The sequence below is a fragment of the Lytechinus variegatus genome, chromosome 7, assembly GCF_018143015.1.
Source record: "Lytechinus variegatus isolate NC3 chromosome 7, Lvar_3.0, whole genome shotgun sequence".
NCBI classification, from domain to species: Eukaryota; Metazoa; Echinodermata; class Echinoidea; order Temnopleuroida; family Toxopneustidae; genus Lytechinus; species Lytechinus variegatus.
The window spans coordinates 9,394,412-9,517,891 of record NC_054746.1 but is presented as its reverse complement, the minus strand read 5'-3'; the positions used below and the strand labels follow the sequence as shown (position 1 = coordinate 9,517,891).

Genomic DNA, 123,480 nt, shown 5'->3' with positions numbered 1-123,480 from the left:
AATAATGGATTTTCTTCCCCGGTTTTTTTTTATATTGAGAGAGGGGTAAGGCAGGGGTGCCCACTCCTCCCGTATTTTTTACTCATTGAGGCATTGATAAGACAATCTACAGAGATACAAGGGATTAAGGTTGGAAATAAAGAAATACGAATACGCAGATGATACAATCATAATTAGCTACGGAGAAAAATCTTTAAACTGTTGTTCCATCCTAAATTATTTTGGAAATATATCAGGTTTAAACATAAACATTGAGAAGAGTAACGTAATAAGGCTAAATGGTGTTAGAAATAATAATTTTAAAGAAAGTAAAGTTAAATGGGTAAAAGACGCATTCTCTTCGATGATAAAATACAACAGGCTGACAATCTACTGAAAGTATGGAATATGAGAACGTTATCATTAGCTGGGAAGACAACTGTCATCAAATCTCTAATTCCAAAATTTGTGTATTTATTTAGTATTATTCCAAATCCACCAAAACAGTTTTTTGATTCTCCCAAAGTATTTTTTTTTTCGATTTATTTGGAGTAACAAGAAAGATTGCATAAAAAGATAAGTATTGTTTAACGATATATGTGATGGTGGTTCGAAAACGATTCATACAGTAATTTTTTGCCAGGCACTGAAAATAGCTACAAAGAAATTGAAGGTAACAGGAAGACGTTATTTTATTTACATATGAATAAAATATGCAGTCATTATATTTTATAGGTATATTAGGTAATTTTACAGGTAAAGACTTGGATAAACCAAGAAGCTCCTTGGATGAATAATTTCTGGAAAGATGTTTTAACTTCATGGTCGCATTACAGATACTTCAACCCAGTTAAATATAAAGATATTTTTAATCAATCATTGTGGAATAAATCTTATATTAAAATAGACGATAAAAGACATTTTTAGAACAATGGTTTAAAGCAGGTATTTTATATGTAAAAGATATTATAAAGAATAATGGACTATTTAAATCTTTTCATGAACTTCAAGACGACTTTAATCTGACTAAAATGCGTTTTTATAATATTTTTCATCGATTTCTTGTTAAAAAAAGAATGGAAAATACTTTAAGATCAAGTGTTACAAATGATGAATCTGACGATGTAAATAGTTTAAAGAGATTTATAAGTTATAAGAAGGTGACTAAATCCTGCTATTTAAGACTTGTAAAAAAACATTGTTTAGATTTATCAGAAACCGAGCAGTGTGAAAATGGTATGATGATCTAAGTCTTTTGGTCCAGTGGCAAAATAGATTTTTTTTTACTATTTATTGGGTTACTTTGGATTGAAAATCAGAATGTTCCAATATAAGTTTATTCACCGTCGTATATCAACTAATGAGTATTTATTTAAGATAGGTGTGAAGAAATCACCATTGTGTAATTTTGCTAAAACTGAACCACCAACTTTGATGCACTTATTCTGTTAATGCCCTATTGTTTCTAATATTTAGACGGATGTAAATACTTGGTTGAATTACCACAATATAAGTTGTCACAAATTTTCAAATATTGATATATATTTTGGCGTTCCAGGTAAGTTTCAACATCTCTCAAACAATAATTTTATTTGCAAAATACTCTCATTTTAAGAACAAAATGTCAAGAAGGACAACTTTCGTTTGCTTTATTCATAAATGAGTTGAAATTTGTTGAAAATGTTGAAAAGTTTATTTCTTTTAAAAAAGGCAAGGAGATGCTTTTACTGATTTTGAACTAAGACTTGCTTTTATTTGTTATGTATTTAATGATGTACTTTATCTTCATTACATTGAATATTGATGTATCTTGTTGTACACGATGGTTATTGTGCTTATATTTTGTTTTATTGAAGCAATAAAGATTCAAGAAAAGAAAAAAATGACTACAAGTGCTTCACGTGTTTAAATGTAATTGTAACAAAATCAGCAAGTGCTTGGAACTAGCATTAGATGAATATGATGAGATATGTATCCTCTTAATGGATTCCTAAAATTGGTCAATATATACAAAAATTTCAGCTGGCGCTTCGCGCTCGCATTACTTGTTTAGCGAGACAGGTACGTATCATGAACACACAAAAATTTGCTTATAATGTCCATTTTTAGGTATGAATATAAAAAAAATTCAGCTCGCGCTTCGCGCTTGCATTATTTGATACGTATCCGTGTAATGGCTCTGTAATGGCACTGTCCTTAAAAATGTCTCTATTAGGTCAGTATACCTGGCAACTGAGCGCGTCCGCGCGTTCACGAAGTGACTCAAAGTTTTTGCTGGTGCCTCCCCCCCATGCCGTGATCCACGGTACGCCACTGAAAAGACAATTTTCTTAAAAGACCGCTTAAAGACTCTTTTGAACCGTTTCAAAAAGTTTTGGGACTCCCGAGGACCATAAGACCATTGAAAGAGCCATCAAGAATCGTGAAAGAACTCGAAGATCTTTGAAAGTTACAGCAGTCTTTTAGAGATCTTGCTCTCTGTGGAATGGGGGTTTAACAGACACGCACAAGTTCAATACACATACAGCGGTCATTGACAGACGGCGAAACACATCCGATGTACCACGTGATCTGGATGCATTCCTTATTTGTAGATGCTAGTCTCTCGCACGCTCCCACTGATAACAACATGCCGCACCTATAAACTCTTCAAATCCCGCGATTGGTATTCTAGTTATAAGCCTTTTCAAATGCTATATCAGTCTGAAGTAAACAAATTTATTTTGGGTGGGATTTAGATTATCGTGATCAATGTTTGTTATGATACAGCAATGAACTTTTGAGTTATTTTGCGCCCCCGCAACTCGTAAGGCAAAAACATATTCCATTCTATAACACCGTAAATGAAATCGCGTGGGCTTGATTTGCGATTGATCCAATCAATTGCAACTATGGAAAGCCAACATAGTCAAAGTCAACATATAAAATGCATGCTTGTTTAATTTTTTTCTAGATATGAATGTATATTCATAAATTCATTGATTTCTTGACAACTTGGTGTGTTCTCCTTTGTTAACGAAGGACATTTTGCAAATTTCCTGAAGAAAAAAATATGACACTGATGGATTTCCATAGAGTTACGATGGATTGGATCAATCGTAATTCTCTGTAAGACGGGGCCCTGCGCTACATAATGGCATATATCATTTCAATCTGGTCTTGCTCGGATGATTGCAGAGTTTAAAAGTGCATGCATCCATGTTGCATACTGAACATGCTGAATAATGATTATTGGATTCCCATATTTTTAACATGACAGGGTTATGCCCGTCACAAATCAAGCCCCCAATCTAATTTCTGGAATGAAAGCAAAGGTCTGTGGTTATTTTTATGATTGGGTGGCGGCGAGCCAGGACCGAGGGACGTGACCAAATGGCATTTCCAAAGATAATTCCTTCTCATTCCCCCATGCTAGGGGCTGTGATTATTTATGAACAGATATAAACCTTCGCGATGACAGATTGAAACTTTTGGCGGCAAAAGCACGGTCGTATTATAGGGAGTCCCTGGGTCATTATCGTCTGCTCACGATGCTGAATGCCAGAGGGTCTGGTATAAAAGCACCTCCACGTCTTCCCCTGATAGCAAAGCTATTCCACTCGGGCTGTACAACACATGACTGGGGTATATAAGATATTATAACTCCCCTGGTGTACTATCTACCAAACTATCGCCCTCCGACACGGATGGTCTCTTAAAACATACATGGTCCCCGATACAGTTTGCCCTCCGGGATATAACTCCGATGTTGCAATATACCAAGTCTACATCTAACCCACGGTTTCCCATACACACATTCATCATGTATTCGTCACCGCTTCAAGAATTCACGTACAAATCCACGCACACACACCGCCATCGTCATCCCATCAACGCCACAGCTATCCACAGAAGTAGTGGAAAAAACTTTTCACGACAAATTCTCTCCAAGTTGACATGAAAATGCCGGAACAGGAACAGCAAGAGGAACAACCAGAAATGGAGGCTTGCATGAGCTACCTGGCGCGGCGCAAGCCGCGGAAATTTTTGATGGATTTTAGTTATTTGGACATGATTTGGTCTGAGGACACAAAGCTAATTATACGAGCCGGTGATTATCCACCAGTTGTAATAGACTCTCCAAGTCGCCTGGTATCGATGGGCCAATTCGAAAAAGGGTAAATACACAATTTCTGATCTATTTTATAACGTTTGTTTTATATATAGATGTGATTATTGTGTGTGCAAAAAGTTATGATGTAAAGTTATTTCTTGTTAAGTATTAAAGAATTTAGAACAGCATCGAATTGAATTAATGTTTGGCAGCCGTGTGTGCTCTATTGTACTGACAGCGTCTGGTTGCTTCGAAAGATAGACCTAATTAATGTGACATCGACTAAGTTCAAACGGTCGTATTAAGTCATGAACTTCAGTGAACCATTTTAAGTTTAATGACAAGACCCATATCTTGTCACTTCGCCAGTCATCTAAACTTCATAAAATTTCATAATACATGTAATATTATAATGTAACAATATGATGACTGAAATAATGGCATCTAAGGAGTGCATATGATAATGTTATTCAATTGTTGTGCAGTATAATCTGTGTAAATAATGTATCGGGTATGTATATTTTGTGATGCCAACAGAGTGAATTTCCATTGAGGACAATAAAATTAATGCTACTGAATCTGAAGTACTGGCAAACATAACACTCACTATTGCGCCAGTAAATTTCCTTTGGATGCCATATACATTGAACAATAGTTTACCATAATTATGATTATGAAATATCATGAAGAAACCATGTGAAAAATATGAATATACCTGAATTTGTTGTAAATAACATTGATAGTAAAATATCATGTTATTGTAATAACAACTGAATCAGATATACAAATTGAAGGAGTCCTAGAATTTTAGTTGTATTTTCTTCTATAATTTATACGACTTCTAAAGAAAAAATATAGTGCTATTCATCACTAATGATTTGGGGAAATTTACTTTAAGCATTAAAACGAATTTTTGTGTTTGTATACCCTTCATTTTCACAATAATCTGTTACAAGTTGCATGAAACATAATTATTGTGATTATAGTTCACGTATGTTTTTCGTGGATTTTAAAGATGAAATCAAATCTGAGCAATATTGCCATATTGTGTTTTTAAGTTGTACCATGAAATGTAATACTATTGTTTGCTTTTGTTTATGTGACATTTAAGTCTCATTAATTTGTGTGTCCATCGTTAGCAAGAATCACAAAATCAAACCGAGTTGCGATGCCAATTTTTGAATGCATGGTTCGACCTGCAGTTTAATGAAAAACAATAAACAATCATAAATTCAATGTCATGAAAACTTGTACAATTGTCGAATGTAGCGTTAATAATCCAATACCTAAATACATTCACAAAGCCTTTACGAGTCTAAGACATCAACTGACCAGAAAATCTAAACACCTGCCCTTATTTACTTATGTTGTTATCATAAAAGCTTTCAATTATTCATCATTAGGCTGCATCCAATTGAAATAACTTTCTACAATAACAAACCATTTGCAACTATAACCTCAACATCAAAGTATGATTAAATTCTCAAATTTGTTTTTCATATTCAAATTCTATATATATATAATATTCAGCCATGCCTATATAATTTTTTGGTTGCATTTGACCAGAATACAGTCTTTTATGACAAGAATATAGTAAAATTGTGACTAGACAGAATGTTGATACATCAGTATACAGCACCCAACTGGTTCAAAATCTTGTCATTTAGTTTGTTTTAGAGTGTATAACGCGTTGGTCACGTGATGCAGGATAGATTGAAATCATGTGATATGATAGCTGTCCCGTCTAGTAAAACAAATAAAAAACGCATACTTTTAATCATTTTAGACTTTGTTGCATCTGTCGACGATTCGCTATTGCATCACCGAGTATATTATCACCCTCTTTTTATCCCCCTTTGGTCACGTGATGCAGTGGATTTAGATCATGTGATACATGTGAATTGAAGGCTGACCGAGGCTACCTACTATGGACCAATCCAAGGGGATCGATCGAAGTCAGGTTTAAATATGGAACACAAGGAGATGACTTCAGGTGAGTAAAGAGAGAGAGAGAGAGAGAGAATTTAACATCAGGTCCCCATCATACAAAGAGTTACGATTGATCCAATCAATCGTATCTAATGAAAACCAGCAAAGACAACGTATAAAATGCATGTTTGTTCAAAAAATCTAGATATGTATATCCATACATTCATTGATTTCTTGACAAATTGGTGTGTTCTCCATTGTTTACAAAGGACAGTTTGCAAATTTCTTGTAGAAATAATTATGACACCGATGGATTTCCATTGAGTTACGATTAATTGGATTAATCATAATTCTTTGTAAGGTGGAGCCCTAGATGAAAGCTCTGGAAAAGAACACAGTGTACTTAGTGTGTTCACACTGTGGTCACATTTGGCGATCAGCATTAAGATTGGAGAAGGGTAATAATAACATAATTATTAATTATGTTATGCGCGTCCCGCTGGAAGAGCAGTCTTATGATTGAAGTGGCTACCCTGGGTAAATAAAGCGTTATTATTATCATTTTTGTTGTTTTGTTATTATTATTGTGTACTATATGTCAAATATTATTTGCACTGTTAAAAAGCTTGAATTTATTGTGAAGACATTTCCATCACTCTGCGGGCACCTCTACATTGTGAATGTTCACAGTGGGCGATGTATAAATGTGATCCACACTGTGAAAATGTGCGAGTTGAATAGTGTGATAATGATTTTACACTATGTTCCACGCTGTGAACACACCGAGACTGAGTTCCACTGTGTGGGTTTTCCGGTAGGGATGGCTTTTATTCTAAAATCATGGTACTTGGAAGATAGAAAGAACATCTTATCACCCTCCAACAAGAAGTACTTCTAACTTCCATGATGGTCAAGGAGCCTCATGGGATGATAACCCTGCTTGGAAGAAGACAGTGTCTTACATGTATCCCACAGTGGGTTCACATCCTTGAACACAGTGTGGAGTGTGTCTCTCAGTGATTTCATAGTGTGAAATCATCTTTACATTGTTGAACTCTAGCATTTTAACATTGTGGATTTCCAATGTATAGTCCAATGACACAATGTAGAAGTGTCCACAGTGTGAAATTATATTCATGGTATTCATTCTGAGCATTTTTACAGTGTGACTGACACATGCACAGAGTGAGCACACTGTGAATAAACCATGTCCACTATGTGAGCACATTGTGAACACACCACATCCACTATGTGAACAAATTGTGAACACACCACATCCACTATGTGAACACATTGTGAACACACCACATCCACTATGTGAGCACATTGTGAATATACCACATCCACTATGTGAACACATTGTGAATATACCACATCCACTATGTGAACAAATTGTGAACACACCAAATCCACTATGTGAACACGCCACATCAACTATGTGATCACATTGTGAACACACCACATCAACTATGTGAACACATTGTGAACACACCACATCCACTATGTGAACTAATTGTGAACACGCTATTTCTACAACCAGTTCGTCTAATATCCAATTCCTTTAATATTGTCATACGATCTAATTACCGGTTGGTCTAATTTACACTTGGTCTAATTTCCATTTAGTGTAATTTCCACAAGGTCTAATATCCAATTTGTCTAATGACCACTTGGTCAAATAGCAAAATGATCTATTGACCAGTTGGGCAAATTGTCAATTGGTCTAATTTTCATTTCGTCTAATTGTCATATGGTCTAATGATCGTTTGGTCTAATCAGACTTGGTCCAATGTTCATTTAGTTTAATAAAAAATCATTCATTATGATTTATTGATCTATACAATTAACAAAAATGGTCATGGATAAATAAATACACCATGCATCAATACATGTCGCCAGGAACCGATGGGGGCTGGTGGCGGGCGCAAAAACTCTCGAATGAATTAATCTAATCAATCAGATGAAATTATTTCAATAGCCACAATCCGCTAGTAAACTCACTGCAACGTCCACTAGTATACAGAAACATGCGCTGGTTTCATTTTGTTTCAATTATTGTATAATGTTTATGCAAATGAAACTAAAAAGTAGTAGGTAGAATACATTAATTTGCTTTGTGAGATGATACTCATGACAAACAGATTTGGAATTCGCCGTCCAAAATGTGTTAAGCATGATGACGACACATGATATGAAAATAACCTCTGCAATCTACTGCTGATGGTAACATAGTGATTGCCCTTCATATATACGACTTCACAATGGAATTTGTTTTGATTGCGTGGCCCTGGGCGCGAAACCAAATTCTTTACAAGGATATAAATACACCGGCTATCGCGTGGTCGTATAATGTCAAAAGCAATTTATAATGACCATACTTTGTTCTGTTGTTTTATGATTTGTGTCATAATACAGGGGACGCGGAAGCAGGGGGGGGGGGGCTGGGGAGGTTCAGCCCCCACTTTTTTTTCCAAAACCGTATACAAAAACTTGATAATGACCATTTGACTGTGATTTTTTGCATGGTCAGCCCCCCACACTTTGAAAACCGTTCCGCGGCCCCTGTATTAGTATTAGTTGTGGCACAGAAGACAGAAGAGGAAGGGAAGGAAGGGGATAAGTTGACTAGGATGGAGCCAGTTCATTATAGCATACATAACAGCTTTTCAAATTACTTGTTTATAGGCCCAATCAGGATAAATAAACATGAGACCGTGTAAGATAATATTTTCGCACTAAAAATGCACAAACCCGGCACATACTGAAAGAAAGTGCGATCATTCAGTCACCAAGCGTGATAAAAAGGTGCAGTTACCAATTTTAAAGTTGCAAAGTTGAAAGTTTGGGAAATTACAGTTTGCATTCAATTTAGACGCAGAAATTTCATGTACTTTTACATTATTTCACTTTCATTTCTTCTGGAAATAACAATAGAACAAATGAACAATATTGCAGGACTCTCATTGATTTGATAACATTTTTTTTCATATCACTTAAACCTAGTTGTTATTTTTGCAAACAGCACATACACCAAATGTCTGAGCAATATTTTTCATATGAATAACATGTTCAATGGAATAATTTGAATTATCTTGACATATTCGACTATACTTCTAATTAGAGAAAACTGTATGTGATTAGGGTATACATCATAGGTATAAATTAGAAGCAGTTGACAATAGACTGTAGACACCTGATAACCTTACCGACGTTTTTTTTCTGAAATGGGATATTATTAATTGTCAACCATTGTCAAGGGACTAGGGTTGGTTCAGTATCATGACATAAAGCTGGCATGATGATTGCCTTCACGACTCTGACGATAACATGCATATAGTTTACAACCCTATAATATATCACATGATTGTAATTCTGTAATACCGGGTGGGATCAACATATTTTGCTGTCTGGGACGGTACGTGAAGACGCGAGATAATAATTCCTCCAATATGCATGGCAGAAAGATGACAAAGTCGTTCATTATGAAACGTTTAAAGTGAATATGAATGGCCCGTCGTTTTGGAAGAGGGGTAAGGGGGAGTTTGCGATCTTGAAAAAAAGATTTCCGTTGCCGGAGGACTAGAGTGATCTATATATATAGTGCGTATAAAAAAAAGTTTACACTTTGAAAAAGCCCTAGGAATTAAAAAATATACAACATGTGGGTAAATTTTTCACATATTATTTTCGATTTGGGTCTCATCTATCCAATGAGAGTAAAAGTTTTGTCAGAATGTTACACTTGATTGAGCGCTGTCCATTTTTGTAAAGCTCGCAGAAATCTGTTTGCGCAGAAATGCTCATTTTCACGCTGTGTCAAGGGGGAACGGCAAAATCAAACTTACCCTGCACAGCATTTCTCATACATTTCCTTTGCACTTTTAGTCAATTGAAATAAGATGGATACATTGAAGCATTTTGCAACAATTTTGCCACCCAAATTGAAATTTCAACACTAAGTAAACACAACCTTTACCCTTTTTGTGCTAGCTGGATCTGAGGACATAACTGAATCTGAACAAAAGTTTATATCAGATATCTCCAGCATTTTTTCACTAAGTGTTTATCATTAAAAGTGGGTTTACATGTCATTTTTCATTTAATATAAATTTTGTTTCTCCACGCTTTCCCAAGCTTGGCAATGATTAACAAAATGAAAAAATCAAGCTTAAGCCATTCCATGTAAATCACAGCTCAGTGTAAAGCAAATATCGTCACGATGGCTGCGGTGTGTGGGGTGGGGCGAAATGCACTCTTTGAAGTGTTTATGGGCAAGGAAACAAGTCAAAAAGGATAAAAGATTTCTTCAAATCAATTTTACTAGCTAAATTCCACCTTTTCTTCATGTTTAAGTTCTACTTTTATTCGCATAACTATTTCAGAGTTCTGCACAAATCATTTTTCACTAACTTTTAAAAAGTAAGTGGTGCTCACTCAAGCGGAAATATTTTTCGAAAGTTATATCGTCATTTGCTTGAATGGATCTGTACTAATGTTAAAATTTGGAAAAATCTTCAGGATATTACAAATGTATAATTTTACACGATTTTTTCAAAGTGTAAACTTTTTTTTGATACGCACTGTAGTGCACTAAAAAAAAAACGAGTTTTGAAACATCTTTTCCGACAACTTTCCCCCCAATATATTCCACGGCTGTAATACTGTATTTTTTCTTGGATGAAACTATTTTTTTTTTGGGGGGGGGGAGGTGAGGTAGTAATCACGACCATTTATGGAAAATTTTGTTGTCCTGATGCAGCCAAGACAATTATTGTTATACAGATTTCACGATCATCTTCTTTTTGGAAACCATCTGCATAGTTGTCAATAAAATAAGTGGTCCGCATATAATATGTCTTCAATGAATTTGCTATTTTCAAGATAGGTATAAAGGATAGGTATAAATTAGAAGCAGTTGACAATAGACTGTAGACACCAGGGGCCGATTGCACGAAAGGGTCTTTGCAAGGACCGTCTTTCGTGTCGCCCATCTTTTATGATGCGCCATGCGAAACTCATTTTAAACAAATCATCTGCAAACATATTTCATTCGTCTGTTAAAATAAACAAAATATGTGTTTATAAAATGATGTGATATATCATGAAATTGTATAAAATTTGATTTAAAAGCAAGCTAACGAATCTTATTCTTTATCATAAATTTCAGGAACACCCCGCTAATAGCGTATGATAAAAGATGGGCGACACGAAAGACGGTCCTTGGAAAGACCCTTTCGTGCAATCGGCCCCTGATAACCTTACCGACTTTTTTTTTCTGAAATGGGATATTATTAATTGTCAACCATTGTCAAGGGACTAGGTTCGTTCAGTATCACGACATCCGAAGCTGGGATCCAAACCAGCTGAGGATGATTGCCTTCACGACTCTGACGATAACAATCATATAGTTTACAGCCCTATAATATACCACATGATTGTAATTCTGTAATACCGGGTGGGATCAACATATTTTGCTGTCTGGGACGGCACGTGAAGACGCGAGATAATAATTCCTCCAATATGCATGACAGAAAGATGACAGTCGTTCATTATGAAACGTTTAAAGTGAATATGAATGGCCCGTCGTTTTGGAAGAGGGGTAAGGGGGGAGAGGACGGGTTGTGAACTTGAAAAAAGGGTTTCCGTTGCCGGAGGACGAGAGTTGTCTATAGTGCACTCCCCCCCCCAAAAAAAAAAAAAAAAAACTTAAAGGAATTTTAAGATATTTTTTCCGACAATTTTTCCCCAATATACCACGTCTGTAATATTATATTTTGTCTTTGATGAAACCCTTTTTTTGGGGGGGGGGGGAGAGGTGAGGTAGTAATCATGACCATTGTGGAAAATCTTGTTGTCCTGATACAGCCAAGACAGATTTCACGATTCTTTTTGGTAACCATCTGCATGTTTGTCAATAAAATACGTGGTCCGCAGATAACATGTTTTCAATAAATTTGCTATTTCAGGATTTTAGAGGCAAATGCGATTTTCATCATTCAGTAATGATTTGAAGTTTTAGAGTTAGATTTTTGTATATATTATCTTTTATTCATTCCCGAACATTTGCTAATGGCCACGTTCACATTTGCTTGACCGAAACTTCTTTTTCCCTTTCTCTTTATGTTTTATTGATATTGGTTATGGTCTTCTCTCTCTACAGTTGTTACATCGACCCCCAGCACCAAGGGGTAAGGATATACGAAAACCGAGGCTTCAAGAAGACCCAAATCATCGATGGAAAAAAGCCCATTTCGGGGAGCGTGGACCCCCACCACATCAAGACCCCGGTGCGTCCTGGAGAAAATAACTTCGAATTCCGCTCCCTGAGCGGAGAGGTCCGACTGGAATTTGAAGTCATTCGCGATCCAGACTTTCCCAAACCGAAGGCTTTTAAGTTCAATTACGTTCTCGCGCTGTGATTTTGACGTTGATGCCTTACGATGCTAATGACACAGGCGACATGTTTTAATGGCCAGGAATTCGAGCCTTGAAGACGCCAAGGGTTCAAAAGTGACCCTGCTGCCTTAGTCATCTGCTGTGAAAATATTCGTTGCCGCTTCGTGAATAGGTGTTTGAGATATTTATTGGAGAAGTGTTGGTGTGGAGTACTTTTGTCGCTTGTTTCAGATTTTCTTTAATCGTAAGAGGTTGGGTGTTGGCAGGAGACCCGATCATCAAAATTGTCCTATCCGAAAGCTATAGCGTCAGGAGCGTCTGATGGTGCGCCGAGTTGACATTCCAAAGTACCCAAGATAAATCTTTTATGCAACAATTTCAAAACAAACAATTATGATTTGCTGTTAGACAAGGGGACATATTCAAAGATAAATGAATGATGATGCATCAGAACGCTACTGCGTGTTCCACTTTAATGGGATGCTCCAGGCTGGAGATATTCATTTCTCAATAAATATAGTAAAATTCACAAAGCAAAATGCTGAAAATCTTATCAAAATCGGATAGCAATAACGAAGATATTTAATTTTAAAGATTGGCATTATTGCAATGAAACAGTTCTAGGCATGTCTTCATGAATATTCTTTTGGTGGGTTGATGATGTCATATCCCCACTTGTTATTTTTGTATTTTATTATATGAAATTAGGTATATTCAATTTTTTTTCTATCAAGAACTAAAACATTGGCGCATTACATGCGCAGAAGCACTATCCGAGCGGCCGTTCATCAAGCTACACTGTTAGAAAATTTATCCTTAAAATAAAAGAAATTCCTGCAGCAGAGTCTCGAGAACATCTGTAATCTTACCAGATTGCGTAATCTATAGGGTTAGAACCTAACAAATTTCCATAAATAAAACAGCCTTTTCCCCTCTTTAAACAGACCTGTTCTGTTAAATTGCAGAAAAGTTCCTGTTTTATGAATTTACAGAATGATTCTGTTATTGCTTTCTGCAAAATCTTCTGTCTTTTCTGGAAAATCAGGGGTTTTTTTAACAGTGTACCGTCGTTAACGTTAAACGTAATCTCCCTGATTCGTCACGAGTCAGCCTCGGACTCTCGATCTCAGTTTAAGCATTTACATACATGGTTTAAATATATCAAACTTGAATGTAATGCACAAGCTCGAAAAAGTTTATTGAAAGAAATTATTACTTAGATTTCAATTCAAAATGTCTCTGTTCACAAGAGAGCTGGGTACATTAAATACTTTTACTTACGTGTAACAATATTTTGTCCTCTTTATGTGTGACCACTGTGATATGCAATGTTAATTTTATGTTAATCGCAATTATTTGATGTATACGAGTCTCATCATGGAAAAATCGCGACAGCTTTCCAACGTATCGTGACACACATTTCATGGTTTCAATCACGTTCGTTACGGCTTTTTGTTCATAGGTGCGTTCCAAGTGCGTTCAAATGCCGATGATGAAGTATCTTCAATATTTCGTCAGAGTTTCAGTGTAAACTATATGCACGGTCTTCCTGGTCGGGTCTCCTCAATACGATGTAGTATTGATTCTAATTAATCATCATAAATACCTGAGCCTAAAGCAGATCTATAGCACTTTAAAGATATCCAAGTCACTCAAATAAACTATTTTTGCCTTTATGGTTCTGAAACAGTATCCCCGAGGCAGCTGGGCATAGGCCTAAATCCAACCAATTACTAGGTTATCGATTTAGATAAGCCCTATGAGTTTAAAAAACGAAGTTGTCTTGAAATAGCAACATTCCCGAATCGGTATGAATTTACCTTTTTCTACTGTTGAAAATGGCTATATATATTTCAAATTCAGTTTTGTTATTGTTTGCATTGCTGCTGTTGTTCTGCAAATACAGTCTGTGGAAATATATACTTATACTCTTTTGTAAATAGGACATGTTATAAGTGATAATGTCGCAGATTGCGACACTTATGCCAAGAGCGTCCAACGCATAATGTCATTAATTTTCTAACGCATAACGTCACACTTCGTAACGCATGTCACAGCGGTATTTCTTCAGGACTCGAGTTACATATAAAATCTAAAATATGCTTTCACTCAGTATTTGGCTTAATCTAACATTTTTTAAAGTGTGTGTGTTTGGGGTAGGCGCGGATGCAGGGTAGTGGGCCCAGTATTGAATCGATTATCGGGGGGGGGGGTGATGTATTTTTTTTAAAAACTTATTTCGCGAGAGAGTGAAGCCATTGATTACCTCTTTATTGTGTTTTAAAGACAATTTAAAATACAAATTTAACTTTATCGTTGTTCACGACGTTTTAATAAAGAAATGGGCGATTTTATCCGATTGGATGGGGGAGCATGCATGTACAAAAATAATTACATCTTTCGATTCCGGATTCAAAATGGAGTACTCAACCCACTTCGAGGAGAGGGTTACAAACGGAGTTAGTCCGCACCGGAAGTGCGGTATTGCCTATCTCGTTCATTTTCGCATGGGGGGATGTATATGGGTGTGAGTGTGTGTGTGTGTGTGTGGATATATATATTATATTTATATAATATCCCTGCCCTTAACACACATAACCATACATTCCAACACAACCTTACACATACTTTAAAAAACGTTCAGATGAAAGAACTTGAACAAAATATTTTATCTTAAATATCTTATCTTATCTGTAACTCGAGTCCTGAAGCAAATACAGCTGTGACATCATGCGTTGTAACTTGTGACGTTATGCGTTAGAAATTGGCTGCGACCTTATGCGATGCGACATGTGACATTATGCTTTAGAAAAGTGACAACATTATGCGTTGACTGCGACATTATGCGATGGACGCTCTTGGCAGAATGTCGCAATCTGCGACATCATGCGTTGCTGCGACATTATCTATCGGTTGTAACAAGGCATTGATGTACTAACTGTTGTACTATTATACGAAGCCTGTCAAATATTTTATGGGTGGCTATTTACCCGAATAGATTTTATAAACAAAATGAACTTATGCAGCCTTAACTTTTAGTAGAACCCCTTCCAAATCACATGAAAACGCGAACACATATTTATTACCAAATTTTGCATATTATAGGCGCCTTTCATAAATGTCTATTACAGTGACTAGACTATGAAGTGGCTTTATATACAGCTCCCTAACTTTAGGTATTTTTTTTCAATTATAAGGTAAATGCAATATGTATAGTGAAACATTTTTTGGTTATATTCAACATTCAAATTTCCTTTAAATTTAAAATAGGTCCTCAGAAAAAATTGCTTGATGATATATTAATAAATTACTAATACTTACAAGTAATGATTGAATGAGAAATTAAATCATCCGATACTGCCAAGAACATTTTGTTCATGACGTTTATCCAATTTCTTTTAATTGAATAGGAATACAAAAAGATCTATATAGATGCCACCAATAATCTTATTTTGAAGTATAAACGTGGCAAAGGACGAGTTTTATCAATAGTGAGAAGTCGGTAGAAAATTGCAAGATTTCGTCAAAGCAAAGAAAGAAAATTGAAAATCAATGTGAGGCTTTTGTATGTATATAAGATCAAACGATAACTTACCGTTTTATATACAAGTTATAACAAGAGAGATCCCGCCCGGGCATGCGCAGTCAGTATTCAAAGCTCCAGGGGAGCGTTTCATGAAAGGACTTGTCAGACGTTTTATCCGACAAGTCCTGTTTTATATGCCAGTTACTATAGTAACGGTGCTTCTCAATCCAGGAAAGTTTTCAGATCTGACAACTTGTCGGACAAAAATGTTGATGAAACGCCCCCCAGATGTGGCTACAAACGATAGGAAAAAAGAGAACTTACACTACAGTTTAAAAGTTTTGGTGGGTGAGGAGGGCATGTAATTACTTCCTCCTAAATATTCATAAAATAAAGATCAAGCTTCAATTGGTAAGTTCTCGTTTAATCTTACTTTTTATTTCATATTTCCTCGATCGTTATATTACATGAGATTTTGAAGGCAAGTAGCCACATTTGGGAGAAAGAACACCAGCATTTATGTGAATACTAATAACGAAGAGTTCTCTTTCTCATGAAGTGTTCTTGTTCTCTCATAATAAATAAATGTTTGACATATATAGCAATGCAAAGTGTCATATCAGGAGAGGATCGAGGCTTCCAGTTTTAATTCAAATTGGGTATTCCCTGGTTTACTTTGTTTCAACGTACGGTTCATCTAACACAAAAGACACAAAACCCCCTTTCAGGACCTCTAATTCAAAGTTTGCATTTATACAGGATAAAAACATGATCAGCACAGCTGTTTTACTTCATGGTCCTGATACAACAGATTAAAAAATTGAAAATGAAAAAAAAATCATCAAAGATTAAAGATAACAATTACAATTCAATTTAACAAAATAACTATAGGGAATTCATGATAGAAAGCTTCAAAAATGATATTGTAATCTAAAATAATTACAAGTTAAAGCAAAGTATTAAACGAGACAAATATTCAGGAGGTAAGGTAACAATTGATTAAAGAATTAGAATAACATTAGTTAAAAAATGGGAGCTTTATATACACGTTTAAAAGATTGCAGGGATTGGATATTTTGCGTTGATGTTGGCAAAGAGTTCCAGACTTTTTATAGCAGCATATTTGGATGAGAGTTTAAGAAATGTCCTTATTGGGTTTGGCAAGACTGCGTTGAAGGAGTTGTAATTTCTAGTATTGATACCATGTCTGACAAAATAGTGAAAATATATCTGGTCACATGATGCCATATAAACCAATCAGCATACATTGATTTAATTTATGTAGGATATGAAATACATTATTCATTTAATACATGTTTTGCCTTAGCTAGTTTTATAAGATAAGTATAAACAAGTTTACCACTAGTTTATTACATTTTGAAAATTAAATGTTCATTATGAGAAATGGTGCTTTTGATAGGATTAAACTTTTCGAAAATAAGTTTTTGTTGTTTTGTGCTTTCTTTCTTCGGAAATGAGTTGACTTTATGCATTGATTGTGTGATCCTGGCAAAATAGATATTTTGTGTAAAATTGGAGCCCCCTATTTTTTTATTCATTATATTCATTTAATTATATTGTTGTTCACTCTCTTATAAAAACTGTTCTTTCCATTTGTAGTATAGCCTGAATACAGACTGAGGTAAAGACAGTCTGAATTAGGATATTACATAACAGTGGAAGGTTTGCCTAAGCTTTCCCAGAAGAGTTCACCCCCTCCCCCTCCTATGGAATGGTTGAGCCCAGAAATTTGGGGTTGGACTGGTGATGAGGTGATACCAAGTGCCATTATTCTTTTGACACTATATCACCACACATCACTTGTCTCTCCTCGTTGTTTATTTCAGGTAAGATGAAATTCTTTTCTTTTCTTGAAATATTCTGATATTTGCGCAAGTATAATTAATTCATATATCTACTACTCATATGCTGATAAGGTTTCGAAAACATAATATAATTGATCAGATGTATTTTAGAGACTGAGATTCTGAATTGAAAGAGTATTGCAGTTGATACTTGCTTTGACATAAGTAGTTGGATTAATAATCGATGTTATATTTACCCAATCTATAGTTGCTAATCAGAGTAATATTGATTGTTGTTGTATATAGATTAATAGTTTGGAAGAATGATGTGATTGCTTGAGTCGAGAGACATACACTAGTGAGAGAGCGTAAATGGTATTATACATGTACTTACGCAGGAGAGAGAGTGGATTAAGATTTTAGTATGAAAAGGGTCCTATGCCATGATCGTGTGTTGGACTGCTGGTGGATAGTGAATATGAACACAGTTTAAGTTCATTTTAGGATTGTGGGAACATGCCCATTGAATTTCTCTTGTATGGGTGGCAATAAGGTATCAGTCTTAAGAACGTGAAAGTTTTGATTGTGTGAACTGGGTACAAACCACTGCTGTTTATGAGAAAGAAATAGTTTAGAGATAAGGAGCCTGTGGTCAGCCCTTCGGAGACTGCTTATCTCTCCTCTGGTAATAGAGTTAGTCTAGCTAATCAGACCCTGTAGAGTGTGTAGACTATTATGTACAATAGCTATTACATTTAGAGCTGTATGTTTAAATGGGACACAAACCTTGGTTTTGAAGACTAGCATTTTGGAGGGTCTGAGAAGGAAAACTAGTGGCAAACAGAAGTCCTGTTTTGTTTCAAGAGCAGACTCTTCTTTATTTTCCCCCTTTTTGTACATATATTCTGAGCATGGCTTGGAAGATAGTATTTTCCCCTTCTCTTTTGGAAGAGGCTTGATTATAGGGCACATGAGAGTAATTCAACCGCGCGCAAAGCATGCCGGACAGGCGTAAGTAAAGATCACATGACTTTATTGATTAAAATAATTCATTAAAAATAGATTAAATGTTTTTATATCAAAAGAAAAACGATAGACATAATGCTATGTTCATACTCTTTCATAATCAAGGTGTTTGGGAAGGCTAGACTGCATTTTTGTATTTCATTTTAATCATTATTACCCACAATGCAGTTCTGGTTTTTCTGGCGATGAACTGGCCGAAATTATGGTTAGTCTTATTTCAGGCCATTTAACTTTTGATTGAGCTGGTCAAGTACCTGATTAACATATCAAGTCTTAATGTACTCTTAATTGTGACTAATGTCAGTGAATTAAAGCAAAATCTATCGAGGGATTGATTTTTAATGATTTTTTGATGAGCTATGATATAACACGTGAGTGAATGGGGGTCTGTAATACTCATGTGTGCCCTATATCGCGACTACACTTCTACACTGTCGTTGCTATGGCTGGGCGTCGTCTGCTAGAAATCGGTGGTGAGAATGCTTCAAACAGTTTCATGCAAAGTGATAGGTTATGTTTAACATTTGATAAGTATGTAACTCGGCATTTAGTGCATGCATTTATCGACTACGCTGCTGAAATGACGCTTTCAAATGTATATTCAATGCTTATCATTTATCATGCAGAAATGCGAGTTTCTACTGCCAATAGGAGATCTGGTTGGTTTGAGAGTGTGAAATGAAACAAGTACTAGTAGGAACTTCAAAATGATGAATAACTTCTAATTATCATCAGGATTCCTATTTTCAATATTTAGAGCACGCAGAGAAAGAAAGATGAACAAAACATTAAAATACATAAACTTGTCACAGTCAGATGTAACACATCATAGATTGCGCACTTGAATACTATTCACTTCGTTGAAAGCTACAGGAGGGGGGGGGGGGGGTGCTGAGTCGGGGTACATACCCCCATTTCTGGCTTGTAAGCAGGGCGGGGTTGATGCCTATAACACCCCCCCCCCTTCTTCCTCCAAATTAACTGTTATAATAGGGAAGAGAGGCGAAATGAGCAAAAGAAATGCTTACAATCTTTGTTTGTTATCAATTTTCTTTTATTTACTTTGTTTATTCTTATGCGAATATAGGTAATAAATCACCTCGAACGAAATTAAACATGTAAACAAGAAGTTGTAAATCCACACAATACATATTTAGCCCATTGAAGGACATCAAGCAAGTAGAACTTGTAGCTGCAATACCATAGGAAGCGCACAAAATATAGGAATGGAACACTGCATTTTTACATTAAATTGAGGGGTGTCTAATGAGACGTTTTCTTTTCTTTTACACGTTTAGTCAGATTAGGTATTGAATGCAAGGTATCAATCTCTTCAGGAGAACTCACTCTTTCTTTTGAGACCAAAATTTTTAACTTTTCGTCATTTGACCCACAGTATAGTGCTGAGTTGATAAATTTTGACTGGATTTTCCAGAAAGGCAGCCATTTTGTTTTCTGCTAAAAGTGACACAAAATAGAGACTTGACCTTTTAATTAACTATCACATAGTTATACTGTCTTTAACTGGGGTTAAGTCCTTTAACTAGCTTATTGGTATTATCCAGGTTAACCAAGAAATTATTAGGCTAGATAATTAGCCGATACTTCTTTGTATTATTTTCCCCAAAGTTTGTTATATAAATTCACTCTGAATTAGTTCCAGCAACATAATGACATTCTCTTTCAATCAATTAACTCAAATACCACTGAATAGTTCTTATAATATTTGGTTACAAATACTTTGTTTTACATCATAAGTTACTCTCATGAAACCATGATAACAGATATTGATAAGCGATTATAATGCTTCATGGTAGTAGGGTTGGGTTATTTCTTTATTAATTTGTGCTGTTAACACATATTACAGTAGGAATTATGTTGGAACCTTGATCATTAATACTGTTTGGATGTTGTACATAGATTTGTTATGTATCGTTTATGGCTATCATTTGATATTTTGATATGAGTAATAAAGAAGTGCCATTATTCTTTTGACACTATATCACCACACATCACTTGTCTCTCCTCGTTGTTTATTTCAGCACCCCATACCCCTGTAGGGGTGCTACAATTGTTTTTAGCTTGAGTCGTATAATTATATATACGTATGAGTTTAAAAATGTATTTTGTAGAATTACACGGAGTATATTTGGTATATACACAGAAGGAAATTAAAAATGAGAGCAATTAAGAAAAAAATGGTAAAGTTCGAAAATGTCTCTCTAAGTCATCTTCTGAAGTCCTCATTTTTGCATTTATTAGTTCACTTCATAACAGTTGCAATAGCCTGCTCCATGGAATTCCAGAAAATGATATTTCAAAGCTGGAGAGAATTCAAAACTCTGCAGCCCGTCTAGTTTCCGTCACTAAAACATGACTGATTGATTGGTGGTGATTTTTTTTACCTGATTGCTAAGAAAGCATGAATGCTTGTAAGCAAGCAAGCAACCAGAGGACCGACGGCTTAAGGTCCTCTCCGAAGGACCTGGTACTGAGATTAATTCAATTCAATTCTTTTTTATTTCATTTCCATTCAAAACATAATACAAAGTAATATAAAACAATACAAATCAAATACAATTTTACAGAAGGGCATTCTTACTTCGTAAAAAAAACAGTATAATATAGAGCATAAATGGATATGGAAATGAGGGGGATCCATGCCTATACCAAAGGGTACTAGCGCACCAAGTGGGAATCTAACCCGGGTCACCTGAATACGAATCCCCCGCTCTACCGACTGAGCTATCGCGCCTCCATAATGCCTAATTGCACTGGCTCCCCATCAAATTTGGTATACAATTAAAATCTCTACTCCTTACATTCAAATCTCTCCATGGACATGCTCCAAAATAGTCTCTGAATCAATCCAGACATACACTCCCATGCCATGGTCCCTTCGTTCTGCAAAATCAAAATTTCTCAACTGTCAAAAAAGCAAAAACTTTTTTGGGGGTGATAGGTCCTTTTCAGGCTTTGCCCCCACGTCTTTGGAATACTCTCCCAGCTTTGCCTTCGTTGTATCCCAAATATAAAATTGTTTAGATCCAATTTAAAGATCTCATGAAAAGCATATTCAACGTATAACCCAATTGACAGTTTCCTCAATATTTTTATTTTTTTGTTATATAATTTCTATTTCACTTTGTATTATGTTCTTCATTGAAAAGCGCTGTACAATGCGTCCAAAAAAACTATACACTTGAAATGGTTGCCAAATAAAAAATATATCACTTGGGGGGGGGGAACACTTACATAAATATATGGAAGCCAATAAAGTCAACTTTCAAATGACACCAAACAGTTGGAAAAATATACGATATTCCAACCTGACAACTGGACATTCCAAGCATTTGTAACCAGGAATAGAATGATGCCAGCGCAGAACGCAAGCCAAAAATTTGTGATATTCCAACCTGAAAACTCTGGACATTGTAAAAAAAATTGCAACCATGAACAAGCGCAAGCCTGAATTGAATGATTTTCAAACCTAAAATGCATTATGTTTTACTTCAAAAAAATGTATTTCTTTTTTAAAAAGGGCGAATTTCAGTAGGAAAAAATAGCATTATCCATCTTGTAAAAGGGTATTTTCCCCATAGGGATTTTTTTGGGGGAAGAGAGCACAAAACGCAAGTTGACATTTTCAAATGCTGACCTGCAAATGAGTAATTTTTAGGACTCTTGTGAGTTTTCATGGTTCTTTTCTGCTTACATCCACTTTTGAATTTCAGTTCTCATTTCTTGTATCTTCCACACTTATTTTACCCCCCAAACCGGAATAAAGAATACTAACAAAATAAAGTGATCTTCAAAAGGATATAAAAATGATTTTTTTTTACTTTAGGTTTTGTCAATCTGAGACACTATAGAATCAAAACACAATATGAGAAAAGATATACTGCCTATCAACGTATCAATTGATTTTTTTTTGCGTTTTGTGATCTCTTTCCCCTAAAAAATCCCTAAGGGGAAATACCCTTTTTACAAGATGGATAATGCTATTTTTTCCTACTGAAATTCGCCCTATCTTTCTTTCGCCCTCACGTGTTCCCCCTCCCCCTCTCTCCCTCTTCTCATTCCTCTTCCTCGCTTGAATGTCCAAGGCCAAGGCTTGCTTCTATCTATCTATCTATCTATCTCCATGTATATTGATATAATGATAAATCAATCGATCAATCAATTGGGGATCATAAAATAAACAAATAAATCAATCATTAAATCAACCAGTTATTTAATAAATCAATCAACCAATTATTAAATCAAAATCAAGTCATTCAAAATCAAGCAAATCAATAAAATGTTAAAACAATAATTGAATAAACCATGTGTTGAAAAATGTTTTTTTATTATTCAGTAATTCCGTGTTTACTGATATAATGATAATATATCAGTCAATGATCAAATCAATCGATCAATCAATCAAACATCCAAATCAATCATCCCAATAATCATCAAATTAATTGATCAATCATCAACTTCTCACATTCAGTAGACTACAAAAATATTCAGTTACTTTCACTGTTCATCTGCATGACGCATATCCGGGGGGGGGGGGGGGGCAGGGCCGAAGCCAGAAGCATTTTGTGGGGGGGTGTACCAGCTAAATTTACCGACTAAATTTGGCGCGTCAGTGGGGAGCCTGATGGGGGATGCTTAAATATTTTTAATTTTTAGAATTGAATTCGTGGCATTTTGGTGAATACTTAAAAGTTAAATCTATACATATTTAAAGATATCTGTACATTTTTGGTCAAAATAGAAGAGCTACTGTGCCTTGGTTGCTAACTTGCAGGTATACTCGTCAGAATATATGGCTCCACAAACTTCACATTGAAGTTTTATTCGCTATACCATTTCTGAGATTGCTCAGGTTGGTCCATTGTTAACACTGGTCAAACCATGCAGGGGTGGTGGAACATATTTTCGTTTTTTTTTTTTGGGGGGGGAGAAGGGGGTGCAGAGTAAAAACGGGCACTTATATGTCAAAAGTTGCATTTTGGTGCAAACTGATATTTTCACCTTGAGATTATTATCTGCGTAAAGTAGTCATGTGTTTTGTAGTAATTAAAATGATTTCTGGTTGATAAAATATGTATTTAGGATTTATTTTTGGAAAAATTCAAATCTGAAGTTGTGAAACTCGCTAATTACTATTAAAAGAGCATCCTCGCGAGCATTTACCGCGGAAGCATAAAAATTTAGGGGGGCCCACAGGGGGGGGCGGAAAATATTTTCACCCGTATGTTCCCAGTCTGCATGCTGTTAAAATCTGTTTTTTGTATATTTCTTTACGGGATAGTCTACACTATAGTCTGTAGTTTTGAGTACATAGTTTTTCTTACAAACATGATGAAATATTTAGCAAGGCAGCCGCCCCAAGAACATGAATAATGAACAGGACAGTATCTAAATAAACCTTTTATGCGAGCGCGAAGCGTGAGCTGAAAATTTTGGATAACCTGACCCAAACTTTTGACATTCTAATCACTTTGGGTCATCGAACAGGATAGTTTTCTATCTAAACATTTTATGATATTCCAACACAAAACTGATCATTCTTTTAAAGCAGTTTTTGTGACCATGAACAGGATGGGTATATTTAAACAATTGATGTGAAAATAGTGAAATTTTTTCGATATTCTGACCTAAAGCACTTTTGATAATCATGAACAGAATGGGTATTTAAACTAAATATTTTATGAAAATATTTGATATTCCGACAAAAAAATTGATATCCTAAAGCACTTTTTTGTTACCATGAATGGGATGGCTATCTATCCAAACAATTGATGCAAGCGCGAAGCGCGATCACAAAATTTTTGTTATTCCAACCCAAAACTTCTTAGCACTTTTTTGACCATGAACAAGATGGGTATCTATCTAAACAACTGATATGAGCGCGAAGCGCAATCTGAAAATTTTTGGTAATCTGACCTAAAATCTTGACATTCTGAGCACTTTTGGTAATCATGAACAGAATGGCTATTTAACTAAATATTTTATGCGAAAGCGAAGTGCGAGCGGAACAATTTTTTATATTTCGACCCAAATCTCAAAATTCTAATACATTTATTGTGACCATGAACAGGATGGGTATCTATCTAAACAATTGATGCGAGCGCGAAGCGCGAGCTAAATAAATAAATATTCTGACCCAAAACCTCGGACTCTAAGCATGTTTTGAAACGATGAACATGATGGTTATGTGACTAAACAATAGATGCAAAGGGCGAGATGAAAATGAGTGATATACTGAATTGAAACGGTAACACTTGAATTACTGTTTTCTGTAATACATGAAGAGATTACGTATCTCACTAAATTTGCCTTCCAAATAATGCCAGCTGATTTTTTTTTCATATTCCTTACTTTTTGTAAACAAAATGCTAATATATGGAAACTCGAATTGCCAGCAAAATAATTTGTGTATATTGACTTTTAAATTGGATATTAAAAGCTACATTGTATCATAGTGAGCAGGGAATGCGAGCACGAAGTGTGAGCGAAATTTTCGTTTTTATGTAATGACCCGATATTTTTCAGTTCTAATTATCCCCTCCAGCAACAGGGTCTAGGAACAATTAAAGACAAAGATCCTGAGCAAAATATGTTTCATGAAGTTATTTCGATATTCCATTCTGAAAAAGGGACGATTTAATTATTAAATTGATATTTTATTTATTAATCTAATAAGCCTAATGAGAGTACGAAATCTGTTAATATTATGGCCTGAAATTGGACATTTCAAGCACTTTGATACATTTTTAAGTAGCTTGTTATAAAATCAATATTGAGATATACATAACTCACTAATGAAAATGCGAGGGTGCAGCGCTAGCTGATACTTTTTTGACAATCAAACCTGAATATGAAATTTTTAAAACTTTACGAAATACTCGGAAATAATAAGAACCTGACAAATCAAATTTTGCAAGCGCGCAGTGCGAGCTAAAATGTTAATAGTCAGATCATAAAACTGATATTTTTACAGAGCAACATGTAAATCAAACAAAATAGTAAGAGTTCGATTTCCGAGCTGAAATGTGTTTTGTATATTGATTTCATGAGTTACCAGTCTAAGTTGTGTTCTGTTCTTTTCAGATCTGAATTTTGCCGACTGGGCAGTAATTGTACAGCAATTTACCGACGGAGCGCTTTATAGTGTTTCGCCAGCCCACTCAATAATTGGCCAACTATATGGCTTTAATAATTTACTTCAACTTTGGAAATTCACCCCACCCCACATTCTTTACCTAGTCTTGCCTCTCCTCATTTTGCAAAACAAGTATAATTGTCAATAATTAATGTATAATTTGCAAAATCATGAGCTTTATTGGCTTAATTACTTTGTGTCTTATATCTCCATCTTTTTTGTCCTTTGTATTTTGCTGACTGGTATTACCCTAAGCCTGTCTGTCTCCATGGACTGCCAACTGCCAATCTTCTTCAAAGGCCCTGGGGGCCACTTACATTGACGAGTGGATACCATCCGCGACCAAAAAAACACGTAAAAAGGATGTCCTTTTCACGATATAGGGCACGTTACGTACGTAACGTGATAAGGGTGTCAAAAACACAAAAATAATGAAAAAAGGGTATCTATTTCGCTAGGAAAATTACGTGTTTAGGGTCGAATTTGCGGGGATGATAAAACAAAATTAAAATGTTTTATAAAGGATGTCCTTTTTGGCCCAACACTACGTGTTTAGAGTCCTATTTGCGCGAGGTGTAGAAGGTGGGGTCGCACTAAACCAAAGTAAGGTAAAGCCGATCGACGACCGAAGGACCCGTAACAATAAAACATTCCTGTACTTGTTTAGGGGTTCATTTCAGGGAATATTTGCCAAGAGTATCGTTTTGTTTCCAATACTTGTTAAGGGTAGGGTTTCACACGCCAATACTTGTTAAGGGGTGCATTTTCAGAATATGGAAATTACGTGTTTAGGGTCCTTTTCGAGACCCCATGGTCGCGCATGGTATCCACTCGTGAATGGAAGTGCCCCCCCCGGGTTCAAAGGTAGTACCTCTGTCAGGCTCTTCCTTTTGTTCTTTTCTCTCTCTCTTTCTTTCCTTCCTTCCTTCCTTCCTTCTCTCTTTCTTTTTCTCACCTATCTTCCATTTTGCCGACGGATATATATATATATTTGCTGACTGCCATGAATGTTTTTTTTTTTTTTTTTTTTTTTTGGGGGGTCAAATCCTCCATTACCCCCCTCTAGCTACGACCCTGCAGGGGGTTTCATAAAACTTGTTATAATAACAAACTAACAATAACAAATAAATGATACTAAAATCCTTCAATTTGATTTGCCGATAGTAAATTTGTTATAGAAATGGTGCATTTGTTTTTAATTACAAGTCTCCGTGAAACGGGACCCAGATAAGCAGAAAGTAAATTGATATTTAGGGGAAATATCTAGTGGTTACCCAGGGAGAGAAAAACAATTAATTTGAAAAAAAAATATCAGGTCTATATAGCACTTGTTATCAAATATTAATTATAATAATAAACAGTTCTTGTATAGCGCATATCACAATTATGAATAATGTCTCTATGCGCTTCCAAAGGACTTGGATATCAAACATAAACGGAGAGAGAGAGAGAGAGAGAGAGAGCAACTACAGACAGTCTCCATAATTGCTCAGTTGGCAGTGAAGTTGAAAGAATGAATGATATTCTACCTCAAATATTGAACATTTTAGGTGGGACTAATGGTGAGTTATTTCCTTAATAAAGAAATAGATTGTTATAAAGGGGCACGATTTTCTATGTACTTTTTTTGTAATAACTTGCTCTATCTTATTTCATTGAAAGACATAGTGTCTAACATACTTAGTTTTGTTGTTTGTAAACAACAATTTTACATGGTGAATGAAATAATGTAAAACAACAACAAAAACACTACACACTGAATTAAATAAATTTCAATTTCTTTTAAATTTTTCATTTCATTTCCATTTTAACATAATACAAAGTATCAGAATAACATTACAAGTAACAGAATAACATAACAAGTTATCTTTCCTCTGGCAGTCTTGCCTACATTACGCGATTCAATATAGCAGCAGTGCTGACAGAATAATCATTCACAAAGAATACAATTCATATGATGATATACAACTATGTTCACTGACCCTCAATGACATTTGTCCTTGATCTTGTGACCAAAGACTTGTGCAAGATGATCAGTGATACTTGATTACCCTTATGTCCACATTTCATGAACCAGATCCATAACCATTCAGGCCTGAATTCACAAAGGTGGTTTTGAAAACCCAAGGTTGAGTCCATGGTTGCTGTGGCTCTCAATGCTATTTTATTCATGAGTCCACTATTATTATTCATGAGTCCACTCTTCAAACAGTGGACTCATGAATAAAATAGTGCCAGTGTATCTAGCCATGGTAACAGGCGTCAATTTGGCGCACTGTGACAAAAGCGCACATCAGAATTGGACATGTTTTATACACGTGCCCAATACGCACTAAATTAAGCGTAATTTATCCAGGAAATCTGCATAAACCATGGACTCAACCTTGGGTTTTCAAAACCACCTTTGTGAATTCAGGCCTGAATGGTTATGGATCTGGTTCATGAGTTCATTGGCGGCGGAAGCCCAAAATTTTAACTTAACCTTAGGTTAAGATTTTGATGTGGATTCCCCCAACATGGTCAAAGTGCATTGACCTATATGACCTTGGTCATGTGACCTGAAACTAAGTTCAGTGACACTTGATTACCCCTATATCCACATTTAGGTCTATATAGATAAGTTATGATGTCATTTCAAAAACATAATGTTAGGTTGGGCGACAGCAGCAGTGTCAACATCAGATCTTAGCCTAACGTTAAGGGGGGGGTGGTGGGGTTATTGTTTGTATTTAGCAACCAGTCAATTTGACTATTTTCGCCATCATAAATATTATTATGTAGAGGAAATAATAATATAATAATATTACTAGAAGAGTCATCATAAGATCTCCTAACAAAGAAAAAGATTGAAATTTACCCTTTCTCAACCGTGCACTTGTATAACATTTTCCAAACACCTTCAAGAACAAATACCATATGTTCTATTTTGCACACCTTCATACGAATAATATAATTTTCAAACAATAAATTCAAAGATGTTCCAAATTCTATATATTGTTAAAACAGAAGATACCAGTTGAACTCCTGAGCCAATTTCTTTTTTAACATGAATAGATACATAAGTGTATGTATTGCAAATATCACTTTTTTTAACTTACCCTGTTGCTTGACAAAATATTCATTAATGCCTATTTTGCAAATAAGAAAGTGATTGAATTTCATCAAATAGAATGATTTTTTAAAGATGCATGAAAATAAATCATCACTGCAGACGTATACTGATTAAGATCATTTCTGGAACATTTCCCTGTTACAAAACAAGTTGCAATTTATCATTAATTAGTTTATTAAAATAAATAAGGATAAGGACTTTGAAAGAAAATTAGAGAATATAACACAATAAATACATGAAAGGATTTGAAAGAAGCAATGCACCAGAACCCCCTAACACAAAGGTTTGTGATAGAAATCAAATGTGAAAGAATGCCACTAATCCGTATTTTGTATAAAATTTATAGTCCATATCTAACCAAAGAGTCTTCAAAACGATGTATTGAAGTAAAAAATAAGTAAAATATATATATATCACTGGCAAATAAATTAAATTATCTAGAATCTTGTTTTTGAAATGTCACAAATTTCAGCCAATGAGGTTAAACTTCTGGTTTAACAATAATTTTTTTCTAACTGAAGATATTACCCCAATATATATGTTTATATACTGCTTCTGTAAGTATAATTATGCTAGTCATTTGAGTTGGTTAACGAATCCCAGCAATATGCCACATTACCTACAATTGAAATAAAGATCCACACACATGATTGGATATAGTCATCTTCTTACTCCTGTCAAGGACTCAATTGGACAATTTTGTTGCAGAACTGAATAACCGCATTCTGTCCCGTGACCATCCAGTCTTTATCCTCTGCCTCTTTCTTCTCGCTCAATCCTTCTTTCAATCCAACAACGGTGTCAGATTTCAGTGTCCTAAGAGCACACAAGGGTGCCGGGTGGAAGCCACATAGGGCATCTTCGAAGGGTGTGGTGTGTGGCCAGGAGCGATCTGCCACCAGCTTGCGGTAGTTGAGGTCTCCCTTAAAGAGAAGGAGATCAGCGTAACTTAGTTCCTGAAAGAGTTCCGGAGCCACCACCTTCATATCGCAGAAATCATAGCAAGTAGTCCAGAAGAGATGATCGTGCAGTATACAGACACCGCTTCTGAGCCGATCCTGGAAGCGCTGCCCCAGAGACGACACAGCTGCGTCTTTGTTCTCCTGCAATTGCTGAAGCGTCCAGTCCCAGTCAAACCTGATGACATCACTAACAAACCAAGGCATTGCTTTCAGATGGAAATGTGCTTCATCGATGAGCCTGACCTGAAGTAAGTAGTCCACAAGGACCAAGTCTGTGAGGAGCTCGAAACCGGCATTGTCCAAGACTACATCTAGTCTGACCTTCTTATCAGGGGAGATTTGGGATGCTTTGGCACCACATAGAGTCTGCCATACTTGGTGGATGTTGTCCGCCAGAATGTAGGGTTGTAAAGTGGCCAGTTGAGCCACTGGACTTATCTTCTGGGAGTTTTCAATTCCTGCCGATATAGATAAGTCACACTTGTTCCCCCACAGAGATATCTGTCAAGTGGTTTGAAAAGAAAGGATGATTGTAGTAAGAGTACAATAAGTCTATTGCCATTATTTGAAGAAAAAGACACAAAGTGTCGCTACGGCAAGCACATAATATGCCTGAAATGCAGAAAATGGAGTCTGACCTCATCTGACCTCAAATCAATAGAATTCCTGGGATTCATGCTAGCTAGTATCATACACACCAAATAATATGAGCCTAGGTTAAGTTAAACTGAAGTTATGACGTTTTCAAGGACTGCACAGGGGTAACATGAAAACATGTCACTGTGATCTTGACCGTTGACCTTTTGACCTGAAAATCAATAGGCTTCCTGGGATCCATGCTAGTATCATACACACCAATTATATGAGCTTGGGTTAAGTTAAACTAACGTTATCGCGTTTACAAGGAAAAGTTAACGGATGAACAGACAGACGGACGGACAGACAGATGGACACCGAGCATGATACTATAATACGTCCCATAGGACAGGCGTATAATATAAACATGTGCATAGGAAGTATAATTTATTTAGTGCAAAGACTGAGGATTAATGTTTAAATATTAATTTCAAATTATATATCTGCCTCTTGTGTCTTGCTAAGGCCAGAAAGATATATCTCCCAAGTAGTGTATAAAATTCTTCGCAAGAAATGATAAGGGTTGTGAGGAACTACTGCTGAAGTATAATCAGACATATTTGAATTTCCATAAAGCCTTGGAGACAAAGCTAATCTTTTGAGAGCAATGACATCACAGAGATTTCTCTGTAACAAGCATAAATCCTATTCATGTTGAATGAAGTTTTCTTGTTGATTCTCACTGACTTACAGAACTGCTGACTTACTTGCCCTGGACCAATCGGATTTCAGGATTTGAGTAAATTATAACAAATAGTGAAAATGTTTGAATATTTGTTTCATAAAATAATCCCCAAGTCACCAACCAATATCTAGGCTACTAAGATAAGCATGTTTTATAAAGCTGCTAGAATATGGTACTGCAGCCCAACCAAACATTCCTCAATGCAAAAATCCAACCAACAACAATTGATAAAATAGAAAAAAAGAGGTCTAGGAATAACAAAAGTAAAAAAATGGTATTAATTTCTACTGACCTGAAGAATATCAGCAAACTTTTCAAAAGAGGCTGGCACCTTGACTGCCTCGTCTAGGTAAGAGGTTAGAGTGCATACTGCATCATGGGAAGATAGCAGGGCAGTTTGTTTCTGATCTCTAAAGGGGTCAAAGGTTTTTAGACATTGGCTGTAAAGTAAGAGGAAGACATGAAATTTTCATTGAAATATCATCAAGTCATGTTGAAGAGAATATGCAGTAAACAAGTCATACCATTAATGATCTTACAATGCACAGAGCTGAGATTACACAAAGCGGCCCTTGATTTAGCAATCAGTAACCCGCCTCTGAATATTAATTTATGTAAACAAAATAGTTTTTATGTCCAGCTTTATGAACTATGGTAGTTTATAAAGAGTTATTGAATTTACCCTGTCATGGTTGACAACTTTCCAGCACAAATGAGAGGCCTGTTCACAAACAACTTACCATGGTAACAGGGCCCAGCAGCCGATTAAAATTAAGGTTTCCATTGTATAAACCATAATGTAAGTCTTAATGAAGCAGGCCCTAGAAAGTTCATATTCTGGAGATGTGGATTAAAAAGTATGGAGCAGAATTGAAATTCTTGCATTTTGAGTTTACTGGTGGATGTTTCATAAAGCTGTTCGTAAGATACGAATGACTTTATGCACGACTGGTGATCCTTTCTTATGCTATGTGATATCCCTGTGTAATTGATTTATGACCTAAGACCATGTTCCAGTTGTGCGTAACTTTACGAACGGCTTTATGAAACACCCACCAGGTTTTACAAAATTTCACAAGTGTAAAAAGATCACCTTCAACCTACCTCAGGGTTATGGCTTCATTGATGGCCCTGTACATGTAGCACTCAACATAAAGCCAAGCCGACTTGAACCATCTGGGTTTGTTTCCTCCGCAACGCTCCGTCTCATCATCTAAGTACCCATTCCAAAGCTCTACATCCTCACGATCATCTGTGAGCTTTTCTAGGGCTTTGTCTGTTTGCATGCAGTTCTTGAGAGCAGACAGCTTGCCAACAATGAATTTGCAGTCTTCAGCCCCTTGCTGCAGGAAACAATAAACAGTTGGAAGTTAAACATGTATCATTTACTTTTCATCTCAACTTATCATTCATTTACAGAACATGATATTCCATAGGGGAAACATCTTATACATAAAATACTAGTATAAAGCTGATGAATGAACACACGTTTATTTTGCTTCATTGGCATTTAGAGTCATAGAGAACATTGCACGGATGGCATGAACAAAGTTTATTTTATCTGACAGCTACCATAGTAAGTCAGACACCTGGGATTCCATGTCAATTAAAATCAAGGAAATTTGTCAGATCTGAAAACTTGTACAATAAAAGTAAATGCTCCCTGACTGTCCTGCTTTACGGGTTTAAACAGTTTAGGGCCTATTTCCCCATTGACAGCTATTGAGAATATTCTACCTATTCCGTTAGGATTCAAACATCAATTTGGTTTCTCCATAATGCTGAGGACTGCTGCCCAATTGCAATCTGGAAGATGCCAAAAGTCTTGTGCATAACTTTGGCAGGGTAACCACTTATTCTGTCATCATCATCATCAGATTCAGATTCAGATTCAGTTTTATTTCCAACAGAAATAACAAATATTGATACAAATCATTTTCATAGATTATAACAAATATTTACAATACATTAATAATAATCATAACTAACATATAAAAATATAATACAAAATATTTTATAGACAAATAATATATAGTAAGGATAGAAAAATAAGTATCTGTGGAAATGGGGGATTCACTAAAAAGCATAGCTTGTATAATGTGAATCCCCCTGAAGAAAGAGAATAGAGGAGAGAGGGAGAGAGAGAGACGCAATGGTTGCTATTTGCCTACGGAGATTACTGAATTGATTAAAAAGAACAGGATAACTCACAGAACAAGACAAAAAACGAAAAAATAATAAAAAAAAAAAAACAGGACGACAAAAGGAGAAATAAACGTAAAATAGAATCAGGACAAATTTCGACCGAAAAGAGAGGATAAAACAAAATGATAGACTAACAAAAATAACTAAGTCTGAGAGGAGATGATAACGAGCAGGAATTAGAACTGAAGACCTCGGTAGGATTTAAGTAAAACGTTTTTAAGTTTTCTTTTAAAAGAATATATGGAAGGGCTGTTTTTTATGTTATTGTCGAGGGAGTTCCAAAATCTAGGGCCATCGAACATAAATGTACTCTTTGCTAATAAAGTTCTAAAACGGGGTAAATGAAATTCGTCAGATTGCCGAGTAGAGTAATTATGAAAAGACCGATTAAGAGGAAACATAGAATCAAATATACGTGGAAGTGTGTTTTTGTCAAAATTAAACATAAATTGTCCTAAATGAAATAAATATAGGTCGCTAATCTTCAGCAATTTGCTATCAAAAAATAGTGGGTCAGTGTGTGAACGAAAAGCTGAATTATGAATAACACGAAGGGACTTCTTTTGCAGTAATAACAGTCTATCTAAAATGGTTTGATGGGTGCTGCCCCAGGCAAGTATCCCATAATTCAAGTAAGGCAAGATCAGGGAAGAATATAGCATTAAAAGTGATGACGACGAAAAATGATATTTCAGTTTATTGATAATGCCAATATTTCGCGAAATAATCTTACATATACAATCTATGTGGTATTTCCAGGAAAGCTTATTATCAACGGTAACACCGAGAAATTTAATGAATGTGACACTTTCTAAATTAGTTTCGTCTAAAACAATGTCCATGGGAAGTGTATCAATGGAATTGCTAAATAGCATATATTTAGTTTTAAGTAAATTAAGAGACAATTTGTTGGATCTTATCCATTGTGTGACTTTTAAAAGTTCATTATTAACAGTATTTACTAAGGTATATGGATTTTTATGGGAATAAAATATATTAGAATCGTCTGCAAAAAGAATGAACGAAAGGATATCAGATGATTTACAAAAGTCATTAATATAAATAATAAATAATAAAGGGCCTAACAGACTGCCTTGCGGGACTCCACAATTAATGTACTGCATATTGGATGCTTGACCATTCAAAGATACAAATTGACGTCTGTCGGATAAGTAGCTTCTGAACCACTCCAAGGCCTTCCCGCGCACACCATAATGAGAAAGTTTATGTAATAAGATATCATGGTTAATGGTGTCGAAGGCCTTGGAGAAGTCCAGAAAAATGCCGACTAGATGTGAGCAATTATCAAAAGCGTGAGCCACTTTATCAACGAAATTCAATAATGCATGTTCTGTGTTGTGTTTTTCTCTAAATCCAAACTGAAAATTAGAAAAAATATTGTGAGATTTTAAAAAATCAATTGTTTTGCTATAAACCACTTTTTCTAAAATTTTTGACAAGGATGATAATAAAGAAATTGGGCGATAATTACTGACACTTAACTTGTCACCCTTTTTGTATAATGGAATGACCTTGGCAATTTTCATGCGATCAGGGACTTGACCGGAGGCTAGAGAAATGTTAAAAATATATGTCAAAGGATCGACAATTTCAGATATTATACCTTTTAAAATAAAGTTATTGACATCATCATAACCAGGACTTTTTTTATTATTCAAATTAGATACAATATCAGTAATATCTTTTTTAACTACGGGAGTGAAAAATATTGAACTAGAATTAGGTGTACCTAGGTAATCATAAAAGTGTTTTGTTGAAGGGGGGATGTCTCTAGCTAGGTTAGTTCCTATAGATGAAAAATAGTCATTAAAAATATTAGCTATATCATCAGGATCTCCAATAATATCACCGTTAGACCTTATTTCAGTTATATCGGACTTGTTATTGGATAAATTCATGGCTTGTTTAAGAACTTTCCATGTATTTTGAATTTCGTGTTTATACAGAATTATTTGATCAGTAAAATATCTTTTCTTTGCCAAACGTATTGTTTTGGTTAAAGTATTCTTATATGTGGTGTATTTAGTTTTTGCCTGAAGAGTGCCTTTAAGTTTGGAATTATAATATAAATTATTTTTTCTGTTGATTGAACGCAAAAGTGCTTTAGATATCCAAGGAAGTCTTGGTGATTTTTTGTAGTTAGTTTGTCTATCTTTTACTTTTGGAATATGCTTATCTAATTCACTAATAAAAATATTCAGAAAGTTATTGAAGCATATGTTTACATCATTATTGTTATAAATAGGTGACCAGTCAACAGACTCTAACGAAATACCCAGTCTTGCGAGATTCTCTGGAGTAGGTCTCCGCCTTGATGGCTTGGAAGGATTAATACATGAGTGCTTAAGGGTAAAATGTGACATAATAGGAAAGTGATCAGTCAGATCAGATAATATTATTTCAGAATCAGGAGTCGGCATGACGTTACAAAATATGTTATCAATAAGTGTTGCAGAGCGATCTGCAATGCGAGTGGGTTTTGATATTAATGGCAAATATGAAGATGTCAAAAATGTTTCAAGAAATTCATGGGCAGTATTGTTACTGTCATGCTTCAATATATCAATATTGAAATCCCCTAAAATAAAAACATGTTTGTTCACCAACAATGGATTTCTAACCAAGTTAGAAAGGTAAAGTAAAAAATCATTATGATTAGAATTTGGTGGTCTATATATAACACCTATGATTATATTTTTGGAATTTGGGACATTGATTTCGATAAAAAGTGACTCTACATATTCATTCATATTAGTGATTTCGTTGTGAATTTTGTATTCGTAATTGTGGGAAACATATAATGCAACACCACCGCCATGTCTATCTTTCCTGTTATTAAAAACGAAATCATATTGATCTAGTGAAAATGGAATATTGGATTCATCAGTTAACCAAGTTTCTGTAAGTCCAATAATGGAAAATGAATTTCTAGATGAATTATTGTCTAATAGCAGTTGGAACTCTTCGAAGTGTTTATTTATGCTTCTTATGTTTAAATGTAATAAAGAAAAAATATCTTTGGAGAATTGTCTAGTAGTGTTTTTGAATTGAAGTTCAGTGATGTATTCTGATGAAGGATTGCGAATTAAATCATGATCAGTGTGGAAATCAAGAAGTTCTGATGATGCATTAATGTTGTTTGCTACAAAGTGGTTGTACACCGAATTAACCTGAGGGTAGCCATTTGAATTACTAGGCGTATTTAAATTAATGGAGAGGTCATCATTACTCAAAGAATAAAACGGCATATAAATCATCATCATCATCATCATCATGATCATCACCATCATCATCATCATCAGCACCATCACTATCACCACCAGCACCACCATCATCATCATCATCATTTCACTACCACCACCACCTCAACAACCACCATCATATCATCTTCATCATCATCATCATCAAGGCATTGACTTCTTCTGTGGTTTTTCATCGTGTTTTTTTGGCACTCCCAAGAAAGGAAATTACTTTTTGCCAAGTACATCTTCTGGCTCACCTGGCCATGTAACTCCTGTGCATCTTTCCTGTACTTGTAGACTGTATCAATAACCTTGGTCAGAATCACAGGTAGACGCTTACTGACAGTAGCAAAGGCAAAGCTCCTAAAAGAAAGAAAAGGAGGAAAATTTACTTTCCGAGTGTCTTTGTATGACTACAAAGTTTTGTTGCTAAATAAAAGAATTATCTTCATCAAGTTTATTGGATATCACCAATTGGCAATTTGAGACATAGTACATAAGTAAGTCAGGCTAAAAACCAGCCCTGGGACTGGGTGGATCCAGGATTTTCCAAAAGGGCTGGGGGAGGGAAATTTTTTTTGTTCAGAACAAAATTATCTGCCCCCCCCCCAAAAAAAAGGTCTACACTCCCAATTTACAGTGATTGATTTATGTGAGAAAAAATATGACAAACATTTTTTTAGGGCTCCAATATTAAAAAAAATAAAAGAGCTGAATGTGCCCCTACCTGGATCAGCCAGCCACTGCTGAAAACTATTAAGAAAAAGGAGAGGAACAGAGGGTCACACAAAAATAGGCTCAAAATTATAGTTGTCAATAGACAGGAATAACAGTAGGGTGTCTGGAGAAAAATTATTTACTCATTAAAAAAAAAAGAATTTACTTTGTGGATTTGAAGAGAAATAACCTGCGTAAGAATAGATCTAATAAACGTTAGTAAAATTAAGTTCATTCAACTTACTCCCTGTGTTGAGCAGATAATTTTGCATAAAGCGGCCTTTCGGTAGTATGATCAGCATTCTTGTGTGGTTCCATGCTCTTATTTTGAAATTTAAATACCTGTGAAAGTGACTGCTCTCTTCTTGCTTGATCCCCTCCTTGGTCGTGGGCATGCCGGCATACGTGCTTAATCTTATCTAGACATCGAGCGGTAAGTAGGAAGTAGCTAGCCCGGCACTGTCCCACATAGGCAGCCTAGCAATGGCCTCTGAACTGTTTGTCCACAAAAGTGGGCGTGGTTGGATAAAATAGCGCAACTTATTTTAATGGCACGGTAGGGTATGCTAACGGGGTTGAATCTCTATGGGTGACATTGACACGTGCTGAATTTACGACATGAGAGATAGACGGACGCATTTAAAACTGCGCTACGATTATCTTTGATTAACCTCATTCAATCGGGATTTGGATTTTGAGTCAGGATGATGTCAATTTTAGCTTTACATGAAAATACCCACCTTACAGATGGCTGTGTTGAAATTTTGAATGATGAATGGCCAAGGAGCAAAGCTGCTAGGTAGAGTATAAAATCATGAAATGAATAAGGCTCAAGCTCAGCTCACTCGGCCTGAACTTACTCAGGCAGCCAGGGCAGGGGCAGGGAGCTCGAGCTCCGGCCCGCGAGTCGACCGGTTTAAAACGAGGGAGACACTGGGGTAGATTGGGGTCTCAATAGTAATCTTAATAAAATGTGGAAACAGAAATTATGCATTTATAGACTGTGGGATGGTCGTTAAAATTGTGACTTTCCGTGGGGCGGCAAATACAACCACGGTTCTTGGACATGATAATATGTAAAATATTATGAGTGAATACATGCACAATGTTGCCATCGGTAAATTTTGCTCCTGACCTCAAAATTAAAATAATAATATGCAAAATCGTACCATTGACTCGACTGGAAATTCCGCCATTCACCCCGTGTGTTAAGGACTTCCGTGAACGCGCGCAAGCGTGCACAATGCATGTAACCTCGTTCGCGTTTTATTTTTTTTATTCGCTGTACATGATATACGTTATAATACAGAATGTACGATGGCGGATAAGATGTCGTCGTCTTCGTCGTGTTTTGACAGCGAAAATGACGATTTATCACTAGCAAATATATGCTACATGCACGTCTTACCCAAGGAAAGAGGGCCAGTAAATTCCTTTCAAGTAAAGAGCTAGAACAAATTTAAGCCTTTGCTGCATTCGTTGATGTAGACTACCTGGGACTTCAGAATAAAAATAGCTATTCGTGCAGCAGAGAAGTTTGCGATTGACTTGCATGCAGCCCGGCCCCGGGAGACCAGCCCGACGTCCGACCAGCATTTCAGCAAGATCCGAATGGATCAAAATAAATATATATAAAATTCGATGTAGGCCTACCGCGTTTACATCTTGCCCAGAGCCAGGTCAAACATCGTTCGTATATCACCAGCATTGAGCAATCAAGCGATCGAAGGTAATTTGTTTTCACTTTGTGCTCTTGCATTTCACTCTCTGCAAAAGTGAAGCGGTGCAAACTGATGATTTTTGTATAGGTCTACATCTAGATTTCTTAATTGAGTCGATGAATAATGTGACTCATGACTTACTTCGTCTTCTATTCATAGGCTTGTAAATGTGGCGGTGAAGTAAGTCATGACATGAGTCACATTATGTATTGATTCAATTAAGAAATCTAGACCTATACAAAAATCATCAAAGCTTGTACTGCTTCACTTTTGCAGAGAATGAAATGCAAAAGCACAAAGTGAAACAATTTTGGCATGGACAAAGATCGCTATAACAAGGATCACCATCTCAAAATCATCCTCTGTATCTTTTTCACCTTCGATAGCTTGATTGCTGGAATGCTGGTGATACGAACGATCAGTGGCGTACCGTGGGTCACGGCATTGGGGGGGCACCAGCAAAAATTTTGAGTCACTTCGTGAGCGCGCGAAGCGCGCCCAGTTGCCAGGTATACTGACCTAACAGAGACATTTTAAGGACAGTGCCATTAAACGGATATTCAGACCTAAATAGGGACATTATAATCAGTCTTTTGTAACCATGATACGTACCTGTCTCGCTAAATAATGCGAGCGCGAAGTGCGAGCTGAAATTTTTTGAAATATTGACTCTCCAAACAGGAAGATTTTAAGGACTATATTTTAGGAATCCATTAAGAGTATACACATCTCACCATAGTCATCTAATGCGATTGCCCATAAGCGCTTGCTTATTTTGTTAGAATTACATCTAAACATGCACATAAAGCACTTGTAATCATGATTAACATACCCATCTCACTAATCAAATCTTGCGAGCGCGAAGCGCGAGCTGAAAATTTAGGAAATTCAGACCTGAAGGGGGGCATTTTAAGGCTTATTTGTAGGAATTCACGAAGACCATACGTAGTTCACTAACCAAATGATGCGAGTGCGAAAATTTTTGATATTCAGATCAGAAAAAGGGACATTTTAAGGACTGATTCTACGAATTCATGGAGAGCAGACATATTACACAAAGCCACTACTGCGAACGTAAGCACGGACAAGAAATGATTTATATTAAGACCTTAAATGGGGCCATCACTTTTAAGTAGTCATGAAAAAGAAGCACACTATTGTACATAAAACAATAATAACTCGAAGTGCGAGGAAATCCATTTGGCAGTTTGTTGTATATTGACTTGAAAACGGGAGGTTTTATAGTATAACAGGATTATATATCTCGGTAAATAGACAATGCGAGCACCAGGAACAATGAAGACATAGGCCCTATGCAAATTATGTTTCATAAAGTTATGAAAAGAAATGTTTCTTATGTAATATAACATAATTATGATATAATATTAAATTATAATGAACAATAATGTCTTCTTTTCCACTACGTTTCTCTCCCTTCCTCTTTTTTTTTTTTTTTGGTCAGCCGATTGGGGGGGCACGTGCCCCCCCGTAGTTACGCCACTGCGAACGATGTTTGACCTGGCTCTGAGCAAGATGTAACGCGTTACATCTATAACGTTAGTTTGATCCATTCGGATCTTGCTGCAATGCTGGTCGGGCTGGGCAGGAGCGTAACGGGTCGGTGGCCATGCAGGAGGGGCAAGAGCAACAAAATCTCCGGTCTCATCAGGGGCAGATCCATGATTTTCCAAAAGGGGGCAAATTTTTCAGAGGAAAGTTTCGACCAGCCCCCCCCCAAAAAAAAAAGTTTTTCAACCAATTGACAAGCAAAAAAAAATAAAAATAAAGGTTTTCACTCACAAATGAAGTATATTTCGTACACGAAAAAAAGGGTCTTCAATTTCAAAAGAGGGGGCACACCTTTGTTTTAATGGCATATCTACGTTTTTACAAATTTTAGTATTTTGCTTCTCAAAAGGGGGGGGGGCAGGCAATGGCGTCATGAGGCAACATTTTGAGGGGCGATATGGTGTATCGGGTAAAAAAAACAATGCGAGTGAGCAAAAAATTATACATTTTTATTACAAAAATCCAATTTCAGATTTTGACATAATAAAGAAGATAACATATTTTTCGCCCTTCTCTCTTTCCTTTTCCTTTTTTTTCTTGGTCTGTACGCCACGGTAAACAAGATTTTGTTTATGATTTTGCATGCTTATTTAAAAAAAATAAAATCACCTTTTCATGACAATCTATCTGTTCTTCTTTCTTTCCTTTTCCAGTTCCTCTTTTTTCCCTTTCCCTTTCATTCTCCCCCTTTTCTTTTTCCCCTTTAAGTTCCCGGTGAACTCCGCCAGGGGGGATAGCTTGCCCCCCCCCCCCTGCACTGTTAAGCCACTGCTCCCTGGGATGGGCCGGGTTGCATGCAAGTCAATCGCAAACTTCTCTGCTGCACGAATAGCTATTTTTATTCTGAAGTCCCAGGTAGTCTACATCAACAAATGCAGCAAAGGCTTAAATTTGTTCTAGCTCTTTACTTGAAAGGAATTTACTGGCCCTCTTTCCTTGGGTAAGACGTGCATGTAGCATATATTTGCTAGTGATAAATCGTCATTTTCGCTGTCAAAACACGACGAAGACGACGACATCTTATCCGCCATCGTATATTCTGTATATTACGTATATCATGTACAGCGAATAAAAAAAAATAAAACGCGAACGAGGTTACATGCATTGTGCACGCTTGCGCGCGTTCACGGAAGTCCTTAACACACGGGGTGAATGGCGGAATTTCCAGTCGAGTCAATGGTACGATTTTGCATATTATTATTTTAATTTTGAGGTCAGGAGCAAAATTTACCGATGGCAACATTGTGCATGTATTCACTCATAATATTTTACATATTATCATGTCCAAGAACCGTGGTTGTATTTGCCGCCCCACGGAAATGAAAAACTAGAGACATTTTCCTTGTCCATCCCACAGTAATTGCCTATTACCATGATGGATGAAGGTCTATCGTGACACACAAATCCTGACATCGAGGCTCAGCTAGACTGGAACCTAAAAAACCCCCGAAAAGTTCTGTTGCGAAAACTTTCCTTTCAAAATTCAAAACCAAGGCAAATGGCCGATCGAAACCGAGGCTATATTTTGTTTTTTTGAGGTTCCAATCTGTGCCTCGAAGTTGGGATTTGTGTCACGAAAGACCTTCATCCATATAATCGTGGTAAGTGCACAATTTCTGTTTCCACATTTTATTAACATGATTAAGATTACTATGGTATTGAGACCCCAAATCCCAATCTACCCCAGTCCTGTGTCTCGTTTTGCACGGTCGACTCTTGCCCGCTTTGCAGGCCGGAGCTCCCCGGGTTAACTCGGCCGCAGGCGATGGTTCACGTTCGTGTAGTGTAACTAACATTTACAGAGCTACCAAGTCTCATGCATTATGCGTGAGATTCAAGCATTTTGGACTCTTGTTCATTCCCTCAAATCTCAGTCTCACGCAACTATCACAGCCTATCCCCGTATACATTGTACACAATGTCTGTGATCTCACTCAGAATTCACAGAAAATCTCAGGCATAGCTGGTCTTTGAACTTAGCATCTCTGCATTTAATAGTAGGCTCTATATACTACACTTCACTCCCGCTATACCCTCCACTACACCTACCCGAACCATTGGGCGACAAAATACTCGCTCTCAAAAACCATACTTGTCGCCCGATGGTCAGTTGTAGCGGAGGGTAGCGGTAGTGAAGTGGAGCGGAGCCTACACTATCCATCGCCTGAGGTAGACTAGTAGTAGAAGTAGAAATGAGAGTTAGAGTTTGTGAATGTGATCTAAGGCTGAGAGATACGTCAAGACTGTCTTTCTTGGCCTTTACCTGGACCCTGGCTGGATTTTGCTCAGGGCCTGGCATAAGGTACATCGCTAATCAGAACCGCAATGCATTATGGGATCACAAAAGGGGCCGTTAGGCATGCGCATTAGTGGACAGTGCATGTGCGCAAAACTAGCTAATGGCCCTTTTTGCTGCGATCCCATAATGCATTGCGGTTCTAATTAGCGCTATACCTTATTGGCTCATGCCATCATCGTGGCTGGGCTGGGCTAGACCAAAACTAAAGCTTCAGTCTAGCTCTGTATTTGGTTGTTCCGATGAACTGCGTTGGCTCCACTCACAATGACATATGAGGAGAAATTAAAAGAAAATTAAAATGTTTAAAAACCTGAAACAACTGCCAGCTGTCTAGGCTGGACAAGCAATTTCTCGGGTGATATCACAATTCTGTGTTATATATGTATTCAAGTAGCACATGAAAATACATTACAGTTGCAAGCTTTAGCCTTTAGGAGTGTGAGAAACCCTAGGACCAGGATGAGTATGAGCCTTAGGCTTTGCCTTGCTCATTATTGGGAGGCCTGGCATTAATTATAGCTTTCCGGGCCACTTCCATTAAGTGGATACCATGCATGACCATGGGGTTTCGGAAAGCACCCTAAACAAGTATTTGCCATGTTTACAAAATGCACCTCTTAACAAGTATTGGCGTTTAAAACCCTATCCTTAACTAGTATTGGAAACGAAATGGTACCCTTGACAAGTTTACCCTGAATTGACCCCCCTAAATACAGTAAGTACAACAATTATGTCACGGACATGATCGATCATGGATGTCGGCTTTACACTTTCATTGGGTTTAGTACCACCCCACGCACCTCGCTCAAATTGGAACATAAACTTGTAGTGTTGGGGCAAGAAGTAAGTCTACATACTTTATAAATACCCTCACAAATTGGACCATAAACACATAGTTTTCCTAGCGAAATATATATACCCCCTTTTCATTATTTTAGTGTTTTTTGACACCCTTATTACGTTACATACGTAACATGCCCTATCTCGAAAAAGAGATCCTTTTTACATGTTTTTTTTTGGGTAATGCATGTACACAATGAAAAAATGAAAGGGGATGTAATTCAATTGAACACTGTTGACTCATAACGATACAATTCCTGCACTGAATGAATATTGGATAGCACTAAGATATCAGACTATAAAATGTGCATATAAACTTGCTGCATTAGAAGACAACCTTCCATAACTCAAATATTCACTCTAGTCAAAGCAGTTTTTAAAGACATGTAGATCTAAGCCTATTTCTACCTAGGTAGATTGATTTCTGTGGTCCCAAAATGTTTGATTTGGGTAAAGATTCCTGATGGGTCACCGTGGGTGTATCATGAAGCTATTCGTAAAGGTAAGTATAACTTTATGCATGACTGGAACATGTTTTCAGGGGCTAAGTCAGCTAAAGAGGGATCATTAAACCCAAGAAAGGATTACAAGTCATGCTAAAAATTATTCATAACTTACGGACAGTTTTATGAAACACCCACCTGTATATATATTCATGATGTAACTTGCCTTCTAATATTTTTCATTTGATCTGTAATTTCAGGTTGCATTCTATTACCAAATCATGTTCTACACTACCATACTCATTGGTTCTGGTAGAGAATGAAAGCACAGTTGTTGGATATTGCAGGCTGGCCAAGGTCATCAGTGATGACAAGAGTGTTCTTGTAGAATCTGGTAAGATGTATTTTGTTTATAATACATTTTGTTACAAAACTTGTAGATTCTCACCCCTTAATTAGAAGGCTTTCAGTTTTTTATTCAGAGGCTATTGAATTAAAATATGTGATGTGCAATATCAATAGAAAACAAATACAATTATCATATTTTGTTAGCTTGGTTGCCTGCTGGGGGTGGGGTTGCTGTTTTGCTAAAGCCTTTTAAATCTTAAGTCAATTTTGTTTGAAATGCCAACATTATTTCGACAATGCAGGCTTATTTCATGAAAATTGCACAGAAAGTAGTTGCAGAGAGTATGACCTGAATTTTAATTCACAATTTTAAGGCCAATTGCTATTTTAACCTGAGGTCATCAAATATAGACTATGTTATGCTATCAGTATACAGAAATATTAACCATAGGTTAAGATGTTGACATTTAAAAAACTTATCATCATTGTACTGTTTTGAAATGATGAAGTCCTTTAAACTTGAGACATTTGAATGTTTGTCCAGTATCACCAATTATGTCAGAATTGCTGGTCACTGGATCAAAGTCATAGCTCCTTTAAAGTCAGTAAAACTTACTGGTTGGTGAAATTTATATTTTATCACAATTTAAAAATATGTTGGAATAAATTCAATAAAATCTCTGTAAATGATAGTCATTAGACACCACAAAACTTAGTTTACATTCCATAAAATTTATAGCTAAGGAGTCTCTGAGATTGCAACACAATATGACAAACTGTGTCAAACTTATGTTTTAAATCAAAAGTTTATGTTCACATCTAAGTAAGATCAAGCTTTTATCATTATTAATGTCATGATTATTTTTATTATTACTGTTATTAATGTTATTATTATCATTATCAATATTATTATTATTATTATTATTACTTGTACTTCACCAATATTATTGTCTTGCCAACTCGAGATGAAGGCGGGACTAAAGAATCCAAATGTCGTCCGTCCATCATAAACATTATTTCTCTGCAACCGTAAGTCACTTTTCAACCAAACATGGATGGTATATGCACTTCGGGAACCTGCATGTTGTGCTGCAGCCGGATGTCACATGGTAAGGTCAAAGGTCATTTTCAGGTCAATGTTAAAGTTTACATTGCAAGACTCTCTTATGACAAATGTTATTCCATCCCAGTTATTTCACAATGAATTTTGATACAATTCTGTTGCGTGCGCTTGCAAATCTGGTCATTTTCACAAGTGGGCGAGACACAACATCGCTTATGCCTTGTTCTGATGTAAATATAATTCCAACAAAATTGTCTGCACCACGACCTCCTTCTGTCACAGCACATCCCATCCCAGTGTAGCTTGGAAGAGCTGCTTAAGGGATTACATTTGTAAGGTTCAAGATTATTATTATGATGATGATTGTTTTTATTGTTGTTGATATTATTACTATTGTTATTATCATTATTATTATTATGAGTAGAAGTAGTAGTAGCCGTAGTAGTAGTAGTCCTATTATTGTTGTCATAATTTTTTTTTCTTCTGTTGTAGACAAGAAGTGGAGAGAACAAGGGTAAGGGTTGGGTAGATGGGTGATGATTATGGATGAACAACATGCAGCTAAAGCAAAAAAAAAAAAAACATTAATATTACTAATATTGCTAGTATTGAAGTTATTATTATTATTATCAATATTACTATATTATTACTATTAATATTTGAATTGATACTGATATTATCATTATGATTAATCAGTTGTGTTTTTTTCTTTCAGTTGTAGTAGACAAGAAGCGGAGAGGACAAGGGTTGGGTAGATGTGTAATGGAGATGGCCGAACAACATGCAGCAAAAGCTGGATTCCACAGGATGTATCTCTGCACAAAGGATAAACAAGGGTTTTATCAACATCTAGGATACTCCTTCTGCAAGCCTGTCAACACAGTCGGAGCCATGGTAAAGAACCATTGTGTCATATCTGAGACAAATTTAAGTTTCCATCCTCTTAATTCCATCAGATTTAAATTGGACTAATGAGAGGAAATCAAACTTCTATTGGTTTATGGGTTCAGTACTTTATTTTCCCTGTTAGAACCAACAGACACAAATAGCTCTAATGGTATATGATGGTCTGATAACCTTTTGTAATTTTGACCTAGGTTAAGCTGTATAGCAGTAAAAGTCTTAACAGGTATTATTTTGTAAACTGCATTTAAAATGATCTTTATTAAATCAAAGTCCAATCTTTGTTTGTTTGTAAGAATTTATTATTCTCTCATGTAATGGGTTTGAGCAAAATAGAACGATTGTGAGTTTTTTGTGATCAATTGGTATTATTCCCAAAGTTTGAAAAATTTTTAATAAGTAAGTGGTGATATACAAGAAATTGTATGCAGGCAAGCCAGGATCCGATGACATGGGTTGGTATTCTGGAACACTCATAAATTTTGTCATTTCTCTTCGAGATGTGACACCCCTATGATTGTCACAAATCGGTATTTTTATTTACCATTGTCTTTCCCCCGTCATCTCTCTAAGTTCCCGCCCATCTTTTCGGAAGTAAACCAATCAAAATCATTGTTAGTTCTCAATTTCTGCCCAATTGCTAAATATCTTTCGCATTGGTGAAGGTTGTTGATTAGAATCAGAGAGGACCATGTCAAGAACACATATTGCTGCAACACTAGTTGGTCATTGCTATTGTTTATATGATTCTTACAGATGCTAGAAACCTGTGACTGTGCAGTTGACACAAACACACCACTACCGGTCAAAGATTCAGGATCTAATTGCTGTAAGTCTACTGATGCTGAAGCCATATCATCAAGCCATATCAGCAACTCAGAAACCATAGAAAGTGGAAACAAGTGCTGTAAAAGCAAAGAGACTGCACATAGTTCAGCTTCTGTATGTGATGGTGATAAGGAGAAGAATGTGGAAGCACCACCTTGTGAACCGCCAAAGGGCATGGCTCCTCCCCCGCCCCCTCCTCCACCTCCAATAGCCTTATCCTCCACCAAACCAGCACTCCGTATTGATTGGATGGTAAAGGATGTTGTCCATATAGCATAGCAACCTCAGATGTCTTTCTATACCAGTAGACTGTTTCATAAAGCTGTTCGTAAAGGTACGCCTGACTTTGTGAATCACTGGCATGTTCTTACATGCAAGCTTGTTTTTCAATGATCCGTCCAATAGGTAGAAATCAAACACGTTTTCAGGCAACTCTTTCTCGACCATCCTTTTTTTTCATATTTTATGCACAAGGTCTCATGAACGATGACAAATTTGATATCTAAGTTATGAACTTGTTTCTGAATAGATTGTGTAAAAGCAAGAAAAGGCTTAAAATCGTAACTTGCTGGTGCAAATAGAAATTAACTAGCACCTCATTCTATTGGTCTAACTCAGTCAAGCATGCATTATGAAAGTTGAGATTAGCTTCAAATGAAAGAGGGGAAACATATTTTTTTAATTGATGTACAATCTCATGAAGCAATCTTATGATTATGATGGCAAAAAATTACACTGAATTCTGGTTTCCTTTTTCTTGTATATAGCACAAGAAAGGGTCATCCAGTTGTGCATGAAGTCAATCTGAACTTACTAACAGCTTTATAAAACACCCACCAGTGCTGCTATTCAGTTCATCTGTGTCTCTGCCAAAGTCTAGGTCCAAGGCCAAGTTCCAGCTTGAGTCCTGAAGGCTGCAGAACTGAACTACTTGGTCTTTCATTTAGAAATCTTTAGTTGAATTTCCTGTATAAATTACACTTATTTACCGCATATATCAAAACTGTCCAATGCTGATGCGTGCTTTTGTCACAGTGCACCAAGCTGACTCATGTTGCCCTGGTTATCCATGCTACTTTATTCGTGAGTCCACTGTTTTTGAATTATTGACAAAATTGTAGTTAACCATGGCAACAGGTGTCAATTTTGCGCACCGTGACAAAAGCGTGCATCAGCATTAAATAGGCGTAATTTATACAGGAAATCTGCATAAACCATGGGTTCAACCAATGGTTTTAAAAACCACCTTTGTGAATACGGCCAACTTTGTCTGCCATCAATTTGGTCTAATTCTCATTCAGTGTAATGCTCAGTTGGTCCAATTTCCACCTTGTCTTTGTTGAATGAAAATTTGTTCATGAACATTTTATCTAACCATATATTTAAACGGTTGATAGACCAAATGGATGATAGATGAAATAGGTATAGCTAAATGGAAATCAGACCAAATTGTTAGGAGACAGACTGGTTGCAGATGAAGTGGTAGGAGTAGACTGTGTGGCATGAGACAATATTGGTTCACAGATTTTTTAGCCAGTAAAGCCTTCTACCTCCGGAACAGTTATTGTGCCTCATATCCCATTGACATTCTGTATAAAAACGTTGCTGAGAATTTTTCTGGCTGAACTCTGTCCCATCGCATCTGAAATAGCTGGAAGGCATTATGTGCCCTTCTCCATGAGCAGTCTTTGTACTTTGAAGTGGACTTCTGATTCTGTGAAGTATACATGCGCCTGCTATATAAAAATTATTGTAGTCTCTTTTTCCCTTGATCCATGGTCAAAGAAATGATGATGATACTGATGATGAATAGCATTTATGTAGCGCTGTTGTTTTATATGCGAGAGATAAAATTAATTTTTACAGTTGATATCATTTAAAAGTCATGCCAAACCATGACATACCAGAAAGTTACATTTTCTTGCATTCTGAGCCATGTAAGGCTAAAATCCCTCTTCTCTTCTTTATGAACAATTGAGTGAAGTGTTTTTTTTAAATAATACAATTTGTCAGTAATATCAGTATCATGATGAAAGAAATTCTTGCCAGATGAGAAATGAAACATATTTTACTCATAGGCCTATATCTATTTGGTGCGTATGATAAACCGGTTCATAAATTTACCTACATGTACAATTTTTCTACAAATTAGCTGGGATATGAAATGACAAATTTGGGGGTCCATTGCAGTGCTGTCCTTGTAATGTCATCTGCTTCTTTTCTTTAATAATACATGTCCGATCCATCTCTACCTCCTTTTTGTCTCACCTGCAAAGCAGAATGAGGCTGTAGGCGCCGCTTTTCCGACCGCGACGGCATCAACACCAAATTTAACAAATGATTAAGTTTTTGAAATGACAGCATAACTTAGAAAGTGTATGAACCTATCTCATGAAACTTGGCCATAAGGTTAATCAAGTATTACTGAAAATCCTGCCTGAGATTCAGGTCACATGACCATCAAGGTCAAAAGTCATTTAGGGTCAATGTATTTAGACCATGTTAGGGGGAATCAACATCAAAATCTTAACCTAAGGTTAGGTTTTTGAAATGTCATCATAAATCAGAACATATGTGGACCTAGTTCATGAAACTTAGACATAAGGTCAATCAAGTATTACTGAACATCCTGCCTGAGTTTCAAGTCACATGACCAAGGTCATTCAAGGTCAATGAACTTTGGCCATGTTGGGGATATTTGTTGAATTACCATCATAACTCTGTAAGTGTATTCGTCTAGTTCATAAAACTTGGACATGAGAGTAATCAAGTATTGCTGAACATCCTGTGCGAGTTTCAGGTCACATGACCAAGGTCAATGGACCAGTGCCATGTTGGGGGTATTTGATGAATAACCATCATAAATGAAAGTGTATGGATCTAGTTCATAAAACTTGGACATAAGACTAAGAGTAATCAAGAGTATCACTGAACATCTCATGCGAGTTTCAGGTCACATGACCAAAGTCAAAGGTGATTTCACATACAGAATGTCTTGAGAACTGCAGCCTGAAATAGGGGCTTATGGAAGCACTGGATCTTAATGTCTAGGGGCTCACAGAATGAACAATATAACAGAATGAGATTTTTAGGAATGGGGAGAACGGTTGGTCAGTGAAAGAGGGGATGAAAATTATATGCTTACGAACCACTGGCAAGACGTGAAAAGGGGGCATCTGGGCCATACATACCCCCTGGTGGGCCAGTCAAATGTACTTATGCATGGCCAAATTATTTCCAAACACCCCCAAAACAAGTTGTCGCCAGAATATGACCCCTAAAAAAGTTTTGTCTTCTTGCTAACAGTAACAATATATTTAAATATAGACAAAACTATATTCATGGGCCATACCCCCTGTGCAGTTAGGGTTAAAATACCACAATTCGGAAGAACCTGAACACTTTTCAGAAACGAGGAGCAAAAAGCCCTGGGGAAAAAGCTTGGGGGGAAAGAAGATACCTTAAACACGTTTGGCTAGTCTTAGAAAATATAAGCTTTGGAAAAAAAAACATACCCCAAATACATTTGACCCCGCTATTGACCAGTCTTTCAAAACCACCCTTATTTTTGAAAATCAGTGTTTTTGACACCCTTAACGAGTGCACGTGCGGCCCGCATCCAAAACTGAGAAACCACCCCCTTTAAACGTGTTTTTTTGTACAGCAATATTTTTGACTGCCCCCCCCCCTTAGACTTATAGTGCCATTACATGTTAGTGCCCATCAACCCCCACCCACCATTACAAGTTGTTGATAATGAAATTTGGTGCTATTGGCTTTCCATAGTGAAGATTCTAAGATTCCATTTCAGTTTGGGTTGGACAGGGCCTGATTTGAATTTAGATTGTGTGTATCTCACATTGTAGTGACAGCGTTTATGGAAGCATTCTTCATACTACATATCAAATCCTTTGAAAAATCATTGTTGCATGAAAGGAGAATGAACTTAATTGTGTGTCTACCAGTACTTGTGCTTTAATTCATTGTAGCCCAAATCAGGGAAATGTGAAATCTTTTTCAATACACGTATATTTTTTACTCTTTAGAGTCATATATATCTGCTGCAATTTGGAATGTTTAGTAATTGTATTCAATTTGATTGAATTAAATTTATTTGAAATTCTATGAAAATCTGTCTTTCCTTTTCTTATTTATCTGATTTGTGTCCAATCAAGAATGAAAAAAGACAAAAAAGTGATGGCATAAAATACAGATAATCATAAGGGAAATAATTTCAGTACTAAATAAAAAAAAAACAATGGACTTGAAAGTATATGTATTACATAAATCCTTCTTTGTATAGCTACATAGATCTATAAACATGAAAGGTATATTTATAAATTGGATGGTTCTAAATGACATACCAGTGATACTGGCCCGAACAAGTACAATATCACTGGTAATCCATGCAGAAAAGCCATCCGCTATAATCATCTTTTATTAATCAGCCTGTACCGGCCACATAGAAACATATAGCACTAACAATGGGCTATCAGAGGCTGTGATATCGCAGCCATTATTTACATTTTGGGTCAACGTTACAATCCAAAAGATGTGACTAGGAGTACCGTTAGTGCTCTGTTCACACTTACATATTTTTGTGGAGTTAGTACAGTGCTATAAGGTATGATATAAAAAAAGTGTATTATTTCAAGCATCGCGATTAGTCAATATGCGTCACATGACCTCCAACTTTTTGTGTGCGTTGCACGGCAGGGCAAAAGGTGTGCAATGAAAATTGACATTGCACACTCAAGTAGACCAGTGCGGTAGAAGTCCCGGGAGAATCCCAACAAAACTACTGTAACTTTTTAAGAATTTGTTTCTGTGTTGCTATTTTATAAAACAAATAATGCAATTGCTCTGTTGTGCATAAAAGTAAATGCAGAGAAAGCTCAGTTTCTTCAGAAGGTGCGCACTGGACACTCGCCGCCAGCAGCTCATGCATTTGTAATATTGCAAAGTAAGTTCTGTGCATTGGCTTATGGTGAATTGGTAAACTTTTGGTTCAGGTAAAGTACAGCAGTCTCGAACTTCTTGCCATGTCATAAAAAACTTTTCCCTCCACCTCAGGTTGAGATGACATGTATTTATTTTTTTTAATGATGAAGTAATATTGGTAGGTTCACAAATATGGAAAGTGGCAGTTAAGGCTAGCTGAAACTTTTCGTCTTCTTGATACTTACTGATTTACTGCCTTTTTTCCACTGTACCAATTTATGATCGAGTATAGAGCACAGTGCTATACTACCATTCCTAAGGCTTGATAAAATATAGTGATGCAGGGGCAGCGGAACGGTTTTTAAAATGGGGGGGGGGCTGGGCCAAAAGGGGGGGGGGGCTGACTATGCAAAAAATCACAATCGTATGGTCATTTTTGCGTTTTTGTACACAGTTTTGGAAAAAAGTGGGGGGGGGGGAGGGGGAAGCCCCCAGTCCCCGGTTCCGCGGCCCCTGTGATGAAATGATATTTGTATTTTCATGGTCATATATACTTTAGAAAAGACACATAGCACTAAATGTGGGATGTTCTATACTTTTAATAAATATCATCAATATATATACGTCTATATTATCAGACCTGCTTTCCATGTTAAAATGCCAGTTTTAACATGTCAGATGTGAAAAATTCTAGTATTGCATGTTAATTTCCAGAAACCAACTTAAAAATGAATATTATATATAAAGCATTCACATTCGCGGATATTGTCGATGGGCAGTGCCTTTAAGGACAACAACCAGGGACAACATCTCAGAAATACTGACTTGATATAAAAAAAGAGCAATGTAATGAAACTGAATTTATTTGTTTCTATTATATGCATTGTTTTCTTCTTCTAGGGGAAATTCCAAGAGGAAACTACAGATCCTACGGTCAGATAGGACTGTTGAAACCACTATGCTATCAAACTTATTGGCATCTACATTTATGCATTAAAAAATGACAGACACAATTCTATTTTCAATAGAGAATTACATCTTAATACCTGCTTCCTCTTGCCAAAGTAGGGCAGAAGCCTGGGGGGGGGGGGCACTTCCATTGACGAGTGGATACCATGCGCGACCATGGGGTCTCGAAAAGCACCCTAAACACGTATTTTCAATATTCTGAAAATGCACCCCTTAACAAGTATTGGCGTGTGAAACCCTACCCTTAACAAGTATTGGAAACAAAACGATACTCTTGGCAAGTATTCCCTGAAATGAACCCCTAAACAAGTACAGCGATATTTTCACGGGTCCGTCGGTTGTCGGATTTACCTTTACACATCATTTGGTTTAGTACGGCCCCACCTTCAACAGCTCGCAAAAATCGGGCTCTAAACATGAAGTGGTGGGTCAAAAAGGACATCCTTTATAAGACATTTTAATTTTGTTTTATCATTCCCGCAAATCTGACCCTAAACACGATCTTTCCTAGTGAAATAGATACCCCTTTTTCATTATTTTTGTGTTTTTGACACCCTTATTTACGTAACGTGCCCTATCTTGAAAAAGACATCCTTTTTACATGTTTTTTTTGGTCGCGCATGGTATCCATTCGTCAATGTAAGTGGCCCCCCGGGGGCAGAAGCTAACTATTGCATACTACCGAAAATAGACATGTAAATCTTTTTTTCTTATTCCAGAGTGCAAATAGACTTCTTTGTAATTTGCACTATTCACAAAACTGGTTATCAAATAGTTTATTTAAAGGACAAGTCCACCCCGACAAAAAGTTTGATTTGAATAAAAAGAGAAAAATCCAAAATTAATCACAACACTGAAAATTTCACCAAAATAGGAAGTAAAATAAGCAAGTTATGACATTTTTCAGTTTCCCTTAATATCTTGAAATAGTTATATTCACATCCTGGTTGGTATGCAAACTATTTCTTTTTTATTTCATTATATGAAATATTCTAATTTTCTACTCATTGTCCTGAGAAACAAAGTTTTATTTCGCCTGAACATGTGGAATTGCCATTGTCTACCATTTTAGTTTCAGTCAAGTTGGTCTTTATAGTCAAATTTGTAAAAATTGACATATTGTAAAATTCAAACAATAAAAAACAAAAGGAATAGTAAGTAACGGACATCATTGATTCTATCATTTGCATGTGACTTTAAAATTGTGCATATAACTATTTTGTGAAAAATAAGCGAAACTTTAAAATGTCGTAACTTTCTTATTTTACAACCAATTTTGATGAAATTTTCAGCATTATGCTTATCTGATTTTTTTCTATTGATTCAAATCAACATTTTTCTGAGGTGGACTTGACCTTTAATATTTTGTCTAAAATTTGGTCTAAATAGCGTAGGAAAGTCATTGAATCAATAAATTGCCCTGATAAGCTCTACATTTTTTTAAAGTTTAAAATGATGTGCAAACTGTATTTTATAAAATATTTCCAAACATGTAAATTTGAATATCATTCTTCTTTTGAGTTCTTGAGGGAAATTCAACCTACAATAGAAATGTTCTACCTTGTAGTCCAAATGTCCAATAAATGTGATCAATCAAATTAATGAAATGAAATAAAATGACATACGACACTGTGCTTCATAGAGCTTTGGTGTCCTTGTTTTAACTTAATCAAGTTTATACTGATAAAACCATTTGCAGAGAATCGCCTATAAAGACTACCTATATGTAGGAAGACAAGAAAATGGGTCTCAATGAGCATGGGTCTTTATGGACGGGTTTCTGTAATGCATGTTTCAAGAAGAAGTAATGAATCAAAATTCTTCTTTTAGACATATTTCCGTCATATACATAAATACTGCATAAATGTTGTTAAGTTTGGCTACAAATTGCACAAGATTTATAATGAAATAAGGATCATGCACCATTACATTACATTCCCTGTAAAATAACAGTAGGCCTACTTTACATAAATTTATTATCAACTGCAATAGTTTAGATTTACAGCACATATTCTGACATATGTTTTAATTAAGATAGAAATCTAGTTTAAAAAGTAATAAAGTGCATTACAATTGTACACTCTATTTAGATTGCTGTGAAAAGAAAAAAATGAAAATAATATGCATTTTGATGCAGTTATCATATCAATAAATCTGTCACAAAACTGATAAAATAATAGAGTTTCACAGGAGTTGCATTGCAAATGTAAATCTGCATAATGAACATCTGGGGCCCGTTGCATAAAAACTTTGGCAAATAAGCAAAAATTCTGGTAAACAAAATTATGAAATAGATAATTACACAATAATAAACTCTGCAAAAATTTGACAGAGTTTTTTTTTATGGCAAATGTTTTATGCAATGGGCCCCTGTGGTAAAAAATAGGGTCTAGACTGGGCCCTGAAATATAAAGCTTAGTGATTGATCCTAAGGCTGCTTGCTGTGATCAATTGCAGAAAATCATTATGGATGATTTTAGATCATACAATAAATTTTTGATATGGGGCTATAACAAGTACACACTATATACAGAACTCCAAAAGGTATCAAAATTAGCATTAAATAAGTTATTCATTGGGAGGGCACATCACAAAAATCCAAATATCAAACACACTAGGTAGAACTCTGTTTATCCAGGTAGACTTGTCATTAAAGGGGAATGAAAACTTTGGAACAAGTAGGCTTGTGTCGAAACAGACAAATCAAAGAATGAGAACAAAGGAAGTTTGAGAAAAATTGGACAAATAATGAGAAAGTTATGAGCATTTGAATATTGCAATCACTAACGCTATGGAGATCCTCCCATTGGCAATGCGACAAGGAAGTGTGATGTCACATGTGAACAACTTTCCCTTTGATGGACTCTAAAATGCTCCCAAAATGTCTCTTGTTGCTTTTTCTCTTTATCCATGATGTATTCTTTAAAAATCTGTATTACATGCCCTCCTATAGAAAGAATATTTATATGCTCTACTTATAGATGTGAAAAAGAGGCAGTGAAATATATACTAAAGTAATGGGGAAAGTTGTTCACAAGTTACATCACACATCTTTGTCGCATTGCAAATGTGAGGATCTTCATAGCATTAGTGATCGCAATATTCAAATGCTCATAACTTCCTCATTATTTGTCTGATTTTTCTCAAACTTTTGTTGATCTGTTTCTTTGATTTTTATGTTTTCACACTTAAGCTATCTTGTTCCAAAGATTTCATTCCCCTTTAAGAACAAGCTTTTAGCATCATACATGTACCATGGTATCATTTTCCTTGTCTCGATGATGGACGGTTTGACTATTATCTTCTGCCATCAGTCCCTTCACTAGTCTTTCCAGCTCAAAAAGATGTGCATCGTTGCAGTCTGGGACCAGCTTTCTCATGGTGACAGCAAGCTGCAGCAAGTAGTCCTTGTTCTTCCCACTGGGTCCCTCAGAGCGAAGGATCTGATTGGCTATCTCTTCCAGGGGAGCAGGTCCTAGAAACGAAGGGTTACAGGGAGTGGCAATGTAGACCAGGACTTCCAAGGGTTCTTGAACGGAGCCATCCGGAGACTGAATCGGATAAAACATCACGGCTTTCGTGGTGTAGCCATTCTTTTCCCTGAAGTCAAGATACTCCTTCACACTGTCTCTATCACTCTCGGCGACATGATAGGCAATACCCCATACATCCTCCTGAGGTAGGTGATAAAAGATGGAGTATGTTTCATTTCATCAACAACCTTCTCAGTAACTCTCCATTTGTTTTGTACACAATTTTTCAGATTTTCCTCATGATCTTTCAAATTGCATCTTGCCTCCTTCTGAGCACAACATGTCATGGGAAAATATGATTCACACTACATATGTCAAGGTCAGGAGGAGATAATGTGAAATATGTAAAATAAAGGGAAATATCTGAAAATTTGTGTACAAAACAAATGGAGAGTTGTCCACAAAATCAGCCATTTTGAAGCATGTTTGCCAATTTGAGGATCCTCATAGAAAGTGCAACAAGAGTTTTCAAACTCCCATAACTTGCTTATTTCATAACCGATTTTGATGAAACTTGTTTTAAATTGTTCCTCTCATTTTATTCTTTGCTATATGATTGCTTTTCTCCTTGGGTTTTTGTTTCCTTTAAACTGAGCCCTGTCCATCACGAGCGGATTGTGACTGACATCTATAGATGTATTTATCCATTTGTGGGGATTACATCCAAATGAAGGGCTTTGTCAAGCAGTTACCATGATCTGAATCAAAGTTCCCTCCACTACAGATATTTTGAATAAATGATAACATAAATCAATAATTGTAATTTGAATTACACCAAATGATATACTCAAATCATTTTACATTTTCTGCACACCATTATACCAAGTTTCAGTATTTTTTTTCTTCAATTTCTTTGTTCTTAATTTCAAACTTAGGCTTGTACAAGATTTCAATGCATCCAATAATTCAATTTTACCCAATTCACAGACAATTAAAATAAAATAATTCAAAGTTGAGAAAATTTAATATATATTTTTTTAATGAACCTTTGTAAATCCAAGCCAGATTAAAATATCTCAAATTTCTTACCCCTGGTGTTTCGATGAGGGTGACTACTCTTCCAGGCTGTGAAATAGTTTCAAAGATTAAAATGCAGAGAGGGGGGGGGCAGAGAGAATGTCAGGAGGGGAAGAGATGAATGAGAAAGGGGGGTGAAAGAGAGAAAGGGAGAGGGGAGACAGAGAATTATTATATCATATTATCAATTGGCGATACTGATACCCAACAACATCTATCTTTTTCATCTATCTGTTTAAATATGTCTATCTATTCATCTTTTGATCTATCTATTTATCTATCTATCTCTCTCTCTATCTATCTATCTGAAGATCTATCTATCTATAGATCTATCTACCTACCTACCTCTATCTATCTATCAATTTATCCACCTATATTTTATCTATCTATCTTTCTCTATCTGTTTAAATTCAGTGTCTGTCTGCCTATTTACCTTTCAATCTAATATCTGCTTAAAAAATTGTGTCCATTTATCCATCTACGACAGACCGAATAATTCTTCCGCATGATAAATAAAAATCTAGTTAATAATATATGGAGAGCTCACAGAAAGTAAAAAAGCAACTGGCTCAAAATTACAGATATTTGTTTGGTAGTCAACAACGAAAAAATAACATGTAACTATATAACAAACATATGAGTTATAGAAGTCATCACCACAGGTGAGTAATTACTTAGCGCTCGTATTGCGAGGTTAGTATTGAAGTAAAACTGATAGTGTGGGATGGGTTACTGTGATGGCACGAGACAGACAGATACGAATGACGGGACGACCGAGTGGTTAATGACTGGTACGGGTACGACACTGACGAGGATTATTACTCACGAATCACGAATGGGTTACTTCGACGGTACAAGACACTGACAACAACTAATATTTACCTGACACTTGTACAGACGATGCCACACGGTAGATACAGGTACAGACTTCTAATTACAGCTAGGTTGCTTCTCAAGACCACATCGCCGAGTGGGGAGCTTCTGGGATGTCCTCACTCGATGGTGGTCTTCTCTCTATGATGTCTCCACGGTGTCTTCCTTTGGTGTCTAGGCTGGATCTCTTTTCCGATCCCAGCACCAGCTTGTGTACGTGCTGTGCAACGCACACACGTACGTAGCAGGCGTAGGAGCATATAAAGGCTCCTCCAATCAGGAGTGCTCCTCGCCTACACACAGCACACACACGGACTTAATACATACATTGTACATAGCAGGCGTAGGAGCATATAAAGGCTCATCCAATCAGGAGTGCTCCTCGCCTACACACTGCACACACGGACTTAATACATACATGAACATAGATCAATACATAGACTTATAGTTATACACATATTAATACATATAGGGTACTGCATGTACATGGCCCAATTACTACAGTATAAACTGTACTTAGATACCGTATTACAGTGTAAATGTGAGCTGTGAGATTGTACTACACAAAGGTTTTTTATTTGTTACGATTTTTAAGATTTCTTCAAAAAGTGTATGTTGTGCTTGATCATGTGTGGTTTCAGCCTGGCTCAAGAAACAAGTTTATTGTCTGCAAAAAGAACCCATGGCCTGAAACTAAGTATAAATTCATGCCGATTACTGACACCCATCTGACCCGGACCTGCCCCGGGGTTGGCAACCAAGTGACGCATACCTTTTCGGGCACTCCTCTGTGGTCCAAGCTTGCTTGCCAAAATCTCCTGGCATAGCCTTTCACACTGCCAACTAACCGTTCCGTATACGGAAAATTGGTCTTCCATGTCAATGATCCATATCCAAATATCCACATTGTTTGTAACAAACTCAAGAAGTTCAATCTAAACGTAGAATTAATAAATAAGCAGTTCAGCTTGATGGCACTACGTTCACTCGTAGTCGTACACATGCACATGTACAATAGGCGTGCTAGCGGACGACGTCATGCGGCGCGCGCGGATAATACGTACACACCCCCTCGATTGCGCACGCACGCTGTATACGCGCGAACACACACGGCGAATTGCAAGTGCAGCCATGATGGTGGGTGGATACTTTTTCTAATATTGTGATTTTAGTACAGTATTGTTTGTGCTTAGAATATGAATATTGTGAAATTGTAATTGAAATAATTTTTATCTTTGTTATTTGCTAGGACGGAATGGAGGACAGCCAAGATCTCTTGGCAGAGGACCAGGGAAAGGTGAATAAAATTTTCAATTTTTTGTGCACAGCTACAGCAAAGCCACACAGACACAGTCACTCACACTCAGTCACAGGCAATGGCAATGACAAATTGACATGATTGATTGGCATTTGAATGTGCAATGAATAGCACTGCACTGCAAACATCATTTTGAATATGCATGGGTTCAACTTATGTGGGCAATCCTGTATTTTAGGTGTTGATGTGCGTGGCGCATGGCGAGCGAGGTCCAGCTCCACGACCGCTGTTAACGGTAGTTCAGTACTGTCTGAGTGCGTACGTACATGCCAGGTAATGGGGTATGGCAGGCCGTTTATTATTTCTTCATTCTATACCCCCCCCCGCCATGACAAGTAACGCTGATTACTGTTGGTTTGATATAAATTACCATTATACTCTTCATCCTTCACCCATAAGTGCTCAGATATACCCCCTATTATGCCCCAAATAATAAAACGCCCTAAAACCAAGGTGTGCTGCATGGCATTATACAGACAATAGAGGCGCACAGCCAATATGGGAGACTCTCCAATAGGGGAGACGATCTCCCACATTGGAGACTTGCTTTGCAAAAGGACAAAAGAAACAACACCAACAAAAGTATGATTTTTTCCACCCAAAATTTTGTCTCACTGAGGTCAGAAGCCCATTTGTTCTGTGTGTGATTGACAAAAAAAATCCTTATCAAAACAAAAGTAGACGGTGAATTTTTAAAGTAGATGGTGAAAAGGGGGAATTTTCATGAGGAATCTGCTCATCACATTTTTATTTGCCGCCAAGGCCCGGGGGGGCCACTTCCATTCACGAGTGGATACCATGCGCGACCATGGGGTCTCGAAAAGCACCCTAAACACGTAATTTCCATATTCTGAAAATGCACCCCTTAACAAGTATTGGCGTGTGTAACCCTACCCTTAACAAGTATTGGAAACAAAACGATAATCTTGGCAAATATTCCCTGAAATCAACCCCTAAACAAGTACAGGAATGTTTTATTGTTATGGGTCCTTCGGTCGTCGGCTTTACCTTATTTGGTTTAGCACGACCCCACCTTCTACACCTCGCGCAAATAGGACTCTAAACACGAAGTGTTGGGGCAAATAGGACATCCTTTATAAAACATTTTAATTTTGTTTTATCATCCCCACAATTTCGACCCTAAACACGTAATTTCCTAGCGAAATAGATACCCTTTTTTCATTATTTTTGTGTTTTTGACACCCTTATCACGTTACGTACGTAACGTGCCCTATCGTGAAAAAGACATCCTTTTTACGTGTTTTTTTGGTCGCGCATGGTATCCACTCGTCAATGTAAGTGCCCCCCCGGGCGCCAAGGTAATCCTTTTGCCGCAAATGTAAACAAAGGAAATTGGTCTCCAAAACTGGAGACTGTCTCTGAAATTGGATACCCAAATTCTTCACAAAAGTCTCCGATATAGGAGATAATCCCCACATTGGAGACAGTCTCCAATATTGTCCGTGCGCCTCTACTGTTATGTATCTTCATTGCATACCCCCCGCCCTCCTGGCCATGACTAGTCCCGGGTCACGTGACACCCTGACGGCTTTTAAGTTTAGGTATAACGTTATTCTATACTAACTGAAGTTAGCAACCTAAAATAATTTAGACCTCTAAAATACAGGGTTGCCCTTATGTGTTTGTTGAATTAAACCTTGGCTCACACCTTTGTGTTTAAGCTGCATGAATCGAAGCCAGGAAATTGCTGCATTGCCAGTATATACAGTACGCATACGGCATAGCACAGCTACCGCATACCGTACTCAGCAAAACATTTGGTTGCAAAAAAGTTTTTACCTAAACACGCACTACTGCTTTGACAATGACTCTCTACAAGCTTTTCGGGGCTCGTAGTCGCAGTACGTCGTACATCATTGCAGATAACATACATTAAGGTTACTTTAAGAAGTTAAGCCAAGGTTCAGTTCTGGATGCAGGATCTTCTGTTCCTCTATGATTATGTCCAGCTCCTGGTGATAAACAGTGACATCTGAAGAATTAGCGCTGTCCGGGGGAACTTGGAAGAACCTTATATAACAATCAAATTTAAATTCTGCATTGCACCACCAAAAATCAGTCCTTATAAACCGATGTGACATAGGTAATTCGAGGTAAATTATCTAAACACTAAGTTAACGCTGCATTGAATGCTGAGTAAGCTAGCTGCTCGGTCGCGCTTGTTCGTTCTTGCGAGTGCTTGCTCATTATAGAATGATAGAGGAACCTAAAGAGCTATGCACTTTGTTACAAATGATAAAAACTGCCAATTTTAACATTTGAACAAACAATCTTTCACTAATTCATGGCAAACTTTTATTAACCAAGAAGAAAATATCACAAAACTCACTATACGAAAATCCTATGTGTCTAGTCTATATACACTTTTAAGCAGATAAAAGCATCATCTGTTTTCTCAATTTTTTTTCAAAAAGTCTTGCATTAAGTAGTGAAAAATAATAATTGTGAATATTGTGCTTTGTAATGTCTGATATTAGCCTATTTTCCATCATGATAGCAAGATCCCAAAATGACTGTTTTCTCCAAACAATTTGTCTTGACATAGAACAACTGGCTATAACAAGCAAACACTGTGTCAACAATATGGTGAAGGGCAGGATTTTATGCAAACCTGTGCCATTTATGATAGTGAAGTGTACAGCTTTGAGCCAACACCTAGTTCACTTCATGCAAAATTTGCAAATTTTCTCCAAGATGACATGGGGTCCATTGCAGAAAGAGTTGCGTTAAAATGCAAGTCAAAAAATAAATCCCAAATGCGCGCTGTTGATTGGTTGAAAATCAAGTTGCGATTGATTGCAACTCTTTCTGCAACGGGTCCCTGATGATGATGATATACATACATAAGCTTCAGTCCTGAACGCAGGATCTCCTGTTCCTCTACATGTATGTCCATCTCCTGGTGATATAACTACGGTACATGTACAGTGATGTCTGAAGAATTAGCGCGGTCAGGGGGAGGAACCTTGGAATCAAATTTAAATTCATGGTTCCTCCCCCAGACCAGTAAAGCCCTAGTTAAGGCAGTTAATTTAGGTCCAGCATATTGAAAAATATATAGGTGTAGAGCGATCCAGAATGAAATTGTAGAGGGTGGTACATGTTGCCAAGATAAATAAAACCCTACAGAACATGATTCTGCAGTCAAAGGAACTACATTGTAGGTGCAGGTATTGTCAATGCTCTGTGGCTATACTCACTGAGTCCATAAAGGTATGGGTCAGAATCCCATCCTATGATCCTTGGCTGATATTGAAAATTTTATTTCTGTTACATTATAAACTGCTATTACAATAACAGTTATTCAATTGTATTTTGACTTGGACATTAGTTAATTTAAAAGAAAAAAAAGCCAGAAGCTTAACTAAATATTAACTTGGTTTGGCAGATTTAATAGTGGCTGAGCATAACAAATTTGGTCCTCACCAGCTTACCCTATTAAGTCCTTAGTTCTCCATAATAAAGAAAATTTGAAAACTCACAGAATTGGGTAGAACACAAAATTTAATAGAAAAGAAAATGCAGTGAAAATGTTGAAAACCAAAGGAAAAAGCCAACATGTCATTCCCAGCCCTTGTATTGCAATATATGGAATAGAGTTCTAGTACTGTAGTATGCCTACATGTAGCTATGATCATTTGAGTTTACATTTTTTGTCATTGCCTATATCAATTTTGCATCATTTTTCATCCAAATCAGTTTAGAAAATCTATATTCTTGCTGGAATTGCATTTTTCAGATTTCTGTTCTTTCATGTAAGCAATGATAATGAGTGATGTTTAATAGAGTAATTATGAGTGAAGTACAAGTCCATCTAAAATAGAATTGCAAATAATTTGATTGTTTCAGCAATCATCGAAATGTAAAGTTCTTTTTGAACTTCATAGATCTATAGATCACCTAGACTTTAGATGGTATCGGTATGCCATCAATTTAGGGGAGAGCCTGGTGATTTAGGACCACTGTAACCAATTTGCCTTCATTTTAAAATCCTAAAGAGTAAAAAAAAAATCAGAAAAGGTTGAGCTTACACTGGTTTGGGATAGTATAATGCTGCCGAATTTCAAGACATATATTTCAGATAGAATCTAACATGCCATCATAATCTTATTATATATTTACAGACCAGGACCGAGTCTAATGTTGACTTGAACACAGACACGTCTCTACTAGTTGACATCTCGGATGCACTGAGTGAGAGAGATAAAGTTAAATTCACCGTCCATACTAAAGTGAGTATACCACCTTAAATCAAAACTGATTCAGCAAATCAAATATGTGTGCAGATATCAATTGAAAAGGTCATTTTTGGCTTGCCCGTTGATCTATAATTTTGTTCACATCGTTGTTTAAATGCAATCATATTAGTACATGTAACTCTGTGCGAACCCCCCTGTACCCAAAAAATAAAGATTTAAAAATTAATGTGTTCTTGAGTTCTATCGTCTCTTCGTTCGTGAAACATCCAATGTGATGTTCAAAGTTTGCCCACAAAAGTTTTCTTTGTTCATTTTATGGCACTTGGATGGCTTCTTTTTGTGTGTTATGCTGAGCCTTTCAAAATGATTTTATTTTGTATGAAATACAAGATTTTTACACCTGTTGATATAATAGAAATGTATGTGCATGTTGAGTGGTGTGTTCAGTGCTTTGCCATACCATTTCCCATTTGAAATGACTTGTACCGAGAGACACCAAAAGAAAAGCAGAAAAAATGCAATGCTAAAAATTATTTTCATTAATGGATTTTGAAAAGTTAGTAATGACCCCATAACTTACATGTATATCTTTAACACTAGAGATCAGAAAATCAAATTATTTAATTTTCGTATGGCATTATTCCATAGCTCATTTGAATCTTCCCCAAATTGATGTGGCTTGATATATTACTCCTTTTGTTCTTGGGTATTGAAATGAATCTGCTTATTGCATCATAAAGTTTTCAGTGGTTATGTTCAGTTGACTGCAGGCATCTCTGTGTGTTTCCTTTTTTGTAGCGCCCCTCCAGACCAAATTTGCTTGATTCATTGTCCCTAGTAAGTGTCTTTTATTTATGTTTAGATTTGTTCCTTGCTCCCTTAAATTGTGAAATTGGATGAAAATTGCCAACATGGTCTTTTGTTACTTGACAACTTTTTTCCCTTTTCTGTGTTAAATATTTAAAAGTCTATCTCATTTACTTGACAACTTTTTTCCCTTTTCTGTGTTAACTTTTTAAGTCTTTCTATCACATTTATTTCAGGGCCCATTGCACAAGACTTACTGTAATACTTGCTATTACTTGTACATGTATTGTAACTAACCCTTCATGGAAAACAGGTTTTTGATCGGTTATTGAGCAATATGCCATGCTCAATAGCCAATCAAAATCCAGTATTCCATGAAGAGTTACTATGTATAGTGTCAGAAAAAGTTACTAGTTTTATGCAATGGTCGCCTGAACTTGTTCTCCAACATGAGATACATTTTATGCAAGTTATGATTTCATTTCTAACATAAATTCTAATTTGTATAAATTTGCTACTTCTTTGTGATTTTAGTTGTTTATTTTTCTGGTAATGAAGGCAATGGCAAATATGTTGGACATTTTTGTCTCAACTGCATAGCAGAGTGAGACTAGGTGACGCTTTTCCGACGGCGGCGGCGTCAACATCAAATCTGTTCTCAAGGTTAAGTTTTTTGAAATGACAGCATAAATTAGAAAGTATATGGACCTAGTTCATTAAACTTGGACATAAGGTTACTCAAGTATTTCTGAATATCCTGTTTGAGTTTTAGGTCACATGACCAAGGTCAGAGGTCATTTAGGATTTTAGGGTCAATGAACTTACATGTACCATGTTGGGGGAGTCAATATCGAAATTTTAACCTTGGGTTAAGTTTTTGAAATAACTTCGAAAGTATGGGAACCTAGTTCATGAAATTTAGCCATAAGGGTAATCAAATATTACTGAACGTCCTGCCTAAGTTTCAAGTCACATTACCAAGGTCAAAGTTCATTTAGAGTACATGTAAATCAATTTTGACTAAGTTGGGGATATTTGTTGAATTACCATGATAACTTTGAAAGTTTATGGATCTGATTCATAAAACTTGGACACATAATATTAATCAAGTATCACTGAACATCCTGTACGAGTTTCAGGTCACATGACCAAGGTTAAATGGTCATTGATTTAAGGTCAATGGACTTTGGCCATATTGGAGGTAATTATTAAATTGCTGTCATAACTTTCAAAGTTAATTGATATAGTTTATGAATTGTGGACATTTGGGTAATCAAGTATCACTGACAAGTCCTATGTCACATGATCAAGGTCAAATGTCATTTAGGGTCAATGAACATAGTATTGTATCATGATATGAAATCATAAATGGTGTTTTTGTGAATAACTTGTAGTTTTCAAAGTCAGCACTGCTGCTACATGTATATTGAATCGCGTAATGCATACATGTGAGACTGCCAGGGACACTCCACTTGTATTGTTCTTATGTAAAAAAGAAGAAAAAAAAAGGATTTACAACTTGGCATTTAGAACAATTAGTTCACTTTCCTGCATGTTCTATGTTTACACGATTTTAGTGAAGAGCAGCAAATTGCTACATGTACCTTGCATTTTTTTCTTCAGTACCATTGCATGTTAAATGATTTATATTTGTTCAGATAACAGCATTATCATAATGCAGGAAAATATTTTTTTTAGTCTCGTACAATTCACTATTGAAAAAATATTAATAAAATTTATTTAGAAATGCATGTAGGAGAAAATGAAAAGAAATACATCATTTATTTTCAAAGTGCAAAATTGAAAATTTGTTTTGGTTGGTGACATCATCTACATGTATTTGTTTTTTTTTTTATCTTAATAAATATTGCTTTGATTTACTTTAGTTGCTCCAATTTTATCTAGCAGTTCTACATAAAATGTCAGATTCAGTTTATGAGTGAGACAACAACACAGATTAAAAGATGAATGGATTTTGACCAAATATCTTTCATTAGTTGCAGCTTGTGTTAGTTTTAAGAAATGTTTAGACATTACTGATAAATCAAACTCAGTTTATTGTCCTAGACTTTTAGTTTCTAATCTCTTTATAAAGTTTTAGATGTTGATTGATGGTTTCTTTTCGGCTGTATTCTGTTACTGTAAGAAGTGTCTAGGTTACTGAATTAGCAATGTGCTGGGAGTACTTTGTTTTCAATTCTTTCATGTCAAGTCAGTAGTGAATGCAGGAGCTGAGGGTGAGAAGTCTGTACACAGTATGTTTCAATCTAAAATTCAAGCCCCCCCCCACAGATCATTTGGGTAAATTATTGTGGTATGGTGTAACTTGTTTATAGTGTAATATTGAATGAATCCCATCAATGATGCTGACATTCATTCAAGATTACACTGTAAACAAGGTCGATGTACATGTATCCGTCTCTGCGGAGTGTTCTCAATCATTTTTTTTTTAAATAATAATTTCTAACTTTTACATAACTTTCACAAATGATATCAAATTGAATGAGTATTAGTGTAATAAAAAAGCACAGTAATGTTGATATCCTGGTATAAATATCCATGTGATCATCATATGAACAGGAAGTAATATAAGAGGAGCTGCTTTCTATTTATTTATAAAGATGATATGTTATGAGCCTTTAGTATAATCGAAAGAATATAAGAAATTAACCTTCCAACAACTCCAAGTTGGTCTCATACTCTAATGCTGTACTATTATTAAAACAGAATTATGAAAAATTCAGGTTTTAAATGAAACTGTTAGTATCTGTACCCCGTATGCATTTCAGATACAAATGTGTGGCTTCCTGGGCAAAGTCATTTCTCATTTGGTTGGTTATGAAATCCACTGTTATAGCATTATGTGAAGGTATCCACTTATATCATTGGCTTCCAGGCTACTTGTACCATGACTGTATTTACTTGACAAGAAAACATATTTATCTTTCATTCTACCATGTGACAGTAGAAGGAACTCAAGGAAGTATTCACCTTCAGTCTTTGTACTTGTGCAACATCTGGTTTCACTTTCAATTTCTCCCTACTATATCAAACGTCACTTGCTAATTATCTCATAAGGTGGTTTCAGACCGCCTCAAAGTTCGTCAGTTCCAGGTATTTTCTGATCGGGAAATTTACCCTGATCAGAAAATACCATAATATTGGCAAAGTGAAAGAAAATACCCAATTTGTCAAAATTACGAGAACTTTCGCAGGGATTTTTCTAAGGTCGCAGGTATTTTGGCAGTGTGAGAGCAATTTACGGAACTTTCAGCCCAGCGTGTAGTTGGGCGCGGGGCCGTGGGTGGCTGCTGAGCTAGTGATTTTGAATCTTACGCCTTGCTTGCTTATCAGACCATACTGCGCATGCTCGTAACTTCAGGAACTTATTCCGAAGGGTGTGTTTCGGGCGGTGTGAATGCAGGAATAATTAATGGGTATTTTAAGCATAAAAAGATTCTCGTAATTTAACGGGGATTCTTATGATTGAGGCGGTCTGAAACTACCTATGTGGGTTTGACTTTAACAAGGATAATATGAAGAGGCTGAACATACAGGGTTTAGTCCTGTCTATAGAATCTGAAGTTTAGATACTTTTATTTGAGTTCATTAGAAGAGTACATCACCTTTTGCTTTGCAAAAATACATGTTTAGGGTGCTCTTGGAGACCCCATGGTCGGGCATGGTATCCACTCGTCATTGGAAGTGCCCCCCCCCCGGGAGATTTTGATCAGCTTATGTGGGTTTCTACATTACAGTCTTCATAGTACTTATGATCATGATATATGAGTCATTCATTGGTGGGTAGCAACAGCTTCATGGGTGGTGTATTGCTAACCAGTTACCTTCTGGACAATTTTCAGGTAATGGGAGTTTCCTGCCAATGCATAATTTTTTGATACAGTGACAAAGGAGATAACAAATCGAGTTTGCAATCAATTCACCCGTTTTCCTTCCTTGTTACAAATTAGTGTACAAAATGGATGCAGTGATACATGAGAGATTGTCTATGTCCTACCTGGAGGGGGGGGCTCAACATTTTACACAATTTTGCAGTGTAGAAACCTCTTGCTTCGATACTGTGTATCAAGACTTTTTCCTTCGTGCCATTTGCATCTTTAGCACATAAGACCGAATTTGCAATGCCTGGGTTTAACGTTTGGATAGTAATTTTGCACATGCATTTCACATAAAAAAAAAATTGCCAATATTATGCAATTATGCATGTATTGTACATGTATAAATATTTTTGCTTTCAGACTTCAGTTCGTATTACTTGATTTTATAATGCTGTTTATATTCCAATACATGTAAGTGTTTCCGACAAATTACATTGAAAACACAATGAAAAAAAATACAATAATGATACATTAATTGAAAAACAATGTATTTCATTTTGATAAATAGATATTTTCATAGTATAACATATGATAATTACATGATATGCCAAGATACAAATTCATGAAAATATGAAATGAAATAAGAGAACTTCAAGAAAGGCTTATAACTATAAGGCTTTGTGGGTACAGTGTACAATTTCCCTGATATGAACACTGCTTGTAGTGCGCTCAGCAAAATTGTTTTATAATTAATCACCCATTTTTGAGACAGGCAAAAAGCAAACAGTTGAAATCATGGAATACAAATGTAGTGCTGTTTATTTTGACATGCTGTGTGAAACTGTTAACTGTTGTAGATTTAGCATCCAAATAATGAAACAACTGCTCACCTTTAGCTCCACTTGAATATGTGTACAGTGTACAAAAAAGTGTTGGGGCGATTCCATGCTAGAAAAATCAGTCATTTTCACAACATTTTTCATCCTGCTGTCTAAATAAATGAGAAACTTCAATTTGTTTTGTGTAATAAAGTATCGTAGGGTAGTCATGCAAAAATATGACAACCAAGAAATATATGTTGTCCATGGGTGAATTAGAGATGAAACTGTTGCGTGTCGTATGGAAGACTTCCGAAGAATCCCGTACTACACACAACATTTTCACCCATAATCAGACATTTTTTGTTGGATATCCGATCGGTTTTTCACATGACTTCCCCCTATAACTTTATCACTGACAAAAAAGAAAATTTATCACTCAAGCATTCAGCTAAGAGACTGGAAAGTGTTGTCAAAATGTCGCTTACTACATGTATGGAATCGCCCATTGATACAATTTATTAATATAGTCATTGAATTGAAAATGTTACTGTATGAAGATTGGTGTATTTCACTTGAGTTCAGAGATTTATCATGAGACAGCAATACGCCAATAAATGTTAAGTTAATTACACATTTATATGTAAACGTATGCAGGCCTGGAGGCTACTTTTTGTGAGATGCCTCCTTGCTTCATCATCTTTTCTCATTCATGTAAAGCAGATGTTACATGTATGCGCTACTTTTAAATTTCAATGTACAAGTGTATGCACTTGATGTATTGCTAAGATTTAAACTGTTCTGTCTATATCATTGCCTGTACAGTTATGGATTGTAATTTTCTCAAAGAAGCATTTGAAGGACATTTCATAGTTTTTATAACCCCCCTCCCCCATGATACCATGAGCAGAAAGTAATGGCAAACACTAGGTCATATCATGTCATCTAGATTATTGCCCCTGAATGTATTGAATATCATTTTATTCAGTTGATATTATTGATTTTAGAATGAGGAGAGGCTGTCCTGCATTTTTAATTATAAACTGTATGTCATGAGTCTTTTATTTATTTCTTGTCTTGTTGTGTTTTCACTTTATGTGCTTTTCACTCTTTACAGTGTTCCTTTAAAATAGTTTTAATAGTTTGAAACTTTGAGTTGATATCTGGGCCCCATCTCACAAAGAGTTACGATTGATCCAATCAACCACAACTATGGAAGGCCAGCAGCGTCAACATCTAAAATGCCTGTTTATTCAAACAAATTTTTAGATATGATGTGTATTTATACATTCATTGTTTTCTTTACCATTTGGTGTGTTCGCTTTTGTTTACAAAGGACATTTTGCAAATTTCCTGTATAAAAATTATGGCATTGATGGATTTTTGTCTCGCCTGCATAGAAGAGTGAGACCATAGGCACCGCTTTTTTTATGGCGGCTGCGGCGTCAACATAGAATCTTAACTGAAGGTTAAGTTTTTGAAATGACAGCATTACTATGAAAGTATATGGACCTATATATGTTCACTTGGACATAGGGTTAATCAAGTATTACTTTGGTATTACACCCTTGGTCATATGACCAAGGTCAAAGGTCATTTAAGATCAATGAACTTTTGCCATGTTGAAAATTTATGGATCTAGTTTAGAAAACTTTTGAGATAAGAGTAATCAAGTATCACTGAACATCCCATGTGAGTTTCAGGTCATAGGTCATTTAAGGTCAATAAACTTAGGCATGTTGGGGGTAATTGTTGAATTTCCACCATAGGTTTGAAAGTTTATAGATAGAGTGAATGAGATGTGGATATGGGTGTAATCGAGTATCACTGACAATTCTTTGGTCACCGTTCAAATGTCATTTATGGTCAATGAACGTAGTATTTTATAAGAAAGATGTTTTTGTGAATGATCATATTTAGTTTTCAAATTCAGCACTGCTGCTATATTAAATCGTGTAATGCATGCGAGACTGCCAGAGACGCTCCACATGTTTGGGTTATCAATACACTTTTGTAAATTGATTCACATTGCAATTCTGATGTATGTTTGGTTGGTGTGACAGGATTAATTTGGGATGAAAAAGAACATGAGCCAACTTACAATGCATGACCCCCACCCTAACATTTTGTTTTATCAAGTTCATTCAAGTCTTGAATAGAAGTATATTCTATATCATTTAATCTATTTTTTTTGTTTTTGTTTTTGTAGACTACCTTACCTGAGTTTAGTGAAAGTGATTTCTCTGTACAGAGGGAGCATGAAGAGTTCATATGGCTACATACCATGTATGAGGAAAATGAGGACTACGGAGGCATCATTGTAAGTTATTTTCAGTTTACAGTAAAGACGATTAAAACCAGGATGTGTGCTAAGCATTTTTTTTTTTTTTGGGGGGGGTGGTATATGTGCTATGCATATTTTTTTTAGTGGTATGTAATTTACCAACACTTGAGGAGAGAAGACTGGCACTGTGTAAAAAATGTGCAAAATCACTTCCAACTCATCCTCTGTGTAAGACATGGCTACCTCAAAAAAAAACATACAAACATATCCCTTTGTTGTACAAACCACTATCAACAATTTTTAATAAGAACAACAAGATTTAAAAACAGTCCATTGCCTTTTTAGGTTGACATACTCAACTGAAGATGAGTGTGTCGACTAGGAAAGACAATGCACAATGGTCACCCCCACCCCACCATACAATTATTTTTGTCATTTAAATAAGTGCCAGTGTCCACTCCTTCAAGTCTGCCATTATGTTACATCCATTCATCCATTCATTGCCTTTTATGCTTTATCTAAATTGTATTAGCTTTTGAATGTATAGCCTTTTTAATGCATTTTACTTTGGTTTTTACCATGTATTAATTGTGCCAACACCAACTTGTAAACATGACTTTTCCAGCTCCTGCTGTTTTTTCATCTGTAATTGTTAACATGTTTGATTATCAATAAAGACCATTTTTTAATTTTGAATTGAATTAATGGCTTCTTTGGTCTTATGATTTCTATAATGATTTATTTAAATGTGGGGATGTTTTGTTGATCCTTTTGCGGTGTTGAAAATGAAACAGGAAACACTTAATGACCTCTTACATTGTAGGTACTTGTAAAAATTGCTTTGTTATTCAAAACTTGATTGTCCAAATTATTAATAGATTTGCAATATAATCAGTGTGAAATTACACAATTAACAAAGATCAGAGACTTTTGATATCCAAGAGTGTATATTCTACAACAGACATTCAAAGCATGAAGCAATGAGAATTTGTAAAAATACCAAGAATTTAATGATATTGCAACAAAACGTTCTCTTTCCTGCTGCTGTAGATTCCACCAGCTCCCCCAAGGCCAGACTTTGATGCCTCGAGAGAAAAGCTACAAAAGCTGGGTGAAGGAGAGGGTACGATGACCAAAGAAGAATTCAACAAGATGAAACAAGAACTAGAAGCGTAAGTAATCATTACTTTCAATTGTTGTTTTCAGCCCTTAAGTGATTTATTGTCAGCAAGTAATTATTCTTCATTATCACTTTAGGTGCACCCAAGACCATTTAGTAAAGGGCATCAATAGTAAAATGTATTTTTCAAAGGGACACATGCATTGGATCACCACGGGGCACAAAGTCCTGAGTCAAAGAGGACACTTATTTTGGCCTTGAAAAGACAAGTCCACCCTTACAAAAAGTTGATTTGAATAAAAAGAGAAAAATCCGACAAGCATAACACTGAAAATTTCATCAAGATCGGATGTAAAATTAGAAAGTTATGACGTTTCGCTTAATTTCACAAAATAGTTATATTCACATCCTGGTCGGTATGCAAATGAAGGAACTGATGGCATCACTCACTCACCATTTCTTTTGTATTTTATTACATAAAATATGAAATTTTACTAATTTTCTCAGTTCTGTGAAACAAAGTTTTATTTCGCCCTATATAAGATATATTTTGTGTTAATTAAAAGTACAAATTTTCTTACTTTCTGCTCAGTCATAACAAAGACAGTCATATCCCATTTATATTTAACTCTATATTGCCCTTTTAACTGGGTCGATTTAAGTTAAAACTTGAATGATCTTAAAAGAGTATTATTAGTTGCTTTCAAATTTCGAGGTTATTTGTGTACTCTTACTTGATTTGTTGACAGGGAATACCTTGCCACGTTCAAGAAGACGGTCGCCATGCACGAGGTATTTCTTCAACGCCTTGCTGCCCACGCTACCCTTAGAAATGACCATAACTTCAGAGTCTTCCTGGAATACAAGCAAGATGTGAGTCTTTGTTGAAGAAATGTTGTGTGTATGTATGCTAGTTGCACCCTTTTTGTGATGTCACTCTTTCCCGTTATCCTGCGTGATTGGTCGTCTACAGTGTACTCAACACCATGCATTAATCACTGTGTTTCTATTTCAAAGTGGTGGCAAACCTCGCTTAAAGATTAATGAAATTAGTAAACACTGATTTCATGAGAAAGTCTGTAAAAGCAAGGTTTTTAATTATCATATCATCATGGATCTATATCTGGTACAGTCATATTAGCTGGACTGTGGGAAATCATGAAATCTAAGCTGAAAAACAATCACACTGAAGATCACCAACACATATAAGCACACGTGGGATAGTGGTAGTTGTACATCATGTCTTTATTAGAGATCAAGAATAACAAGAACCAGGCCCAGCAACCTATCAGGTTGGCCGGCAGGTTGAATTTACATTATTATATGATACTAACAGTAGAAGTACAGTATACATTACCATCATAATACATTATCATATTACTGTTCGATAAAGTAATATACGATAATAGCATTAAATATCTAGGTATTTGTTATTGCTTGGATAAACACCCAACAACTTCATGTTTGTTTTTGCCAATTTCCCCCACAGTTATGCACTTTCTGCCGAAATCCTTCGGCACATACTTTTTATTTACACAGACAGACACTTGTGGACAATTGATTGGATTCTGCACAAACTTGTTTTGAAATTGATACCACAACTGGCATTTCTCTTTGACCCTAAAATGACCTACATGGCTTTTGCCAATGATATGATAAAAAAGACTTGACCACAAACATTTAGCTAATTTAAATGAGTGCTGGAGCTATTAGTAAAATATTTTCTTTTCTTGCCTTTTTCTTGCAGTTAAATGTACGTGGGAAGAACAAGAAGGAGAGGCTGAGTGGGCTCATGAAGTTTGTCAGCAAGTCAGTGGATGAAGTTTTAGTTTCAGGACAAAAGGTATTCATTAATGTCAAAATTATATTTTCTGTTTTCCTTAATCAAAATCCAGCCTATTTGTTAAATATCTTTAATAAATCTGAAACTGTACATAGTATTCGTACTCATAGTGCACAAAGCACAGGTTTGATTTTGCCCTAAGTACGAACAGAAATGGGCAAACAAAGTTTTTCTTTTGCTGGTGCATTCATTTGGAATAATTGACCTAATTTAAAAAAATGCCAAATCCGAATCCTCATTTAGTCTGTTATTTTGGCGTTATAATAGCCTTAATTTATAAACTGGCCTTTTGTGTTATTCTTTTCTTTACAGTTTGTTGGTCTCAACTTACCTTGTACACTTATTATACCCATGTTTGTTTTATGTTTGTATTTTTTTTATAGGGCCTCCAAAGACAACAGTATACCAATTGGTTTCCTCTCACGATCTCTCTCCCTTTCTCTTTTTTGTCCCCGTATTACATGATTATACTTGTAATATTTCATTCAATGCCCTAGTTGCATTCTGTTCGAATTACACTTTCACACTTCTTGACGTTTGTACATGCTTCATTGATCAATATGTTACTATTTAAAGTTTCTTTTTTTATAGTATATCTTTTATGATTGTGTAATATGATTATCGGTCTGTTGTAATTGTTTGCTTTTATTTCATCGTTATAATATTGTACTTTGCCTTTGTTTATACTGTGCACTGGATTTTTCAGTCTTTGGACTGTTTTGCCAGTTTCTTATTGAATAAATACCATACTACTACTACTACTACTTCATTACTGATGGAGCCACCCTACTGAAAAAAAGACTTATGAATAAATAAAAATAAATTTAAAAAAGTCATTCAAATAAAAGAAGTCTGTTTCAAGTATCATAGGCAGGGGCAGCTCCAGGATGTGTGGTCTCTTACTTTATTTTGTTAAAAAATGCTTGCCTTAAAATATGCCTTTTCAGATAAATTTAGATTTGAAATTGAATTTGCCCTTCTATAATGTTATTCATATTGAGAAACTAAATGTTTTTGAGCAGGAAGTACCTTTCTTGCTATTTGGTGAAATAATGATTGCGGTAGGAATGTATTGAGGAGTGAATTCGCATGTTATCATCATTCAAGAGGGCCTATATTACAAGACTGCACTGTTAAGAATGTTGCATTGTGGGTTATAAATGTTGTATGATTTGAGAAGTTAAGGACATGAGGTGGTGCTGGTTCATTTCTACTTTAAAATTCAAGGGTGCATTTAGCTATTAAAACAAAAAAAAATCGATATAAGTTGAAATAGAAGTCTGCATTAAAAACAAGCTGACCCTCTGTCAGTACATTGTTAGTACTCTGTGAGTAGAGCGTTGTGGCCCAGTGGATCAGTCTTCTGCCTTTGAAAAAGAGGGCCATGGGTTTGAATCCCAGCCATGGCGTAATTTCCTTCAGCAAAATATTAATCCACATTGTGCTACACTCGACCCAGGTGAGGTTAATGGGTACCCGGCAGGATTAATTCCTTGAATGCATGAGCGCTGAAAGGCAGCTCGGGCTAAAGCCGGGGTCATAATAATCATAACGCGCCTCGGAATAGAATATTTCTAGATAGATGGTGCTATATAAATGCCTATTATTATTATTACATTATTGGTATTTGTCTATCCTCCTTAAACCTGGAATATTGCTGTATAACTCTTCGAAGGGAAAATCATTAATGACAAGGGAATGTTTCAATTTTCTTTTATGACAGGATGTAGATTCGTTCTTTGAGCATGAGAAGAACTTCCTGGTTGAGTACCATAACAAGGTGAAAGACTCGACTTCCAAGTCAGATAGGATGACAAGGTCACACAAAGGTACTAGTTTGATCTGAACAAATTTCATTTTTGCTTTGTGAGAAATATTTTATACCCCTCAAGAAACAAAACCCTAGAAGGAAGGGAAAAGAGTTACATGGGGAGCTGGGGGCAATTTAGCCCCCCAAATTGCTCAAAAGAGCCCTGGAAACAGAAGCAATGGAAATCCACATTCATCACAGTGTGAAAGCTTATCCAATGTTGCATATTTTAGAAGTTAGATTTGAAAAATAGCCCCCCCCCCAAAAAAAAAAAAAGGGAAAAAAAGCAATAATAATAAATAAATAAATATAATAATGATAAATGAATGAATAAATAAATAGTATTGAAAAATATTTATAAAAAATAAAATAAAAATAATTAAAAAAAGAACATTGTTTTGCCTCCTAGGGTATGGGTATGTTGTGAATAAAAGTGACATTCTTTTTCTCTGTATGCTGGTTGATGGAAGTCACATTCCCTTCCTTGGATAATCAGTTTAGTTTATCATTTCGCCTTTGTAATTAGAGATACCATTCCAACTTTTCATTAGAATAGGGGAATGGGGGTATCCATATGTTCCTTGAAAAAGGAGTGCATGCATGTTTTGCAAACAATGCATACAATGTATTGTATTGAATTCGTTAACTTCATTCATTCTACTATTTCAGATGTAGCAGACACGTACATTAAAATATCAGGGGGATTGCTTGGACTTGGAACAATAGACAAGACAGAGTTAGACAAGTGAGTATAAATCAAGCCAGTACTTGCTTCTTTACATGTTACTTTTCACTTGGTTTTGACTCATAAATAGAACCATAATGTTTATATTACATTGACTAGCCTTGACAGAGATACTGCATATATTTCCCAAAGTAGTCTTGCCAAAGAAGTCTTGCATTGCCCAGAGTTGTGACCAGGGCTATATGGGTCCAGTGAAGGAAATATATGTGGTATCAACCCAAAACAACTGCCAATATAATTATTATTACCTCCAGTTACAAGACCATATTGTGTAATTCAAACTATTATTTGTATCAACAATGCGTCTGCCTGTCAGAACTCATTATTCTTGTTCTTGATATATAGAAAAGTAAGTGATCTAAGTGATTATGACATAAAATGATACTGCGCTCTTAGGCTTGATCACCTGGGAATACAGATAGTTTGGACCAGTGATTTAGGACAGAGGCGTAATAGGAAAATTAACAAACTTTGCTATAAAGGAGGAATGTATGAATATTATGGTTGCTGAAAAGAAAAGGAAGTGTGCATGACCCATGGTGTAAAAAAGCTGATGTGGGTAAAAAATTGTTTCTGTTTAATATGGAAAGGCATTGTAAGATATGAAATTTGACATCTCATTTTGCCATAGAAATGGCTTCTTAAAATAGTATGGTGATTGCAAGATGACTTCTTTTCTTGTTTAAGTGTTATGTGAAATTATGATTTTATTTTCAATTTCCAATGTATACCAGTTAACACTTTGAGCTAGTTCCACTTAATTTAATACACACCCTATGTAATAATTTCATAGAAGATCATATTTTTAGAAATTGAAGGAATAATTAATTATATTGCATGTTTTTATCACTTTAACTTCATATCTTCAGATTCTTCATCAAAATAGCAGAGACATTTGAAAAGTTGAGAGTAAGTAAAACTTAAAGTCCAATTTTTTTTCAACTGTGATATTAGTATTTATAAAAGAACCATATCTTCTCTGGTTTCTTATCATATAGTCAATTGGTAATAGGTATTTCTTGTTTTTTCAAGTCAGGTATTGCAAGCTGTGTGTTGGTACATTAGATTTTCATATTGATACATTTCTTTCGATTTTAATTGTGCTTGTGATAATAGCATATTGATGAAATGTAGTGGGACCCTAAATGTCCATATTTTTCTTTGGATATATGTATCATCAGTATGATAGTTATCATAACAATTTTGATGATAGAAATAGATATTTTATAAGCACTTTGAACAAAGAAGTACCATAACCATGTGCAATATATAGTTATTGATCAAATCTCCAAATATTTGATTGTTTATTTATGATGGTATAATTTTCTTTTCTGCTCTCTTCGTGTATTAGAAACTTGAAGCCCGTGTTGCCTCTGATGAAGATCTAAAGCAGTCAGACCTCCTACGATATTATATGAGGGATTCATCAGCAGCAAAGGTAAACTCTGTTCACCATCGTTCATTTTGGTTTTCTTGATTACTGTACAACGCCTACTTAGCTTGTTGTACGCGAGCAAATGAGAGGCTGAATGTCTAACTTTTGTACCGTTGCGCACAAGACACACCATCCAAAACTTTCCCTTCCAAAATGTACCGTTGCGTGGCTTTAGGAGGTGATGTCACAATACGATTTGATTAATTGCGCTCAGTAGAAAGAAGGTGCAATACGCGTATAAGTCTACTGGCTAAACGCGCAATGCTGCCCAAGGTCTTGTGCGATCGTGGGATTTTGCTATTTGCTTTCGATTTTTTTTTTGCTCCCTTTTCATAGATTACTGAAGGAAAAACTTTTTTTTTCTTCATAGTTTTGCTAAATTCTAAGGCGTTGTACAACAAAAATAGCAAATATTCTTATTCGTGCAATGGTGCGAGATTTTGCATTCGATGTAAGAAAGAGACGCTCTATTCAACTCGGCTAACGCCTCTTTGAATAGAGCATTTTTCTTTCACCTCAAGCGAAACCATCGCACTCATGCCTATTCGCTATTTGTATATTGATTAATATGCCATTTTTGTCACCTAGTAATTTATTTGCTGAAGTTAAGTTAATTTATATCCATTAACTCATTACCATTATGCAAAATTTTGTTTTTGTCTCGCGTGCATAGCAGAGCGAGACTATCTGTGCCACTTTTCCGACGGCGGTGACGGTGTCAACGTCAAATCTTGACCGAAGGTTAAGTTTTTGAAATGACATTATAACTTAGAAAGTATATGGACCTAGTTCATGAAACTTGGAAAGGTTAATTAAGTATTACTGAACATCCCACCTGAGTTTCAGGTCACATGACTAAGGTCAAAGGTCATTTAGGGTCAATGAATTTAGACCATGTTGGGGGAATCAGTATCGAAATCTTAACCAAGAATAAGTTTTAGAAATGTCATCATAACTTAAAAATTATATGGACCTAGTTAATGAAACTGGGACATAAGGGTAATCAATTATCACTGACCATCCTGCCTTAGTTTCAGGCCAAATTCCCAAGGTCATCAGAGGTCACTTAAGGTCAATGAACTGTGGCCATGTTTGGGGTATTTGTGGACATGTCATAACTTAAAAGGTTATAGATCTAGTTCATGAAACTTGGACATATGAGCAACCATGTATCCCTGACGTTTCAGGTCACATGGCCAAGGTCAATGAGCTTTTGATGTGTAAGAGGTATTTGTTGAGTTGGCATCATAACTTTTATGGATCTAGTTCATGAAACAGATATAAGGGTAATCAAGTATGAATGATTGTTTTGCACTTATCTTAGGTCACATGATCATGGTCAAAGGCAATTTTGGGTCAATAGACATAATATTGTCATATGTATGGTTTTTGTCTCACCTGCGAAGCAGAGTGAGACTATAGGCGCCGCTTTTCCGACGGCGGCAGCGACGGCGGCGTCAACATCAAATCTTAACCTGAGGTTAAGTTTTTGAAATGACGTCATAACTTAGAAAGTACATGGACCTAGTTAATAAAACTTGGCCATAAGGTTAATCAAGTATTACTGAACATCCTATTAGAGTTTCATGTCACATGACCAAGGTCAAAGGTCATTTTGGGTCAATGAACTTAGACCATGTTGGAGGGATCAACATCGAAATCTTAACCTGAGGTTAAGTTTTTGAAATGTCATCATAACTTAGAAAATATATGGACCTAGTTCATGAAACTTGGACATAAGGTTAATCAAGTATCACTAAACATCCTGCATGAGTTTCACGTCACATGACCAAGGTCAAAGGTCATTTAGGGTCAATGAACTTTGGCCGAATTGGGGATATCTGTTGAATTCCCATCATAACTTTGAAAGTTTATGGATCTGATTCATGAAACTTGGACATAATAGTAATCAAGCATCACTGAACATTTTGTGCAAGTTTCAGGTCTCATGATTAAGGTCAAAGGTCATTTAGGGTCAATGAACTTTGGCCGAATTGGGGGTATCTGTTGAATTACCATCATAACTTTGAAAGTTTATTGGTCTAGTTCATTAAACTTGGACATTATAGTAATCAAGTATCTCTGAACATCCTGTGCGCGTTTCAGGTCACATGACTAAGGTCAAAGGTCAATGAACTTTGGCCGAACTGGGTGTATCTGTTGAATTATCATCATAACTTTGAAAGTTTATGGATCTGATTCATGAAACTTGTACATAAGAGTAATCAAGTATCACTGAACATCCTGTGCGAGTTTCAGGTCACATGATCAAGGTCACAGGTCATGTAAGGTCAATGAACTTTGGCCATGTTGGGGTTTTTTGTTGAATAACCATCATATCTCTGTAAGTTTATTGGTCTAGTTCATAAAAAGTGGACATAAGAGTAACCATGTATCACTGAACATCTTGTGCGTGTTAGAGTAGTATTCAAAGTCAATACTGCTGCTATATTGAACCGCGTGATGCAGGTGAGACGGCCAGAGGCATTCCACTTGTTTTGAATATTTATTCAATAGAGCTCTGTTTTCAAAGTCAACACTGCTGCTATATCAAATCGTGTAATGCAGGTGAGACTGCCAGAGGCGTTCCACTTGTTTATACTAGTATGTTTTATCCTTTAGAACTAGCTTTTATTTCATGCAAGAAAATAACTAAGAAATAACATACCCAATCTTTTCATCTCCACCAGGATCTTCTGTACAGGCGCATGAGGGCACTTGTCAACTACCAGAATGCCAACAAGGCACTGGAGAAGGCCCGTATGAAGAACAAGGATGTTCATGCAGCCGAAAGGAACCAGACGGAAGCTTGTGAAAAGTTTGAGAAGATGTCCGAAGTGGCCAAGACGGAGCTAACAGACTTCAAAGCAAGGAGGGTGATAGCCTACAGGAAGAACCTTACAGAACTAGCAGAATTAGAACTTAAACATGCCAAGGTAAGGAGAGATCAATGCTGTTTTCTGAAATTTTGTGTAACTGAAGTCATGAATTGTCAGTACTTAGTCCTAACTTTTAAGTTCATTTACTTCTCAAGAGGTCAACAGATAGAAAATACACAGAAACAAACTGTAACAATATACATAATCTAAGTTATAGAAAGGGGGTGTGTTAGTGTACGGTCTGTATGTAGTTAATGTTGCGGGTCAAACTACTTCCTCGGTTTTTTTTACCAGTGCTCAAGAAACTTGGCATAATCATTGGTCGTGGCGTCAAGATTTGCAAGACACATTTGTTATCCATTGGAGATTGTGTTGCTGTGGTAACAGCAGATTTAAACAAAAATGGGGGTATTTTTCAGTGATTTTCCTACTAGCTATTCTGACATTTTCCTTGACCATTCTCTAGAGTGATTATGGGGTTATATACTGATTATCTATGTGTTATTGTAATTTATTTCTTCTCTTTTTGTCTGTTTCCAGGCACAAGTACAACTGCTGCGAAACACCTTAGCATCATTGAAAGAAGACATGCCTTGAGGTTAACCCGCTGGTGATAAAAATCAAATATGTCCTATTGATATATATATATATATATACTCTATTCTTTTGAAGATATATTATTTTATAAAATGTAATCGATCACCAACTGGCATGTTGATTTGCAAGAGTACCATGTCAGTGACGTAATGAACACCTCGGAATGCCTTTTAGCTTGTAAGCTCTCTTTGTATATAGAATGACAATGAAATTATTGAAGGATAAGAATCGTATTGGAGCTGTTGCAAATTGACTCACCCTCACTGACATGTTATAAGCTACTGAAATCCTTGAATATGATTGGCTTAGAGCAAACTCATCGGTCAAAGCACCATCTGTTTCTTTTATGTAATGCTCCTCTTGCATCATTCACTATTTTATGAAGTATAGAAAGCAAAATCATGTTACTATGGCCACAAGAATAAAGCTTAATATATTAGTCATACATATTAAGAATATATGATAGTAATGAACTTAGTGTTTAAGGTGAACACTGACCAGCCATATTGAGTGTTTATTTTGATATTGGATAAAAAAATACACAATACCTGTGTTGATGGCATTCAGGACTTTTTCCAGATATCACCTTTATTCCCTGACTGAAGCTACCTGCCCAAATGTGCCAATACTGTATTCCCTCTTCTCAAATTTATCAGTTTTCAAGACCACCCATTATGTAGATAAAACAAGAATAAGCTGTACACTTTAAATCTTTGAGGTATAAAAGTTCATACTTTTGTAAGAAAATGGGTGATTTCAAGTCCGGTGTTGGCCTTGGTGTTGAAATTTGGATTGCTTCCACTAGCTCCAAAACTTATTCAGAATTTGTAACACTGATCCAGATCACATTATTGACACCTAAACAACTAGTTAGTGACTTTTCGGGACCATCTTCATGTTATGTTTGGTGTTATAATCATGTAAAAATTGACCTAACACCAACACCAAAAGGTTAACACTGGACTTGAAATCACCCAATGCATATTCACTTGGATGTGAATTTGAGGGATTGTAGGAGTGATTTGGGGTTTCACGTTGACTAGGTTTATTAATACCAAAGACAGTTGCTGTGAAGTATCTTCCAAGTTGCTGCCCCTTGTCCCCGCCTGTCAAATACGGCAAAACAGCGGAAAGTTGTGCTTGATTTTTCGTTAAAGGCATGGCAGTTCAACCAAGCTTTGATTCAATATGGATATGATATTTGAGTTAAACCTTTCTATCTTGTTTCCAAACAATTGTGTTTCTTTGTATAACTTCATCAATGTCACAAGATTTTATCTTTGGTAGTTTAGGTGAAAGAGAGAGCCTATGATTTAATCATTTATTTGTGTTGTCAATAATTTGCATATTAATGATTTGAATTAAATTCAGTTTTTGTTTGACAAATGTTCAAAATTTATGAATGACCGCCATATTTGTAGAAATGTAGATCATACAATGACGTAATTTGTTTTGATATTTACTACATATATTGACATTATTCAACTTATTATTTTATATGAATTGAATATCTTTCCATTACTTGTCATGTGAGCTTTTAAAGTACTTCAATCAAACAGACCATCAAATATTTACAGAAATGGGAACAATTCATTCTTTTTTATATAATTTCTGTAAATGTATAAAAGAGGATAAGTTTATAATTCAATATTTTAAGCTGTATTTATATTGAAGATGGTGTGCATGGTGTGCATGGTGTATTGGTGTCAAAATCCATGAAAGAATTTAATTTGTTCTTTTAATGGAAAGTTGCTTTTCAAACTATATTTCCTCTGTTTTTTTTTGTCTTGTAGCATATTTTCAGCGTAATTGTCTATTTTCATATTTTTGATACCCGACAATAATACAAATGATTATTGAGGAGTCGAAAGTGTTCCATTCTGTTTGTTAAATAATTGTGTTCAGGATGTGTTCAAATGAGTTATTTGAATTTTTGTACTGTATGATTGAAAATTACTTAATAGTATAATTTGATTGTCATTTGAGTATGTGAAATGTTTGTCTGCATGTTAAAATCCCCTGGTTCATTCTTATTACTTCCTCTATAATTACATTCCATAATGGTAAGAGAAAAAGGGATTTGGATATGTGAACATAAGTTTGAAGTAAAAGTAGTCTAATGAAACCCAAACCCATCTACCATCTTTAAACTTCATTAACTTGATTTTGTGTTGGATATTACCCAAAGCATTGGGTATGATTTTTTTTTTAGACTAATCTTGAAATATATCTGTTGTACTTTTTTTTCTATTGTAGTTATGTCTGTTTTAAAGATTTACCTGAAACCAATATTTACAGTTTGGTTTATGTCTTTCAGCACAATGCACCAAACACATTTAGTAGGTAGGGTTAATATCAGTAAAAGCTTATTTCATGCTTAGCAGATTTCATAATGATTTATATAACTCCGCCAGAATATAGCTATTTTTATAGGAGATAAATATGAGAAATAATAGAATAGACATCGCTTTTCTTTGAGTCAAGGTTACTAGAAACAGCAGCTTTAGCAAAATGTTTTCATTTTTGGAGCATGTGAAGGTAAATTTCTCAATATCTGGTCACGTTTCTTCTTGCAAGCTCATATATCACTCATAAAATGAGCTTTTGTTCAAATTGAAAATATCATGAAGCTCTACAGCAGCGCTTCTCAACCGGTAGGCCACGGGCCCACTAGTGGGCCACAAAGCTCTCCCAGGGGTTTGCGAGAGGCTCCAGAGAAAACCAAAAAATAGGGGGAAAAAACTTAAGTATATTTCATATGTACTATTTCATGAAAAAAAATAATGTTTGATCGGTCTCCCTGGGTCAAACAGCTAAAGCACGCTTAGGTATCATGCATGTTGCAATATACATGCACATTGTATGATAATTTCGATCTAACTGTGATGTGAACCTCAAGCCACATGTGCATGCAAATTGTAGTTAATATTGTCGCCCGGACCTTTACGCATACAGTAGTTCTCAAACTGTTTGTTTCGAATGTGCTTCAGAGCTTTTGGTTCAAATTTTGTGGAACACACTTTCATCAAAATGGGCCATTTTTTTTCAAAGCGAAAGTGTGAGTGGGGAATCATATCTATTGTTGAAAAGTCTAAGAAGGTAACTTAAGAAAATATGACCCTGAATACATTATGTTTGAATTCATCATGACTGTCAGTGATGCAAAAGCAATGTGTGTCGAATGAAGTTATATTGTCAATTAAGGCACTTAACGCTTCAGAGACACCTAAATACAAAACATCAGAAGACTGCAGGAAAGCCAAGAGTATTTCAAGAGGAAAAGTCTGGATTGAATTCACAGCAGAAGATCATAGAGTTATGCACTAATATGCTCTTTATAAACAATTTCTTTGAGTCGAGACAAGTACCGGTAGTCATATCGCTTTCTCAAAATTTTGGTAGGTGGGCCTCGAAAAAATCTGAGAGAGTTAAAGTGGTCCTCGAGTAAAAAAAAGGTTGAGAAGCACTGCTCTACAGTATATCTATTCTTGGAAAATTTATTTTTAAAAATATGTATCTTTTAGAGGTTATTGCAGATTTGCCAAAATTCTAGATAGTTAAAAAAGGAAATCACTGTGTGTATGATTCATATGGGAGAGATACAGTGTATGAGAATTTTACATTTTTTAACCTAAATGTTTTGGACAAATAGGGACAGTAAAATTTAAGTATTGTCATCAATAGCAGTTTGAAAAAATTACATTGTTGATTTGTTAGAACTCTAACATATATCTACACTGTATACACAACAGACATTTGATAATTGTAAGTATATTTAAAATTCATGTAGAAAATGTTAGGAGTTCATATGTAGTTGTTGTATGTGCCATTTCATCTATACTATCAATCTTACATACAAAAAAGTGAAGGGGGGGTAGAATGAGGGCAAGATCAGATCACAAATATTAGTGATTTTGAGATGTTGGTTTTTCCTATTACCAGCAGTATGCACTACCACATCCAATGCTTGCATATTGTGCATATGATCTTGGGTGGTATCTTGAAATTAATTAATCTGGGTCTCGTAACACAAAGGTTAGCGATTGATTGTACACTTTACTTTGATGATTGATTGTATATTGTGGTCAGTGCAACCAATCATAAAGATATTCTTCTACGATGATTGTTATTGCTTTGTGTTACATACCCCCTGGTTAGTCAGGAGAAAATGATAGATTTCAATTTGATACTGGATTAGCTGTATGAATGAACTGTATTTAGCACATGCTTTCATTTAGTCTAACTTGTAGTGATATTGATTTGGTATAGCAGGTAATATCTGATAGTTTAGAGACACAGGCACAACTAATTTCAGAATACCACCCCATCTTCCATAACTACTGTACAATGATACTCTTTGTTGGTACTGTGCTTTTGTGACAGTCCGTGCTCATTGAAATTAAATATGAAACTATTTTGATTGTTCAGTGTTTGTCCTTATTGTGTATACAGCAATGTTTGCAAGGTCAGTGTTAATGTGTCAATGCTGATCAAGATAACGTAAAATAAAAGATATGAAAACACTACGTACATCATAAACATGCTTCTTTTGATGGTTAATTTCATTCTGTCAAATATTGTCAGTTTATGAATCTTAGCAATATTTTGTGAGGAGGGTTAAATGCATGCTATCATAAATATCCAATAGGTGAGCTGATGTCTTGTCCTCATTCTCCTTTTATATCACATCATAAGTCATATTTTTATAAATGTGTGTGTAAATCATGTCTCGTATCTAATGAAATAAGTTGAACAATGAATGGGTCATCCTATTATTACATTCTTGGAGGAAAATGTGAATAATATAATACCATTTAATTAAAAAAATACAAAAGAATGAATTGGGAGATGACATCATTAACTTGCTCAATGCATATTATGAGGACATGCTATAGAACTGTTCTACCAAAATAATGCTAAGTTGTCAGTAAAAAATCCTTGTCGATTTTGTATGTCTGATTTTAAATGATAATTTTCAAACTATTATTATTATTCTATAATATGTCACACAAATTGCAGCTCTGGAATTTACAGGTATATATTATTTGGAGACAATATGTTCAAAGTTAATCTTGTAAGAATTATTATTTTATGCTGTTACATAAAGGTATGTCCATTTGAATTGGGTTAGGCCCGTTTTGGGTACACGTTTACACGCCCGGTCAAGTCAGCGCACGTGTACTGAATTCCATGACCCAAGTACACGGTAGCATCTGTCTCGAACTTGCGTGGGAGTTGTAAACAAGTGAACAATTATTTAATCCAACACAATTCTATTACCATGCTCACAGTCTCACATTAATTCCAAGTTCTCAGATGCTGCACAACTTTCAATCACTAAAATTCCACTTTCACACCCACACCTACCCGTGAAGTTCTGTGTTTGCGCAAGAAGCCACAACACTCCCTCACAATTTTTTTTAAGGAATGAAATCTGTCTTGGGCCGGCCTGGGGCGCACACAGGAAGCGTGCACAAAGTTTACATACGATGCAGTGACGTTATGCTTGACAAGCTAGCTTTTTGCCGCGCCTTTGTAGTAATCAAATGGGCCTACTACTTACTACCGGTAATTGATTTCTCCAAAATGATGCCTATTCACCATTAATTTGAAGTTCATTTTAATCCTAGTTCGAGTCTCACCCGTCTGTTTGTGCTGAGATAATTTATGCATGATGAATTCATGAATATAATGAAATTGTCAATCACGCATGCGCATTGTGCTTTAATCAAACCACATCACAAATTCCTTAACGAGTGATGGGTGCCCTTGTCTAAAAAAAGTATGTCATGTCAGGATTGATTTTGTTCAAACTTCGTTGCAGAAACTCTTCTCACAATTGTAATATCACCATAGAATACAATTTTAATTACTTTACTTTTTGATATTTATTCCCATCAATTAGAATTCATGAATATAAAATTATGTCTGATCAATCGCGCATGTGCAATGTGCTTCTTAATCTTGGAGACGTCTGGAGATATCTTTGCTGACATTACCAATATTTTTAGTATGGCCACAGAATGTTCATGATTTAACAATAATCATTCAAATAAATTTAGAGCTCAATTTGAGACATTTGTATTTATTTTGATCGAGTCAGTGCTCTGCAATTGTCCTGTGTCTGAAAATGTATTATCAAAAATATCGTTATCAGGATTAATTCTTGAACATCGTCATAACTCGTATTCCACAAACTTTTCTCACAATCAGCATAGAATACCAATTCAAATGCCCATCCTGAGAAAATTACGTTGATATTTGATATAAAATATACAAATTATGAAGGTAAATTGCAAATTGGTCTATACCAGCTTCTTCTACATTGTGTTTTGTCTCATCCTACAACGTTTAATCATAATTTGTCTCCAACCAGTTTGTCTACTAACCATTTGGTCTACCGGTAATAGCTATTTACTAGTAGCCAATTTATCATCTGTGTTGGTTCAGCAACACTTCATTTGGATGTGCCGTTTATGAACCAAATTTTCATTTGATGTAATAAAAATTCATAAGGAGGAAATGGAAATTAGACAGACTGGGCTTAGACCATATGACAACAGGACGAGGGTATTAGACCAAGTGATGTGTAGATCAAATTCGTAGCAGTGGCACACCAAATGGGTTGAGCACCAGTGATATTAGACCATATGAGAAGTAGACCAGGTGAAAATAAACTATTAATAATGTCATTTTGATAAAACTCCTGTACTCAAACTGTAAAATTCCTGACCAGAAAAACAGTTGCAGAAAAAAAAGTTGCAAAGAATGCTTGGCAATCCAGTTTGCTAGTCACATTTCACAAATTATACTCATTAGAATTTATATTTGAATACTCAGTAGAGTACATGCACTAGACAGGATTGGACAGTGTATGTACATGCCGAAATTTGGAAGAAATAGAATTTGTACCTAACATTAATTTAGCATTGATTAGTTGAGTCATGATTAGTGAAAAAGGTACAGGCAGGGTATCAATAACAAACTAAAAGCTGAACAGTTGCATTTTCATATTTTGATAAAATTAAAATATTTAATAATCTCTGAAAATGAGCCCTCGAATAGTGGATTTCACTTTTGTAACATGCACTGGTAAAATCAAGATTCTTCAAATATATGATACAGATTCATGAAACTCTGTGATCCTCTGATTTTTAATGGGTACATAAAAAAAAGTTGAATGCTTGCTATTCATCTGTCAGAATAGATAAGTGAACGTCTGTGATCATGGACTGGGAAATGTCTGAAATCCAAAAGTAGGGTCCTCCAAAGTCGAAGATTTCATCCTCAAGCTGCACTAGACAATACATTGAAAAAGTGATAGATCTCATGTTTGTCCAGGACGGCCACTTCTGTGTTGCAGATTGCACACTTGACAGGGTGGTACAGTTCATCCCCAGTGGATGCACCTCCCTCCTCCTCATCCACTTCTCCCCCCTCATGCCGCCTCTTCTTCCTCCACTTCTTCTTTTTCTTGGATTCAGGATACCTCAGTTGTTCGCTCCGGATGATGCAGCAGTTCATGACGAACATAGCCCTGTACTGGTTGGTGTAGAGTTCGTGCCTTTGACAGTCGATGCAGAGTGTTGTCATACAAGCAGGACAGTTCAAGATGGCATCTGTCTTTGGGATGGACTCTTGACTCTTTGCACCTTCCGCTTGGTCGGGTTTGGGAGCCCGAGCTGACTGGGCAGAAGCGCCAGTCCCTGAGGGACTTTCTGAAGAGGCCAGGTCATGTGATCGCTTAGGAGCCCTCTTAGGGTAGTACTGTGCTCTTTGTTTGTTCATCCAGGTTTGGTTGTCATCATCAATGTTAGGGTCATATAAGAGATCATCATTGGTTGGAATGCGGTGTTGCTTTTTGGCTATGAAATAGTAAAGATATTCAAAGAAAAGTGGAAGAGGCAAGTGGTTAAGTCAAATGGTTGAAAGCTGTTTCAGAGAGAATTACTTCAAAATGAAATTTTCTTTAGTAGGGATATAATAGCTGGTATTCTTCAGGCTGCAAGAAATCACAATTTTTTTTTCGGTTCATGATCTTTTTCACTGATTTTCAATAAAGAAGATAAATCCTAGCACTCCATAGGAAATGTGAACTGAAACATTTCATTAGTCTCAGAGTTAACCCTTGGGTGTCATTACGAGTTCAATTTTATTTTACATGCATCCTATTTCATACTCGTACTCTGCCAACTGTCATTTGGCAAGACATCAATCTGTATTTGCCCCTCGCTATCCAGGGTTGTTATGTGGTAAAAATACGCACAATACCAATCATATTCAACATATCCTATTCGTTTTATGATAAAATATGGTCTGATTGCTGTCTGGAAGTATCTAAAATTGGGCCATTTTGTCTAATGATCATGTAATTTTCTATATTGTAACTATTTCATGGGTAATTGCCAATTAGTATATGCTTGCTTCGTCTTTAATTTTCATTTGGTCTCATCCCCCATCGTCTAATCCTAGTTAATCTACAAAAAAATTATCGACTAACCATTTAGTCTAATTACCATCAAGCCAATTTACCATTTTGCCTAATTTAATACATTTAGGCTACATATATCATTTTTGTTTAATATCAACTTGGCCTAACCCCAATTAGTCTATGATTAGATGAACTGTATATGAATCATATTTCCATTAGACAAAATGCTAAATAATTGGTAGCCAAAGTTGAAAAATAGACCAGACCATCTGGACATTAAATGGGATTTAGACAAAGTGGGTATGAGACTGAGTATATTGTAGACCAATCAGCAATTAAACCAAATGGCCCGTATTCTGAACTCGGGTTTAAATTAAACCCTGGTTTAAAGTTGTGGTTTAACTACGGAGAGGCAATTGGAGCACAAATCCCTATCAAATAGTACGCATTCTACATATTAGCTCATATGATACCCAAATTGTTCATAATTGTCTGGGAATGATAACTTGAGTATTTTCCTTCATTATCAAAGCAAAAGGAAACAAAATAGTAAACATAAGAAATATACAATATAGACAGAATTTTTGAACTTTTGGCTTCCCATACTTTTAGCAGAGAGTTAGACCTGGGTCCAAGTTAAACCGGACTTCAGAATACGGGCCAATGGGTTAATTCAACCACCATTACACCTGCAAGCTGTGATTGTAAGGATAAGCATACCTTGCTCCTTGTCTTCACCCCCGCCACCCGCTTTCGCACCCTCTGCAGAGTTTTCCTTTTTCTCCTCTTCTTCTTCATCAGAGTCAAAGTAGACTTCATCATAGCACTGCTGTTGAGTAGGTCCTCCAGGGTGTCCACTTGATGGTGCTGCTGACTGCCTCTGTTGGGCATTGGATCTGGCTGCTGCAGAAAGCCTTTTCTCCACTGCCAGAAATGATAAGAGTACTACAGGAAGTCAAAGATGATGGTTATCCCACATAACTCTTGGAACTACTGCACATGTCATCATAAAACAATGAAGAAGGAGCTAAAAATAACACAATGTTGATACATTCATGGGGAGCATGACTAGTCTCAACTAATTACTACAAATTGGGGACACCCTTTTCAAAGATGCATTTAGCCCATACCTCTACCCCCCCCCCCCCAAAAAGGGCTGAATATGTATGAATAAGTCAGTTTCAAATTAAATATTTCATAATAAGACACCAACTAAATGCTATTCATTCAAGCCGTGTCTTCTACTATTGTGATCATTAATAAGTGACTTTCGCATTATGAATAATCCATGAGCCACTTTTAGAACTTAAATCAAACTCCTAAAGGTCACAAAGTTGCAATTCACACTGATCAATTATCAGCCTGAAAGGGCTTCCTTAGCATTGGAGCTAAGCAGAATGGTGGTAATTTGGACACAGATTGTCAGCTGGTAGACAATTTTAGTTCTTCATCCCCTTGTTTCTTTTGAGATACATATTCACCCCAAAATAAAAATAAAAATTGCTCCAAATGTACTGGAAATCAAGCGAAAAAGGGAGCATTTTTCGACTTGGGGAATGAACATGCTTTACACCTTTCAATAGGTAGTGCCACCACCGGGATTTTTTCTTTCCCTTTTACATTAACTCACCATCAACCCTGAATTGTTTCTCATGGTTTTTCATGGTCGCATCCAGCTCCATCTCCATCTCTTTCTCAAACTCATCTTCACTGGAGGACATCTGAAGGCTGCCTCGGCTCAAGCTCCTCGTCAAACGCCGTTTCTGTTCTGGAGTCCCATTCAGGATGATATCTAACTCGTCTTCAGAGCTACATTCAGAAAGGAAAAAAAGAGACAGAAGCAATAAATAACTTAGTCTTAAAAGCAAAAAATGAGTACACAGAATTAATTCTAAACATGCATGACAAGTTACTTCTTAATTATCAGATTATTAAATGTAAATCAATATTGCTTTCCTTTTCTTCTTATGATGATCTAGTCCCAGTCTGAATATAACATAAAAATGTAACCTAACTTATCATAATTTTAGAGTTTGAACATCAAATTTATGTTCTCACAAATGTTGCACAGGCTGGATTCCGACTTCTTTCATATCATGTAGATCTAACCTAATAAATTTACAATTGGAATCACAAATTGACAGGTTACCTATGCAAGATGATGGGGTAAAAAATCGATGTAAGTGCAAACTTTAATTTAAAATGATGAAGTGAAAAATCTGTACTTCAACCAAGTTATCATAGATGAGGTAAAGTTCAAGTTCACCCTCACGCCACACTGTCAGTGTCACTGACAATGTTTTAGTTTTTGCTTTGAGTTAGACTTTGTGAGAAATTGTGACCAATCACAACCGATTTTCCTAAAACCTTAATTTTAGTGGAGAACATTTCTGATTTAAAAATTTCTGTTATTTATACAATCAACTGTTTGTCTGGGTGAACTTCCCCTTCAATTCAAAGTTCAACCCCACTATTCTTTGGGTACGCGTAGCCAGGAGGCTCCTAGAGAGTAAAATCATTTACTAATGTATGCTTACTCTCCACGGAGCCAGGCCAAGATTGCGTCCCATTCATGTCCCTGTATCGCAGAAAAAAATGAAACTTTCGTTCCCGAGATTTCTTCTTTCCTTCTGCCTTTTTCTAAAAGATCTAGCCCTAAATCATGTAAAAGGGATACAACTTCATATCTGACATTTCTACGCTATTGATTTCATTTCCAAACATGAATTCATTAAAAAAACAAGACAAATATTATTATGACAGGGAAAACTTACCACTGTGTTTACGTCGCCATCTTGATTTTTTTCGCCACATGCGTGCTGTAGCCTTGGCGAAAGCCCAGGGGGCCACTTACATTGACGAGTGGATACCATGCGCGACCAAAAAAACATGTAAAAAGGATGTCTTTTTCAAGATAGGGCACGTTACGTACATAACGTGATAAGGGTGTCAAAAACACAAAAATAATTTAAAAAGGGTATCTATTTCGCTAGGAAAGTTACGTGTTTAGGGTCAAATTTGCGGGGATGATAAAACAAAATTAAAATGTTTTATAAAGGATGTCCTTTTTGCCCCGTGACTACGTGTTTAGAGTCCAATTTGCGCGAGGTGTGGGGTCGTACCAAACCAAATGAAAACCGACGACCGAAGGACCTGTGACATAACAATAACATATTCCTGTACTTGTTTAGGGGTTCATTTCAGGGAATATTTGCTAAGAGTATCGTTTTGTTCCCAATACTTGTTAAGGGTAGGTTTTCACACGCCAATACTTGTTAAGGGGTGCATTTTCTGAATATGGAAATTACGTGTTTAGGGTGCTTTTCAAGACCCCATGGTCGCGCATGGCACTCGTCGATGGAAGTGCCCCCCGGGGGCGAAAGACAAAGAAATCAAGATGACGCAATCCCTGGCTCCATGGAGGGTAAGCATAAAACTTTTGCAAGTTTTAATGATTTCTACTCTCTAGGAGCCTCCTGGCTATTTAGGATGGGGGGTCAGGTGTCTGGACACTTTATCTTTTTGAAATTGAAGCCTTCTTTTTTTGTCTTTGGATTACACTAAAAATATGAATTCAACACTTGTAATCATCTTCTATTTTGTTCTTCATGTTCTTTATAATATGGCAGTGTATACAGCCACACGCGTGTGTCTTTACCATCCAGCCACACGCGTGTGGTTATATCCAGAACACCTATCTGTGGATACCGCCACACGCCGCCAGTAATAACAGTAAAACACGTACCGTATGTAGGTCTGACCGTCTATATCACAATCAAAATAACCTCATTTCTTCATTAAATTCTTACATTCTAAACCCCTTTGATTTCTTTAAATCGTTTCAATTTCATTCTCACCGTCTTCTTTCCTTGCTTTTCTTGTCTTGTTACAAAAGGCCGCCTGTTAAATAGCAAATTTCCACACTTTTTCTACTTGTGTCGATTCTCTACTGACTCTAGGCTATGTGCGCGTACGTGCGTACGTACGAAACCCAAACTGTGTATGTCTACTGCACTGCGCTGCGCTAACGCTGTATGGGTCTGCCACCGCGAAGGAAGCCAGAATCGACACAAGTAGAAAAAGAGAATTTGCTGTTAAACAGACGACCGTTTGTAACAAGACAAGAAAAGCAAGGAGAGAAGACGGTGAGAATGAAATTGAAACGATCTAAGGATATCAAAGGGGTTTAGAATGTAAGAATTTAATGAAGAAATGAGGTTATTTTGATCGTGATATAGACGGTCAGACCTACATACCGGTACGTGTTTTACTGTTATTACTGGCGGCGTGTGGCGGTATCCACAGATAGGTGTTCTGGATATAACCACACGCGTGTGGCTGGATGGTAAAGACACACGCGTGTGGCTGTATACACTGCCTTATAATATTTCCTAACATTTTGTACGGTACTAAAAATTGATGAAACTTCGCTTGTAAATTTTTCCAAAAGACTTTCTAAATTGATCATCCGGACACACAACAACTCGGTATATGACTAAATATCGTATAAAGGCTATATGTTTATTTAGCGGCCGCGGCCGATGCAGCCAGGCGACATACCAGTGGACCACGGAGCTCGAGCTCGAGCGGAGGTTGCACCGTTGCAGAGGATCCGCCGCCCAGCCCGAGCCGGCCAGCGCCAGATTACCTTTCATTTTCCTCATCGACATCGTTGACGTTATTACGATTTCCACTCCCAGTTCCACCCCTTCCAAAAATATTAAAGGGAACATTGCACACTCTCTGATCGTGATCTTCATCCATGGTCAAGCTAAACAAATCTGGAAGTTCTTGTAATAAAAATCTCACTCTTTCTGCAGTATATGGGACTGTAGCCTGTAGCCTAGTGTTCGCTCGACGGTTTCGCCTCGTCTACCGCGCCGGGTTGCGACCCGGAAGTCGCCGTCATTTGCTTTGGCTTTGGCTTTGCAGTCACGGTAGCTCGAGCTCTCCGAAGTTTGTGGGGAAATTTTTCGACAGCAAATTTCAGGTAATTACAATTTTTGAAAATTATGTTTTCTAAAGGAACTTGTATGTGCTTCATTTCGATATGATTGATTTGCAATAATTTTTAATTTCAACATGCTTTTTTACTTAAAATGAATTTCAATCCGCAAACATGACAGTAAAGATACGGTATGGGACTGGCAACCGTACCCGGCTTTGCGGCGCGTACTGGCTCGGTAGCCCGATAGCGATACCCTAGCCCTATGTCCCTACCGCGACATGACAACAACACTACCTCGACTAATTCTTGGAATATTTTTTCCCAAACTCTTAGAATATTTCTGATATTTTCTGAGCCATCCAATATAATATAAATATTTATGCTGTTTGAACTTTGGTCTGCGACCGATTGCATACGATGTTTTGAAATCGGCCGTATTACCGAACACTTTTCATGAATTCAATTCATATCAAACACATTTTTCTCATAAAATTCACCAAACTTTCAGCATAAATACACATTTACCTACAAAATATAAATATGTAAAAATTTTGCAGAAATCGTTTTTTCCTTTTTACGATATTAGCTTCCAATCGGACCCCTCTTCGCGTGTGAAATAGTTTGGTCACTAGACCAAAAGCTTCGGTCTCTGTTATGTTGGTTGTTCAGCTGAACTCCGTGCGTTGGCTTCACTCACCAAATACAGAGACCGAAGTTCTAGCGCGATCTGTACAGGGGACTCAATGGCCATATGTTTATGTACTTAAGATCGCACTAAACGGGGAAGTGAATTTGCGTGACAGTCCAGGTAAGTCACTGTTTTTGTTCCTTTTAACCACTCACACAACATGCGAGGTTAGTAATACTAACCTCGCACAACGCATGTGGTTTCATAGTGGACTTTGACGTTTTCATTCATCACACGAATGTGAGGGAATGAAAAATGCCAAACGTTTCAGTATTTCTCCACTATCGTATTATTATTTTAATAATTTAAGTTTGTTTTAAAAATGAATTGGAAATTGTTTATAAAAGTGTTTTTATCGCTTACCTCCAAGTCTCAACCAGGATACTCCGTTCGATCCGTCCTTAATACTGCAGTGGAAAGTACGCAAACAACAAGCGAAAAGCAATTTTTTGTATCGAACATTCTCAATTCAAGTCGTCAGCGCATAATAGGAAATTGTACCGGTAGGTCATGGAGCATAGCCGGTGTGATGTGCGGGGCAGACGGGGGAATAGGCAACGAAACGACCGTACCGTGCCGTCATATGCCCGCAATAGCACCCGTGAGCTAGCTGGGCGCCTTGCCACTTTCCTAGCCGTAGTAGGCCTGTAAGTGGTCTTAAGTTGGTGGAACTTCGGCGCAACCCGATAAATGAAGTTATCACTAAGATGAGTTCATGGAGTGTATTATTTTTTTCTGAATATTTCCATTTAATTTTTCCACGAACGTCCCCACGCATGTCGCTGAAATTTTACGCATGGTTCCACTTGGTCTCCATTTCCGCACGCATGGTGTTTGAACCATGCGTATTATACACTGGCGAGAACGCTGTTGTCAAAATATAAAAAAACAAACATCATCATGGAGTCCTCAAGAATAGGGAGTGAAGTGGAGCCTGCACGAACTTCACTCGAGGTAACCGGACACATGACATTTACCGAGGTTTTTTACCTGGCTGCTAAGAAAGCACGAATGTCTGTGAGCAAGCAACCAGGGGACCGACAGCTTAAGGTCCTCTCCGAGGAACCTGGTAATGAGGATAAATGCCTTACCAAAGTGCACTAGCGCACCACCAGTAGAGGCGCACGGCCAATATGGGAGGCTCTCTCCAATAGGAGAGATAATCTCCCATATTGGAGACTTGCTTTGCAAAAGAACAAAAGAAACAACACCAACAAAAGTGTAATTTTTTCCCTCCCAAAATTTTGTCTCACTGAGTTCAGAAGCAAAAGAAGCCCATTTGTTTTGTGTGTAGATGACAACAAAAACCCTTTTCAAAACAAGTACACGGTGAAAAGGGGTATTTTTCATGAGGAATCTGACTATCACATTTTCATTTCCCGCCAAGCCTAGGTAATCCTTTTGCAGCAAATGTAAACAAAGGATATTGGTCTCCCAAACTGGAGATTCTCTGATATTGGAGATAATCTCTCTCATATATCATAACCTTGTTCATTGATTTGAATGAGTGCCGTGCGCCTCTACTGACCACTTGGGAATCAAACCCGGGTCACTGGAATCTGAAACTCCCACTCTATCGACTTACAATACAGTTTTAAAAAGTTTACAAGCAATATCTTTTATTAGCACAGATTGTGAGAAAATATTAATAAAGAACAAATAATGATAGTGATAAGCATTTCAACGTATATTTTGGCTTAGAAGTTAGACTACATGTAGATGATTACTGACTCCTGAGATTGATTGAGAAGTGAGATAAAAAATAAAAAGTCAAGAAACTCAAACTTAGACTCTCAAGGACAAGGCTTCATTTTTCTGTGTCCAGACACCAATCCCCAATGGGTGTTTCCACAGGTCCAAGACAAACTTCCGGAAAATAAATCCTTAATTTGCCGAAATTAACATACATATCCTGGAATTTTCAATTTTGATTTTTAACGAAAATCAGGCAATACAATGACCCTAAATTTGGTCCATGAAGAAGTGACCAAAATCAAGAAATTTAACATTTTTTGTTGATGACCTCTTTAAAAATAGGAACAAAATTTACCTCAAGTGATGTTTGTGCAGGCTCCACTCCACTTCACTACCGCTAAACTATGCTCCACCTACCCGAACATCGAGCCTGTGAACTCGCTCTGATATTCCGAGAGACAAAGATGGGATTCTATAGGAGTGAAATATAAATTTAATGCAACATCACGATCTTTAAAAACAATTAAAACTAATATCTTACTTTACACAAAGTTTCACTTTTCCATGCTTCTATCAGTCTCAAAATTGGTGATTTAGTGCCAACATGGAGTTCCTCACACATATTGATAATTCGCTGCCAATTTCTGATTTCTGAGGAGGAGGACAACAGGGGGTGGCAGTCATACAGTATATATTGCTGTACAGTGTACACATGTATGACCAAAAAAATGTGTTGAAAGGGGTGTGTTTTGGACGCAGGCCGCACATGCACTGGGAAATGGTATCGAAAACATAGATTTTAAAAAAAGGGTGGTTTTGAAAGAAGGGTCAATGGTCAATCGCAGGGTCAAACGTATTTAGGTTGTTTTTTTTTCCAAACTTTTTTTTTTAAAGAATAGCCAAATGTGTTTAGGGTATATTTTTTTGACGAGCTTTTTCACGGAGGTCATATTTTGGTAATAAAGCCCGCAAAAAAACTTGTTTAGGGTCATGCATGTGTACAGCTACAGCAATACATTTGACTGACCTCCCTGGGGAGGAGAAAAAAAGATCAGAAAATGTTGAAAAACTCTGAAGAAACAGCAGATTTATCAGTTTAGCATGGTGTCCTCTCCATGGAATTAGCCTTGAGGTCTCTGTGATGATATTTGAAACATGGTTCAAGTATTACTGAACATCCTGCCTGACTTTCAGGTCACATGACCAAGGTCAAAGGTCATTTAGGGTCAATGAACGTAGACCATGTTGGGGGAATCAATATCAAAATCTTAACCAAGGTTTAAGTGTTTGAAATGTTGTTATAACTTAGAAACTATATGGACCTAGTTCATGACACTTAGGCATACGGGTAATGGTGTATTGATCACTGAAGATCCTGCCTGAGTTTAAGGTTACATGACCAAGGTCAAAGGTCAGTTTGGTAGAGAAAGTCTATTTCCCATAGACTACTTGTGTTTGGGGGTTTGAAGAATATTTTTTTTTCTGGGCATTGGTTCTCTGGTGTGAATGTAGCAATACTAATCACACAAAAATAACAACTTTGACAGTAAATTACCTTAATTCTCTTTTATGACTAGGTATCTGATCTCAGGAAGGAAGAGCCAGAGCAAGTCCATTCATCAGTCAAGGGTAAACTACCTCAAGAATGTATCTCCTGGGCACCTCCACCATGATGCATCGGTTGCCCGTCTATGGCAAATGCATCATCTCAAATAGTATGAACAGGACAAAACAATGCCTTGATTGTTGCCAAAGATGTATTCCCTCAAGGATATTCCCAGGAAAGGCATTAGCGATTCCCCATTCGTCTTTCACACCAGCAAGGGTCTTTGGAACTTCCAGGATATTCCCAAGGACTATAAAGCAGTACTACTTGTCAACACTGAGACCTTTAAGATGGAGTGCCCTAATCAGTACTTCCAGGAGAACTTTTTACTCCTCATCAGTCAGGAGAAACGGGTTCAGGAGAGCAGACTCGACCAAGAATGAACCTATCCCTAGTTTGAAGGTTCCAAAGAGATCGGAAATCTGGAGGTTGCTGTCCTTAGCAGAACCTGAGAAATATAGACTTGCCGGTAAGCCATTCTGATGTTTGTTGAAATATCTTGTATTGATAAAGAAGAGTAGAACAATATCTGTTTCTTGAGTAACTCCCGTACGAAAAAACCAGAGTACCGATTGTATAACTGTTGGAAATGAAAATTTGGGATAACTAGTTATTAGTACCAGTAACTAGCAAATCTTTCTTTTAGCTGAAAAAATTACTGGTCATGTGATAGATTTCAGCCAATCATTTGACAGGGATACGTATTACATGTACAAGTTTATAACATGTAGTCTATTTGTTATCACTATCTTCTTGAATGTAGTTGCTATTGGACTCCTACTCATATCCAGTACTGTCACTATAGCAGTGCCTTTTGCCCTTGGCAAAGTTATAGACACCATCTACAATACATCGAGCGAAGAGGGCAGCAGAGATGATATGATGAAGAGGTTAACTAGGTTGTGTACGTTCTTGGCGGGGGTCTTCCTGGTCGGCGCTGCTGCCAATTTTGGGCGTGTCTACCTCATGCAGACATCAGGTTTGTCACATTCAATGTTTATATTATATTGGATGCAGTGTTCTAGCTAGACCCAGTTTAGTGGTGGTTGTATTTCACAGTATCACAAAGTTTTTTATGCCAAGTTAATGGTTTTAAAGGCAAAAGTGAAGGAACATCAATGTAATAACAATCTGACATTAATTAGCAAATTTTTGAAAATACACTAATCATTACGTCAAACCCTCATTGGAGAGGCAACCGCACTACATGTAGCTCAGGGCTTTTCTGCTGTCGTATACTCCGTAAACAAAATCTTCGTCACAGAGGAACCAAGATATTTCATTTTCAAGCGCTATCAACTCTGAATCACCCAATAATCCCTCTTTTGTAACATTTCTCCTTCGCATGGGCAATCCAGAGGGTTATACCATAAACAACAGCTGTGATATTACACAAGAGCAGCTCTGCCTGTAGTAGGCCTTTCGTAATTAGATTATTGTATATTAATCAACTTTTCAAAGGCATATTGTATTTTAAAATTCAATGTTAATTTGTTTTCAATTTCGAATGAAAAAAATCACCCCTGAAGTAAAGAAACTATTAAAGATAATAAAATGATTGCATGCACTGGTGGGCTGCAGAGTTCGATTGAATCTTCACGCTCCGTATGCAATAAAAAAAAGGAAGAATTAAAGAAAGATGGAAGTCGAAGGAAGGAAGAAAGAAAGATAGAAACAAAAAATAAACAAAAAGAAGGAAAAGTAATAGGTTGGTTTATTTGAGAAGACTTCAAGTTATCGTACCCAGAAATGATGTGTAATCTTTTTACCCTCAGGTCAAAGAATCATCAAACGACTGAGGGAGATGTTGTTCAAGTCTGTAGTTGCCCAGGAGATTGGTTTCTTTGACAAGACGTCTACAGGGGAACTCATCAACAGACTGTCCACCGATACATCCAAGATCGGCCAATCACTCACATCTAACATCTCGGATGGTCTAAGGTCAACAGTGCAGGTCATAGGAGGCATAGGCATGATGGTAAGACCACTGTGGTGTACCCCATTATTCCAAGATTTATTTCTTATACAGATTTGTTTGATTGCTAGTTGAATATAGTGTTGATATATATTTGTCATTTTAGTTAGTTGGATAAGTATTACAATGGTTTTTAACTTGATATGTCATACACTAAGAATGTTGATCTGATTTGTGAAAGTGAATGATAAATCATAAATTTGGCTATCAAACACAAGGGCCCTATTTCACCAAGGTGGTTTTGAAAATCATCAGTTGAACCGATGGTTTATTCATATTTTCTTTATAAATCACGCTTATCTCCTGCCGACATGAATATTAAAAATTGTCCAATACTGATGCATGCTTCAGTCACATTGTGCCAAATTGATGGCTGTTTCCATGATTAAGCACACTATTTTATTCTTGAGTCCACTGTTTTTAAGAGTGGATTCATTCAAAATAAAATAGCGTGCTTAACCATGGCAACAGGCATCCATTTGGCGCACTGTGATAAAAGTGTGCATCAGCATTTGAAACTTTATAAATACCGGTATATGTGATAAAAAAGTGTAATTTATAACTATACAGGAAACCTGCATAAGCCTTGGGTTCAACAGAAGGTATATCAACTGCTATCATTATTATACCTTTGAAATAAATTTACCATAGAACTCGCTATATTCAAGATTTTACAGGATCAACCAATGCTACACATGTATGATTCATTCTAGATCATATTGCCGACACATTTATCAAAATGATTAGAATGTTGAAAATGAAAGGGGCCTGTAAAGCGAAGCTTAGCAAACATAGTAGAAGAATATCTTTACGATTGATTGCACCGACCACAGTGTACATTCAGTGTTACCAACCTTTGTGTTACTGGACCCTGATTATGTTTTATGCAACTCCCAAGAATGTTCTGTAATCTGATTGGTCCAAATCAGATCACATGATATTCAGAAAATTGCACGATTGCATCCAGAATGCACTATCCTGCACTCTGATGTCATACCAAAAGTACTATCCAGCACTCTGACGTCGGAGTGCAGGATATTGCGAGGTCTGGAATTATCTAGAATTTTAATAGATCAAATATAGCATTCGGGGCCACTCAGTCACATGGGGGAGGAGGGGGGTTATATAAAGCAAACAATGCATGCATTCTTGTGCATAGAGGACCTAAATAACTCTGCTCGACTCGCCAAATGGATGTACCGCACACAGTCCTGCGGACCTCGGTATATCCATTGGCTCTTCTCACACATCGTTCATTATTTGGCCCATCATGCACGCGCTTACATTCATTATTTGTATAATATTGCATTAGTCTGAATTGATGTGCAACATTAATTTGTCTTTCTCCCTTTTATCCCCATCAGTTTTATTCATCGGCTCAGCTGGCTACTGTAGTAATATCAATAGTACCCCCTTTCTCTGTAGTTGCCATTCTCTACGGGAGATATGTACGCTCGCTATCCAGGAAGGTCCAAGACTCTTTAGCAACTGCGACACAGGTAAGTTAAAAAAAATCCAGTAAAACCTCAAAGTTATCAAAAGATGGCCTTTTGGATGGTGCATTGAGACATGTGTTTTGGTCTGCATGACTTGCCTACAGGTGCAATATCAGTGTGCATTGCATGATGCGCCAAAATCTTACAAATTCCCCATAGGTTTATGTACAAAACTATCTGTGCAATATCATGCTGTATTGCACAGTATCAATATAATGGATAATGATTATTTTGGATGGCTTTACTTCATCAGATGCATAAAGATTCCACACATTATGGCCAGTATTGCACTCATTTATCAGTTTTTGCACCGTTCCCTAACGCATGCGATATTTCCGGTGGGTGCTTCATAAATTTGTAAGTTAAGCGCTACTTTAAGAATGACTGATGGTCCTTTCTTGTGGTAAATGGTATATTTGTTGGCAATGGTTTAGCACGTAAGAAAGGATCACCAGTCGTTCTTAAAGTCGCTCTTTAACTTACGAACAACTTTACCAAATGGCCCCCCCCCCCTGTATTCCATTCTGAACCTGTCAATATGATGTAGATACCCATTTCTACATTCCAGTTTGAACAATTATTACAACCCATTTATTATTGATCTCTATGAGGCCAATTCAAAGTTCACTCACTCGGGTTATATTGTTATTGATTTTAGTGGGAAACAAGCATGTTTGTTTTTTGGACCTGACACATTCAATAGGTAGGTGTTCATTGTTAACATGTGATAGTGTAGTTATGAATAAAATTCAATATTCAAAGTGTTTGACAAAAATATATTCGGATTATTACATTTGATTCCTCCTTATTTATTCTGATTCTACGTTTGCTGAATTCAGCTTTCAAATAATAATGATAAATATGATGTACAGTATGTCTTTTCAGCACATTTTAGTTGTGATTAATTCATTGTTGAAGGTGTATGTACATATGAAATACAAAAGTAGAAGGGCTATTATGACAAAGAGTTTATGACATGATTTGCTCTCTTGTTTACATACAGCCCTTGAAAAGGCCACTGCACACCTGACGATTAGTCTTTGACCCTATTGGAATAAAATGTAGTAAAATTTGATGCAAATGTTCATGGAACATCTTAATGTTTAAAATCATAAATCATTGAATGAATATTTATGTTCACATCTGTGACTATGCTGCCATCATATTAAAATATAACTAGCAAAATGAATATATATTCGTAATGATGTCATAACAATCATGCAATTGGCTATGATTTATGAAGGACTTAAAATATTTGAAAATTCAAGAAAATATTGAATTTGAATTTTTAAGCTCATGTCCACCAGCCTATGGAATTGCCCATAACCAGAATGGCCTTTACTCCAAAACAAAGGCTCTCAATCACCCAAAATTGCTATATTGATATTCATACAGTAAATTTAAACCTCAACCCGTTGCTTTTCATTCACATTTTCAGCAAATAAGCAAAATGCACTTTGATTCAGCATCATATCCTAGACCAGCGGTAAGGTTTTGGGAGGTGCATATTACCGGATTGTGAAGAAAGGACAATCTTTTCACAGTTTCAGTTTATTAAAACTTTAATTGTCACAATTCATCTCAACTTATGTTTGATTAAACTGGCCTTTAATAACTCAAATATAAATCATTAAATCTTGAATACCCCTCCCCCATTTCTCTCGCTTTCTCATATATGCAGGTAGCAGAGGAAAGAATTAGCAGTATACGAACTGTGAGGGCGTTCTCCCATGAGAAACGAGAGGAGGCTGCATACAGCGACAGAGTAGAAGGTGTCTTTCAACTCACAAAGAAAGAGGCATTTGCTAGTGGATTATTCTTTGGTGCAGTAAGTTTATCATTCTCTCCTATTGTAAGCAGGAAAGATGAAGAATTTATTTCAGGGGTGTGAGAGTTCAGATTTTTAGCTGATTTCAGATTTTTTTTGTTTTGATTTTCAGCTTAATTTCAGCTTATATTTTATTTTTCCTCTGTATAAAAAAGTTTGGAAGCTCTTTCTATTTCAAACTTCAGCTTTTTTCAGATCTTTTTATTTGTGACCACTCACACCCCTGTTATTTGTAAGGGAAATTTTCCCCCAATTGTCTGAAGCAGCCCTTAAAATATGCAAAAAAAGGAGTGTAATCTGATTTGCTATAGTAAAAAGTGATCAATCAATTGTAAATTTCAATTTATATATTTGTTGCAATTACTGTTGTACTGTATTTCCTTTTTGTCTCACCTGCATAGCAGAGTGAGAATATAGGCGCCGCTTTTCCAATGTCAGTGTTGCGTGCTGGTATTTAGTCATTAGATTTCTTTTGTATCTGCCGTTCACATGGTAAGGTCAAAGGTCATTTTCAGGTCAACGTTAAAGTTTATATGCAAAGACTCTCTTATGACACCTAACTCCGCAACCGCAAGTCACTTTTCACCAAAACTTGGATTGTGATGTAGTTATGAGACATGCATGTTATGCTGCAGTCGGAGGTCACATGGTAAGGTCAAAGGTCATTTTCAGGTCAACTTTAGAGTTTCTGTTTAAGACTCTGTTATGACATTAACTCTGCAACCGTAAATCACTTTTCAACCAAACTTGGATGGTAGATGTACTTAGGGACCTGCATGCTATTGTGTTGGGAGGTCACATGATAAGGTCAAAGTTCATTTGAGGTCAACATTAAAATTCACGTGCAAGACTCTTATGACAAGTGTTATTCCATCCCAGTTATTTCACAATGAAGTTTCAATACAATTCTGTTGCATGCCCTTGCAAATCACGATATTTCCGGTTATTTTCATAAGTGGGCAAGACACAAAATCGCGTTTCCTTGTCCTTAAAGTATCTTTTGTATCTGCCGTTCTTGTAGATGGGTTTATCTGGTAATCTTATCATAATGACTGTCCTTTATAATGGAGGTCTGATGATGACAGAATCACAGATTACTGTAGGGGATCTCTCTGCATTCCTTCTGTATGCTGCCTATGTTGGAATATCAATCGGGGGTAAGTATATATAAATTTTTTGTGCAATTTCATATGATTGTAGTACTTATTTTTGAGATGTTGTTTTCTTTGCTCTTCATTGCATTATACATATCAAATGCATGACAAGGACTTTCATAAGCTATAAAGATGTCCGGCTTATAATGCTTCTTGTCCTACTTACGCAGTATCGTTCACCTGAAGAAATGATAACATATGTGTGTTTAGAACATAAATGTAATTAATATGTTCTTTTCTATATACCTTTTAAAGGGATGGTATGGGCTGAAAATATATATTAATACATGTAATAAAATACAAAAGAACAAGTGGGGATGTGACATCATCAGCCCACCTAATGAATATTCATGATGACTGTTTTCACAAAATATTGCTCAACTTTAAAATTCAATAACTTTGTTAATTGTTATCCGATTTTGATGAAATTTTTGGCATTTTGCTCAGGGAATTCTACTCTATCTATTAAGCTATAAATACTTTCAGCCCTCACCATTTATTTAAACTGTCCTCATGATCACTTTATGAGACAAAATGTTTCTTTTTGGGGTATGTGTTGCCTTTTATTTTTTACACTGTATGTGATTCTCTTTTATCCTTCCTTGTGAAATTGAGAATTGAGATATTGTATTGCCTCTAAAAGTAAAAAGATTTAAAAAGCCTTCTTTCAGCATCCATGTGTTACCACAATCACTAAACATTAAAATTTTAATTTTTCACTGTCAGGAATAAATTACTTATTGAAGTATGATATTCAGATTCAGGACATTACATTTAATTCATGAATATGTCAGTGTTGTACACGCTAGAAAGGACATTCCTAAACAGATTTATGAATTAGATTGAACCCATTGTTCATCATGAGGAATGATGTCGTAAAGGATGAAGCTTAAGGCCTGTATTCTGAAGTCGGGTTTAACGTAAACTCAGGTTTAAAGTTGTGGTTTAAGTAATTGAGGCCAAAAGTATCCAAATTTTTATCAAGTTGTATGTTTCTTATGTTTACTGTGCTCTTTCCTGATTCAACGATGGTGAAGACAATAATCAATTTATACTTCCTACACAATTATGAATGATTTGAGAGCCAAATGAGCTGAAGTATATCTCTACTGTTACTTAGTAATTATGTAACAATTGGCTGTCCATACTTAACCGCAACTTCAAACCTAAACCCGACTTCAGATTACGGATCTAAATGTTTAAGATAAAATGTTTCCCTTGGCTTCATCTTCTTAATACAGGATTAAGTAATTTCTATGCAGAACTGATGAAAGGGATTGGAGCTAGCACCAGGCTTTGGGAGCTTGTTGACAGAAAACCTTCAATACCACTTTCAAGTAAGCATTCTCAGAACATACATAAAGAGCAAAAATGGGAAAAATCCAAAAGTGCACAAAAATATCCAAAGCCAGTGAAAGGGGCATTAAAGATATATGAGAGCAGTTGCAATAAACACTGATTTCATGAGAAGGTCTGTAATACAAAGATTAATTGTCATTATTCAACTCCCAAGAATGTTCTGTAATCTGATTGGTCCAAATCGGATCACATGATATTCAGCGAACTGCACTATTGCATCCAAAATACACTATCCTGCACTCTGACGTCAGAGAGCAGGATAGTGCAAGTTCTGGAATTATCTAGAAATTAGATCAAATATAGCATTCGGGGCAACTCAGTAATATGGTTGAGGGGGGGGGGGTTGTATGAAACAAACATTGCACATATTTTCATTTCCATTCATGCTCAATATTATACTTTTTTTTGTTTTACAAAGTAAGAACGCTTGTATGTAAAATTGTACTTGATTTGTATTACTTCATATTATTTTGTATTGTGTTTTGAATGGAAATGAAATAAAGAATTGAATTGAATTGAAATCATTACCACAACTGGCATTTATCTTATATAGCCAGTCAATAGGGGAATCAATGGCCATGGACTTCATTGGTTTGTATAAGCCCTGTATTCTTGAACTCATAATCAGTCAAGTTTTTCACCATCAAGTTCTTCGTGCTTCATCACTTAACAATGGAACATCCTCGATAAGTCACAGGATAATTTTGCTCAAAAATTCAATTGTAGTAGGCAACTTCTTATGTGAAATTTTATTTGAAAATAAGATGTATATAGAGACATGGATTTTCAACTCTGAAAATCAAGAAGAAAGGGGTTGAATTAATATTTAACAAAAAAGACATTATCTAGTTGTATTGTACCCTCATAAAACATTGACAGAGGCTTCACCAGTAAAGTCATTTTCATTCTGTATTACATGTACTAGATTGAAGGTGATGTCTCTTTAAGACTTAAAGTTAAAGTTAAGTTCATACTGCTGTAAATTTTTAGTAAAGTTTGAAAACCGGTCAAGTTAGTGAAAGCTGTCAGAACCAAAATTCTTACTTTTACCTGAAAACGCCGCTTTTACAAAATTGTCAATATGCCCCTGTTTTTAATACATGTTGAGATAAGGGGGGGGGTAGTATTCGATAGGATCTTTCAATTTATATCACTGTCATTAATATTCATATGTTTCAGGTGGTCTCAAATTGGACATAACTCGACTCAAAGGGGCAATAGACTTTAACAACCTACACTTCTCCTATCCAATGCGTCGCGATGTGCCCATCTTCACAGACTTGAATTTATCTGTGGAGGCAGGATCAGTGATGGCTGTTGTAGGGGCCAGTGGATCAGGGAAGTCTAGTCTTGGGTCTCTCCTGTTAAGGTACTATGACCCCATTGAAGGTGAGTTGTTGCTTGCATTTTTAGCGAGATTTTTATTTAATTGATTCAATTGATTCATTTTTTATTTCATTTATTAATATATTAATAGTCCTCAAAGTCATTTCATAATAAATCATTTTTACAATGGAAAGATGCATCAACTGCATAAAATAAGCAGGGTTGAAACATAACAAAGAAATTTAAAAGGTGGAGGGGTCTACTGAAAAGCAAAGCTTGTAAGATGTAGACTTCCTATCAACATTTTTTCAAGGGTAATATGATTAATAAATAGAGTAGAAATAATCAGCAAAATTCTCTACATTTGTATAGATATAAGCACTGTAACGCAAATGTATATACACTATATGCAAAATTAAATATTGACTTTAAAAAAATCAAAACTACCTTGGATAAGTATGAAGTTCACAAAATATTTGATTGAATGGGTAAGAATTCAGAAGATATTTTTTAATGAGTAATTAAAATCGGTTCAGATTAGCTGACTCTTTTATTGCTCTGTCGAGAGAATTCCAGAGTTTTTGGTCCTGTGAAAAATACAGTTTTGCTATAAAATGTTATTCTACTTTTAGGTAGTCATTTGACTATCTCATATTATATGAATGTAAAGTATTGTGTCTCATAAGTTTCTTTTGTAGGACATTAGGTACACTATTTCTATCTAGCTGATACATGAATTGGAATAGTTGTAAGCGGTACAGATCTCTGACTTTAAGATTTCATTTCTGACGAAACAATACATCCGTATGAGCTCTAAAGGACATGTTGCATATTATTCTCAGTTCTATTCTGAAGTAGCAAGACTTTGTTTGAGAGGCACTTCTCCTGCCATGCCAGAAACTCATGATTAAGATACGGTAGAATTATTGCACAATACAACATGGATAGTGCCTGTGCTGGAAGAACGTGTTTAAGTTTATTGATGACTCCAATTTTTCTTGCTAGAGTGAAAATGATACACCACAAAAGTGAGATTGCGAGTGACATAAATATAGTATATATAAGTATATTATATATACTATACCACAAATCATCTATTCAGAAGAAACGTACCGACCTTAGTGTTGCCAGACATTTCTGCCTTCCTGGACATTCGTTAGCGGATGTGAAAGTGTGCATATTTGGGGGAGGATACAAATCAGCGGACGAGAGAAGAACCGCTGAACTACGAATAATTGTTAAATGTAGGAGCTTTGAGGGTGATGGTATGAACCGAGATCTGGGCTTCCTAAGCGGATATTCATTCTTTCGTTAGTTTCGTTCTTAAAAAGAAAAAATACTTTGACAAGCGCCACGATGTTTGGTATCGTATCACACAGGAATTTCTCTTATTGCTCAATAATACCTATCCGTACTTAATACTTTCGAGAGAACCATTTTCTCTTAACCAATTTGATCTTCGTTCTATCATCTCATCTCTTAAATTTCTTATTGTTGCGTAACAAGAAATGTTATTGCGCAATATTAATTGTTACGTAACAATTAGATAATTACAAACAAGCGTTACTATGTATGTTTCTGTGAAGGGCGCGCATCCTCAGCCAGTCATCATAACAACATCTGTCTGAGGATGCGCTCTCTGATTGATACCACACATTGTATATACTCCTGAAGAAGACGGAGGTCCGTCGAAAATTCGAGGAAATAAAAACTATATTGGCTTTGAAAGCATTACCATTTATCTTCAGCATATTTTGTTACTAAGTATATTAGTATATATATTTTAGACAGTGTTACCAGGAGAAGCAAAGTATGAAATTGAAGTTTGGGGCCCATAGTGTAAAGTTCTGTGAATTGCTGCTGTGCATGCTCCTTTGATCAGCTCATCAGAGTTATAGAGGTAATTACCAAGATTATTGTATGAATATCTGTGTATCAAGCCAGGTTGTGTTCAGCATTTTTATATTTATTATTCAATAATAATTGGTAGAATCGGTAGACTAGCTTAGCCGGGGTAATAAAGGAGCGCCTTGAGCACCTAGCAAGGTGGATACGTGCGCTTTACAAATTCTACATTATCATTTTATTATAATACTTTCCAGGTTCCATTACATTAGATGGAAAGGACACCACTTCATTGAGTCCAGAATGGCTGAGACATCAAATTGGAACTGTTAGTCAGGTAGGGTCTTTAGATTGTGACAAATGAACGCACATTTGTGTATATTAAAACGTACCTTTAGATTTGGTAAGTCCCCCAGCAGTTCATGTCACTATTCCACTTTATTACAAGATTTTATGAATATATTTGCCCTCCCTAAAACCATTACGATGTGAAAGATATTAATAATAATTGGCATTTATATAGCGCTTTATCAATCTACGACTGTTCAAAGCGCTTCACAATTATTATTACCCGGTCACTGGATTCATAGCATTTCAAGCAGCCTGTTAGGCGCACACTTGCTAAACCAACCACAATGACGGTTGTTTCCTACCGGTACCCAATTAGCACCTGGGTGAGAGTGGCAAAATGTGGATTGACGCCTTGCAAAAGGGCGCTAGGCCATGATGGGATTCGAACACACGACCCTCTGATTACAAGGCAAGAGATGTAATATGTAATATGAAAATGTGCTTAATTGGATAAATTTGGTGATTTTACATCAATATTTATTTTTTATCAGGTGCCCAGTAAAAATAGAATGTATGAATCTTATTTTTATCCATAAAATAACTTCTCAAGCATGGAATGGGTTAATAATAATAAAAATAACGGTATATTTACTTAGGGGCGGTATTCTGAAAACCATGTTAGCACAAAAACGGTGTTAAACACGATTGGTATTCTGAAAATCGTGTTAGCATGAAAAACATGTGGCCCAAGTGGTAACACCGCGCAGGTCATGAAATACGCAGTGCGCAACTCGCAACGCCCAAAGGCAGTGTTAGGTAGGAAGATAACAGGAAAATTGGTATTCTGAAAATGGTGCTAGCTAAAATTTTGTTCAAAGATAACACGAACATTTAACACTGCGTTGAAGAGAGGATATGTTGGGGATTACGTTGGCTGCATTTTTTCTAGCAGACGCAAATGTCAACGAAAATATACAGGCATATGGCTATATCGTCTGGCAGAATTTACTGTATTTTAAAAAAAATTTTTTCAGCTTTTTTTTCCATCTACCTTTCATTCTACTAACAATGATTAAACAACAATTTGTTTGGAATTTCCTTTGAAAATGCACTTCATCTGCATCTTTAATTTGGATTAATTAAAATTGTTATCATAATGCTCATGAGTTATTTATTTGGTTAGTCTTTGCCATAATATAAAAAGACAAAAGGAGAGGAAGAAAATTTAAATCATCTAAAAAAAAGCACAAACAGAAATCTAAAAAATGGAATTAGCTATTGGGAAACTCTTCTATAATATCCACAAATTTTTTAACCTTTTTCAATGGTTATATAGTTCCAATGATTACAATTTTTTAACTCTCAATGGGTTCTTGGATATCCTAAATTCATATTTCTCTCCAGTCAATCTACATGCTTTGGATGGGGGGGGGGGGGGCTGGCAAAAGTGAAACAAAAAAAAATTTCTGGCTGATCGCTATATACATCAAATTTTAATAAAGAAAAAATGAATAAAATTTTGTACGTTTGATATTTCTATGTCAGGTTTAATTTTTCTTCAAGTGCTTTTCAAAATTTTCATTGCATATTTAAAGTTCTCAAAATTATTGGGCACATTTACCCATTTACCTCACCTGGGTAATACAGTGTCCCAAGGAAGTATTTGTTCACTATGCATTAACAACAGATGAACCATGCTGGAAATTGAAAATTCCCAAGCTTAATATCAATTGAATTGTGTATCTGGAAGGGAAAAACCATTGCTTATCCTTTGCACCTAGTGCCAATATCTGATCAGTAATGGATGAATGATAATGAATCATATTATGCAATGAAGCATATTTTCAGACCTTGCAATGGATGAAGCATAACAGGTATGCTTCAGTGATCATGGCTTTATTTCTCACTCATACAGTGGTCAAATTTAAAAAGTTTTGTTGTGTAATATATTCTTGATCTGGCATAAATTTACATTGTCTTCAGTTGAAAGCCCATCTTATTTAGTGATATATTGTTATTTTAATCAAACATGGTAATCGTGCAAACCTCTTCAAGGCAGTAGTTGGTATCTTTTTTTCACTTTGCAGGAGCCGACACTCTTTTCATGTAGTATCAGGGAGAACATAGCCTATGGAGCTGTCAATCCAGATGACGTTTCCATGGAGATGATAGAAGAGGCTGCTAAGACAGCCAATGCCCACTACTTCATCAAATCATTCCCTAATGAGTATGAAACGGTTGTCGGAGAGAGGGGTCTCATGCTCTCAGGTATCTATCAGATATTATTATATTTATTCTGAAGCCAAGTTTAACTTATACCATGGTCTAACTCTGTGCTAGAAATTATGGGAAGCCAAAAGTTTCAAAATTTTGTTTACAGTGAATGCTTCTCATGTTAACTGTGCTCTTCACTAATTATTTAATGGTGAAGACAGTTGTCATACTTATCCTTCCCAGGCAGCTAATAATGTTTTGGGAGTCAAATGAGCTGATGCATTGAACCTCTACTATTATAGATTTATGTAACAACTGGCTTTCCATAGTTAAACCACAACTTAAAACCAGAGTTTAGATTAAACCCGACTTCAGAATACAGGCCATTATATTTCAGGTTCTCTTTCACTTATTTAAATAATCCTTTGCTAATAATAACAAGGATAGAGATCCATAGCAATTTTCTTTGTGGGATTGAGATCATTTATAGTCACTTATTCAGAGTTTGGCCAAGATGGCCTTTTAAGAAGCTTTTCATGCTTATTTGGTAGGGCAATTTGAAAATGCCAACCTGTACCGGCTGCACACAATCACAATGCGCTAACAGAGGCCTTTTTATCTCTAATAATGTTGTAGTGAAGCCTGATATCACAAAGTGTTATTTAATCTTGGATCGTTTGACATTACAATCCTAAAGATGTGACTAGGCTTAATGTTAGTGCACTTTTTGCACTAAAATTGTTGCCGTGCAACTGATACTGTGCATGATGCCGAATGATATTCTCTTGGCACACATGTCGTGCATGTTGGTGCCTTTGAATAGCCCTACCATTGTGAGCTTCGTGACAGATTTATATTCAGTCATTTCTGTGTTGGATTGAGATTTTTTTATATTTACTATTATTGTGATATGTTGATTAATACCATGTTTGCAATCTCATATGCATCAACTGAATACATGCATACATTTTCTATAGTGAACAAAGAGCGATCAGTGAACCATATTCTGGGTTTGTTGTTCCAGCCTTTGTACAATTGTTGACATCATCCTCAAATTTTCATATAAACCTTATTTTACCCCGAACCCCTCTGGAGTAGAATTTTGCAAGTTATGAAATTACAAAATCAGATGAAATTGACTTTCTAGGTGCAAAATTCTTGAGCTCTGCAAGAGAGGTGAAATTGACAAATTCATTCTATCACACCATGAAATATACTACGTACTGGTAAACAAGTTAGAATGCAACTTTGTGCAGGTTTATTCTCTTCTTTTAGAGAAATATGCATAAATAAATGAATAATGAATAAGTTTTCTAATAAATTATTTTTCTTTATTAATTTCCTTTTTCTTCTATTTTGCTTCATTATTTTTTTTCCGGTGTTGTCAGGTGGTCAAAGACAAAGAATAGCCTTGGCTCGAGCAGTACTGAAGAATCCTAAAATATTACTTTTAGATGAAGCTACAAGGTATTAATTTTCTTTCATATATTCAATTTTACATGATATGATTTAATGTAGATTGAAATCCTTGCACAAGTCTCACCCTTGGGTTTTTATATTTTTTGACCAACATTAATTCAAGATTGAACATATTTCTAGAAAACATGGGGGCTTTTTACTAATAAAATTTTACTAATATTTTAGCATTTTCAGTTGTAAGAATGAGAACAGTGTAATCTTTAATGGAAGATGTTTATAATTCTGAAATAAATATTGATTTGTAGATGTGAAATTTCATCATTGTCGTCTTTTTTCCCCATGAGATCATTTTGTGATTTTTATATTCCTTTGATATGTTGTGTTTTTCTTCATATTTTGCTTTCAGTTTCATACATCTGCTCTTTGACTTCATTGATATAAAAATCATTGTTATTGCAATTCTTTAAAACTTCTCTCTATTTGAGGAATATATGATTTAACAAATGGCATTGACCCATAGATTGCATTTAAATAATTACACAAAATATGTCCAAATGTACAACATACATGAAGAATCCTTAATATATAACATTATCTTTAGTGGGCCATTTTTCTCATGAATTCTGTAATCTGATTGATCCATTTGTTTGTGAGACAAAGCAATTTTACTTGGTCACAAAGATCAAACAGGTAATATGGGCCCGCATCACCTTTTTAGTGTTTACGTGTAGCTGTTGTTTTAATGTTGTTTTAATTGTTACACGCATGCCCAGTGCTGATTACAACCACGTAATATGAGACCGTATTCAAGCATCGTGCCACACACTTCTATTTGCAAATCAATGGCAATGGCAAAATGCACATTCTTTTTACTGTGATCATTGTGATGACTGTCTTTCAAAAATCACTCTCAAAATGCAGGGTTTTGCATTTTACTTTAGTTTTTGTCTCACCTGCGAAGCAAAGTGAGACTATAGGCGCCGCTTTTCCGACGGCGGCGGCGGCGTCAACATCAAATCTTAACCTGAGGTTAAGTTTTTTAAATGATGTCATAACTTAGAAAGTATATGGACCTAGTTAATAAAACTTGGCCATAAGGTTAATCAAGTATTACTGAACATCCTATTAGAGTTTCATGTCACATGACCAAGGTCAAAGGTCATTTAGGGTCAATGAACTTAGACCATGTTGGAGGAAACAACATCGAAATCTTAACCTGAGGTTAAGTTTTTGAAATGTCATCATAACTTAGAAAATATATGGACCTAGTTCATGAAACTTGGACATAAGGTTAATCAAGTATCACTGAACATCCTGCATGAGTTTCACGTCACATGACCAAGGTCAAAAGTCATTTAGTGTCAATGAACTTTGGCCGAATTGGGGATATCTGTTGAATTCCCATCATAACTTTGAAAGTTTATGGATCTGATTCATGAAACTTGGACATAATAATAATCAAGCATCACTGAAAATTTTGTGCAAGTTTCAGGTCTCATGATTAAGGTCAAAGGTCATTTAGGGTCAATGAACTTTGGCCGAATCGGGGGTATCTGTTGAATTACCATCATAACTTTGAAAGTTTATTGGTCTAGTTCATTAAACTTGGACATTAGAGTAATCAAGTATCACTGAACATCCTGTGCGCGTTTCAGGTCACATGACCAAGGTCAAAGGTCAATGAACTTTGACCGAATTGGGTGTATCTGTTGAATTACCATCATAACTTTGAAAGTTTATGGATCTGATTCATGAAACTTGTACATAAGAGTAATCAAGTATCACTGAACATCCTGTTCGAGTTTCAGGTCACATGATCAAGGTCAAAGGTCATGTAAGGTCAATGAACTTTGGCCATGTTGGGTTTTTTGTTGAATAACCATCATATCTCTGTAAGTTTATTGGTCTAGTTCATAAAAAGTGGACATAAGAGTAACCATGTATCACTGAACATCTTGTGCGAGTTAGAGTAGTATTCAAAGTCAGCACTGCTGCTATATTGAACCGCGTGATGCAGGTGAGACGGCCAGAGGCATTCCACTTGTATTCTATTGATTTCCCTTATTCTGCATGAATATAGGGATACACTTAAAGAGATCAAATCATTACACCCTGCTTGCTCTTACGAAATACAGGACATATCTATGTTGTGGTTCCATATTCCATTAGGTCTCTGGCCTCATGGAATATTGAACTAGACCGTAAATATTGCCCATATTATGTGAGCAAGCAGGGTGTAAGTTAGACAGCTGGGAGCCGTCTGTTTCGAGGAGTTTTTTAACATTTTTAATATCTGTCGTACACAGACGGCTCGCTATCATGCTGCCACCATTAGGGGACTTACAATGCAAAATCCCCCCGTCAGGTCTTTTCAATTTTTGTCTTAAATGAATCAAATTTTTGAAAATTAATGTGATCGAAATGCGAATGAACATTACCTCTTGGCATTAATTGCCAAAAAACCGGGAAAATCAAGTTAAAAGGAACAAAAACAATGACTTACCTCGGCTGTCGCGCAACATCGCCTCTCTGTTTTATCCAAACTTAGTACATAAACATATGGCCATTGAGTCCCCTGTACAGATCGCGCTAGAACTTCGGTCTCTGTATTTGGTGAGTGAAGCCAACGGAGTTCAGCTGAACAACCAACATAACAGAGACTGAAGCTTTTGGTCTTGGTGTAAGTAATATTACAGTCGTCCTTGCTATTAATTATTTTCATCTACCATTTTCTATCTGTCTTTGACAGTGCCTTGGATGCCGAGAGTGAGTATCTGGTCCAGGAAGCCCTTGAGAGGCTGATGGTTGGGAGGACAGTCATCACCATCGCCCATCGCTTGTCAACCATCAAGAACGCAGACATGATTGCCGTCCTGGATTCTGGTCGGATCGCGGAGACGGGTGCGTACGAGGAGCTGATGAGGATACCGGACGGGTTGTTCAGGAAACTGGTGGAGCGGCAAACTGTCATGAACTGATGCTGTCCTGCGATGGTTGGAATCGGTAATTGAGGCCGGTATCGGGGCGAGATTTGGCCGGCCTTGTCCTTTGCCATGGCCTTGGTTGGAGTCTCCAGCGGCCTTGTGACTTGGGAAGTACCGGCCTCGACTACATCCCTGGTACTAGACCGTACAACAATGACTGTAGATGCACACATACAAGAGCACAATGGAAATCTTAACCAAAGAATTTCAAAAGTTGTTGGAACAGTAGACGATCATGGACTACAGCTCCTTACAACAGAGTAGGTATAGAGGCCAGTAATATAAGCTAGATGCATTAAACAGTACTTCGTTCTGACGCAATTTTCCAATATGGTGTAAGATTTTTTTTATGTACGCTGTTCAATTTTTAATCCATTATGTATGGGATTGAGTAATTTTGATTTATCATGTCACAATATGGGAAGAATTCTCAAATTTCCATTGAATGGATTTAGCATCAGACATTGTTAAATGTTGAGACTGATGCACTTTTGTACATGTAATATGGAATTTATGTTAAGGTCTCTAGAAATCTACATTTAGGATTTGAAGTTGTTAATTGGTTAGAGCACAATTACGAGACCATGGTTGAGTCGCAGATGTAAAAATGAATAAAAACATCAAGCAAAAATTCTGAAGGAAAATGGAGCATGGGCAAAAAATCTATTGTAGACATTTATATGTACAGTTGGGGCTAGAAGTTAACATACCCCCAGGAAATTACATGCAACTTGGTCACATGCCAGACACCATAGAATTTACCTTATTTATCAGAAATATTGGTAGCACCATGACGAATTTGGTATAAAAAAAGAGCTTATAAAGTACTTTGCATGAATGGGGTTATGATGGGACCTGAGTATAGTTAGGTGGAATTTTCTCTCCAGAAAATCAAGTAATATTTATGCCAAATTGCTAATCCCAAACATCTTTTTATAGCAATTATCAATATAAAAATGTTAAAACCTGAATGATATTATGTTGTGTATCGTGATATGTCACCACCAAACGAAAGGTATAACCCGGTGGGTTTTCAGAGAGCTGTTCATAAATAACAAACGACTTTACAAACGACTGGTGATCCTAAACAGCAAATTTACATTGAAGTGAATTTAGCACCTAAGAAAAGGAAACCTTCATAAGTTACGAGCGACGTAATGAACAGCTGTTCAATAAGTCGCTCATAACTTATGAACAGCTTTATGAAACACTTTCCTGAAATATTTGTGCTAAGAAATTACAAGCACTAATAACTGTTTTGGCCAAGATTTTTAAGTGTTTTTCTAAAACTTATTATTTTTGTCTCACCTGCATAGCAGAGTGAGACTATAGGCACCGCTTTTCCGTCGGCGGCAGCAGCATCAACATCAAGTATTATTGAATATCCTGTCTGAGTTTCAGGTCACATGACCAAGGTCAAAGGTCATTTAGGGTCAGTGAACTTAGACCATGTTGGGGGTTCAACAACTCTTAACCTTAGGTTAAGTTCTTGAAATTTTGTCATAACTTTGAAAGTATATACTGTATATGGACCTAGTTCATGAAACTTGGCCTTAAGGGTAATCAAGTATTACTGAACATCCTGAAATTTCATCATAACTTTACAAATATATGGACCTAGATCATGAAACTTGGACATACAGTTTCAGGTCACATGACCAAGGTCAAAGGTCATTTAAGGACAATGAACTTTGACCATGTTGAGGGTATTTTTTTGTATTACCATCATAAATCTGAAAGTGTATGAATCTAGTCCATAAAACTTGGACAGAAGAGTAATCAAGTATCATTGAACATATCATGCAAGTTTCAGGTCACATGACCAAAGTCAAAGGTTATTTAGGGTCAATGAAGTTTGGCCATGTTGGAGTTAATTATTTAGATTGCTGTCATAATTTTCAAAGTTATGGATAAAGTTAATGAAATGTGAATATAGGGGTAATCAATTATCACTGACAAGTCATAGGTCACATGATCAAGGTCAAATATCATATAGGGTCAATGAACGTAGTATATGAATGGTGTTTTTTGTGATTATTATTTTATAGTAGTTCTCAAAGTCAACACTGCTGATATATTGAATTGCTTAATGCAGATGAGATTGCCAGAGGAGCTACAATTGTTGGGTAAAGTTGATAAAATATTCTTGAGTTCCTGATGATACATGTATGTCAATGTGATGATAGAGCAGGAGGAAATCATTTGAGTTGATACCATATTTTTCATGATAGAATACAGTCAATTTTATGATGTTTGGCAAGTGTACAATTGTCATAGAATTTTCTTGGGGCCCAACTGTATGGTAGATGTTACAAATAATTTATTTTTTGTGGAATACTCAATTTAAAAGAGAAATGGTGAGAGCATGCCCAGCGTTATTTCAAGAAATGTGGAGAATTGATTTTAATAGATCAATTATGGGATTTCATATATGTTATGATGTTCAGTTAAAATTGAGCTATGCAGAAAATATTTGTAGAAAAAGTGTATACATATAATTGAATATGGAAATTAAGATCAACAAATTGAAATATATGAAGCATAGAAAAACAATATGATTAGTTATTATGTTTCATTATAAAATTAAAGAATATAGACTGAGATTATTGGCATTGTTGCATCTGGTATGAAATAAGATTTAGAATCGTGTGTGATAAGATAAATTCTTCTGACATTTATGTATATTATCATCAATGCAACTCATTTTCTGAAATTACAATTAGTAATTGATTTGTTTTGTTGTTGTTGAATTTAAAATTGCAATATAAAAAAGGAGGAATGAGACATAGATTATACAATAATGAACTTGTGGGCCAAACTGTCATTTTACATAATACGATATGATAAATTGATAGCATTCTCATATATTATATTTTTGCGTGCATTTTGTAATGCATGCATAATACTACATGATAATATGTCATAGTCCAATGATAGGTATAATATGTGTAACTATACACTATGCATTATGAATATTCTATTGAGTTGCAATAATTAGAATGAGCTTTTGTCTGTGATGTAAACATTAACAAGTATTGCTTGCATTTGACTCGGACTGTGTATTTTCGAAGCAATTTGCCCCTATTCTCTCTTTTATGTCACCAAATTGCAAAGAGAATATCAAACCTGTGTCTTTCATGTTTTTTATAGTTTCATAGATTGAGATAATGCATGTATGTAGTGAGCTCACCATTAACAACTGATTGCGATCCTCAGGTTAAAGTGATTGGTTAAAATTGGTTTGACTTTTAAAAAATCTGAGCTAAAAGGTCACACTTGTCACCTGTGTCTGTGATATGTTCCAAAAATGAAGCCCAGAAAAAATTGTGTTCGAAAATGATTATTTAGTGCTTCAAAAATTGAAATATAAAGTGACCGGAAACACCATCTTAATTTCATCCCATACACTTATGTGTACTATTTAGGTGTCTATAAGACGCCTATTTACAAAATTGGGGTTTGCCTTGTAGTTTTAGCTTTTCATTCTCAATAATGGTTGTTTTCAGGGTTTATTAGTTCTAATCCCGGGGGGGGGGGGCACTCGACCAAAAAAGTGGTGGGGGTGTGCCGCGGGCGAGACAAAAAACGGGGGCCTTGGAGCGGGCTTATTGTAAAAAAGAGGGTCCTCGGAACGGGCTTCGGAACGACAAATGTTTGTGAAAACGGGGGTCCTTGGAACGGATCGCCAGCGTGTGAGCGCGTATGCATTCCTACATAGAGTTATATAAATTAACTCTATGCATCCCTATGATCCCTACGGAACGGTCATGCGTGCATGATGCAGCTAGCGCGGCCTCCGCCGGGGAGCTCTGCGGCCGCTTTTCACCAAAATTGCAGCTCATTCAACGCGATCGGAGCGGCGTAACGAAAAATATGCGAAGCTTTGGAGCGGATTTCTCTCTTCTTTTTTCTCGATAAGAAGAAAATGCTTTGCCTTGGAGCGGCTTTCTTTGTTCTTTTTCTCAACAAGGCAAAAATGCTATGCCTTGGAACGGAAATTTGAGTGTAAAAATGGGGGTCCCCTCCGCGGCACATACCCACTATGCATTATATACTGAGTGCCCCCCCCGGGTTCTAATACATGCACTTGTACACATGTTTCATCTTGGTTTGAGAATTTTTTAAATCGGCTGCTCACAAAGTTAAACAATACCTTTAAGAATGAAATTGAAATATGTTTGATACAAAATATCCCTACATTCAAAACTTACAAAAGAAGTAACTTGTATAATTTGATTTAAGCACTTTAGAAGGTGTTTTTTTTTTTTTTTTTGATGATAGAATTCAATATTTGCCTACGATTTGGAGAAGTGGGAAAGGAAATAAATCTTTGATTATGATGACCAGAATAACACGTTTATCTGAAATTTTGGATTTTGGATGCCAAGGTGTAGGGAAGATTAGTGGCAACAGTTTTGTCTCGTCTGCAGAGCAGAGCCAGACTATAGGTGCCGCTTTTCCAACGGCGACGGCGGCGGCGTCAGCCCCGAAATCTTACCAAGGTTAAGTTTTTGAAATATCATCATAACTTTGAAAGTATATGGACCTAGTTCATGAAACTGAGACATAGGGGTAATCACGTATTACTGACCATCATGCCTGAGTTTCAGGTCACATGACCAATGTCAAAGGTCATTTAGGGTTAATGAACTTCGACTATGTTGAGGGAATCAATATGGAAATCTTAACCAAGGTTAAATTTTTGAAATGTCATCATAACTTAGAAAGTATATGAACCTAGTTCATGAAACTTACACATAATGGTAATGAAGTATTACTGAACATCTTGCCTGAGTTTCAGGTCACATGGCAAAGGTCATTTAGGGTCAATAAATTTGGGGCATGTTGGGGGTATTTTTTTAAATTTCCATCAATGTTTATGGAGCTAGTTCATAAAACTTGGACATAAGAGATATCAAGTATTGCTAAACATCCTGTGCGATTTTCAGGTCCTATGACCAAGTTCAAAGGTCATTTAAGGACAATGAACTTTGGCCATGTTGTAGGTTATTGTTGAATTGCCATCATAATTTTGAAAATTAATCGATATAGTTGATGAAATGTGGACATAGGGGTAATCCAGTATCGTTTGCTCATCTCGCACAAGTCGTAAGTCACTTGATCAAGGTCAAATGTCATCTGGGGTCATTGTGCGTAGAAGCATATCATATGAATGGTGTTTTTTGTTAATAATTATTTCAAAGTCATATTTTAAGTCTGCACTGCTGCTATATTGAATTGTGTAATACATGCGAAACTGCCAGAGGCGCTCCACTTGTTAAGAATCGATATACCTTTGAATATCTATTATTTGCAATTGTACATGACTGTGTAGTGATTTTCCCCTTTTCAGTTTTATTACTATTTCTTAAGTCATGAATATACTGTGAAATTTGTTGAAATTTGTAGAAATAAGATAGGTAAATGAACATACTATGAATGGATTGATGAATGGATGGATGAATGAATAAATGGATGAATGAATGAAAACAATACTATTTCATTCATGCACTCATTCAATGACTCATGTATGCATTCATATACAATATGAATAAATTAATTTTATCAATAAATGAACAGATTAAACATGGAATGTAATTTTTGTATATATCAAATATAGGCCTATATCAAACATGAGATTGATTGCTCTTTCAGACCACAGTGCTTTG

The 123,480-nt window shown here is 36.1% G+C and overlaps 7 protein-coding genes across 9 annotated transcripts; 4 read left to right on the top strand and 3 right to left on the bottom strand.

The window, feature by feature from the left end:
- Nucleotides 1–3,545: 3,545 nt before the first annotated feature.
- Nucleotides 3,546–12,946, top strand: LOC121417960. Its single transcript, XM_041611671.1, has 3 exons — nucleotides 3,546–4,136; nucleotides 5,946–6,065; nucleotides 12,162–12,946. Exons 1-3 carry the CDS (start codon nucleotides 3,916–3,918, stop codon nucleotides 12,418–12,420), a joined length of 600 nt encoding a protein of 199 aa, XP_041467605.1. The 5' UTR covers nucleotides 3,546–3,915; the 3' UTR covers nucleotides 12,421–12,946.
- Nucleotides 12,947–28,482: 15,536 nt separating this feature from the next.
- Nucleotides 28,483–37,980, bottom strand: LOC121418393 (damage-control phosphatase ARMT1-like). Of its 2 annotated transcripts, none has more exons than XM_041612234.1 (5): nucleotides 37,833–37,980; nucleotides 37,031–37,136; nucleotides 32,410–32,648; nucleotides 31,598–31,745; nucleotides 28,483–30,485 (listed from the first exon to the last, which is right to left on the bottom strand). In XM_041612234.1, the coding sequence occupies exons 1-5, from the start codon at nucleotides 37,883–37,885 to the stop codon at nucleotides 29,700–29,702; spliced, it is 1,332 nt and encodes a 443-aa protein (XP_041468168.1). In that variant the 5' UTR covers nucleotides 37,886–37,980; the 3' UTR covers nucleotides 28,483–29,699. The 2 variants fall into 2 exon arrangements, with proteins under 2 accessions (XP_041468168.1, XP_041468167.1); XM_041612233.1 differs by having other exon boundaries at nucleotides 37,735–37,908.
- Nucleotides 37,981–38,087: 107 nt separating this feature from the next.
- On the top strand, nucleotides 38,088–48,599 carry LOC121418394 (N-alpha-acetyltransferase 80-like). The gene is made up of 4 exons (XM_041612235.1): nucleotides 38,088–38,289; nucleotides 44,623–44,756; nucleotides 46,489–46,667; nucleotides 47,433–48,599. The coding sequence occupies exons 1-4, from the start codon at nucleotides 38,195–38,197 to the stop codon at nucleotides 47,781–47,783; spliced, it is 759 nt and encodes a 252-aa protein (XP_041468169.1). The 5' UTR covers nucleotides 38,088–38,194; the 3' UTR covers nucleotides 47,784–48,599.
- Nucleotides 48,600–56,596: 7,997 nt separating this feature from the next.
- Nucleotides 56,597–59,809, bottom strand: LOC121417959 (putative glutathione-specific gamma-glutamylcyclotransferase 2). The gene is made up of 3 exons (XM_041611670.1): nucleotides 59,610–59,809; nucleotides 57,977–58,012; nucleotides 56,597–57,088 (listed from the first exon to the last, which is right to left on the bottom strand). Exons 1-3 carry the CDS (start codon nucleotides 59,742–59,744, stop codon nucleotides 56,657–56,659), a joined length of 603 nt encoding a protein of 200 aa, XP_041467604.1. The 5' UTR covers nucleotides 59,745–59,809; the 3' UTR covers nucleotides 56,597–56,656.
- Nucleotides 59,810–59,931: 122 nt separating this feature from the next.
- On the top strand, nucleotides 59,932–83,078 carry LOC121418391 (sorting nexin-6-like). 2 transcript variants are annotated; one of them, XM_041612229.1, is made up of 14 exons: nucleotides 59,932–59,974; nucleotides 60,087–60,134; nucleotides 64,301–64,408; nucleotides 65,174–65,212; nucleotides 72,049–72,159; nucleotides 73,174–73,295; nucleotides 73,993–74,116; nucleotides 74,991–75,086; nucleotides 76,810–76,915; nucleotides 77,566–77,641; nucleotides 78,511–78,550; nucleotides 78,993–79,079; nucleotides 81,767–82,012; nucleotides 82,496–83,078. In XM_041612229.1, the coding sequence occupies exons 1-14, from the start codon at nucleotides 59,969–59,971 to the stop codon at nucleotides 82,550–82,552; spliced, it is 1,266 nt and encodes a 421-aa protein (XP_041468163.1). In that variant the 5' UTR covers nucleotides 59,932–59,968; the 3' UTR covers nucleotides 82,553–83,078. The 2 variants fall into 2 exon arrangements, with proteins under 2 accessions (XP_041468163.1, XP_041468164.1); XM_041612230.1 differs by lacking the exon at nucleotides 65,174–65,212.
- A 5,539-nt stretch (nucleotides 83,079–88,617) lies between these two features.
- On the bottom strand, nucleotides 88,618–95,816 carry LOC121418392 (E2F-associated phosphoprotein-like). Its single transcript, XM_041612232.1, has 4 exons — nucleotides 95,632–95,816; nucleotides 92,614–92,792; nucleotides 91,704–91,907; nucleotides 88,618–90,417 (listed from the first exon to the last, which is right to left on the bottom strand). The coding sequence occupies exons 1-4, from the start codon at nucleotides 95,745–95,747 to the stop codon at nucleotides 89,840–89,842; spliced, it is 1,077 nt and encodes a 358-aa protein (XP_041468166.1). The 5' UTR covers nucleotides 95,748–95,816; the 3' UTR covers nucleotides 88,618–89,839.
- Nucleotides 95,817–95,899: 83 nt separating this feature from the next.
- LOC121418390 (ATP-binding cassette sub-family B member 10, mitochondrial-like) lies at nucleotides 95,900–118,672 on the top strand. Its single transcript, XM_041612228.1, has 13 exons — nucleotides 95,900–95,973; nucleotides 99,892–100,389; nucleotides 100,684–100,899; nucleotides 101,696–101,898; nucleotides 103,260–103,394; nucleotides 105,073–105,219; nucleotides 106,241–106,376; nucleotides 107,615–107,710; nucleotides 108,912–109,121; nucleotides 111,161–111,240; nucleotides 113,282–113,462; nucleotides 114,797–114,875; nucleotides 117,577–118,672. The coding sequence occupies exons 2-13, from the start codon at nucleotides 99,960–99,962 to the stop codon at nucleotides 117,803–117,805; spliced, it is 2,142 nt and encodes a 713-aa protein (XP_041468162.1). The 5' UTR covers nucleotides 95,900–95,973; nucleotides 99,892–99,959; the 3' UTR covers nucleotides 117,806–118,672.
- Nucleotides 118,673–123,480: the final 4,808 nt, after the last annotated feature.

What these genes read in the sequence shown, in the direction of transcription:
- LOC121417960 (XM_041611671.1), top strand. Translation starts at nt 3,916, where the DNA reads ATGAAAATGCCGGAACAGGAACAGCAAGAGGAACAACCAGAAATGGAG. An exon ending in ATGGGCCAATTCGAAAAAGG is followed by an intron (nt 4,137 to 5,945) that starts GTAAATACACAA and finishes CACGTGATGCAG; the next exon opens with TGGATTTAGATCATGTGATA. An exon ending in ACACAAGGAGATGACTTCAG is followed by an intron (nt 6,066 to 12,161) that starts GTGAGTAAAGAG and finishes CTCTCTCTACAG; the next exon opens with TTGTTACATCGACCCCCAGC.
- LOC121418393 (XM_041612233.1), bottom strand. Translation starts at nt 37,808, where the DNA reads ATGGAACCACACAAGAATGCTGATCATACTACCGAAAGGCCGCTTTAT. An exon ending in TTATCTGCTCAACACAGGGA is followed by an intron (nt 37,137 to 37,734) that starts GTAAGTTGAATG and finishes TCTTTCTTTTAG; the next exon opens with GAGCTTTGCCTTTGCTACTG. An exon ending in CACAGGAGTTACATGGCCAG is followed by an intron (nt 32,649 to 37,030) that starts GTGAGCCAGAAG and finishes TGTTTCCTGCAG; the next exon opens with CAAGGGGCTGAAGACTGCAA.
- LOC121418394 (XM_041612235.1), top strand. Translation starts at nt 38,195, where the DNA reads ATGATGTCAATTTTAGCTTTACATGAAAATACCCACCTTACAGATGGC. An exon ending in CCAAGGAGCAAAGCTGCTAG is followed by an intron (nt 38,290 to 44,622) that starts GTAGAGTATAAA and finishes CTGTAATTTCAG; the next exon opens with GTTGCATTCTATTACCAAAT. An exon ending in GAGTGTTCTTGTAGAATCTG is followed by an intron (nt 44,757 to 46,488) that starts GTAAGATGTATT and finishes TTTTTCTTTCAG; the next exon opens with TTGTAGTAGACAAGAAGCGG.
- LOC121417959 (XM_041611670.1), bottom strand. Translation starts at nt 59,744, where the DNA reads ATGTGGATATTTGGATATGGATCATTGACATGGAAGACCAATTTTCCG. An exon ending in ACAGAGGAGTGCCCGAAAAG is followed by an intron (nt 58,013 to 59,609) that starts GTATGCGTCACT and finishes ACTATTTCACAG; the next exon opens with CCTGGAAGAGTAGTCACCCT. An exon ending in CCCTCATCGAAACACCAGGG is followed by an intron (nt 57,089 to 57,976) that starts GTAAGAAATTTG and finishes CACCTACCTCAG; the next exon opens with GAGGATGTATGGGGTATTGC.
- LOC121418391 (XM_041612229.1), top strand. An exon ending in TGCTTGATTCATTGTCCCTA is followed by an intron (nt 65,213 to 72,048) that starts GTAAGTGTCTTT and finishes TTGTTTTTGTAG; the next exon opens with ACTACCTTACCTGAGTTTAG. An exon ending in TTTTAGTTTCAGGACAAAAG is followed by an intron (nt 75,087 to 76,809) that starts GTATTCATTAAT and finishes CTTTTATGACAG; the next exon opens with GATGTAGATTCGTTCTTTGA.
- LOC121418392 (XM_041612232.1), bottom strand. Translation starts at nt 95,747, where the DNA reads ATGGATGAAGATCACGATCAGAGAGTGTGCAATGTTCCCTTTAATATT. An exon ending in GAAACAATTCAGGGTTGATG is followed by an intron (nt 91,908 to 92,613) that starts GTGAGTTAATGT and finishes CATTTCTGGCAG; the next exon opens with TGGAGAAAAGGCTTTCTGCA. An exon ending in GGGTGAAGACAAGGAGCAAG is followed by an intron (nt 90,418 to 91,703) that starts GTATGCTTATCC and finishes ACTATTTCATAG; the next exon opens with CCAAAAAGCAACACCGCATT.
- LOC121418390 (XM_041612228.1), top strand. Translation starts at nt 99,960, where the DNA reads ATGTATCTCCTGGGCACCTCCACCATGATGCATCGGTTGCCCGTCTAT. An exon ending in ACCTTCAATACCACTTTCAA is followed by an intron (nt 107,711 to 108,911) that starts GTAAGCATTCTC and finishes CATATGTTTCAG; the next exon opens with GTGGTCTCAAATTGGACATA. An exon ending in CTTTTAGATGAAGCTACAAG is followed by an intron (nt 114,876 to 117,576) that starts GTATTAATTTTC and finishes TGTCTTTGACAG; the next exon opens with TGCCTTGGATGCCGAGAGTG.